Source organism: Macaca nemestrina, chromosome 9, assembly GCF_043159975.1.
Source record: "Macaca nemestrina isolate mMacNem1 chromosome 9, mMacNem.hap1, whole genome shotgun sequence".
NCBI classification, from domain to species: Eukaryota; Metazoa; Chordata; class Mammalia; order Primates; family Cercopithecidae; genus Macaca; species Macaca nemestrina.
The window spans coordinates 95,220,149-95,325,220 of NC_092133.1; the positions used below are offsets into that span (position 1 = coordinate 95,220,149).

The 105,072-nt window shown below is 41.8% G+C and overlaps 1 protein-coding gene, 1 long non-coding RNA gene and 1 other non-coding gene across 3 annotated transcripts; 2 read left to right on the forward strand and 1 right to left on the reverse strand.

The window, feature by feature from the left end:
* The first annotated feature begins 3,800 nt into the window (after positions 1-3,800).
* LOC105463232 (uncharacterized) lies at positions 3,801-21,243 on the forward strand. The gene is made up of 4 exons (XR_976211.2): positions 3,801-3,892; positions 7,029-7,158; positions 12,275-12,322; positions 21,188-21,243. It is a non-coding gene; the product is annotated as an uncharacterized lncRNA (long non-coding RNA).
* A 12,836-nt stretch (positions 21,244-34,079) lies between these two features.
* Positions 34,080-87,045, forward strand: LOC105463226 (zinc finger protein 33A). Its single transcript, XM_011710209.3, is given in 7 exon segments — positions 34,080-34,252; positions 35,737-35,789; positions 39,936-40,080; positions 40,356-40,451; positions 62,318-62,398; positions 81,361-83,423; positions 83,425-87,045. Coding segments are annotated over 6 exon segments (2,508 nt in total). The 5' UTR covers positions 34,080-34,252; positions 35,737-35,780; the 3' UTR covers positions 83,539-87,045.
* Positions 71,005-71,110, reverse strand: LOC112423400 (U6 spliceosomal RNA). Its single transcript, XR_003013875.2, has one exon. It is a non-coding gene; the product is annotated as a U6 spliceosomal RNA (small nuclear RNA).
* Positions 87,046-105,072: the final 18,027 nt, after the last annotated feature.

Here is a 105,072-nt window from a genome sequence, read left to right on the forward strand (position 1 = left end):
TTGGCGCCACCCCTTCTCTCCACTCCTTCTGTGTCCCCACCAAACCTGACAGACCCTGTCTCTCCTACCTCCTCCTCCTCCTCACCTGTCTCAGCCCATACCTGGTCCAGGACCGACCTCCTGTGCCCCTTGTGGGAAGTGGCAGGTGCCGAAGGAGTGGTCTGGGTCCATGTGCCACTTTCGCTGGCAGACCTGTCTAAGATTGAAGAGCATGTAGGCTTTTTCTCGGCCAACCCCACTCTGTATATCAAAGAGTTCAGATACCTATGCCAGGCATATGACCTCACCTGGCATGATCTCTATGTTGTTATGACCTCAACCCTGTCCTCTGAGGAATGGGAACGTATCCTAGTGGCAGCCAGGCAGCATGCTGACCAGGTTCATTTAACTGACCCCATCATGCCAGTCAGCACCTGTTGGGGTCCGCGTGTTTCCTAAACAAAGGAATGAACACACAAGACAACACAGGACAAGACATACATGGCGGCTGCGCCAAATGGCACACACTGCTTTATTTTATCCAGCCGTTTGTGGAATGTTGCCAAGTCACGGGACATGTGTTGCTTCTCTGACCTTTCCTTGACTCGCAAGATCAGTAAAACATTGACCAGTTCCCAGAGCCCGCTGCTTACAGCTGGCTCCTTTATCCTTCTTGTTTGCAGAGAAGGAATGTCCTGCTTTGTTTGCAAGAGCAGGGCTTATCGGGAACTTCTCATTTGCGAGCACACAGTCCTCTACAGGCACCGAGGCAGTGCCCTCGGCCGAGCCCGACTGGGACTACCAGGTTGGGCAGGCAGGCTGCCACCGCCAAGACGTGATGGTCCAGTGCCTTCTTGCCGGGATGCAGGCAGCCTCCAATAAGTCAGTCAACTTTGATAAATTAAAGGAGGTAGTCCAAGGCTCAGATGAGAATTTCAGCCATTTTTTTTAACCGACTGATTGAGGCACTCATTCAGTACACCTGCCTTGACCCTGCCTTCCCCGCAGGAGGAACCATCTTGGCTACGTACTTTATTTCTCAGTCGGCTCCTGATATCCGGAAAAAGTTAAAAAAGGTGGAGGATGGCCCTCAAACTCCCATCCAGGATTTAGTCAAACTGGCCTTCAATGTCTACAACTCCAGGGAGGAAGCAGCTGAGGCCCAGCAACAGGCCAGGCTAAAAGAGAAAGTACAACTCCAAACCCAGGCCTTGGTAGCCACCCTGAGGCCGGCTGGCTCCAGGAGCTCTCAGAGAGGAGGTACTCCCAGAGCGCCACCTGGTGCCTGCTTCAAGTGCAGCAATGAAGGCCACTGGGCCAAGCAGTGCCCTAACCCTAAGGAGCCAACTCGCCCCTGTCCGAGCTGTCGCCAGATGGGCCATTGGAAGTCAGACTGCCCCAACCTGTCTCTCCTACCTCCTGAGGACGGTCGCTACACCTCCACGTGACGACCCTCCTCCAGGTACTAGAGGCGGTTTCCAGCTCCTCGACACCGACGAAAATTGAAGAGGCCCAGACTTGGGAACCCTTCTTACCCTCGCAGAGCCCAGGGTTATGCTCCAGGTAGCAGGTGTAGGCGGCAACCATTCTCCTAGAAGCTCCACATTCCCCACTATCCACAGTCATCTGCAAAAGGAGGACCATACACTGTAATCCCCGCCACCCCCACCACTGCCAAGCTCCTTGGTCTTCCCTCCTGGTACCACCTGTCCCAGCTGAAAAAGGTGTCCACCCAACATGATTCCAATTGGACCACTCAGGTTGTTACCCCTACCAAGTTACAACTCACGTGTGCAGGTAACGACCCTCTGCCTGACCTTCCTTGGCCACCTAGTCCCCCCAAGTCTAGGTAAGTCTCCTGTCCAAGCTTCTCCCACTAACCCATTCCAGTGGAGGTTCTACCTTTCCGAGACCTGGACCCAAGGAAATCTCATGAGCTCCCTCACCATAGCCACAGTAGATTGCCAACCCCAGGGTGCCAAAGTCAAGTAACCTTTAATTTCTCCTCCAACAGTGTGTCCCGTGAGTGGAGGCACCCGTATATCTGTTTCACATATGATCAGACATATGATGCTAGTCGATCTACTTGGGTTGAAACCAATGGGGGCTGCCCTTATAACTACTGCAACATGCACAAGGCCATACAGGACACCAAAGAAACCCTCTGGCAGCAGCCCACTTCCTCCGTGTGGCTGACTATGAACCTTAAGTCTACCTTTTTCCTCACCATCCCTGACCCTTGGGACTCAAGGTGGGCAGCAGGGGTGGAGGCCCGCCTCTACCGAGCAGGGTATGGCTCCTATCCCATGGCCTGACTCAGGATCTTTAGGGCCTACATCAGGGTCGTAAGCAGCCTTGTCAGCCTGGCCTCTGACATCACACAACAGGAAAAAGCCATCTCAGCTATAGTCGACCCAGGCAGCAAGCCCCAGGACAGCAGCAACCCTTTTTCCTGGCTAACCTTAGTCAGAGAAGGGGCTCAAGTAGTACACGTGGCTGGGGTACACAACATCTCTCACTGTTTCCTGTGTGCAGTCTTAGGTAAACTCCCACTGGTTGCGGTACCCTTACCCAGCCCTTTTAACTCCTCTAGCCTAACCCTATCCTTTCCCCTTCCCGGCCGAACCCTGGGGGAAGTCCCCTTGTTCCAAGACCTGCTTAGAGAACAACTCCCCTTTTGCTATGCCACCCCCAATGCTTCCTGGTGCAACAGGACAGGATCTGCACCTCCAAATCTAACCGCCCCCCAGGTGGGTATTTTTGGTGCAATTCCACCCTGTCAAAGACTCTCAAGGCTTCCAACACTACCCTATGCGTTCCCATCTCCCTAGTCCCCAGCCTCACCCTGTACAGTGAGGCCAAGCGATCCTCCCTTCTGCCAGGCAAGGGCAGTATTCCTTCCATTGATGATCGGGGTCTCTTTAGCCTCATCCCTCATAGCCTCCAGCCTAGGAACCGGAGCCCTAACTCATTCTGTCCAGACCTCTCAAGACTTTTCAGCCCGATTAGAGGTAGCAATCAAAGCATCTGCGGAGTCCTTGACCTCCCTCCAATGACAGATCACCTTGGTTGCCCAGGTGGCAGCCCAAAACCATCGGGCACTCGACCTCCTTATGGCCAATAAGGGCAGCACCTGCATGTTCCTCAATGAAGAATGTCACTACTACATCAATGAGTCAGGACTAGTAGAAACTAATCTTCTCACTCTAGAGATGATTCGGGAAGGGCTCCACCAGAAAAACCTCGGACCAGGGCCCTCACTTGGGTGGTGGCAGTCGTCTATAGGCGGTTGGGTCCTACCCTTTCTAAGCCCCTTACTAATCATTGGCTTCTTGCTACTCATAGCTCCCTGCCTCATCCGCTTCGTCTGGGACCGCATAAAGGAAGTCTCCTGGGTCACTGTCAATCAGATGCTACTCCACCCTTATACCCAAGTTCCGACCTCCGAAGAACCCCACAATGACCTATACCAGCAGGAAGCAGCCAGATGAACACATTGCCCCTTTTTCTTATTAGAAAGAGGTCGGAATGTTAGGCAGGAACCTAGACCCAACATGGCGGTATCACCCGATATGGCAGGTCCTTTGTTAGGACTTCCCACCCTTCACTTCCTGCTAAGACTTTCAGCGCGTGAAAAAAGCCGGCACCTACCAAAAACCCCCCGCTCTGCGAGCAAACTCCTGGACACATCATTCCTCAGAAACCGAAACCTAACTCAGGAAACTGAAACCTACAGACTCCACCTACCTCGCCCTAAAAAAGGCCCCTGATACCTGCCCTGCATGTGACTTCCTCGGCCCTCCTCCTAGAGGACTGGTGAACCTCGCTTGAGAGCCCAATAAAGGCTACCTCTGTTCTCATCTGCCTCCTGTCTTCTTGCTCGGCTCCCCATTACATTACACTGGGATCACAGGTATGAGCCACTGCACCTGGCCGACTTTAATATTTTTAAATATATTGTAGAATGTATTAGAATTCTTAGAATCTATTTGACACCCACCTTTTCTTCAGGGATGGAATTTTTAAGATTTGGACTCAATTTTCATTCAAATAGATAGAACCAGCTTGCTAGAATCAGTCCATGAAGGAGACAGAGCCAGTGGTTAGGGCCTTGAGCAACAATTGCCCTTCCCCATTTCCTCTCTCCTTCTGTTCATGCCCCACCCCACATTGTCTTCTGAAGAGGGCTCTCTGGGCCATGGTCGTGAGTGCCATCTTTCCCTGACTGGGTCTCCTTCCTCCTCCTTATCAAGTTGCTGTCTTTTTTTTTTTTGAGACAAGTGTCTTGCTCTGTCACTCAGGCAGGAGTGCAGTGGCATAATCTTGGCTCACTGCAGCCTTTGCCTCTGGGCCTCAAGCGATCCACCCACCTCAGCCTCCTGAGTAGCAGGGACTTCAGGCATGCCCCATCATGCCTAATATTTTTTTTTCTTTTGAGACAGGGTCTCTCTCTGTCAGCCAGACGGGAGTACAGTGGCGTGATTTCATTTCACTGCAAGCTCCCCCTCCCAGGTTCAAGTGATTCTCCCAGCTCAGCCTCTTGAGTAGCTACAGGTATGTGCCATTATGCCTGGCTAATTTTCATATCATTTGGTAGAGACTGGGTTTTACCATGTTGGCCAGGCTGGTCTTTAACTCCTGTCCTCAAGTGATCCTCCTGCCTTAGCCTCCCAAAGTGCTGGGATTACAGGTGTGAGCCACCGTGCCTGGCCAATTTTTTTTTTTTTTTAATATTTAGTGGAGACTGAGTCTCACTATGTTGCCCAGGCTGGTCTTGAAGTCCTGAGCTCAAGTGATCCTCCTTCCTCAGCCTCCCAAAGCGCTGGGATTACAGGCACGAGCCACTGTACCTAGCCAAGTCTCTGTCTTTCATTCAGCAAACGGAAGTCTCATTTGGACTCTCAGGAGGAGTCAGACTTTCTGTCTACTCTCCGAAATTTGTCCAACCTACCCTATTTGTTGTTGTTGTCCTGTTTTGTTTTGTTTTTTTTTTCAGGATTTTAGCAGCCTGAAGCCAGGTTTTTAGTTTCTGTATCTAGTGATAAGTGGAAAAGAGGGATGAGGAATGCGCTTTGCTGGCCCAACCAGAAACAGAAACTAAGAACTCATGACTGTATTCTCTCCCTTGGACACCCATGCTAAAGCATCTTCAGCGTGCTGTGGCAGGGTGGCTGCAGCTGCCATAACAAAGCACTGCAGCCTGGGCAGCAAAGGCAGTGGAAATCTATGGTCTTACTGTGTGGAGGCTGGAAGGCCAAGATTAAGGAGCAGGTCGATTTCTCCTGAGGCCTCTCCTTGGTTTGTAGATAGCCATCTTTTCCCCATGTCTGTCTCATGGTCATCCCAGTGTATGTGTCTGTGTTCTAATCTCTTCTTTTTATAAAGACACCATTCATATTGGATTATGATTCTCTTTTAACTTAATTACATTTTCCAAGGTCTTGTCTTGAAATGTGAGATTCTGAGGTACTGGGTGTTAGGACTTCAACATGGGAATTTTGAAGGGGATGCAGTTCAGCCCATCACAGAGGGAGGGGATCTGTGCACAGAGGTTATCACACTGCTGCGTGTGGGAAACTTTGGCTTGATGAGTTGATCCTTGCCAAACCCCTCTTGCTTGCCTGGCTCTGACCAACAAAGCCTTAAAATCTAGACCACGTACAGACTTCACCGAGCACCTGCATAACTAAGTGGCTAAATGACCACCATCGACCCTTTCTCTGGCCTTAGGATCAGTATGGCCGGCAGGGGGCCATATACACCTAACCCAGATGGAAGGGAATGGCCCGGGGTGACCAGCTGGCTCTCTTTATCAGGCTCAGGCTCCTCAAGTCCCCGCTTGGAAGAACAGTCACAGATTCCATATGCAGATAAGCAGGAAACTGACATCTTTGTCTCCGGCAGTTGTTGAGCTGGTGCCTGCTAAGGAGATGCAGGAAATTAATGAACTTTACTGAATGAGCAAAATGGTGTCACTGTTTGAGTAAGTTCATGTTTCTAAAGAAACAGCTCATAGCACACATCAGATTCTTAACCTGTGCCCCCTTTCCCCAAATGAGTCACTTTCCAAAGGAGATTCAAATTCTGACCTATCCACAAACCTCACTTCCATGATTTTGAAAGTAAGAGGGTAGATTTGCTCTCAGAGCTCCATCTGGAGTCCTGTGCTCTACGCACCCTTGGGTGTCATCAGGGCTATGACTGTGTGGTGGCTTCCAGAGAGAAGTCCAAGGGAATCTGTCTGCTTGCCTGGGGACTTCCTTGTCACAGAGTAACGGACCCTTCTCTCCCAGCACAGAGGAACACTGGACTAAGGTGTAAGTCCCAGGGTTCTGAAGGAGCAAATCACAGAAAGATAACTTGTATTTGGCAAGTTCCAATGCCACACTCACTCCAGAACTTCCCTGGGAACTTGGAAGTGCTAAGTGAGCCCAGCTGGAAAGGACAGAATGATGGGGGTAGTATATTTAAAAAGCTAGAGTTTAAAGCTTGACACTGTTCCCTTAAGTTCTTCTGGTTGGTTTTTTGCTCTGATTATCATCTCTGGAGCTTCCTCTTGGTGCAGCTCCCTCCCCTGCAGACTCAGTCCTGCAAATGCCAGCTCCATTTCCTTTATTTTTATTTTATATTTTGAGATGGAGTCTTGCTCTGTCACCCAGGTTGGAGTGCAGTGGTGCAATCTTGGCTCACTGCAACCTCTACCTCCCAGGCTCAAGTAATTCTCTTGCTCAGCCTCCCCAGTAGCTGGGATTACAGGCACACACCACTACCACCCAGCTAATTTTTGTATTTTCAGTAGAGATAGGGTTTCATCATGTTGGCCAGGCTGGTCTTGAATGCCTGACCTCAAGCAATCCACCCCCCTCGGCATCCCAAAATGTTGGGATTACAGGCGTGAGCCATCGCACCTGGCTCCAACTTCATTTCCTTCAACCAGGGAGAGTGCTGGACTCTGTCTGGGGCTCCCCTCCCCATGCCACTGCCTAGAATGTCTCAGGCTGCAAGCTAGGGCAATCAGGGGCTCACCTCACTTGATCCCTGTCCCTCAGGAATGCTGTCCTTCAACTGCCTGATGTCCATGGTCTGGTGCGCCGCCATTTCCTATATTTTGTCTGCTGTTCAAGTTCTTTCAGAAGGGAGGATAAATTTGGTTCCTGTTACTGCATCTTGGCTAAAAGCGTAAGTCCCATAGCCATTTATATATTCCAGAAAAAAGAGAAGCAAAGGCATGATCATTGTATGTTACTGTATTGTACCACTGTCCACACTGAACCTGTTGCTCCCACCACCGACATGTTCAGGAGTTAGTGTTTGTGGCTGTTCTGAGGCTGCCATAGTCCCCTAGTCTTTCCAGTCCCTCTTCTGAGGCTGCAAGTCCTCTGGGGCTCTACCAATGTGTTTGTGGGAGCAAGGCAGATTGCAGCAGCCAGCAAGCCCTTTTTCTCAGGGGGAATAGGTATGAAGGAGATCCTGGTAAGAGGGGTTGCTTCTCCTGGGACTAAAGGGCCTCTCCAGGGATGAGGCCTGCAGTTCTTTTATTTGAGGGAGTTGGGAGGCAATTTTTGCTACCCACCTTTCAGACTCTGGACCTGTCATTAACAACTTTGTTCTTAGCATCCCACCTTTCAAAGTCATCCCACAGCTGGATGAGGGGTTATAACCTCAAGCATATTCTAAGAATTTTATCACCAAGTCATCCCTTTTTCCTCCTATAAGGCACTCAAGATCTCCAAGCAGCAGGGAGGGGGCTCAGGATACATATTCAGGTTGTTCCAGCTCAAAACACTGATGTAGACATGGCTGGCACCAACATGGCTCTAGGACATACTCCAGGTGACAGAAAAGATGGTCAATGAATTAAGGATCCCAAATGGAGTCACAGATGGGAGTGGGGCCAGGGTTTGTAGGAATTGGATTCCAGGTCTCTGCATGGCTACTTGGATTAGCCTTCACATCTTGGGAGGTTGTCCCTGTGGAGTAATGAATGAGGCCTCATTAGGGAACTGGGGTACTATTTCCAGTTTGTCAATGAGTGCTCTGTGATCTCACTTTGCTTTTCTGGGCTCAGATTCCTCCTATGTACAACAATGAGGGTTAATATTTGTGATGATTAATTTTATGTGTTAACTTGGTCACAGTGTGCCCAGATATTCTAGATGTGTCTGTAAGGGAGTTTCTGAATGAGATTAACATTTAAACCAGTAGACTGGCAGAATGGCTATTATTAAAAAGTCATGACTGGTCTGAAGGTACTGAGTTATCTCAATTGATTGTTCCCAGTCAGTTATAGACTGAATTCCCTGTTCTATTTTTTCTCTCCTTCTCACTACTGCACTTGACTAGTGTTAAAAAAAAAAAAAAAAAAAGTTAAAAACAACGGATGTTGGCATGGTTGCACAGAAAAGGGAACACTTATATACTGTTGGTGGGAGTATAAACCTCTACAGAACACAGTGTGGAGGTTTCTCGAAGAACTAAAAATAGAACCAGCAATCCCAGTACTGGGTATCTACCTAAAGGAAAAGAAGACATTACATAAAAAAGATGGCTAGGCATGGTGGCTCATGCCTGTAATCCCAGCACTTTGGGAGGCCAAGGTGGGTGAATCACAAAGTCAGGAGTTTGAGACTAGCCTGGCCAACATAGTGAAACCCTGTCTCTACCAAAAAGAAATACAAAAATTAGGCTGGGTGCTGTCTCTCATGCCTGTAATCCCAGCACTTTGGGAGGCCGAGGCAGATGGAGGACGAGGTCAGAAGATTGAGACCATCTTGACTAACATGGTGAAAACCCGTCTCCACTGAAAAACAAAAACAAAAACAAAAGCAAAAGCCAGGTGTGGTAGCGGGCTCCTGTAGTCCCAGCTACTCGGGAGGCTGAGGCAGGAGGAGTGCTTGAACCTGGGAGGCAGAGGTTGCAGTGAGTTGAGATCGAGCCATTGCACTCCAGCCTGGGTGACAGAGCAAGACCCCGTCTCAAAAAAAAAAAAAAAAAAAAAAAAAAAGTGTAGCTCATGCCTATTATTCCAGCACTTTGGGAGGCCGAAGCAGGCAGATCCCTTGAGCCCAGCCGTTCAGCAGTTCACAACCAGCGTGGGTAACATGGAAAACCCTATCTGTACAAAAAATACAAAAATTAGCCATGTGTGATGGCATGTGCCTGTAGTCCCAGCTACTTGATAGACTGAGGCAGAAGGATCCCTTGAACCCAGGAGTTTGAGGCTGCAGTGAGCCAGGAATGCACCACTGCACTCCAGCCAGGGTGACAGAGTGAGACCCTGTCTCAAAAAAACAAAACAAAACAAAACAAAACAAAAAACCCAATGAAAAAGCAAACAAACAAACAAAGCCCAGCATTTATATATTCCTAGCAGCACTATTCACGGTATCAAAATCATGGAACCAAGCTAAGCGTCCATCAACAGTTGACTGGATAAATAAAATATGGTACATATACACCATGGAATACTACCCAGCCTTTAAGAAGAATTAAATCATGTCCTTTGCATCAATATGGATGGAGCTGGAGGCCATTATTATAAGCAGAGTAACTCAGAAACAGAAAACCAAATTTTGCATGTTCACACTTATAAGTGGGAGCTAAACAATAGGTACATATGGATACAAAGATGGAAATACTAGACAACTGTGGACTCCAAAAGCAGGGAGGGTGGAAAGGGGGTGAGGGCTCACTATTTGGATAATGTTCACTATTTAGGTAATGGATACACTAAAAGTCCAATCCCCACTAGTTCACAATATGCCCATGTAGCAAACACGCACATGTACCCCTGAATCTAAAATCAAACAAGGTTAAAAACATAGAAAGTTTAATTATGCTAAAAATAACCCCCTCCCTCAAAGAAAAACAGCAAAAATCCCCACTAAAACAAGAGAAAACAAAATTGGTAGGCTGAGTAGACTGTCTTACTGATGTGAGTGGGCCTCATGTGGTCAGTTGAAGGATTGAATAAAACAAGCCTTCTTACTGACACATTAGCTTTTTCCTGCCTTTGGACTTGAACTGAAACATCTGCTCTTCCTGGGTCTCACGCCTGCAGACCTTCAGCCTGGAACTACACAATTGGCTCTCTTGGGTCCCCAAACATGGACTCATCATCCTTCAGATCTTGAGAGTTGTCAACCTCCATAATTGCATGATTGCATAAGCCAATTCCTTATGTTAAATCTCTCTCATATATATATACATACATAAATATATACACACGTATATATGCAAGTGTACACACACACACACACACACACACAGTTTCTCTGGAGAACCCTGATATAGTACTTAAAGCATGTTTAATGAGGAATTACAATATTCCAGGTAGGCCTTGGGCTAGGAGCTCCTACATTTTATTTTCAGAACCCTGGGTGGTAGAGTAGATTGACCCAGTTTGAAGATGGCAAGAGTGAAAACCAGAGAGGGGAAGTTCCCATGCCATAGAGAAAGAGCCGTGTTAGGTTGTCCCCTCTCCTTCTGTCCCAGATGTGAGTGTATGTATCAGGTTTGTGTTGTCTATTCTTTAAAATTATTAATTTATACCATCACAAGTAATAGTAAAATGTATTGCTTTTTCATGTAAGTATAAAAGCTCTGTTGACCAGCGTCCCCAGTGTAGCCTCTTCCAGAAAGATAATGACTGCTATCAGTTTCATGAGGCTCTTTTCAACCTTTCCCTTGTATTTTATCCATTATACATGAGCCTATAGAAAACATATATTCTCTCATATTTTATAAGAATTTAAATTGTCATACTTTAAGGGAATTCTAAATTATGTTTATAAATAAAGTCTCATATTATGCTCAAAAGTTGAAATAGTTCAATTCCCTCAAAATTTTTGAAAGTCATAGGAATTACAGAATTTCAGTGTCAGCAGTGCCTTGTGACCCATGTTTATGTGAAAGCTATGTGGTGGTGCCCTTAACTTCGTTTATGTCAATCAAGGGCCTACAAATAAAGCATAGGCTTGTCTTATGTGCTTTGGAATCTTTTTTGGGTGAGCTAATGAAGCATTGTGTTTTTAACATTTAATACCATTCTAATTTTTTTTTTGAGATGGAGTTTTGCTCTTGTTGCCTAGGCTGGAGTACAATGGTGCGATCTCGGCTCATCACAACCTCTGTCTCCCAGGTTCAAGTGACTCTCCTACCTCAGCCTCCCAAGTAACTATTAGCCACACCTGGCTAGTTTTGTATTTTTAGTAGGGATGGGGTTGCTCCATGTTGTTCAGGCTGGTCTCGAACTCCTGACCTCAGGTGATCCACCCGCCTCGGCCTCCCAAAGTGCTGGGATTACAGGTGTGAGTCACCATGCCCAGCCTAATTTTTATTTTTTTGAAGCAGAGTTTCGCTGTGTTGCTCAGGTTAGAGTGCAGTGGTGCGATTTCTGCTCACTGCACCCTCTGCCTCCCAGGTTCAAGCAATTCTCCCACCTCAGCTCCCTGAGTAGCTGGGATTAGAGGCACCTGCCACCATGCCTGGTTAATTTTTGTATTTTTAGTAGAGATGGGGTTTCACCATGTTGGCCAGGCTTGTCTTGAACACCTGACCCCAAGTGATCTTCCCACCTTGACCTCCCACGGTGTTGAGATTACAGGTGTGAGCCACCACACCTGGCCTAATTTTTTAATTTTATAATGATAACTGTAGGAAAGATAACAGATTAAGGACTTTCCTCCTTGCTGTTCGCAGTATGCTCTTGTTAATCTCATCCCAGGAACAGCTCTTTACTTTATCCATTATTTCTAGTCCCTAGCTTCTTCTTTTAATAAAGTATTTGGGCCGGGTGCAGGGGCTCATGCCTGTAATCCTAGCACTTTGGGAGGCCAAGGTGGGCGGATCATAAGGTCAGGAGATTGAGGCCATCCTGGCCAACATGGTGAAACCCTTTCTCTACTAAAAATACAAAAATTAGCTGGGTGTGGCAGTGCGTGTCTGTAATCCCTGCTACTTGGGAGGCTGAGGCAGGAGAATCACTTGAACCTGGGAGGTGGTGGTGTGGGACAATCAGAGATAGCAGAGACTGAAAAAATTCAGGAAAGCCTTTATTAAGGTGATCACCTGGCTCAGTAGGACTACTGTTAAGGAAAGTCTGAGCCCCAGACAAAGAAAGCAGCCACCTTTTAAGCTATCAGTGGCCGGGAGCTACGTGATGTGGGAGGTGTACTTACAGAAGTGAGAACAAAGGCAGTTGATCAGTCTTTTACATTTGTCTATACTACATGTTCCACATCCTTGGGAAACTATGTTTCTGTAACATGTGCTTATCAACTTTGTAACTTTGCAGCTGCACTAGGGAGGTGAAGCAGGAACTCACAGGAGGAATGTGAAACTGGTGAGTACAGATAAGGCTTGCCTAGCACAGAAGGAAAAACAGGTATTAGTATTCTTCTCTAACTTAGACTACGGTGGTGTGGGGGCTACACTACACTTACCCTTTGAAGTAAAAAGTAAAAATTTCTTGGTGGTCTTTGATTATACTTGCAAAATTCATGAATTCCTTCTTCATACCCCACCTTTGGTGCTCACCATAAATATAGATTAATAAAGAGCACCACAATCGTTTATCTCTTCCTGTGTAGGCTCATATTCTTCCAGGGGGACTGGTTGGTATTTTTGTAATGCCATTATTTTGGTGGTAGTTGTTTGGTCCACTATTGCTTCAATAGTAGACTGGATGCTTCTGATAAGGAGAGGTAAAAGACAAGGTGGTATTAGACATCCTCCTACTATAGCTTTAAAACTAATTATCAAGGTTTTAAAGCTTCCAAACCATGAGAACCATCTTCTAAAAAGTGAGTTTGAGCTCTACCCGGACCACGTCTGGACTGGGACATGGGCTAACTATCACATTCTAGCAGTAATTTCCATACAGCTCTTCCATTATCATCGATTTGTAAGCAACAGTTGGTCAAATTAAGCTTACCACAAACTCTTCCTTCTGAGGCTAGGAGGTAGTCTAATGCTAGCCTATTTTAGCATATAGCAGTCATTTGAGGGGCCTGTATGGCTAACAGATCCAAGGCTCAGGCTGTTTCATTGACTATGATTTCTAGTACTGCTTGCAATCTTATAAATCTGTTTAACATGTAAATAGGGGTGTGGTAGCCCCATGATCCATCTTGGGCCCATGTAGCTGGCCCACAGTATTTGATAATTCTTTCAGGAGGCCATTCTTTATCTTTCCAGCTACCTATCTCAATGTACTTCTTTATGTTGTGTTTATCTTTTCTACATTACTTATCTGAGTAAAGACATTTCTTCTGGTCTTTTTTCTTTCTTCATTATAGACAGGGTAACTAAAATCTTCCCCTTGTTTCAGTGGGAGCAAGAAGAAGGATGGCCTTATTGTCGCTAAAACAGGCTCCGGTACACTTCTTGGGCAATAGTTAATAGGCTTTTGTCCCGCAGATCCGATATAGTCCTGCTGCTGCTTTCCAAACATTTGGAGCATCTAGTTGATACCATGACTGATTTAACACTGAAAACTGAGAGAGAGGGTTAAAATATGATACAGAGGAATTGCCTATAAAGCTTCTCCACTGTGTCTTGTTCTTAAGACTCTTCAAAATATTGCTGACCTAAACAAGTCATATCTCCTACTTGAGTTTGAAAGTCTTTTCCCCACTGTGCTATGTAGTATCTTCCAATGATAGGGGTTTTTAATAGCCAGACACCTGGCTTGAATTGAACCTTGTAACAAATTCCGGTATGGTAAAGTCATCTTTGCTTCTTGGCTGGTTAGCAGAGGTACTCTCCCTGCATAAAGGCATTGGCTGAACTCATGTGTGGTCCATTGAATGTTACACTCAGGACATTCTTCTTCTGGTTTTCCTGTAATGATCTTAGCAGCCTTGGTGCTGACTCTTTCTTGTCCTAGTTTTTGCAAACTACACCTAGATTTTTTAGGTTGCTGAGGTGTGCAGCCTGACAGGCATCAAAATATATAGAAACAGATCATTTATGTGAATAAGGGAATACCTGTGTTTTGCTTATGAGTTTCCCAGTTCTAACATCTTTAGGATTGGCATATGATGGTCATAAAGGTTTCCCTATTTGAATTTCAAACTAGAAGTCATAGGGTAGGAGACCTGAGTGATAACATACTTGAGGTTGCCTATTTCCTGGGTTACAGACGAAGTAACTGTTTTGATTATAAACACATGTCCCCAGGGGAGTTCCTGTACACTTATAAGAAGTTTGATATAACAGGGTTTTAGTTATACCTTTACCAGACCAACTTTCTATCATACAATGATGACAATTATTTTGGTTTCCTCCCGTGCCTATTAACATTATTGTCATTAGTGCAATTAAGTTTATACTACGCATGGGCATCCTCCTGGGCAAAAAGTTTGATAGCAATTGCAAAGATACTATGACAACAAGACAATCAGTATAAGCAATGGTATAACTACACTTGCAAATTCAGTCTACATTTACTTATCTAGTGCTGGCTTCCTCAGGCATTGGCCATGCATAGACTAGTCAGCTTCCGGTTGTATGACTAGAGCAGGGCTTGACTTTTCCTTAAGCTTCAGCCATGTGTAGACTAGTCACCTTCCAGTTGTGTGACTAGAGCAGGGCTTGACATTTCCTTAAGCTTCAGCCATGCATTGACAGACCAGCCTCTGGTGTGGTCGGAACAGGGTGGTCATCTTTTCCTGCTGTGCCTTGGTTTCTCTGCAAGATCAGTTGAGTTGGACGATCTGGATCTTGCTGACTTGTCCACTGGTCTTGAACTAAGGCTGCAGGTTTCAGTCGGCTGTGATGGCTCAAAGGTGTAATACCTGCAACTTTAACAGCAGTAGGGGTAGACATGGTCACAATATGGGGGCCATCCCATAAGTGCCCGAGGGTGGTAGGATTCCAGCATTTAACCCATTCAGAGTCCCCAGGTTGAAAGGGATGTATTGCATCTGTAAGGCTAACAGGGTATTCTTTCTCTTACCCACCCTTGTACTTCTTGCATTCACCTAATGCCTGCATTTGTCTTCTTAGGGTTAGTTCTCCAATTTCCCTTAAATCTCCTTTTACTTGAGATGTAAGTGGGGGTGGTGGACCATACACTATCTCATAGGGTGAATACTCAGTTAATTTAGTAGGGGCACACCTGACTCAGAGAAGGACCACGATCAATACCTGGTCCCTGCTTAAATGAATCTCTTGGCTAAACTTCTTCAACGGTTGTTTCAGTTTCTGGTTCATCCTTTCAAACTTTGCAGAGCTTTGTAGGTGATAGGCTGTATGCAGTTTCCATTTAATTTTTAACATCTGAGTTAGTTGCCGTACTACTTCTGCCACAAAAGCTGGTCCATTGTCCCAGACTAAGGTTAGAGGAAGTCCAAATCTAGGAATAATGTCTTTTAATAATATCCTGGTTACTTCTCATTCCTTTTCTGCCCTGGTGGGGAATGCCTCGACCCACCCTGAAAAGGTGCAGACAAATACTAACATGTACCGATAACCTCCAGCCTGAGGCAGTTCAGTAAAGTCTACAAGTAGGTTTTCACATGGCACTGCTCCTGTTTCCTGAATTCCTGGAAGCCAAATAGGTCCTTGCCATGGGTTATTCTGGGTGCAAGTAACACGCTGCTCGCAGACAGCTCGAGTGATGGCAGTTAAGCGTGGCACATAGAAATACTACCCTATGAGAATCTCTAAAGCTGTCTTCCCCATGTGTGTTCCTTGGTGAAACTGCTTTATAAATCGGGGGGCAATGGTTTCTGGAATGGCAAGCCTCCCATCTGAAAACTTCCACCAGACTCCTTTCTGATAACTCCCATTTTCCTGTGCAAACCGCACCTTCTTGTTGGACGAGTAGTTAGGAGTGTCTGCAAGGGAAGGCTCTAATAAGAGCATGGCATAATTCTCTTCTTTCTTTGTGTTTTCTGTCATTGTAGCCTTTTTTGCTTCCTTTTCTGCTTTTGTGTTTCCTGTAGCCTTATCACTTCCTCCTGTTTGATGTCCTTTACAGTGGATGACTACTACTTCCGTTGGAGCCCACAAAGCCTCTAGGAGCTGCTCTATTTCCTTTGTGTTCTTTATTTCTTTTCCTTCAGCAGTTAACAGTCCTCTTTCATTGTAAATGGCTCCATGAGCATGCAAGGTGGCAAAAGCATATCTTGAGTCAGTATAGATAGTCACTGACTTTCCCTTCGCTAGAAATAGTGCTCTGGTGAGAGCTATTAGTTCTGCCTTCTGCGCTGAGGATCTACCAGTAGGGGGTGGGCTTCGGCCACTGAGCTTAATGTGATGACAGCATATACGGCCTTTCTGATACCCTCAGATATGAAGCTGCTTCCATCAGTAAAATAGTCAACATCTGGGTTTTTTAAGGGTTGATCCTTTAAGTCTTTCCGGCTTGAAAAAACTTCATCCACTGTTTCTACGCAGCAGTGGTACCCTGGGGCACATAACAGGGTCTTTCTATGTTCTGCACATTCTATTGGTAACAGTGTGGCCAGATTTAGGGTATTCACAGGCTCTAAGGTGATGTATGGATTCTCACATGGGAGTCCTTGGTATCTTAGCATGCTAGGGTTAGAAAGTCAACGAAGTCCTCTCTGTTCCATCAAGGTGACAACTGTGTGGGGCACCCAAATTATCAGCTTCTGCCCAAATGTGAGCTTGTTAGCATCTTTGGCTAACAAGGCAGTGGCAGCCAGCACCTTGAAACAGGGTGACCATCCCATAGCCACCAAGTCTAGTTGCTTGGACAAATATGCTACAGGCTGCTACTACAGCCCTAGCATTGGCACTTAGACTCCTGTAGCCATTCCTTTTCTTTCCCTTTTCTTTCATGAACATACAGGTAAAAGGGCTTTGTCATGTCTGGCAGTCCTAGTGCTGGGGCCTGGATTAAAGCTTTCTTGATTTCCTTGAAAGCCATGTCCTGTTCTTTTCCCCAAAGGTGGGGCTCCTTTTCCCCTCCATTGGTTGCCTCATATAAAGGCTTTGCTAGGAGCGAGTAGTCAGGAATCCATATGTGGCAAAAACCAGCTGCCCCTAGGAATTCCTGCACTTGCTGCCTTGTGTCTGGCCAAGGAATGCTACAGACAGTCTCTTTTCACTCCTGCCCAACCTCACGCTGCCCTTGGGAGACGTAAAAGCCAGGATACCGAACTCCTTGGCCACAGATCTGTGCCTTTTCTTTAGACACTTTATAGCCAGCTTCCCACAGCACTCGAAGGAGACTCTCTGTTTCTTGGATATATTCTTTTCTTGTGAGTGTGGCTAACAGTAGATCATCTATATATTGCAGTAAGACACAGAGGTCGGTTGGTGGTGTGAAAGCCTGTAAGTCTGAGGCTAGTGCTTCTCCAAAGATGGTTAGGGAGTTTTTAAATCCTTGGGGAAGTCTAGTCCAGGTATACTGAGATGGGCCCTACTCAAAGGCAAAAATATCTCGACTGACAGGGGTTAATCAGATGCAGAAGAATGCATCTTTGATGTCCAAGCATATGAACCAAGCAGCAATAGCAGGTATTTGTCCAAGCATAGTGTGTGAGTTAGGCACAATAGCATGCAGTGTAGCAGCTACCTTGTTGACTGCCCTTAAATGTTGTACAGGCCGGTAGTCACTGGAAGGTTTTAACACCGGCAATAGGGGAATATTCCGTGAGAAGACACATCTCTCTATTATTCCAAACTCAAGGATCCATTTTAAGTGTTTTGCAATCCCTTGGTTAGCCTCTATGAGAATGACATACTGATGGATCAACACTGGGTAGGTTCCTTGCAATAGCTCTACTATGACAGGTGCTTTATTTACTGCTAACCCTGGGGAATTGTGCTCCGTCCAGACTCCTGGTAACTTAAGGAGTAAGTCTGTGAACAGTTTTTCTTTCTCAGTTGTGCTGTACTCCTTTCCACACTCCTGGCAACTACTTTCATAAAGTCTTCACTCCTCTGCCTTGGGTACTGCAAGAGTTAGTATCATAGCCTTCTTTTGCCCTAGACTGAAGGTCATATCTCCACTCAGTGTGAAGGAAATTTGAGTCTGCAGCTTCTGCAACAAGTCTCTCCCCAACAAGGGCACTGGGCGGTTTGGCAAGTATAAGAACTTGTGTTGGACTTCTCGGTTTCCAATCATACATCTCTTTTATTTGAAAAGGGGTTCTTTTTTTTTTCTGTGATACCTGTGGCCCTGATAATATTAGCATAGAGTTTTGATAACAGCCCAATTGTTTGAGTTACAACCGAGTGTTCAGCACCTGTGTCTACCATAAAGTCTATTTTTCGGCCCCCTACTACCATTGAGACTGTGGACTCCTCAGGGCCTAATGAGATGAAGCCCGGCCTGTCTCAGTCTTCAAGGTGGTCACTGACTCCTTCCAGCCCAATTAGATCCACATCAGATCCTACTATGCCTTGCTTAGTAGTGGAAGGAGGCCTTGTTCAGCCATTCCGTCCCTGGTTGTTGCCTTTATCCTTTCTTTCTCTGGACATTCATCTTTCCAATGCCCTCTTTGCTTGCATCTCACACACTGATTTTTCTGTAGTCTAGACCAACCTTCCTGACCTGTCGTGGTCTCCTGACTTGGCCTAGCTTGTCCTTTACTGTGACTGCATCCATGACCACGTCCACATCCTCTTGCAAATCCAGCCTCTCTTTCAACCAGGGCTGCGGCCAAGAACTCTGTCTTTTCCTTCACTCTACACTTGGCCTCCCACTTTGCTTCTTCATCTCGATTTACAAACACTTTGGTTGCCACTTGAATAAGCTGGGAAATGTTCATACCTTCAAATCCCTCCGGCTTCTGCAACTTTCACTTAATGTCATTTTGTGCCTGACTCACGAATGCCAAATTAACCATGCACTGATTCCGTGCCACTTCTGGGTCAAAAGGTGTGTAGAGTCGGTAAGCCTCACAAGTTTCTCATAGAACTCACTGGGGCTTTCATCTGGTTTCTGATGGACTTCTGAAACATTTCCAATGTTTGTTTCCTTTTTCCCTTCAGCCTTTATTCCTTGTATCAGAGCCTCTTGGTATCTCAGCAAGTTCAGAAGCCCTTGGGCCTGATTTGGGTCCCAGCCTGGATCAGTTTCTATTGGCAAAGTCTGCTGAGCATACTGTCTGACATCTCTTGTGCCTACTGGAGCATTGCTTTCTAGCCACTGATGAGCCGCTTGTATTACTCCGTGGCGTTCTTCTGTATTGAACAGTGACAGAAGGAGCTGCTTGCAGTCAGCCCAGGTTGGGTTGTGAGTTAAGAAGATGGACTGCATCAGGTCGATAAGAGCCCGGGGTTTTTCCGTATAGGAGGGAGTATGCTGTTTCCAGTTGAAAATGTCTGTAGTAGAGAAGAGCTGATAAACATAAAGCTGTTCTCCTCCTTGAACCTCATTTCGTGCATCTAAATAGATCTGTACCCTAGTTTCTCTGAGGGGTATCTGCATGGCTCAGGCGTGTCCTGACTGGAGATGGCCAACCTCATCCTGGAGTTCCTCCTTTGATTTATCAGGCAGTGGCCCTGGCTCTTCCCTACATGGTGAAATTTGGGGGGTACTATCCTCTGAGTCTGACCCTCCAGAGGCAGCTGCTGTAGTGACTTCCTGCCTAAGCTTTGCCAGAAGCTGGTACATTGGAACATAAGGGGGTGGATTCTCTAGCTCTTCTGGCAGGGCCTGTAGGTTTTTCCTGTTTTCCTTGCTGCTTTTTCTCCTGGGCCTACATTTTGTGGTCTTTTCTGTGCTTCGTTGTTTGTACAAGCCACTAGAGTCTTAAAATAATTTTCAAAACAGGTCTGTAGCCATTTTGGATGGGTTTGGATCACATTCAGCTAGGAGTCTATGTATGGGAACTGATCAGGGTGCCCAGACTGTTCTCCGACCCCAGTAACCACCCAAGACACTTGGCCAATTATTTTCCTATCTGTGGTTCCCTCGGGTGGCACCCTACATTAAAGGAGAGGCAGTCAATTTCACAAAGGGTTCTTAGACTTTGCAGTGTTAACTTCATTCCATAATCACCATCAAAGCCTTTCTTAAAATTCTTCAACATACATTCTAATGGAGTTGGCTTCAAGACTTTTCCTCCTATTTCCTCCCTCATGGCACACTTTCACTCTCACTTTCGCGCTCAGATTAACCAGACGGGGTCCTATTACGGGAGGTTTGGATGCTGCTTGATCAGGTCACAGCCAACTACTGCTGTGAAGCTAGGAAGTGAATCTTGTAGGTTTTATGCAGTGACCTAGGTCTGGCTTGTCCCACACTCACCTTGGAGGGCACAGTCTGCACTAAGAGATCTGCACCTCCCTACTTCACTCCCTGTGTTGGCCTCTCCTGAGACCGTCTCTTTCGCACACTTTTACACACCTCCCCTGCCCCAGGACTCCTCATCAGATGAAATGAGCCTCTTTTGTGTCCTGGGTAAGCCTAGTTAGGCTTCCACATTCACACACATGCACACACCACTCCTACCCCAAGACTCCTCATCAGATGAAAATAGCCTTTCTCATGTCCCAGGTAGGTTCACACACACCCACGCACTCCCAGTTTCTGTCTGCAGATCCAGTGAACTACTTTCACTTGTTAGTGGGGACACAAGGTTCATCCAAATTGGCAGGCCACTCCTGCCCCACCAGCCACTCTGGGTTGGATAAGTAGACGTGATCAAGCTCCCCTTCCATCCTTATGGGATGGGCTTTTCCAGGGCCCAACCTTACTGCGGTTCAGCAGTCTGCCTGCACGCTGCTCCTGTGACTGTCCTGCAACTCCTGAGTTGGTTCCGTTTGCGCTGTCAGGGGAAGCTCCAATGCATGGGAGAGCCGTTCTCCTTCTGGGCTAAGTCTTACCTAGTGGCACCAAGGGTCCCAAATCTCCTGTGTCCTGTGTCTCTAGCCCACAGGCAAAGGAGACAGAAACCTGCCATCTCCAATCCCAGAGAGGCGCCCAGATATGTTATGGGACAATCAGAGATGGGAGAGACCGAATAGAATTCAGGAAAGCCTTTATTAAGGTGATCACCTGGCTCAGTAGGACTGGCGTCCAGGAAAGTCTGAGCCCAGACAAAGAATGCAGCCACCTTTTAAGCAGTCAGTGGCTGGGAGCTATGTGATGTGGGAAGTATACTTACAGAAGTGAGAACAAAGGCAGTTGACCAGTCTTTTACATTTATCTATACTACATTTTCCACATCCTTGGGAAACTATGTTTCTGTAACATGTGCTTATCAACCTTGTAACTTTGCAGCTGCGCTAGGGAGGTGACGCAGGAACTCGCTGAGCCTCAAGGAATGTGAAACTGGTAAGTACAGATAAGGTGTGCTGAGCACAGAAGGAAAAACAGGCAGTTAGTACTCTTCTCTAACTTAGACTACGGGGGTGGGTGCTACACTACACTTAACTTTTGAAGGAAAAAGTAAAAATTTCTTGGTGGTCTTTGATTATACTTGTAAAATTCATGAATTCCTTCTTCAGTGGAGGTTGGAGGGAGTGAAGATCATGCCACTGTGCTTCAGCCTAGTGACAGAGTTAGACTCCGTCTCAGAAAAAAAGTATTTGTAAAATTGGGATAAAATTTACATACAAAATTTACTCTCTTAAAAGTGTGTAATTCAATAATAATTATAGTCACAAAGTTGCACAACCATCACCACTATCTAATTCCAGAACATTTTGATCACCCTCCAGCTTCTTTTAGCTCTCCCAGAACTCTCCACATTGATCCCACCCTGGCTACCAGCACCAGCTGGACAGTAAGGACTCTCAGAGGTGAACACAATGTGCCTCAATATGCCTTTCTAAAAGTCGAGATAGGAACTGGACAGCACCCTTCTGAAGGTCTGAATTCCAGTTCTGCAAAGCTCTTCTCTGAATACGTGAGGTACCAGTGTGATCCTGGCACTGCCCCTGCCTCCACTGTCTGTCTAATTCTAGCTCTCTGGGACCACTCTGGTGAGTTTCTGGGTTCTGAGGACCTTAATCTTTTCCATTATTTCCCAGCCCCAGACAGGTAGCTGCTACCCGATGTTGTCATCCTGTGTTAGCTCAGTGTTCATTTTTACCATTAAAACAACTGCTTTAAATAATCTTCATCAAATTCTCTCAGTTGTAATACTTGAGTGATCTCTCTTTTACCATTTGAATCCTGATTGATGTAAACATACTTGCACATATATCAACAATAATTTATTTTATTATTATAAAATCATATAAGTGGAATTACAATATTATAAGTCCTTTAAAGTTTAATTAAAATGAGGTTCTTGCCAAGAACATACATTGTGTAAAAGGCCCCCTGTTCAATAAATTGTGCTGGGAAAACTGGATATCCATTTGCAGAAAAACAAAACTTGATCCCTACCTGTCACCATATATAAAAATCAACTCAAAATGTATTAAAGACTTGAACATAAGACCAAAACTGTAAACATACTGGAAGAAAACCTAAAGAAAACTCTTCAGGGCATTGGTCTAGGCAAAAATTTTGTGACTAAGACTTAAAAAGCACAGACAGGGGCTGGGCGCGGTGGCTCATGCCTGTAATCCCAGCACTTTGGGAGGCCAAGACGGGTGGATCACGAGGTCAAGAGATCAAGACTATCCTGGCTAACATGGTGAAACCCTGTCTCTACTAAAAATACAAAAAAATTAGCCAGGCGTAGTGGCGAGCACCTGTAGTCCCAGCTACTCAGGAGGGTGATGCAGGAGAATGGAGTGAACCCAGGAGGCGGAGCTTGCAGTGAACCAAGATTGAGCCTCTGCACTCCAGCCTGGGCAACTGAGCTAGGCTCCATCCTGACCCCACCCCCCAAAAAAAGCACAGACAGGGCCAGGCGTGGTGACTCACTCCCAGCCCTTTGGGAGGCTGAGGTGGGCGGATCACGAGGTCAGGAGATTGAGGCCAACATGGTGAAACCCTATCTCTACTAAAAATACACACACACACACACACACACACACACACACACACACAAATTAGCTGGGTATGGTGGTGCACACCTGTAATCCCAGCTACTAGGGAGGCTGAGGCAGGAGAATTGATTGAACCTCGGAGGTGGAGATTGCACTGAGCTGAGTTTGTGCCGATCCACTCCAACCTGGCAACAGAGCAAAATTCCATCTAAAAAAAAAAAAAAAAAAAAAAAAAAAAGCACAGACAGGCCAGGCACAGTGGCATACACTTGTAATCTGAGCACTTTGGGAGGGTGAGGTGGGCAGATTCTTGAGTATAGCAGTTCAAGACAAGCCTGGGCAACATGGTGAAACCCCATCACTACTAAAGATATAAAATTTAGCCAGGCATGGTGGTGGGCGTCTGTAATCCCAGCTGCTCGGGAGGCTGAGGCAGAAGGATCACTTGAGCCCAGGAGGTAGAGGTTGCAGTGAGCTATAATCACACCACTGCACTCCAGCCTGTGCAGCAGGGTGAGACCCTATCTCAAAATAAATAAACAAATAAATAAATAAATAAAAGCACAGACAACAACAACAAAAAGAAATGGGACTGTATTAAACTAAAAAGCTGCACAGCAAAGGAAACAATTATGAGAGTGAAGAGACAACCTGTAGAACGGTAGAGAATACTTGCAAACTATTTATCCAAAAGGGACTAATATCCAGAATATACAAATAACTCAAACAACCTCAACAGCAAAAACAAAAACGAAAACAAGTAATTTGATTAAAATATGGGCAAAGGATCTGAATAGATATTTCTTAGAAGAATACATACAAATGGCTAACAAATGTATGAACAATGTCCAGCATCACTAATCATTAGGGAAACGCCAATCAAAATCACAATGAGGCATCAGCTTACCCTAGTTAGAAGGTCTATTATAAAAAATACAGAAAATCAGTGCTGGTAAGGATGCATAGAAAAGAGAATTCTTAGACATTGTTGGTGGGAATGAAAATTAGTACAACCATTATAGAAAACAATGTGGAGGTTTCTCAAAAAATAAAATAGAACTGCCATACAATCCAGCAATCACACTGCTGAGTACATATCTAAAGGAAGGGAAATCCATATTTCAAACGGATATCTGCACTCCTGCGTTTATAGCAGCACTATTCGCTATAGCCAAGATATAATATCAACCTAAACGTCTACCAACAGATGAACGGAAAAAGAAAATCTGGTATATAAACACAGTGGAATATTATTCTGCTATAAAGATGAAATCCTGTCATTTGCAACAACATGGATGCGCCTGGATGTCATTAAGTGAAAGAAGTCAGACACAGAAAGATAATTACTGCACATTTTCACTTATATTTTGGAGCTAAAAAAATTGGGGCTCACAGAAGTAGTGAGTAGAATTATGGGCATTACAGGGTAAGGGGGTAGTGAGGAGGGGAGGATAGGGAAAAAGGTACAAAAACAGAAGAAGAAAGGAGAGGCAAAAAATCAGAGTTAATCAAATTCACAATAAAAATGAATAGCTGTGGCCGGGTGTGGTGACTCATGTTTGTAATCCCAGCACTTTGGCAGGCTGAGGCTGGTGGGTCACCTGAGGTGGGGAGTTCAAGACCAGCCTGAACAACATGGATAAACCCCATCTCTAGTAAAAATACAAAAAATTAGCCAGGCATGGTGGTGCATGCCTGTAATCCCAGCTACTCAGGAGGTGGAGGCAGGAGACTCACTTGAACCTGGGAGGCAGAGGTTGCAGTGAGCCAAGATCATGATACTGCACTCCAGCCTGGGCAACAAGAGTGAAACTCTGTCTCAAAAAAAAAAAAAAAAAAAAAAAGAAGAAAAGAAAAGAAAAAAAAAAAAAAAAAAGAATAGTTGTGATGGTAAATTTGACTTGGTCACAGGGTGTCCAGATCAAACATTCCTTATGGGTGCATCTATGAGGGTGTTTACAGATTAGATTAGCATTTGAATCAGTGGACTCAGTAAAGCAGATTGCTGTCCTCATGTGTATGGACATCATTCAGTCCACTGAGGGCCCGGATAGAACACAAGGCAGAGGAAGGAGGAATTAACCCGTATTTTCTGCCTCATTATTGAGTTGAGACATTTCATTTCATCCTCTCCTGTCCTTGGACTGGAATTTACACCATTGGCTTCCCTGGTTCTCAGGCCTTTGGACTCATACCAGAATTACACCACCAGCATTCCTGGACGTCCAGCTTGCAAATGACAGGTTGTGAGACTTCTTAGCCTCCATAATCATGTTAACCAATTTCTCATCATCAATGTGTCTTTCTCCCTTACTCTCTCCTACTGGTTCTGTTTCTCTGGAGAATCCTAATACACTGGGAATAAACATTTCCCCAAGCCCATGCCATAGATGTATATTAGTGTTTTTTTTCAATCTTTTCAAATCTTAAACTTAAAAATATTTTATTTATTTACGATTTTCCCCAATTGGAAACAACTTGCATATCCCTGGGCTGGGGAATGGATAAGGAAACTGGTAAATCCATACCAAGAAATAGCAGTCAGCAATGTTAGAGATGATAAATTCCTCTTCAAAAAGTTTTAGTTCCCTGTTCTTTGTTGCTTAAGACCAACTTCCTTGTACTTCCTTGTCTCCTAGCTACCTGTTCTGTAAGCAACCTTCCTGCCTTTGCCTTGCCCAGACAAGTCCAGATATGCCTTCCTGCCTAGTAATGGACAGTCCTCCTTCCTTCCTGCCTAATAGACCCTATTCAATTTTAAACCTTAGCCAATCGAGTTAGCTTAGATTGTGAGGTCCAACCCCAGCCAATGGAGAAGGGACACAGAAATGCTAGGAACTGTATCAGGGATAACATCGCCTGCCCTAGCCCTCTTGGTGTACTCTTGTGATCGTGACTGGCGCAAGCTGCACCATTCTGCAGAAGTAAATTTGCCTTGCTGAGGAATTTTCTGCCTATGCACTAGCTTTCTCTGTGGTACCGGGCACTTGTTTCTAACAGCAGAAAAAACAAACAGAGGTATTGGCACACAAAACAACACAGAAGGATCTCAATTGCATTGTGTTAAGAGATACCAGATTCGGGGGCAGAGCAAGATGGCCGAATAGGAACAGCTCCAGTCTCCAACTCCCAGCGCCAGCGACACAGAAGACTGGTGATTTCTGCACTTTCAACTGAGGTACTGGGTTCATCTCACTAGGGAGTGCCGGACAATTAGTGCTGGTCAGCTGCTGCAGCCCGACCAGTGAAAGCTGAAGCAGGGCGAGGCATCGCCTCACTTGGGAAGCTCAAGGGGGAAGGGAATCCCTTTTCCTAGCCAGGGGAACTGAGACACACAACACCTGGAAAATCAGGTAACTCCCATCCCAATACTGCGCTTTAAGGAAACGGGCACACCAGGAGATTATATCCCACACCTGGCCGGGAGGGTCCCACGCCCACGGAGCCTCCCTCATTGCTAGCACAGCAGTCTGTGATCTACCAGCAAGGCAGCAGCCAGGCTGGGGGAGGGGCGCCCGCCATTGCTGAGGCTTAAGTAGGTAAACAAAGCCCTGGGAAGCTCGAACTGGGTGGAGCTCACAGCAGCTCGAGGAAACTTGCCTGTCTCTGTAGACTCCACCTCTGGGGACAGGGCACAGTAAACAATAACAAACGCAGCAGAAACCTCTGCAGATGCAAACGACTCTGTCTGACAGCTTTGAAGAGAGCAGTGGATCTCCCAACACGGAGGTTGAGATCTGAGAAGGGACAGACTGCCTGCTCAAGTGGGTCCCTGACCCCTGAGTAGCCTAACTGGGAGACATCTCCCACTAGGGGCAGTCTGACACCCCACACCTCACAGGGTGGAGTACCCCCCTGAGAGGAAGCTTCCAAAGCAAGAATCAGACAGGTACACTCGCTGTTCAGCAATATTCTATCTTCTGCAGCCTCTGCTGCTGACACCCAGGCAAACAGGGTCTGGAGTGGACCTCGAGCAATCTCCAACAGACCTACAGCTGAGGGTCCTGACTGTTAGAATGAAAACTATCAAACAGGAAGGACACCTACACCAAAACCCCATCAGTACGTCACCATCATCAAAGACCAGAGGCAGATAAAACCACAAAGATGGGGAAAAAGCAGGGCAGAAAAGCTGGAAATTCAAAAAATAAGAGCACATCTCCCCTGGCAAAGGAGTGCAGCTCATCACCAGCAACGGATCAAAGCTGGACAGAGAATGACTTTGACAAGATGAGAGAAGAAGGTTTCAGTCCATCAAACTTCTCAGAGCTAAAGGAGGAATTACATACCCAGCGCAAAGAAACTAAAAATCTTGAAAAAAAAGTGGAAGAATTGATGGCTAGAATAATTAATGCAGAGAAGGTCATAAACGAAATGAAAGGGATGAAAACCATGACACGAGAAATACGTGACAAATGCACAAGCTTCAGTAACCGACTCGATCACCTGGAAGAAAGAGTATCAGTGATTGGGGATCAAATGAATGAAATGAAGCGAGAAGAGAAACCAAAAGAACAAAGAAGAAAAAGAAATGAACAAAGCCTGCAAGAAGTATGGGATTATGTAAAAAGACCAAATCTATGTCGGATTGGGGTGCCTGAAAGTGAGGGGGAAAATGGAACCAAGTTGGAAAACACTCTGCAGGATATCATCCATGAGAACTTCCCCAACCTAGTAGGGCAGGCCAACATTCAAATCCAGGAAATACAGAGAACGCCACAAAGATACTCCTCGAGAAGAGCAACTCCAAGACACATAATTGCCAGATTCACCAAAGTTGAAATGAAGGAAAAAATGTTAAGGGCAGCCAGAGAGAAAGGTCGGGTTACCCACAAAGGGAAGCCCATCAGACTAACAGCAGATCTCTCGGCAGAAACTCTCCAAGCCAGAAGAGAGTGGGGGCCAATATTCAACATTCTTAAAGAAAAGAATTTTAAACCCAGAATTTCATATCCAGCCAAACTAAGTTTCATAAGTGAAGGAGAAATAAAATCCTTTACAGATAAGCAAATGCTTAGAGCTTTTGTCACCACTAGGCCTGCCTTACAAGAGACCCTGAAGGAAGCACTAAACATGGAAAGGAACAACCGGTACCAGCCATTGCAAAAATATGCCAAAATGTAAAGACCATCAAGGCTAGGAAGAAACTGCATCAACTAACGAGCAAAATAACCAGTTAATATCATAATGGCAGGATCAAGTTCACACATAACAATCTTAACCTTAAATGTAAATGGACTAAATGCTCCAATTGAAAGACACAGACTGGCAAACTGGATAAAGAGTCAAGACCCATCAGTCTGCTGTATTCAGGAGACCCATCTCACATGCAGAGACATACATAGGCTCAAGATAAAGGGATGGAGGAAGATTTACCAAGCAAATGGAGAACAAAACAAAGCAGGGGTTGCAATACTAGTCTCTGATAAAACAGACTTTAAACCATCAAAGATCAAAAGAGACAAAGAAGGCCATTACATAATGGTAAAGGGATCAATTCAACAGGAAGAGCTAACTATCCTAAATACATATGCACCCAATACAGGAGCATCCAGATTCATAAAGCAAGTCCTTAGAGACTTACAAAGAGACTTAGACTCCCATACAATAATAATGGGAGACTTCAACACTCCACTGTCAACATTAGACAGATCAACGAGACAGAAAGTTAACAAGGATATCCAGGAATTGAACTCATCTCTGCAGCAAGCAGACCTAATAGACATCTATAGAACTCTCCACCCCAAATCAACAGAATATACATTCTTCTCAGCACCACATCGCACTTACTCCAAAATTGACCACGTAATTGGAAGTAAAGCACTCCTCAGCAAATGTACAAGAACAGAAATTATAACAAACTGTCTCTTAGACCACAGTGCAATCAAACTAGAACTCAGGACTAAGAAACTCACTCAAAACCACCCAACTACATGGAAACTGAACAACCTGCTCCTGAATGAATACTGGGTACATAAAGAAATGAAGGCAGAAATAAAGATGTTCTTTGAAACCAATGAGAACAAAGATACAACATACCAGAATCTCTGGGACACATTTAAAGCAGTGTGTAGAGGGAAATTTATAGCACTAAATGCCCACAAGAGAAAGCAGGAAAGATCTAAAATTGACACTCTAACATCGCAATTAAAAGAACTAGAGAAGCAAGAGCAAACACATTCGAAAGCTAGCAGAAGGCAAGAAATAACTAAGATCAGAGCAGAACTGAAGGAGATAGAAACACAAAAAACCCTCCAAAAAATCAATGAATCCAGGAGTTGGTTTTTAGAAAAGATCAACAAAATTGACAGACCGCTAGCAAGACTAATAAAGAAGAAAAGAGAGAAGAATCAAATTGACGCAATAAAAAATGATAAAGGGGATATCACCACTGACCCCACAGAAATACAAACTACCATCAGAAAATACTATAAACACCTCTATGCAAATAAACTGGAAAATCTAGAAGAAATGGATAATTTCCTGGACACTTACACTCTTCCAAGACTAAACCAGGAAGAAGTTGAATCCCTGAACAGACCAATAGCAGGCTCTGAAATTGAGGCAATAATTAATAGCCTACCAACCAAAAAAAGTCCAGGACCAGATGGATTCACGGCCAAATTCTACCAGAGGTACAAGGAGGAGCTAGTACCATTCCTTCTGAAACTATTCCAATCAATAGAAAAAGAGGGAATCCTCCCTAACTCATTTTATGAGGCCAACATCATCCTGATACCAAAGCCTGGCAGAGACACAACAAAAAAAGAGAATTTTAGACCAATATCCCTGATGAACATCGATGCAAAAATCCTCAATAAAATACTGGCAAACCGGATTCAGTAATACATCAAAAAGCTTATCCACCATGATCAAGTGGGCTTCATCCCTGGGATGCAAGGCTGGTTCAACATTCTGAAATCAATAAACATAATCCAGCATATAAACAGAACGAAAGACAAGAACCACATGATTATCTCAATAGACGCAGAAAAGGCTTTTGACAAAATTCAACAGCCCTTCATGCTAAAAACGCTCAATAAATTCGGAATTGACGGAACGTACCTCAAAATAATAAGAGCTATTTATGACAAACCCGCAGCCAATATCATATTGAATGGGCAAAAACTGGAAAAATTCCCTTTGAAAACTGGCACAAGACAGGGATGCCCTCTCTCACCACTCGTATTCAACATAGTGTTGGAAGTTCTGGCTAGGGCAATCAGGCAAGAGAAAGAAATCAAGGGTATTCAGTTAGGAAAAGAAGAAATCAAATTGTCCCTGTTTGCAGATGACATGATTGTATATTTAGAAAATCCCATTGTCTCAGCCCAAAATCTCCTTAAGCTGATAAGCAACTTCAGCAAAGTCTCAGGATACAAAATTAATGTGCAAAAATCACAAGCATTCGTATACACCAGTAACAGACACACAGAGAGCCAAATCATGAATGAACTTCCATTCACAATTGCTTCAAAGAGAATAGAATACCTAGGAATCCAACTTACAAGGGATGTAAAGGACCTCTTCAAGGAAAACTACAAACCACTGCTCAATGAAATATAAGAGGACACAAACAAATGGAAGAACATACCATGCTCATGGATAGGAAGAATCAATATTGTGAAAATGGTCATACTGCCCAAGGTTATTTATAGATTCAATGCCATCCCCATCAAGCTACCAATGAGTTTCTTCACAGAATTGGAAAAAACTGCTTTAAAGTTCATACAGAACCAAAAAAGAGCCCGCATCTCCAAGACAATCCTAAGTCAAAAGAACAAAGCTGGAGGCATCACGCTACCTGACTTCAAACTAGACTACAAGGCTACAGTAACCAAAACAGCATGGTACTGGTACCAAAACAGAGATATAGACCAATGGAACAGAACAGAGTCCTCAGAAATAATACCACACATCTACAGCCATCTGATCTTTGACAAACCTGAGAGAAACAAGAAATGGGGAAAGGATTCCCTATTTAATAAATGGTGCTGGGAAAATTGGCTAGCCATAAGTAGAAAGCTGAAACTGGATCCTTTCCTTACTCCTTATACGAAAATTAATTCAAGATGGATTAGAGACTTAAATGTTAGACCTAATACCGTAAAAACCCTAGAGGAAAACCTAGGTAGTACTATTCAGGACATAGGCATGGGCAAAGACTTCATGTCTAAAACACCAAAAGCAACGGCAGCAAAAGCCAAAATTGACAAATGGGATCTCGTTAAACTAAAGAGCTTCTGCACAGCAAAAGAAACTACCATCAGAGTGAACAGGCAACCTACAGAATGGGAGAAAATTTTTGCAATCTACTCTTCTGATAAAGGGCTAATATCCAGAACCTACAAAGAACTCAAACAAATTTACAAGAAAAAAACAAACAGCCCCATCAAAAAGTGGGCAAAGGATATGAACAGACATTTCTCAAAAGAAGACATTCATACAGCCAACAGACACATGAAAAAATGCTCATCACCACTGGCCATCAGAGACAGGCAAATCAAAACCACAATGAGATATCATCTCACACCAGTTAGAATGGCGATCATTAAAAAGTCAGGAAACAACAGGTGCTGGAGAGGATGTGGAGAAATAGGAACACTTTTACACTGTTGGTGGGATTGTAAACTAGTTCAACCATTATGGAAAACAATATGGCGATTCCTCAAGGATCTAGAACTAGATGTACCATATGACCCAGCCATCCCATTACTGGGTATATACCCAAAGGATTCTAAATCATGCTGCTATAAAGACACATGCACACGTATGTTTATTGCGGCACTATTCACAATAGCAAAGACTTGGAATCAACCCAAATGTCCATCAGTGACAGACTGGATTAAGAAAATGTGGCACATATACACCATGGAATACTATGCAGCCATCAAAAAGGATGAGTTTGTGTCCTTTGTAGGGACATGGATGCAGCTGGAAACCATCATTCTTAGCAAACGATCACAAGAACAGAAAACCAAACACCGCATGTTCTCACTTATAGGTGGGAACTGAACAATGAGATCACTTGGACTCGGGAAGGGGAACATCACACACTGGGGCCTATCATGGGGGGGGGGGGATTGCATTGGGAGTTATACCTGATGTAAATGACGAGTTGATGGGTGCTGACGAGTTGATGGGTGCAGCACAGCAACATGGCACAAGTATACATATGTAACAAACCTGCATATTATGCACATGTACCCTAGAACTTAAAGTATAATAAGAATAATAATAAAAGAGATACCAGATTCAAAGACTACATACTGTATGATTCCATTTATATAATATTCTAAAAAAGGCAAACATATAGGCCCAAAGAATAGATAGTGGTTGCAAGAGGCTAAGAGTGGTGAGGGAATATGACTTCAAAAAGGTAGTATGGAGGAATTTTATTGACAGAGATGAAACAATTTTGTATCTTGTTTGTGGTGGTGGTTACACAAATCTATGCATTTTCAAAACTCATAAAATTATGCACCAAATAAAGAACTTTTCAGTATATAAAGCATAAATTTAAAAATGTAAATTTCAATAAATGTTTCACATATTTTCACTCAAATATTTGCACTTTTTTTTTTTTGAGATGCAGTCTCACTCTGTCACCATGCTGGAGTGCAGTGGTGCGATTTTGGCTCACTGCAACCTCCACCTCCCAGGTTCAAGCAATTCTCCTGCCTCAGCCTCCCGAGTAGCTGGGACTACAGGTGCACACCACCACGCCCCACCTAATTTTTGTATTTTTAGTACAGAAGGGGTTTCACCATGTTGTGCAGGATAGTCTGGATCTCTTGACCTCATGATCTGCCCGCCTCAGCCTCCCAAAGTGCTGAGATTACAGGTGTGAGCCACCATGTCTGGCCATATTTGCATTTCTTTCAATTCTCGTAATAGACTAAAAAAGTTTTGCTGGAATGGAGTTGCTTATTTTTCTGTATTATAAAATGTAACTGATATTAAATTTATAGTTTCTATCTTTGGCATCACATCCCTTTTTGTTTTTTTTTGGGACAAGGTCTCACTTTGACACCCAGGCTGTAGCACAGTGGTGCCATGATGGCTTACTGCAGCCCGGGGCTCAAGTGATCATCCAACCTCAGCCTCTTGAGTAGCTGGGATCACAGGCACCTGCCTACATGCCCAGCTAACCGTTATTTTTAATTTTTTGTAGAGATAGGGGTCCCACTATAGTGCCCAGGCTGGTCTTGAACTCCAAGGATCAAGTGGTCCTCTTGCCTCTGCCTCCCAAATTGCTGGGATTACAGGTGTGGGCCACTGTGCCTGGCCCCCTTGTCAATTTTCAAAACTTTATACTCGTTTAGTGGTTTTAATGTTTAAGTATTGTATACATGTGAGAGTTTATCATGTGTGATCTATGTATACCTCTATATTCCAAATTGCTCGGAATGACATGCTCTTTGGAATACTCCATTCTTTCCCTCACTGTTTTGAGATGCTGTATTTACTACACATTAAAGAATACTCTTAATCATGGTGTCTTATTTCCACGGAGCAGGTGCCAAACTACTTTGAATAGAGCAATATTATATAGACAGATAGATATAGATATTTCTTATGCATTTTTTCCTGCTTTTTAAAACGTATACTGGGTGTTATTTAGGTTTTTACTTATTCCAGATAAAGTTGAGAATGCTTTTGTAAAGTACACAATACACTAAAGATCAAAGAGAAAAAATACACTCAAAAATTTGTTGATCTTCTTTTAGGGATTTTGTCTTCCTAAGAAAGGTACAGATGAACTAAATGTATTTCCATTTAGTCAAGCAATTTTAATGTCACAGAGGAAATAATATGTGACATTTATTTTCTTCTTTCGGATTATTGTAGCTCAGTCAGAAAATCGTTATTGCTTTAACGATTTTGATGAAGTAGCTTTCCTGTGGCACCTCCCCTTTTTCCCGCTCCCAAAGAATCGCAGATAGTGTCAAAGTCTTTTTGTATGGATGAGATCTACTTCCTAACATTTAAAGTGCAACTGACACGCAGCTGAACTCTTCTTGACGCGTCTGTGTCTAAACTGCACACACGCTGCACACAGACCTCCCCTGCAGTGCATCCCTTTGGGGCGCCCTGGGAGAGCCAGGGCTGCAGGAAGCTCCCGCACCAACTCCAACGGCATTTGCCCACTGCCTAGCGGGGCGCCTCTCAGCCAATCCCGAAGGGTTGCTCGCGGGGCCTCACGGGAAAGGTAGTTTTCAGGTTGGGCGCCAACACCGTCAGGCTTTGCGCGCTAGCTGCGCGCATGCCTTGTCCACCTTCTACCTGTGCGTTTCCGCATTTCCTTTTGTTTTTCTCAGGTTTTGCGTGGGAGGCGGTCGCGCGATTTCAAGGGTCTACCAGCTCTTCTACGGCGAATGCAACCAGATGAGAGAGTGAGGTAAGCCTGGGTGGGTTGGGCAGGGAGGGCGAGGGGGCCCCGCGCGACTCCGGGGGCGGGCGGCAGGGGGCCGGTGCCAGGTGGCGGGGAGGAGCCTCGGGGACCTCACAGGGGAAGCCGGGGACGGCAGGGCTGCAGCATGTCTGCCAGGACGCTAGGCCTGTTCCTTAAAGGCGCAGTCTCTGTCCAGAGCGGGCCACACCGCGTGTGTCGCCCCGGTTGTAGGGGCCGCAGAGGAGGGCATGTGCGCTTACGTGATCCGTGCGCTGAGCTTTGCGGGAGGGGCAGTGCTTTGGTCAAGCGGGAGCCGGTGTGCTAGGGCGCGACCGTACCTGAGCGGGGAAGGGCGAGTGCAGTGGCCTGCCCCACCGACCGACTCCGTTCCACGTTCTGCATTCGTCCTCTTTAGGTTCCGAACTACCCTCGAGTCAGGTCTATCACTGCATCTTGGTATTTGCTGTTCCTCTGTCCTGACTTCATCTTGCACTCAGGAAAGATCTTCAAGAATTACCTAATTTTGGCTGGGCGCGGTGGCTCTTAGCACCTGTAATCCCAGCACTTCGGGAGGCCGAGGCGGGTGGATCACCTGAGGTCAGAAATTCGAGACCAGCCTGACCAACATGGTGAAAGCCCGTCTCTACGAAAAATACGAAAAGTAGTTGTGCGTGGTAGCGCATACCCGTAATCCCAGCTAGTGAGGCGGAGAATTGCTTGAACCCGGGAGGCGGAGGTTGCAGGTAGCCGAGATCGCACCATTGCACTCCAGACTGGGCACCAAGAGCGAAATGCCGTCTCGGGGGAAAAAAAAAAAAACAAAACTAATTTTGCCTCATTTGTTAGAAGAAAATTTTTTTTTTTTGTTTGTTTGTCAAGGTTATTGACTTGTTCAGGATCACAGTTTGTTAGTAGGGAAGACTAAGTCACATCTGACCCCTAAGCCAGTACTGTCTACTTTTCCATACACGTCAAAGCAAGTTTAAAATATCCCTTTGAGAAATAGCAACAAAGTTAGGCGAAAAAATTAAAATAGATTTTTTCTTTGAAGCACTGCTGCTTATGGCTTTCTGTGGAGTCACTCACCAGAGGTTAACATTACTGGGAAAATCAATAGCTTAGTCCTATTTTTTTACAAAGGTTTTAGTGTTAATGTTCCTTCATTAAATATATTGTTAACTTGTTTAGCCAATATTATCATTATACATTTTTTGTGAACACCGAGGGAGATTGAAATCCTTAGGAAGCAAATATTTACTTTCACCTGGTGAAAAATCTTGTGCCCAAGAGCTGCATAATTATGTTGGAGTTATATTAGGGTGGTCTTTCACCATTTCTACCTCCTATTCCGGAGTGTCAGAGGACATTGATATTCTCCCAGAGGGAGCATTTTACCTAGTGGGTGTGTATGGCTTCTTAGGGCAGAAGAATCAGGGAGTTGCCAGGCGGGCCAAATCTTTCATGATCCCATTTCTCTTTTTCTAACTTAGCTGTATCTTCAGAGTTGTCTCCGTCTTTCCAAGAACAGAACAAAATGAACAAGGTAAGTTGTTTATTTAATTCCCTACTTTATTTTGCAGTGGACTTTGTGAAATTTGTAAGAGTCAATATGGTGATGTTTTTGTTTTTTTGTTTTTGTGTGAGATGGAGTCTCGCTCTGTCACCCAGGGTGGAGTACAGTGTCTCCATCTTGATTCACTGCAACTTCTGCCTCCCGGGTTCAAGCAATTCTTCTGTGTCAGCCTCCCGAGTAGTTGGAGCTGCCGGCTCACGCTGCCACGCCTGCCTAATTTTTTGCACTTTAATAGAGACGGGGTTTCACCATGTTGCCCAGGCTGGTCGCGAACTCCTGAGCTCAGTCTGCCTGCCTTGGCCTCCCAAAGTGCTGGGTTTACAAGCATGAGCCACTGTGCCTGGCCAAGAGTCAATATGTTAAGATGAGAAATTAGTAATAGATAAACTTCCCAGAAAATATAAAGTAACAGATCAATAGCAGGGCCAAGTTAGAGTCAATAAGTTGAGCTTCATATGTTTCTTATGTTTTCAACAACCACGGCAGAAAGGAAGACACTGGATACAGACAGACTCCTCTGAAGACACAAAGACTTCCTGGCAGATACCTTTTTTGGTCATAACATAGGGACCTATAGTGAATAACCTTCCAGTGATAACCCTGAAATGAGTGCAGCCTATTGACTCAAACTGCTTTCTTAATTTTTATTTTACACAGGTTTCAATTTTCTTTTGGATGTAGTTCAGTTTTTTTTGATCAATAAATTAAAATGTATTTTAATTTTAATTAATTATTTTTTTTTTTTTTTTTTTGAGACGGAGTCTCGCTCTATTACCAGGCTGGAGTACAGTGGTGCAATCTTGACTCACTGGAACTTCTGCTTCCAGATTCAAGCAATTCTCTTGCCTCAGCTTCCCGAGTAGCTGGGATTACAGGCACGCGCCACCATCCCCAGCTAATTTTTGTATTTTTAGTAGAGACGGGGTTTCACCATGTTGGCCAGGCTGGTCTCAGTCTGCTGACCTCGTGATCCACCCGCCTTGGCCTCCCAAAGTGCTAGGATTACGTATTTTAATTTTTAATGAATCTTATTTCTACATGTGTAGCAGATAGACAGAAAACCCCTTAAAGTTTAAATATAGAACTTAATAAATTATTACAAATCCATGGTGCAAATAATGAATACATAGGTCAAAACAAACATTGCCAGCACTCCTGAAGCTGCCGTCTTGTCCCCCTCACAATCCCGACACCTCCCTGCTCATTCACTCATTTCCATTTAATCTGTGGCTTCAGTGGCAGAGTTGAGTAGTTGTGACAGGAACCTTTTAGCCTGCAAAGCCCCAAATTTAATGATGTCTGTTTTTTTTTTTTTTTTTTTGGAGAGAGTCTCACTCTGTCACCCAGGCTAGAGTGCAGTGGTGCGATCTTGGCTCGCTGTAGCCTCTGCCTTTAGGGCCCAAGGGATTCTCCTGGCTAAGTCTCCCAAGTAGCTGAAATTACAGGCACGTGCCATCACACCTGGCTAATTTTGTATGTTAGTAGAGACGGGGTTTCACTTGGCCAGGCTGGTCTTGAACTCCTGTCCTCGTGATCTACCTGCCTTGGCCTCCCAAAGTGCTGAGATTACAGGTGTGAGCCATGGTGACTGGCCAAATATTTAATGTCTGAGTTTTTACAGAAGAAGTTTACCAATCCCTAGATTAGTTTATTAAGTTTATTGTTGGTGTTGTGTACTATTTCAGACGACTTTTCCTGCTTTGAGGTCATGAAGATAATCTGTTATCTTTTCAAATATTTATTGTTTTGGCATTCACATTTACGTCTCTTTCATTGGAATGAGTGTCTACTTTTGTATGAGATAGATGTCAGATTCCTTTTTTCGTACGGTTAATGTAGAATTATTTTTGAAAACACCATCCTTTCCCCACTGTTTTACATTGTGATATTTGTCATCAATTGTGTGTTCATATATGTCTGTGTGTTTTTTGGACTATGTTCTGTTGGTTGGTTGTGCCAGTACCACACTTGGTGAAATATCTTAGCGTCTACTAGTGGGTTTAACACATTTTTTTCTTCAGCAATATCCTGGCTCTTCCTAGTTCCTTGCATTTCCATACAAATGTTGTTGGTATTCATAAAATAACTTGCTGAGACTTTCTTTGGGGTTGAATTGAACCTATATATAAATTTGGGAAGAATTACTTACCTTTTTTTTTGAGATAGTGTTGCCCAGGCTGGAGTGCAGTGGTGCGATCTCAGCTCACTGCGACCTCCACCTCCCGGGTTCAAGTGATTCTCCTGCCTTAGCCTCCCGAGGAACTGGGATTACAGGCACCCACCACCATGGCTGGCTAATGTTTTTGTATATTTAGTAGCGACGGAGTTTCACCATGTTGGCCAGGCTGGTCTTGAACTCCTGACCTCAAGTGAGCCGCCTGCCTTGACGTACTAGAATTACAGATGCGAGCCACCGTGCCTGGCCTCCAGTTCCATTCTTGATTATTTTCCTTCCTCAGTTTTCTGACAACTGTCTGATTTTCTCTTGATGTCTTTGAACACCACTATATTATAAATGTCTCTGTAGTCCTTGTTTCATTCTTGATTTTCATATTATGCTTCATTTTTTTTTTTTTTTTGAGTTGGAGTTTTGCTTTTGTTACCCAGGCTGGAGTGCAATGGCGCTGACCTTGGCTCACTGCAACATCTGCCTCCCAGGTTAAAGGGTTTCTCCTGTCTCAGCCTCCTAAGTAGCTGGGATTACAGGTGCCGGCCACCACACCTGGCTAATGTTTTGTATTTTTAGTAGAGATGGGGTTTCACCATTTTGGTCAGGCTGGTCTCTAACTCCTGACCTCAGGTGATCCACCTGCCTCAGCCTCCCAAAGTGTGGAGATTATAGGCGTGAGCCACCGCACTAAGCCTATGCTTCAAAGTTAATATATTTAGGACATTTCTTGCTAGAATACTGTGTCCAACCTATTTTGCCCTAACTTTTCCTGGTTTACGTGGTGGCCCTAGTATCTGGGCAGCTGTTCATGGGGATAGGCAGAGGAAACATTTTTTTTCTTAATGAATTGGTGACCACATTTTGTTGCTCTGTCTCCTATTATCTGTGCCCTATTTGCATCCTGGTTTCTTCTACAGTAGTTTATGTAAATGTTGTTTTGTCCCTTGCTGTTCTCAATAGAATTGGTTCTGTAAACAAAACCTGATCACGTAATTTCAGTATATGCTCACGTCTCATCTTTGGCTCTCCCTTTTTCACAGCAGTGATCCCTAAAAGATGCGCCCTAGAGGATATCCAGAACAATCCTATTGGATGTCTTCTCCTATGTACTCCACAGATGTTTCAAGTATAATACTTCCAAAATCTTTCCATTTTCTCTACATCCTTATTATTATCTCTGAATTAAAGGATTAGAACCCAGAATATGTATTGTGATGAAGAAAATGTCAGGCTTTTCTCTACATTTTTAAATCCAAATGAGAATTAAATTGGAATTCCTAATAAATGTACTGACAATTTATTTCTGTGATTTGTAAATATAAATCTGTAGTTCTCAGTAATATTCTTGAAAATGGTAAATGATCAAATACTCTGGAGACCATTGGTCTAAAATTACTCTATAACCCATATCCTTGACTTTTTTTCTCAAGATAGCACCAGGCCATCTCCTGTGCTGTCTGTCTTTTTGTTGATGTCTGCATTGTGTTGGAGGCCCTCACCTATGCTTGTATCATGGCCCCATGCTTATGAAGAACGTAACAGAGTGTTCTTCATAATTTAACCAACAGCTGTACTTCCTCAGTTAAGCTCAAAACAGAGCTAACTTTGCTCCTAATATTAGTCTATTGTGTTTGTACTTTCACCTTAGTACTTGTAACATGTTACCACATATATTTTCTTATCACTCTGTATGTTCTTTGATCACAGGAAGATTTTTATTAATCTTAGTATTTCCAGCAGTGATGATAGTTCCAGGTACATTGTAGGAACTTCATGATTTCTTTTGCATGAATTAATATCTTAATGCATTAATGGCAGAATATTTCTGTTATGATTTCTTTTTTTCCCTAAAAGTACAAAGCAAAACAAATATTCTATGAATAATAATCGTGGTAAGGATTAGCCCATACTTCTTTTTTCATGCCACCTAATTCTGAACATTTCAGGTAGAACAGAAGTTCCAGGGGTCAATATCATTTAAAGATGTGACTGTGGGCTTCACCCAGGAGGAGTGGCAGCACCTGGACCCTAGTCAGAGGGCTCTGTATAGAGATGTGATGCTGGAGAACTACAGCAACCTTGTCTCAGTGGGTAAGGTCTGTTCACTGTGTCATTCTAAATAGCATTTGTTTATTCTTTTGATTATGAAGCATATGGGCAGTCTGTATAGTTTAATGATATTTAAGGTTAGGCTGCAGGAGTCAGTGTTGATTGATCACCTTTGAGCACCAGAAGATACTTGTGTTCACTTCTCCAGTGAAAATGTTCCACTGGCAACTTGAAGCAGCCCCAGAAGCTTCTTCCTGCTTCAAAGGCCTGAAGTCTAGACTGCTTGGTCCAAATCCTAAATTATTTCCTGTTAACAGGGTATTGTGTTCACAAACCAGAGGTGATCTCCAGGCTGGAACAAGGAGAAGAGCCATGGAGACTGGAGGAAGAATTCCCAAGCCAGAGCTTTCCAGGTGAGTTAATATGTACTGCACAGATTCACATCAGGGGATTTGTTTTTTCCAAGTAGTTTCCAATTCAGGGATTGGCAACTTTGGGACATTTTTCAAGAACATCTCCATAGGGGTCCTAACCTGTGGAAGTGATGGAGAATACTGATACCTAAATCAAACCTCCAGACACTACTCACAAAATTCCTCCTTTTTGAATCATTTTTTTGAATGTTTGCTATTCTTACACCTGTCAATAGTTGAGTCTTTGCCCACCTCAACTTTACTTTGTTTCGTATCTTTTCTTGGTTATCATTTTTCTTAAAGCACTTTCAGTGTCCTACCTTACCTCCATTGTTTGTGTTTATTCTGTTGTCAGAATTTTTTATACACTCATTTTTAAACTCAGCAAATAATTTTTGAGTACTTGCTGTGTGCTGAGAATATAATGATGAAAAACATTAGGCCGGGCGTGGTAGTTCACACCTGTAATCCCAGTGCAGGTCAAGGCAGGCAGATCACTTGAGGTCAGGAGTTTGAGAACAGCCTGGCGAACATGGAGAAACCCCGTCTCTACTAAAAATACACAATTAGCTGGACGTGGTGGCAGGTGCCTGTAATCCCAGCTACTTGGGAGGCTGAGGCAGGAGAATCACTTGAACCTGGGAGGCAGAGGTTGCAGTGAGCTGAGATTGCGCCACTGCACTCCAGCCTGGGAGACAGAGCGAGACTGTCTCTCAAAAACAAGTACATTAAAAAAAAAAAAAAAATTATGTCTCTAAGTATATTATGTATACTTATATGTATATGTATATTAAATGTTCTGTGGTTTTGAAGACACTGATAGAAATTAAAGGAAATTAGATTGGCTGAATGTGGTACTTTAAGGAACAGTCAGGGGAAGCCTTAATGAGGTCAACATTAGAGCAGAAACTTGAATGAAATGACTGTGGGAGCCATGAGGATTCTGCCCCTTTTCAGCAGGGGTAGTTGCAGCTTCTAGCCTTGGACAGGAATGTGCTTGGTGGTTTTCAGGAATAACCAAAAAGTCACAGTGGCTGAAGGGAGGGGTTGATTGAAGGCAGCTGGAGTCCAAAGGTGAGCCTATCATAAGCCTTACTCAGTTAATTTTACTTTTAATTTAGTGGTGGATTTTCAGCAGATGAGCAACATCTGATTTATATTTCTATAAGATCTTTCTCACCTCCTTAGAGGAAATATTGGGCATGGCACAACGCATAGAGAGCGCATTAAAGGCCTGTGGTAATTTTTCTTAAGAATGATTGTGGTAGCTTGGACAAAGCCGGAAGGCAGGAGGGAATGGGAAGAGGTTTGATTCTCAGTATTTGGAAAGTGGGGCAATAACAAAAGAACTAACATTTGTAACATCAGAAGGAAGGGAAAGAGGTGTTTAAAGTATTTGAAGAAGTAATGGCTGGACCTTCTCAAATTTAGCAAAAGATATAAAACTACACATCCCGAGTCTGAAGTAACATCAAATAAGTTAAGTCCATGGCAAACTCACACTGTAATTAAATTTTTGAAAACTAAAGAAAAAATTTTCAAAGTAGCCAGAGAGAAACAGCACATTCTCTACAGGGAATGACGGTGGGTTTCTCTTCTGAAACTATGGTGGCTGGAAGGAAGTAGTATATTTTCTCAAGTACTGACAGGAAAGCACTATCAAATAAAAAATCTGTGTCTTTTGAAACTATATTCATGAATAAAGGGGAACTAAAGGCATCATTAGACAGCGAAGCTAAGAGAAAATGTTGCTAGCAAACCTACCTTTAAAAATTGACTAGCAGTTCTCTAAATAGAACGGAACTAACACAAGAAGGCTTGGAATGCAGGAAAGAAAGAAGATTGGAGGTTGGCAAAAATGGGGATAAATATATTTTTCTCATGAGTTTCTAGAATCATTTTTGATGGTTGCAGCAAAATGCTCTGTATGTAGGGGAAACACTTAAGACAATTATATTTTAAAAGTGGGGAGGGTAAAGGGGCCTAAGTAGAATGAAACTTGGTACATTTCACTTGAAGTGGTAAAATGCCTGATAGAGTGTGATAAGTTACATATGTACATTTTTATACCTAGAACAACTACTGAGAAAACTATAAAATGTGGTACACTTAGAAATACTGTAAATAAACAAACATGGAATCTAAAGGAATATTTAGGTAACTAATAGGAAAATAAGGAAAAAGGAACAGATGAATGGAAAACAGAAAACAAAACAAATAGCAGCCTAGCAGAGCAATATTTACCTTAAATGTAAATAATCAGAGTACACTAATTAAAATATAAATTGGCAGAGTGGAAAAAACGTAAAACATGATTCTAAAATTTTTAATTTTTGTGAGTACATAGTAGATGTATATATTTTTGGGGTACAGGAGCTGTTTTGATACAGGCACTCAATGTCTGGTAATCACATTAGGGTAAATTGGGTGTCTATTCCCACGAGTATTTATCTTCTGTGTTATAAACAATCCAGTTATACTCTTTTAGTCATTTTAAAATGTACAATTAAATTTGACTATAGTCACCCTGTTGCGCTAGCAAATATTAGATCTTATTCATTCTTTCTAACTTTTTTTGTACCCTTTAACCATCCTCACCTTACCCCCACCCCACCCCACTACCTTTCCCAGCCTCTGGTAACCATCCTTTTACTTTCTACCTCACCTCCACGAGTTCAGTTGTGTTAATTTTTAGCTTTCACAAATAAATGAGGACATGCAAAATTTACATTCTGTGCCTCCATTTCCATCTACTTTGTTGCATATGACAGGATCTCTCATTCTTTTTTATGGCTGAATGGTACTCCATTGTGTATATGTACCACATTTTCTTTATCTGTTTATCTGTGAATGGACACTTAGCTGTTGTGGACACTTAGCAGATCTTAGTTGTTGTGAACAGTGCTGCAGTAAACATGGGAGCAGAGATATCTCATTGATGTACTGGTTTCTTTTCTTTTGGGTATATACCTAGGAGTGGGATTGCTGGATCATATGATAGCTCTATTTTTAGTTTTTTCAGGAACTTCCAAACTGTTCTGTTTCAGCCATATGAAGTGAAAACCACTCCGTAAGTGCTCACGTGACTCTTCCTGTGAAACTGCTTCTTTTGTGTAGATAGTTGTCAATTTTAGTCTTCCTGCAAGGGAGTGGGTATGATAGGTGGCGTTCTCTATTCCACCATCTTGTTCCACCCATCCTAAAAATGTTTCTTAGGAAACTCATAACATAGTGAACAACATAGGTTGATAAAGTATATAAAAAGATAAACTGTACAAACATTAATCAAAACAAAGAGTGACACTGTTAATATCAAATACAGTAGACTCCAGAACAAAGAAAATTATTAGACAGAAAGAACATTATGTAATGATAAAAGGATCAATCCAACAAAAATGCAACGATCCTAAATGTGTCTCTAGCAAACCTCAAAGTACACAAAACAAAACTGAGCTGAAAAGAGGAAAGCACATTTTAAATTGTAGTTGGAAAATTCATCACTCTTAGCAATTGGTAGAATTACTAGCCATGATTACTGGCAGATATAGAAGAACAGGACAGCAACATCAGCCAACAGGACTGAAGCAACATTGTAGAATAGTGCTCAACAAGGCCGGGTGCGGTGGCCCACACTTGTAATCCCAGCACTTTGGGAAGCCGAGGTGGGTGGATTGCTTGAAGTCAGGAGTTCAAGAATAGTCTGGATAACATGGTGAAACCTTGTCTCTACTAAAAATACAAAAATTAGCCAGGCATAGTGGTGCATGCCTGTAGTCCCAGCTACTTAGGAAGCCAAGGCAGGAGAATTGCTTGAACCGGGAGGCGAAGGTTGCAGTGAGCCACGATTGTGTTACAAAGCTTAGGTTACAGAATGAGAATCTGTCTCAAAAAAAAAAAAAAAAAAAAAGAATAGTGCCCAACGACAGCAAAATACAATTTTTTTCTCAAGTGTCCATGGAATATTCAGAAAGATAGACCATATCCTGGGCCATAGATAAGCCTTGGCAGATTTAAAAGAATTGAAATCATTCTGAGTATGTATGTTTTCTGGCCATAATGAAACCAAACTACAAATCAGTAATAGAATGACAATAGGAAAATATTTAATCATTTAGAAATTAAGCATCAGAGTTTAAATAAAGTCTGGAGTGAAGAAGAGGCCTCAAATTCAATAGTAGAAGCGCATAGACTTAATGAAAATGAGACCATACCATATCAATATTTGTGGGAGGTAGCTAAAGCAGTGCTGGTAGAGAAATGTATAGCACTAAATGCTAACATTAAAGAGGATAATAGGTCGCAAACCCATAATTGACTTTCTACATTAAAAAACTAGCAAAGAGCAAAATAAAACCTCTGTTAAGTAGAAGGAAGAAAATAATACTGGAAGCAGAAATCAGTAAAATTGAAAATACAAAAAAGTAGAGAAAACTAATGAAGCGTAGGGTTTTTTTGGAAAAAATCAATAAAATTGATAAACGTCTGGCAATATTGATTAAAAATATAAAATGAGATGACAAATCATCAATATCTGGAATGAAACAGGGAATATCAATCCGCTATCCATTTAACAGTATAATAAGGGAATCTTGTCAACAACTTTATGCTCATAAATATGACAACATAGGCCAGGTGTGGTGGCTCATGCCTGTTATCTCAGCACTTGGGGAGGCCAAGGCGGGTGGATCACCTGAGGTCGAGAGTTCGTGACCACCCTGGCCAACGTGGTGAAACTCTGTCTCTACTAAATATACAAAAATTAGCCTGGTGTGGTGGTGCATGCCTGTAGTCCCAGCTACTCAGGAGGCTGAGGTAGGAGAATGGCTTGAACCCAGGGAGTGGGCGGTTGCGGTGAGCTGAGATTGTGCCATTGCACTCTAGCCTGGGCAGCAGAGCAAAACGCTGCCCCCACGCCCCCCCAGAAAAATGACAACATAGAAGAAATGTAGCAGTTCTTCAGAAACTACAAACTGTTACAACTCAATCAGGGTGATACAAATAATATGAATGACCCATAGGTTTTCATAAAAGTTGACATAATTTGAATCAAAGAATTTAAATTTTAAATAAAAACCTCCAAAAAACCAATTTCCGAGTACAAGAGAGTTGTAGTCCTCACTAGAGAATTCTACCTAACATTTACACAAGAATTAATGGTGATTTTATATAATGTCCTCAGAAAATGGAAGCAGAAATATTTATTTATTTACTTACTTATTGAGATGGAGTCTTGCTCAGTCACCCAGGCTGGAGTACAGTGGTATAATCTCGGCTCACTGCAACCTCTGTCTCCCAAGTTCAAGTGATTCTCCTGCCTTAGCCTCCTGAGTAGCTGGGACTACAGGCGCATGCCACCATGCTCGGCTAATTTTTGTATTTTTACTAGAGACGGGGTTTCACCATATTGGCCAGGCTCAAACTCCTGACCTCGTGATCCACCCACCTCGGCCTCCCAAAGTGCTAGGATTACAGGTGTGAGCCACCGCGCCCAGCCAAGAGGGAACACTTCTTAACGCATTTAAAAAATTATTTTGATGCCAAAACCATACAGACAGTACAAAAATTATAAAACTACAGACCTATGCATCCCATAAATTTTGTAGCAAAAATCTTTAACAAAATACTAGCAAATAGAAAAGAGTCATGTAAAAAGTATACACCATAACCAAGTGGGATTTACTTGAGTTATGCAAGCAAGGCTGGTTTAACATTCAGAAATCAATCAGTGTGATTAACCCACCATAGGCTAAAGAAGAAAAATTACGTACCATCAGTTAATATAGAGAAAGCGTTTGACAAAATGCAATATCCATCCATGATAAAAACTCTCCATACTAGACATTGAGAGGATCTTCCTCAATTTGATAAATGAACATGCACAAAATATCTATAGCAAATATATTTGCTGGTAAGATGAATGCTTTCCCTGTAAAACTGGGAACGAGGCAAGGATGTTTGCTCTTGCCACTCTTACTGATTATAGTACTGTAACTTTTATCAAGCACAATGAAGCAAGAAAATGAAATAGAAGTCATACACATAGAGAAGAAATAAAACTGTTTATATTTACATATGACATGATTATATATGTAGAATATTACAAGGAATCTTAGAAAATAAAAACCTCAGGCCAGGCACAGTGGCTCATGCCAGTAATCCCAGCACTTTGGGAGGCCGAGGTGGGTGGATCATCTGAGGTCAGGAGTTGAAGAGCAGCCTGACCAATATGAAGAAACCTTGTCTCTTAAAAATACAAAATTAGCTGGGTGTGGTGGTGCATGCCTGTAATCCCAGCTACTCGAGAGGCAGGAGAATCGCTTGAACCTGGGAGGCGGAGGTTGCGGTGAGCCGAGATCATGCCATTGCACGCCAGCCTGGGCAACAGGAGCAAAACTCTGTCTCAAAAACAACAACAACAACAAATGAACAACAACAACAACAACAACAAATGAAAACCTCCCAGAATGAATGAATGATTTCCAAAAAGTTTCAGGGTCCAAGATGAACACATACAATCAGTTTCTCTCCACTAACAATGAACATATGGAAATCTAAATTAAAAACATAATACCACTTATTCCATAGGAAATTAAATACTTTGGTATAAATTAAACAAAATGTGTATAGGACTTTTGTGCCGAAAATTACAAAATGCTGATGAAAGAAATAAAGAAATGGAGACACATGGTCTCTTGATAGATTGGAAAACTCAACTTAGTAAGTATGCCATTTCTTTCCAAATTGATCTGTAGGTTTAATGGCATTCCTGTCAAGAGTCCAGTAAGGTTTTTCTCAGCTTTAAATAAACTTATTCCAAAATTTTTATAAACAGTCAGAGTCATAAACAGTTGAAACAATTTTGAGAAAATTTTTCTCAAAAGTTTTGAGAAAAAGAATAGTAGGAGTTACTGTATCCAGTGTTAAGGCTTATTACAGTAGTCTCCCCTTTTCTGTGGTTTTGCTTTCTGCAGTTTCAGTTACCTGAGGCCAACTGTGGTTCAAAAATATTAAATAGGAAACTTCAGAAATAAATAATTCCTAAGTTTAAATTGCACACTGCTGTGAGTAGCATGATGAAATTTTGCACTGTCCTGTCCCAGGACATGAGTCAACCCTGTGTCCAGCATACTCAGGCTGTATATGCTACCCATGAGTTAATTACTTAGTAACTGTCTTGATTATTTACTGTCATGATATGTGTTCAGGTAACCCTTATTTTACTTAATAATGGCCCTAAAGAGCAAGAGTAGTGATGCTAGCATATTGTTACAACTTTTGTCTTTTATGATGATGTTAATTTCTCCCTGTCCCTAATTTATAAATTAAACTTTATCATAGGTTTGTATATTTAGGAAAAAAACCATAGTATTTATAGGGCTCAATACTATCTGAAGTTTCAGGCTTCCACTGGGTGTCTTGGAATGTATCCCCCTTGGATAAGGAGTGACTACTGTATGCATGTATTAATAGCTATAATAATTAAGAGGACAGGATGTTGGTAGAATATACACATTAGTAGAACATAAACATAGAAAAATGGAAAAGAATAGAAAACCTCAATATTGATTATGCTGTTATAGACTACATGTTCACATCTCCCCAAAATTCATATGTTGGAGCCCTCACCCCCAGTGTGGTGGTATTTGGAGATATGGAGCCCTTGGGAGGTAATTAGGGTTACAGTAGGTCATGAGGGTGGGGCCCTCAAGATGAAGTTAGTGCCTTATAGGAAGAGTAAGTGAGCTTGCTCGCTCTCCATGTGCATAGAGGAAAGGCGATGTGAACATACTGTGGCTGTCTGTAAGCTGGGAAGAGGCCCTCACCAGGCCCTGGCCATACTGGCATCCTGATCTCAGACTTCCAGCATTTGGAACCATGAGGAAATAAACTTCTGTTGTTTAAGCCACACAGTCTGTGGTATTTTGTTATGGCAGCTGAAGCTAAGACATTTACAAACTGTTGACAAAAATGCAAAAGAAATTCAGTCAGGTATTCAGCAAATGATGCTGGAGCATTTTAACAATATCTTGTTTTGTGTCTGGCAAAATATATGTAACATGAAATTTTCCATTTTAACAGGTTTTAAGTGGCATTGCACTCACAATGTTGTATAGCCATTACCACAATTTCTAAAACATTTTCATTATTTCAAACAGAAACTCTATTGCCATTAAGCAGTAACTACTCATTCCCCCCTCCCACCAGCCTATGGTAACCTCTTATCTAGTTTGTTTCTGTGAGTTTTGACTCTTGTGAATATTTCATGTCAGTAGTGTGACAACATTTGGCCTTTCATGTCTGCCTTATTTCACTTAGCATGATGCTTTCAGCTTTCATCTGTATTGTCTGTATTGTAACAAGTATCAAGACTTTCTTTTCTGGCTGTTTAATCCATTCATCTGTTGATGTACAGTTGGGTCGTATGTATACCTCTTGGCTGTTGTGAATAATGCTTCCGTGAACACTGGCATATCATTATCTGCTCAAGTTCCTGTTTTCATTTCTTTTGGATATAAACCTAGGAGTAGAATTGTTTTATCAAAGTGTATTTCTTTTAGCATTTTGGGGTACCACTGAATTATTTTTAATATGTGTGTGTATATAGATAGATAGATAGATATTTGTTTTTGAGACAGAGTCTCACCCTGTCGCCCAGGCTGGAGTGCAGTGGCACGATCTTGGCTCACCACAACCTCCGCCTCCTGGGTTCAAGTGATTCTCCTGCTTCAGCTTCCCGAGTAGCTGGGACTACAGGCTTATGCCGCCATGTCCGGCTAATTTTTGTGGTTTTAGTAGAGGTGGGGTTTCACCATGTTGGCCAGGCTTGTCTTGAACACCTGACCTCTGGTGATCCACCCGCCTTGACCTCCCAAAGTACTGGGATTACAGGCGTGAACCACTGCACCCGGCCTTACTTACTTTTTCTTTTGTTGCTCATGCATTTTATGTCATAGGTGAGAATCCATCAACAGAACCAAAGTTTTCCTTTAAACATTTTATTGTTTTAGCTCTTATATTCAGTTCATTTTTGTATATAGTCGAAGTAGGGATCTAATTTTATTTTCTAAGTTTATTTTCATGTGGAAATCCAGTTGACCCAGCATCATTTTTTGGTCATTTGTCATCATTCCAAGCAGAAACTCTATCGCCATTAAGCGTAACTACTCATTCCCTCTTCCCACCATCTTTGGCAACCTGTAATCTGTTTTGTCTCTGTGAGTATGACTGTTGTGAATATTTCATGTCGGTAGTGTGACAATATTTGGCCTGCATCAACTGAAAGAAAAGGCTTTTCTTTCTCCCAGTGAATAGAATTGACACCCTTGTCAAAAATCAGTTGGCTGCAGGTAGTGTATTTTTGGGCTCTCACTTGTATTCCGTTTGTCTGTATGTCTATACCTATGCCATGACCACATTGTTTGGATTACTGTAGCTTTCTAATAAGTTGTGAAATTGGACATTTTGAGTCCTCTGACATTGTTCTTGTTTTTAAAAATCGTTTTGGCTATTCAGGGCCCTTGTAATTCCATGTGACTTTAAGGATCAGCTGTTTATTTTGGTAAAAATGCTGATGGAATTTTGATAGGGATTGTGTTAAATCTGTAGATCATTTTGAGTGGTATTGTCCTTTTAACAATACTACATCTCTCAAACTATGACCATGACATACTGTTTCCTTTATTTACGCCCTTTTTAATATTTTTCATCAGTATTTTGTAGTTTTCAGTGTACAAGTCTTGTACCTTCTTGGTTAACTTTGTTTCTAAATAGTATTTTATTTTTTTAGATGGTGCTATAGATAGAATTGTTTTCTTAATTTTCTTTTCAAATTGTTCTTTTCATGTGTGTAGCAACACAACTGATTTTTGTGTGTTGATGTATCCTGCAACTTTGCAGAATTCATTCGTTAGCTGTAGTGTCTTTCTTGTAGATTATAATCTATCTTTAGGATAATGTCACCTGTGAGTAGACATAGTTTTACATCTTCCTTTGCAGTGGATGCCTTTCTTTTTCTTGCTTGGCTGGAACTTCTACTGCAGTGTTAAATAGCACTGGCAAAAGTGGGTATTTTTGTCTTCTTCCTGATGTTAAGAGGAAAGCTTTCTTTCATCAGTGAATATGATATAAAGCTGTGAATTTTCCATAAATGCCCTTTACCATGTTGAAGAAGTTCTATTCTGTTTTGTGTTTTCTGAATGTATTTATCCTGAAAGGGGGTTGGATTTTGTCATCTGCCTTTCCTGCATCAACTGAGATAATCATGTCCTTTTTTAACTTATTTTATTAATGAAGTGTATTACATTGATTTTCCTTCCTTCCTTCCTTCCTTCCTTCCTTCCTTCCTTCCTTCCTTCCTTCCTTCCTTCCTTCCTTCCTTCCCTTTCTTTTCTTTCTTTTCTTTCTTTTCTTTCTTTTCTTTCTTTTCTTTCTTTTCTTTCTTCTTTTCTTTCTTTTTTTTTTTCATTGATTTTCTTATGTTGAACCACACAAGCATTTCCAGGATAAGTCCCCTTTGGTCACTTGGTCATGGTATATAGTCCTCTTAATATACCATTAAATATATTTTACTGGTGTGTGTGTGTGTAGCTTTGTATCTGTATTCATACGCATCATTCATTCATTCATTTATTCATTTGCATTTTTATTTTTATTTTTTTTAAGAGACAGAGCCTCACTCTTGCCTGGGCTATAGTACAGTGGCACAAGTATTGCTCACTGCAGCCTTAAACTCCCAGGCTCAAGTGATCCTCCCCATTCAGCCTCCTGAGGGTACTACAGCTGTATACCACCATGCCCACTATGCCCAGCCTTTTTTTTTTTTTTTTTGTGGAAACAGGATCTTACTATGTTGCTCATGCTGGTCTTGGACTCCTGGCATCAAGTGATCCACCTTGGCCTCCCAAACCTCTGGGATTACAGGTACTATCCACCATGCCCAGCCTCAGTCTAAAACTATTAACTGTAGGAACTGTCAGTTTCTCCCTTGCATTCTGTCAGTGTTTGCTTTAAATGTTTCAGAATGCTGCTTGGTACATATATAGTTATAATTTTTATAGCTTATTGATGGAACGACCGTTTATTCATATATAGTATCCTTCTTTATCTCTTGTAACAGCTTATATCTTAATCTATTTTGGGTGAAATTAGTATAGCCACTCCAGTTCTCTTTTGGTGGCTGTTTTCATGGAATATTTTTTGTCAGCCTTTCAGTTTTAATTTATTTGTGTCTTTGGATCTAAAGTCAGTTTGTTTTGGACAGTGTGTAGTTAGATCATGTTTTTAAAAAATCTATTCTGAAGCTGGGTGGTTCACACCTGTAATCCCAGCACTTTGGGAGGATCTCTTGAGCCCAGGAGTTGGGGACCAGCCTGGTCTACAAAGTGAGACTCCATTTCTACAAAAAAAATAAAAATAAAAATAGTTGGGTGTGGTGGTATGTGCTTGTGGTTCCAGCTACTTGGGAGGCTGAGGCAGGAGGATCCCTTGAGCCCAGGAGGTCAAGGCGGCAGTGAGTCATGTTTGTGCCACTGCACTCCAGCCTAGGTGACAGAGCAAGACCCTGTCTAAAATAAATAAATAAATAAATAAATAAATAAATAAATAAATAAAATAAAATCCATCCTGCCAGCCTCTGCCTTCTGATTGATGAGTTCAATCAATTATCAATTAAAGTAATCACCGACAAGGAAGCACTTCTGCCATACTGCATTTTGTTTTCTGTATGTTGTATACCTTCTTTGGTCCCATATTCCCTTTATTACTGTCTTCTTTGTTTTTTGTTGATTTTTTTTTTTTTTTTTTCCCGAGACGGAAGTCTTGCTCTGTTGCCCAGGCCGGAGTGCAGTGGCACGATCTTGGCTCACTGCAAGCTCCTCCTGGGTTCAAGTGATTCTCATGCCTCAGCCTCCCAAGTAGCTGGGACTACAGGTACGTGCCACCATACCCAGCTAACTTTTGTGTCTTTAGTAGAGATGGAGTTTTGCCATGTTGGCCAGGCTGGTCTTGAACTGCTGGCCTCAAGTGATCCACCCGTCTCGGCCTCCCAAAGTACTGGGATTACAGGCCTGAGCCCACTGTGCCCGGCCTGATTTTTATAGTGAATCATTTTTATTCACTTCTCATTTCCTTCTGTGTATATTTTTTAGATATTGTCTTGGCAGTTAACCATGGGGATTACTTTCACATTCTAAATTAATGGCAAACTAGTTTAAATTGATTCCTTCCTAACTTCAATATCTTATGAAAACTTTGCTTCTACCTAGCACGTTACTCATCCCCTTTATGTTGTTGTCACAGGTTACGTCTTTATACATTGTATGCTCATAACGTAAATTTATATTTAGTTCTTATCCATTTATCTTTTAAGTCCCACATGAAGTAAAAAAATGGAGTTACAAAGCAAACATACAATGACCCTGGCTTTTATATTTGTCTATATAGTTAACCTTATTGGAAATCTTTATTTTTTCCTCCAGATTTGAGTCTAGTTTCTTTTCATTTCATCTTGAGAGACACCCTTCAGTGCTTCCTGTATAGCAAGCCTAGTAGTAACAAACTCAGCATTTGTTTTTCTGAGATTGTCTTCATTTCTCTTTCATTTTGAAGGACCGTTTTACCAGCTAGATAATTCTCAGATGATAGTTTTTTCTTTCAGGAATTTATATGTGTCATCCATATGTCTTCAGGCCTTCAATTGATTTCTAAGGAGATATCAGCTCCTAATATTAATGAGGATCTCTTGTAACGTAAAAATGCCACAAAACTTTCCCACCATTTGAAGTTGCCTTTTTCCTGATTTAGCATTTACTTGGTTACTGTAAACCTTTCATTGTTTTCCAGAGTTCAACAAGGTTGATTTTTATAGTTCTTGTTTTTTGGTGTTTCTGTGGGGAGACATTTTGGAGCTGTATACGCCACCATTTGGTTATGTCACTCAACACTGTTAACTGAATGGACCTGTTGTCCATTCAAGAATGACAGCAAAATGAGATATGCAAAGAAACAGGAACAATGTGACCCATGCACAGGACTAACAACAGGCAACACAGTAATATGGTTTCCATTTAAGTTGGCAGAAAACGGGTTATCTGGTGCAGATCAGTGTATGTTGTGTAATTTGAGGAATAGCCAGTAAAATAATGAAAAATGAACAAAACCTTGGGAAATGGATATCACTAGTTGCACCAGCATATACAAATGGGAGTATCAATATGAGAGAACAGAAAGGGAAAGAAAAATTTTTTGAGGAATTCACAGAAACACCCACAATTTGTTGAAGAACACTAATATATTCATCCAAGAAGCTCAACAAACTCATAGGAGGATAAATGCAAAGAGATTTATACCCAGATATGTCATAATGAAAGATGCTTTTATCATGCTCTTGTTTAACCTGCCTTATAAAAGTGACAATACAAGTGCTGGTGAGGATTTAGAGGAACTGAATTGTTCATACATTTTTGATGGCATGTGAAATGCTACAGTCGTTCTAGAAAATAGTTTGTCAGTTCGATTTAAAACTAAAAACAGCATACATCTGTGGGGGCGTGCCCAAGGTGGCCAAATAGGAACAGCTCCAGCCTCTAGCTCCCAGCGTGAGCGACACAGAAGATGGGCGATTTCTGCATTTTCAACTGAGGTACTGGGTTCATCTCACTGGGGCGTGTTGGACTGTTGGCGCTGGTCCGCGGGTGCATCCCGACCAGTGAGAGCTGAAGCAGGGCGAGGCATCGCCTCACCTAGAAGCGCAAGGGGGAAGCAAATTCCTTTTCCTAGCTAAAGGAAATTGAAGCACACAACACCTGGAAAATCGGGTAACTCCCACCCTAATACTGCGCTTTACCAAGGGTCTTAGCAAACGACACACCAGGAGATTATATCCCACACCTGGCCCAGAGGGTCCCACGCCCACCGAGCCTTCCTCATTGCTAGCACAGCAGTCTGAGATCTAACTGCAAGGTGGCAGCGAGGCTGGGGGAGGGGCACCCCCCATTGCTGAGGCTTAAAGTAGGTAAGCAAAACCGCTGGGAAGGTCGAATTGGGCGGAGCTCGCCACAACTCAAGGAGGCCGGCCTGCCTCTGCAGACTCCTCCTCTGGGGACAGGGCATAGCTAAACAAAAAGCAGCAGAAACCCCGGCAGAGGTAAATGTCCCTGTCTGATAGCTTTGAAGAGAGCAGTGGATCTCCCAGCATGGAGTTTGAGATCTGAGAATGGACAGACTGCCTGCTCAAGTGGGTCCCTGACCCCTGAGTAGCGTAACTGGGAGACATCCCCCACTAGGTGCAGACCGACATCTCACACCTCACATGGCAGGGTACACCCCTGTGATGAAGCTTCCAGAGCGAGAATCAGACAGCAGCACTTGCTGTTCAGCAATATTCTATCTTCTGCAGCCTCTGCTGCTGATACCCAGGCAAACAGGGTCTGAAGTGGACCTCAGGCAAGCTCCAACAGACCTGCAGCTGAGGGTCCTTACTGTTAGAAGGAAAACTAACAAACAGAAAGGACACCGACACCAAAACCCCATCAGTACATCACCATCATCAAAGACCAAAGCAGATAAATCCACAAAGATGGGGAAAGAGTAGTGCAGAAAAGCTGGAAATCCAAAAACTCAGAGCGCATCTCCCCACCAAAGGAACGCAGCTCATCGCCAGCAACGGAACAAAGCTGGCCAGAGAATGACTTTGACAAGTTGAGAGAAGAAGGCTTCAGTCTATCACACTTCTCAGAGATAAAGGAGGAACTACGTAACCAGCGCAAAGAAACTAAAAATCTTGAAAAAAGAATGGATGAATGGATAACTAGAATAATCAATGCAGAGAAGACCTTGAAAGAACTGACAGAGATGAAAACCATAACACGAGAACTACGTGACAAATGCACAAGTTTCAGTAACCGACTCGATCAACTGGAAGGAGGAGTATCAACGATTGAAGATCAAATGAATGAAATGAAGTGAGAAGAGAAGTGTAGAGAAAAAAGAGTAAAAAGAAATGAACAAAGCCTCCAAGAAGTACGGGATTATGTGAAAAGGCCAAATCTGCGTCTGATTGGTGTGCCTGAAAGTGAGGGGGAAAATGGAACCAAGTTGGAAAACACTCTGCAGGATATCATCCAGGAGAACGTCCCCAACCTAGTAAGGCAGGCCAACATTCAAATTCAGGAAATACAGAGAACGCCACAAAGATACTCCTCGAGAAGAGCAACTCCAAGACACATAATTGTCAGATTCACCAAAGTTGAAATGAAGGAAAAAATGTTAAGGGCAGCCAGAGAGAAAGGTTGGGTTACCAACAAAGGGAAGCCCATCAGACTAACAGCAGATCTCTCGTCAGAAATTCTACAAGCCAGAAGAGAGTGGGGGCCAATATTCAACATTCTTAAAGAAAAGAAATTTAAATCCAGAATTTCATATCCAGCCAAACTAAGTTTCATAAGTGAAGGAGAAATAAAATCCTTTACAGAGAAGCAAATGCTGATTTTGTCACCACCAGGCCTGCCCTACAAGAGATCCTGAAGGAAGCACTAAACATGGAAAGGAACAGCTGGTACCAGCCATTGCAAAAACATTTCAAAATGTAAAGTCCATCTATTCTAGGAAGAAACTGCATCAACTAGCGAGCAAAATAACCAACTAATATGATAATGACAGGATCAAGTTCACACATAACAATATTAACCTTAAATGTAAATGAACCAAATGGTCCAATTAAAAGACACAGACTGGGAAACTGGATCAAGAGTCAAGACCCATCAGTTTGCTGTATTCGGGAGACCCATCTCACATGCAGAGACACACATAGGCTCAAAATAAAGGGATGGAGGAAGATCCACCAAGCAAATGGGAAACAAAAAAAAGCAGGAGTTGCAATCCTAGTCTCTGATAAAACAGACTTTAAACCATCAAAGATCAAAAGAGACAAAGAAGGCCATTACATAATGGTAAAGGGATCAATTCATCAGGAAGAGCTAACTATCCTAAATATACATGCACCCAGTAGAGGAGCACCCAGATTCATAAAGCAAGTCCTTAGAGACTTACAGAGAGACTTAGACTCCCATACAATAATAATGGGAGACTTCAACATCCCCCTGTCAACATTAGGCAGATCGATGAGACAGAAAGTCAACAAGGATATCCAGGAATTGAACTCAACTCTGCACCAAGCAGACCTAATAGACACCTACATAACTCTCCACCCCAAATCAACAGAATATACATTCTTCTCAGCACCACATCGCACTTATTCCCAAATTGACCACATAGTTGGAAGTAAAGCACTCCTCAGCAAATGTACAAGAAGAGAAATTATAACAAACTGTCTCTCAGACCACAGTGCAATCAAAGTAGAACTCAGGACTAAGAAAATCAATCAAAACTGCTCAACTACATGGAAACTGAACAACCTGCTCCTGAATGACTACTGGGTACATAACGAAATGAAGGCAGAAATAAAGATGTTCTTTGAAACCAATGAGAACAAAGATACAACATACCAGAATCTTTGGGACACATTTAAAGCAGTGTGTAGAGGGAAATTTATAGCACTAAATGCCCACAAGAGAAAGCAGGAAAGATCTAAAATTGACACCCTAATATCACAATTAAAAAGGATATGAACAGACACTTCTCAAAAGAAGACATTCATCCAGCCAACAGACATATGAAAGAATGCTCATCATCACTGGCCATCAGAGAAATGCAAATCAAAACCACAATGAGATACCATCTCACACCAGTTAGAATGGCAATCATTAAAAAATCAGGAAACAACAGGTGCTGGAGAGGATGTGGAGAAATAGGAACACTTTTACACTGTTGGTGGGATTGTAAAGTAGTTCAACCATTGTGGAAAACAGTATGGCAATTCCTCAAGGATCTAGAACTAGAAATACCATTTGACCCATCCGTCCCATTACTGGGGATATACCAAAAGGATTATAAGTCATGCTGCTATAAAGACACATGCACACGTATGTTTATTGCAGCACTATTCACAATAGCAAAGACTTGTAATCAACCCCAATTTCCATCAGTGACAGACTGGATTAAGAAAATGTGGCACATACACACCATGGAATACTATACAGCCATAAGAAAGGATGAGTTTGTGTCCTTTGTAGGGACATGGATGCTGCTGGAAACCATCTTTCTCAGCAAACTATCGCAAGAACAGAAAACCAGATGCCGCATGTTCTCACTCATAGGTGGGAATTGAACAATCAGATCACTTGGACACAGGAAGGGGAACATCACACACCGGGTCCTATTGTGGGGAGGGGGTAGATGGGAGGGATAGCATTAGGAGATATACCTAATGTAAATGACGAGTTAATGGGTGCTGCTCACCAACATGGTACATGTATACATGAGTGACAAACCTGCATGTTGTGTACATGTACCTTGGAACTTAAAGTATCATTAAAGAAAAAAAAGCTAGAAACAAACTTAGCATGTGAACCACTAGTTGCACTGTTAGACATTTATCCTTGATAAATAAAAACTTATGTTCCATCAAAAAAATTTCATAGCAGTTTTATGGGTAATAGCCAAAACCTGAATAATCCACATGTTGTTGAATGGATAAATAATGTGTGATGTGTCCATATAATGAAGTGTTACCCAATATTAAAAGGGAATGAATGAGCGATACATGCAACATTTTGGATGAATCTCAAGAGATTAAGCTGAGTTTTAAAAAACCCAAACTCAGAAATTTACATATTTGTTCTGGTCCACCCCATAGGATTGTGATGAACCCTCCTATCCCCAAAGTTTGGTCCAGATACCAAAACTAGTAATGGTATCAAGAGTGTAATAAAGAGTTTATTACTTATAGAGACAGGTTTCTAGGGATACCAGAGAAGGCTCCTAAGCAGGTCTAAATGTGGATTGAGAAAGGAGAAGAATGGCTGCTTGTCATTAGGAATTTGGGGTGGGGTGAGCGCACGCAAAAAGGATGGAGTTTATTTGGTTTGAGTTCCCTACTGGCGTTGACGGAGGGACCACCTAAGCTTTATTATTGGCTTGCCCAAATGTAGGGTAAGAGGGGGGATGGGTGGGATTTGAAATCTGTTATCAGCCAGTTATCACAAATGCAATTAAGCTCTTTGTCATAATACCTCATGATTTTATTTGTGTAACAGTCTTGAAATGACAACATAGAGATGGAGAAGAGATTCGTGGTTGCCAGTGTTAGGAAGGCAGAGAGAGTAGGAGATGACTGTAGTTACCATGTGTGGGATCCTTGTGATGGGACTGTTCTGTATCACCAATGTTGTGATTTTCCCAAAAATCTATACATGTGGCAAAATTTATAGAACTAAATGTAGACAAATAATGCATGTGAAACTTGTGAAATCTGAATAAGGTTGATTGAATGAATCAATGTCAGTTCTTGGCTGATATTGAGCTATAGTTCTGCAAATTGTTACCATGGAGAAAACTGGGTGAGGGGTATACAGAATCTTCTCATTATTTCTCCCAGCTGTATGCCAATTTAGGAATTGTCTCCAGGCTGGGTACGGTGGCACATGCCTGTAATCTCAGCACTTTGGGAGGCCAAGGTGGGTGGATCACTTGAACTCAGGAGTTTGAGACCAACCTGGGCAACATGGTGAAACTCCATCTCTACAAAAAATAAAGACATTAGCCAGGTGTAGTGGTGCATGCCTGCTGTCCCAGCTACTTGGGAGGCTGAGGTGGGAGGAACGCTTGAGTCCAGGAGGTCAAGGCTGCAGTAAGCGGTGATGTACCATTTCACTCCAGCCTGGGTGACAGAGTGAGACCTTGCCCCCCACCAAAAAAGAAAAAGAATTGTCTCCAAATAAAAAGTTTTGTAAATTGCCTACCAATTATAAATAATTCTGCTTCTTAACCTTTAATAAAGGTAATAGGCCGAGTGCAGTGGCTCATGCCTGTAATCCCAGCACTTTGGGAGGCTGAGGCGGGCAGATCACGAGGTCAGGAGATGGAGACCATCCTGGCCAACATGGTGAAACCCTGTCTTTACTAAAATACAAAAAATTAGCCAGGTGTGATGGTGTGCATCTATAGTCCCAGCTACTCGGGAGGCTGAGGCAGGAGAATTGCTTGAACCCAGGAGGCGGAGGTTGCACCGAGCCAAGATGGTGCCACTGCACTCCAGCCTGGCAACAGAGCAAGATTCCATCTCAAAAAATAAAATAAAGTAAAGGTAATGGACAAAATCATGTTGTACACTATTTGTTGAAAAATCACAGCCCACTTTCTGTATAAGAGATGCTGGATCTCTTTTATTGCCAGTTTTACTGAATCTCATAAAGGATCTACTGTCCATTACACAGACAATAAAAAATAATGAAACATGAAGGTTGGGAAGTCAAATTGTCATTTTGTGTGCAGACGATTTGATATCTGTACAAGCAGAAGTAAATGTTACACAGAAGTGATTTAAATTAAAACAGTTTAGTGAGGTGGTTGACTATAAGAACAGTGCGTACTATCAGTTGTGTGTTATTTATACACCAGGAAACAAGTATATAAGAAACAATTTTCATGAGAATTATATAATTCACATACTGTACTCTTCACCAAATTTTACGTGTATAAATCAATCATTGTTAGTGTATTTGCAGGATTGTGCAACCTTCCAGACAATTTTTTTTACTTTTTTTTGAGGTTGAGTCTCGCTCTTTCACCCAGGCTGGAGTGCAGTGGTGTGGTCTTGGCTCACTGCAACTACTGCCTCCCGGGCTCAAGCTAAGTCTCCTGCCTCAGCCTCCTGAGTAGCTGGGATTACAGGTGCATGCCACCACACCCGGCTGTTTTTATATTTTCACCATGTTGGCCAGGCTGGCCTCACATTCCTACCTCAGGTTATCCAGGCACCTCAGCCTCCCAAAGTGCTGAGATTACAGGCGTGAGCCACCACACCCGGCCGACAGTTGTTTTTTTGAGACAGAATCTTACTCTTTCGCTCAGGCTGGAGTGCAGTGGCGCGATCTTGACTCGTTGCAACTTCCACCTCCTGTGTTCAAGCGATTCTCCTGCCTCAGCCTCCCGAGTAGCTGGGACTGCAGGTGTGTACCACTATGTCCAGCTAATTTTTTGTGTTTTTAGTAGAGAAGGGGTTTCACCTTGTTGGCCAGGCTGGTCTGGAGCTCTTGACCTCAAGTGATCTGCCTACATAGGCCTCCCAAAGTGCTGGTATTATAGGCATGAGGCACCGCGCCCAGCTGACAGTGTTTCTTAGAACATTGTCATCGTCCCTGAAACAAAGCCAATATCCGTTAGCAATTACTTTCTCTTTCCCCTTTCCTGTAGCCCTTGGTAACCAAAATTGAATATTCTGTGTGGATTTGCCTAATCTGGATGTTTCATAAAAATGGAACTGTCTGTGACCTTTTCTGCCTGGCTCCTTTCTCTTAGCATAACATGTTCAAGGTTCATTTATCAATATTTCACTTGTTTTTTATGGCCATATAACATGGTGTATAGATATACTACATTTTATGTATCCATTTGTCAGTGGATGGACATTTGGTTTTAGTTCTACTTCTTGACTATTATGAATAATTCTGCTGTAAGTGTTCATGTATACGTTTTCACATGGACATGTATTTTCAGTCATTTCAGATATATACCTGGAAGTAGAATGCTGGTTATGTGGTGTCTCTGTGTTCAACTTTCTTGGGAACTGCCTGATTGTTTCTCATAGCAGCCACAGTACTTTACAATCCTGCCAGCAATGCATGAATTTTCCAGTTTCTCCAGTTTGCCAACACTTTTTAATAGTATTATTATTATTTATTATACTAATCCAGTAGTTGTGAAGAGGTATCTCATTGTGGTTTTTTGCATTTCCCAATGGCTAATGATGTTGAACATCTTTTTGTTTTTCTTTTTGAGATGAAGTCTTGCTCTGTCACCCGGGCTGGAGTGCAGTAGCGCGATCTCAGCTCACTGCACCCTCTGCCTCATGGGTTCAAGCAGTTCTCTGCCTCAGCCTCCTGAGTACCTGGGATTACAGGTGCCCACCACCACGTCCAGCTAATTTTTGTATTTTTGGTAGAGACGGGGTTTCACCATCTTGGCCAGGCTGGACTTGAACTCCGGACCTCACGATCCACCCGCCTCGGCCTCCCGAAATGCTGGAAGTAGAGGCCTGAGCCACTGCTCACAGCCTGATGTTGAACATCTTTTTATGCACTCGTTGGCTATTTACGTATCTCCTTTGTCGATTTCAAGCATTCACTTTATTTCATGACTTATAGAAAAATTGGGGAGATAGTAGAATTACCCAGTTCCTGCTGTTGTTGACATATTAAGATGGTACATTTGCAACAGCTGTTGAACTAACATTGGTACATGATTATTGACTAAAGTCCGTATTTTTATTTAGGATCTGCTGATTTTTACCTAATGTCCTTCTTTGTTCCAGGATCCCTTCCAGGGCACCACATTTCATTTAGTTGTCATGTCTCTTTAGACTCCTCTTGGCTATGGTGGTTCCCAGACTTTCCTTGTTTTGGATGACCTTGACAGTTTAGAGGAGTCCTGGTGAGGTATATATAAATCTCGTTTATTGGAATGTGTCTGATGTTTTTCTCAAGATAAGACTGGGATTATAGGTTTTGGGGAAAAGGGCCACAGTGGTAAAGTACCTTTTTTGTCACATTATATCAAGCATGCATACTGTCACCATGTTTTACGACTTTTGATGTTGGCCTTAAATGTCTTGGCAAACATAATGAGTTTGTCCACTATAAAGTTACATCTTTTTCCTATTTTTCATATTGTACACATTGGAACAATGTTACTCTGCACAACTCACGTGTCAGAAGTGAAGATTTATGAATTTTATTGCTGTTGTTTTTTAGAGCACTTTCTTTCTGTCACTACAAGATGGTCCAGTCTCATCTTGTGTATTTCCTTTCTGAAATCAGCCATCATTTCTTCAGGTAATCCTGGTTCTTTTTATTTGAGAATGATATTAGAAACCAAGATAGGGGCTAAGGGTGTGCTTGCAGCAGTAGGGTGTGGCCATCTCAGCTGACAGAACAGGGAAATATACATGTGTATAAACCATGTAATATACTTGTAAATAGTTCTACATGTAACCGTCTGTATCTCTCTTAAGCTAAACATGTGTTTATACTTATACCTTCAACTCTTCATTACCATATGGATCATTCTAACTTTCTTCTGTTGCTTCCCTGTAAATTACCATATCCAACAGTAAGAAATCTGGCTCTAACCATCCATCATCCATTTACTTTCTTTTTTTTTTTTTCTGAGATGGAGTCTTGCTCTGTCACCCAGGTTGCAGTGCAGTGGCATGATCTCAGCTCACGGCAACCTCCACCTCCTGGGTTCAAGTATTTCTCCTGCTTCTGCTTCCCCCGTAGCTGGGGCTACAGGTGCGTACAATAACGCTCAGCCAATTTTTGTGTTTTTAGAAGAGGTGGAGTTTTGCCATGTTGGACAGGCTGGTCTTGAACTCCTGATCTTAGGTGATCCACCTTCCTCGGCCTCCCAAAGTGCTAGGATTAAAGGTGTGAGCCACTGCGCCTGGCCTTCCATTTACTTTCATTATTCTTTTCCTGTATACATGCATGGCACTGTCAGAATTATTAATCATGCCTATGTGGAAAATAGTTTTATAATGTTATCAACTAAAATACAGTACTTATGTGCAGATTTTCCTTTAATCTCACAGACTTCTGTCTCTTTCCAAAGTAATTAAGGTTAGGATTTCCTCCTGCATTGAAGGGGGTCCTTCATTGATACTATTTTTTGCATTTGTAATGCAGCTAGATGGTTTTGGTACAGCATGGCGTTATTACTGGCTCCTGCTGAACCCGTGACTTCAGTGAAATGGGTAATTCCTTGAAATTCGGAGATTACCAAGAGTTACACAGAAGAAATAAGCCATTCAAACAGATCAATATCAGTTAAAGAAATAGAATCCATAAAGCTTTCCTAAAAGAAAAGAAAAAGAAAGAAAGAAAGAAAATAAATTATCAGACTTTTTTGGTTTCATTGGTGATTTCTGTGCAACATTTAAGGAAGAAATATACCAGTTCTCTACAGTGTCTTTCAGAAAAGAGATGCAAAGGGAACCTTCCTAACACTTTTTTAAAAGGCTGTTTTTTCTCTAATCCTAAAAGCATATGAAGACCTTGCAAAGAAGAAAAACCACACACTAATATTCCTCATGAATATAGATGCAAAAATCTAAATAGAATCCAACATTGCATGAAAATAATTAGATGCCATGACCACTCAAGGCTGGTCAGAGTTTGAAAAGCAATTAATGTGGCCGGGTGTGTGCGTTGGCTTATGCCTGTAATCCCAGCACTTTGGGATGCTGATGCAGATGGATCACCTGAGGTCAGGAGTTCGAGACTAGCCTGGCCAATGTGGTAAAACCCTGTCTCTACTAAAAATACTAAAAGCTAGTGTGGTGGAGCGTGCCTGTAATCCCAGCTCCTCTGAAGGCTGAGGCAGGAGAATCGCTTAGAACTTGGAACGCGGAGGTTGCAGTGAGCTGAGATTGTGCCATTGCACTTCAGCCTGGGTGACAGAGCAAGACTCTGTCTCAGAAAGAAAAAAAAAATCAATTTCTGTAACCTGCCACATCAACAGGCTACAGAAGAAAACTATATCATGTCAATTGATGGACAAGAAGCATTTGATAAAATCCAATACCCATTCATGATAAAACTGAGCAAACTAGGAATAGAGAGAAACTTCCTCAACTTGATTACAAAAATCTACAAGAACCCTACTGCTAAGATCATACTGAGTGGTGAGACACTGGATACTTTCTCCCTCAGATAAGGAAACAAGATGTCCTGTCTCTTCACTCTTACTCTGCATCTCATTGGAAATTGTGGGTAATGCCATAAGACAACAAAATAAGAGGCATACAGATGGGAAAGGAAGAAATAAAACTTTATTTGTTCATACAGGCATGATTGCCTAAGGAGAAAATTCTAAAGAACTCCCAAAACTATTAAGTATTTGTAGCAAAGTTGGAGGATAGAAGCTTAAATAGAATGAATTCGTTTTTTCATTATGTAGTTGTGTTATTTGTCCTTTTATTGTTGAGTTGTAAAGAGTTTTTTACATATTCTGTGTAGCAGTCCCTAATTACGTGCATTGTTAGCCAATATTTTTCTCCCATTTGTGGGTTGTCATTTTATTGTCTTTGTACTTGGTAGCAAAAGAGTTTTTCATTCTATGAAGTCTAATTTGTTTTTTCTTTTGTTGCTGGTATTTTTGGTACTTTATCTAAAAGGGCTTTGTCTATCCCCAGGGCATGAAGATCCACTCTTGTATTTTCTTTAAGTAATGGCTTTTAAATGTAGACCTGTGATCCATTTTCAATTAGTTTTTGTATATGGTGTGAGGAAAGGAATAGTTTTGATTGCTTTGCATACAGATATTCAGTTGTCTCAGCATCATTTCTTGAAAAGGTGATTTTTCTTTTTTCTTTTCTTTTTTTTTTGAGAGGGAGTCTCACTCTGTCACCCAGGCTAGAGGGCAGTAGTGCGATCTTGGCTCACTGCAACCTCTGCCCCCTGGGTTCAAGCTAGTCTCCTGCCTAAGCCTCCCAAGTAGCTGGGATTACAGGCATGCACCACTACACTCAGCTAACTTTTTTGTATTTTTAATAGAGACCAGGTTTCACCATATTGGCCAGGCTGGTCTCGAACTCCTGACCTTGTGATCTGCCTGCCTCAACCTCCCAAAGTGCTAGGATTACAGGCGTGAGCTACTGTGCCCAGCTGAAAAGGTGATTTTTCAACATTAAATTGTCTTGGCATTATTGTTGAAAATTAACTGAATATATAGTAGTGTTTATTTATGAACTCTCAATTTTATTTCATATGTTTACCTCTATGCCAATATCATACCATCTTGATTATTACAATTTTGTAGCAAATTTTCAAATTGAGACATGTGTGTCTTCTAACTTTCTACTTCTTTTTTAAGATTGTTTTGATTATATTTAGTTCCCTAAATTTCCACATGAAATTTTAGACCAGCTTGTTAATTTCTTCAAAAAGGCAAATGGGATTTTGGTAGGGATTGTGTTGAATTTAGACATTAATTTGGCAGTTATTGCCATCTTAACCGTATGAATGCTGTTCAGTGCCTTTCCATTTATTTAGGCTGTCTTTAATTTCTTCCATCATTGTTTTGTGGTTTTCAGACTATAAGCTCTGTAGTTCCTGAAAGTTATAAGTATTTTATTCTTTTTGATGCTATTGTAAATGGAATTTATTTATTTATTTGAGACAGAGTTTTGCTCTTAACTGCCCAGGGTGGAGTGCGATGGTGCGATCTTGGCTCACTGCAACCTCTTCTTCTGGGATTCAAGTGATACTGCTGTCTCAGCCTCTCAAGTAGCTGGGACTATAGGCACATGCCACCACGACTGGCTAACTTTTTTGTATTTTTAGTAGACACTGGGTTTCACCATGTTGGCCGGGCTGGTCTCAACCTCCTGACATCAGGTGATCCACCCACCTCGGCATCCCAAAGTGCTGGGATTACAGGCTTGAGCCATTATGCCTGGTTGGAATTCTTTTTAAATTTTCATTTATGATTGTTTGTTGTTAGTGAACTTGCACCCTGCAACATTGTTGAACTCTTTTATTAGTTTTAATAGTGTTTTAGCAGATTCTTTAAGATTTTCTATATGCACCAGCAGTCAACTGCAAATATAGTTTCACTTTTTTTTTTTAAATGTGAATTCCCCTTCCCCTTGCTTTTCTTGACTAGAATCTCCTGTATGATGTGTAACCAGCAAGAGGACATTCTTGTCTTCTTTTTGTTCTTAGAGTAAAATCATTGTACCTTTCTTTATTTAGTGTGATGTTAGTGGTGGACTTTTTGTAGATGCCTTTAATCAGGCTGAGGAAGTTTAACTCTTTTCCTGGTTTGCTGATTGTTTTTATAGAGACGATGGGCATTGGATTGTGTTAAATACTTTTTCTCTATATACTGAGATGATCACGTGGTTATTTCTTTTCTACTTAACGTGGTGTATTGATTGATTTTCAAATGATAAACTTTCATTACTAGGATAAATCCCACTTCATCATTGTATGTAATCCTTTTTATATACTACTGGATGAAATTTGCTAGTATTTTGTTGAGGATTTGTAGGTCATGACACATGGATCTGTAGTTTTTTTCATGTCTGATTTTGGTACCAGGGTAGTATTGGGATCATAGAATGAACTGGCAAGTGTTTCTTATTCTTTTGGAGTTTTTGAGTCATTGATAATTCTTTTTAAATGTTTGATAAAATTCTCCAGTGAACACATACGGACCTGGGTTTTGTTTTTGTTTCCGTAATGGTAAGTTTTCTTGTCTGTGTTTTGTCTTTTTTGAGACAGGGCTTCACTGTATGCCCAGACTGGAGTGCAGTGGTGCAGTCATGGCTCACTGCAGCCTAACTTCCCAGGCTCAGGCAATTTTCCCACCTCAGCCTCCCAAGTAGCTGGAATACAGGCATATGCCACCACACCCAGCTAATTTTTTGTATTTTTTTTTTTTGTAGAGATGGGGTTTCACCATGTTGTCTGGGCTGGTCTCAAACTCCTGAGTTGAAGTGATCTGCCTGCCTTGGCCTCCCAAAGTGGTAGGATTACAGGCATGAGCCACTGCATCCCACCTGTAATGGGGAGTTTTAAATTTACAACTTCAATCTTTTTACTTGTATAGGTCTTTTCAGATTTTTCTTTTTCTTGTTGAGTTGGTTTTAGTTGTTTTTGTTTTATGGATTTTTCCATTTTGTTGAAGTTAAATAATTTGTTGGCATACATTGTTCATGATATTCTTTGTAATTATTTTTATTTCTGTAAGAGTAGTAGTAATACATCTTTAATCCCTACATTTGGTAATTTGAATATTCTCTCTTTTTTTTTCAACGTCAGTCTAGTTAGAGGTTTGTATATTTTGTTGATCTTTTCCAGGAATCAGCTATTGTTTTTCTGTTCTCTAATTCATTAATTTTTACTCTATAATCTTTCTGCTTTCCTGCCTTCTGCTTGCTTTGGGTTTGTATTGCTGCTCCTGTCCAAGTGTTTTAAGGTGGAAAATTAGTTTATTGATTTGAGATCTTTTTTAATATGGTTATTACAACTACAGATCTCTCTCTAAGAATTGCTTTATCTGTGTTCCATAAGTTTGAGTATGTCTTCATTTTTATCTCAAAGCATTTTTTCTGATTTCCCTTCTTTTTCTTCTTTGACTCTTTTTTTTTTTTTTTAAACTTTGGAATGTGTTATATAATTTGTGCCTTCTCAAAATTCCTTTGTCTTACTGATTTGTAATTTCCACTGTGGTCAGAGAATCGTTTTAAATTTATTCTGGGGAATGTTTCATGTGTACTTTTGAAGAATACCTATTCCACTGTTTTCGAGTGGAATGTTCTGTCTATATCTCTTAGATCTGGTTGCTTTAGAATGTCATCTGTATCTTCTGTTTCCATGTTTACATTGTGCCCAGTTGTCCTAACCATTATTGAAAATGGGATATTACAGTTTGCAGTAAGTATTGTAGACTTGTATATTTTTTATTTTAATTCTGTCAGTTTTTGCTAGACATACTTTGAGGCTCTGTTAGTAGTACATATGCTTAGAATTGTTATGTCTTCTTTATTGATTGACCCTTTTATTGTTATATTAATAAAATTCCCCTCTTTATCCTTAGGAAAATTTTTGTATTAAAGTGTATTTTGTGTGATATTAGTATAGCTACTCCAGCCTAAAGGTGTCATGTGCCAGATCTGTCTTTTTCTGTTTTCAAATTTTCAACCTGTTTGTATCTATCTCTTATAGACAACAGATGTTTGGATTTTCACACTTTCAACAACCTGAGAATTGTTGCTTTTTGATTGGATTTTCAAATCATTCCCTTTTTCCTGTTATTATTGTTATACAGATGGTTGCTGACTTACAGTGGTTTGACTTATGATTTTTTTAACGTTTCAAGTTGAAAAATTTAACTTTTTTTATTGGGTTTATTGGGTTGAAACCCCTTTGTATGTTCAGGATTTATAAAGGTTCAACTTAACTATTTTTTCTGACTTTACTGGAATGTATTCCGATTTTAAGTGGAAAAACAGTATTTTCAACTAATTTGACTATTATCAGGATGTAACTTGATCGTAAGTCAAGGAGCATCTGTAGTTGGATTTACCTCTGCCATTTTTGTTTGCCATTTCGGTCTCCTGCTTTTTTGGTGCTCTATTCCTTTTACTTCTGCTTTCTTTTACATGACATGAATGTATTTTATTTTATTATTTTTATAGGTTTTGAGGGTACAAGTGCAGTTTTGTTACCCAGACATGTCACATAGAGGTGAAGTCTGGGCTTTTAGTGTGGCCATCAGCAGAATAGTATACATTGCAGCCATCAAGTAATTTCTTACCCTTCACCCTCCTCCCCACCCCTCCAAGTCTCCAGTGTCTCTCATTCTACTCTCTATGTTATGTGTACACAACATGAAATGAATATGTTTTAGTATAACATTTTTTTAAAATTACTATGTCCCTTTGAAAATTTATTTACCTAGTGGTTGCTCTAGAACTTACCTAATAAGTCTTACCTTATCAAAATCTACTTCAGATTTGTACTCCTTAACTCTAGTAAAATACAGAAACATTACTTGTATATAGCTGTACTTCGTCTTCTCCATTTGTTATTTTTATATGTATTACATATATATTTAAAACCCAACAATACATTGTTATACAGGCTGAGCATCCCAAATCCGAAAATCTCAAATGCTCCAAAATCTGAAACTGAGTGCCAACATGCTCAAAATGCTCAAAGAAAATGCTTGTTGGAGTAATTCAGATTTTAGATTTCTGGATTTGGGAAGCTCAACCAGTAAGTATAATGTAAACTTTCCAAAATTTAGAAAAAATCTAAAGTCAGAAACACTTTTGATGACAAGCATTTCAGATAAGGGATACTCAATCTGTAATTGTTACTATGTCATTTGATGTCTTTTTTTTTTTTTTTTTTTTTTAAAGTTCTGTGATATATGTGCAGAACGTGGAGATTTGTTATATAGGTATATGTGTGCCATGGTGGTTGACCCATCCTAAGTTTCCTCCCCTCGCCCCCAACCCCTCAACAGGCCCTAGTTGTGTGTTGTTCTCTTCCCTGTGTTCATGTGTTGATGCCTTTTAAAGAAGCTGAAAGATAGGAAGTATCTATTCATAGAGTTTGTTATACTAACCTTCTTATTCATCATTTCTGCTTCAATTTATTTGTTCGTGTGGATTCAGAGTTACCATCTAGTGTAATTTCCTTACTCCAGCACAGATTTGTTCCTCAGTCTTTTTTTTGCCCCCTGAGATGGAGTCTCACTTTGTTGTCCAGGCTGGAGTGCAGTGGCACTATCTGGGCTCAGTGTAACCTCCAGCCTCCTAGGTTCAAGCAATTCTCCTGTCTCAGTCTCCTGAGTAGCTGGGATTCCAGGCATGCACCACCACACCCAGATAATTTTTGTGTTTTTAGTAGAGACAGGGTTTTGCTGTGTTAGCCAGGCTGTCTCAAACTGCTGACCACAGGTGATCTGCCTGCCTTGGCCTCCCAAAGTGCTGGGATTACAGGCATGAGCCACCACACCCAGCCACTCTATTTTTTTGCTTTATTCTTTTTTTTGTTTGTTTTATTATTTGTTTACTTGTTTATCAGTGTATTTGTGTTTTTGAAACAGGGTCTCTCTGAGTCATTGAGGCTGGAGTGCAGTGGTAGGATTGCAGCTCATTGCAGCCTCAACCTCCTGGACTCAAACAATACTCCCAACTCAGCCTCCTGAGTAGCTGAGACTATAGGTGTGCACCACTATGCCCAGCTGCTTAAACAAATTTTTTTTTAGCGATGGGGTCTCAGTATGTTGCCTAAGCTGATCTTGAACTCCTAGGCTTAAGTGATTCTCCTGCTTCAGCCTCCCAAAGTGTTGGTATTACTGCGTGAGCCACCGTGCCTGGCCTGCCTTATTTGTTAAATATATGGCGTTTCTATATGTTATAGGTTCAACAGTACAGTTATAAACATTGACTTATACATATTTGCATATTAAATTCGGTAGGAAAAGAAAGGAGAGAAAATGTGCCTTTTTTACTCTCTCGTATCACTGCCTTTTCCCACAATAATTGTGGATTTGAACTAGTGTTTGGAATCTCTTGTTTTCACCCTAAAGAACTTCTTTTCTTTCTTTTATGGTTAGTCTACTGGCAATGGATTCTCAAGTTTTTTTGGTTTCTATTTGTTTTTTAATTTGAGGATTTTTAATTTTCACCCTCTGTTTTGCAAATAGTTCTGCTATTTTAGGTGACAGGTGATTAAAAAAAATTTTTTTTTCAGTACACTGAATATGTCACCCTGCCTCCTCCTCGCCTCTACTGTCTCTGATGAGAAGCCATATGTTAATCTTAGGACATTCCCTTGCATGTGAGGAATTGTATTTCTCTTGATGCTTTCAAGATTTTCTCTTCATCAACAAATTTGCATGATTTTGGCCTTTTTTTTTTTTTTAAATGGAACGCTTCACGAACTTGCGTGTCATTCTTGTGTAGCTACTGTGCTAATCTTATTGGTATTGTCCCAGTTTTAGTATATGTGTTGCAAAGTGAGCATAGCCATTCATTTGTTTGAATATTTTTTCTGCTGCTTGATATTTCTCCACTTGTTCTGGTACTTCTGTTATGAATATATTGGTGTAGTTAGTGGTGTTCCTCATTTTTTTGAGGGTTTCTTCATTTTTCATCACTCTTATTTCTCGCTGTTCTTTAGATTACTTAATCTCTATTGATCCATCTTCAGGTCTACTCATTATTTTGCCAGCTACAACCTTTCTTTTCTTTCTTTCTTTCTTTTTTTTTTTTTTTTGAGATGGAGTTTCTCTCTTTTTGCCCAGGCTGGAGTGCAGTGGCACTATCTCGGCTCACTGCAACCTCTGCCTCCTGGGTTCAAGTGATTCTCTTGCCTCAGCCTCCAGAGTAGCTGGGATTACAGACGCATGCACTACCACGCTCAGCTAATTTTTTTGTATTTTTAGTAGAGACGGGGTTTCACCATGTTGGTCATGCTGGTCTTGAACTCCTAACCTTAGGTGATTCGCCTCCCTCGACCTCCCAAAGTGCTGGGATTTTGGGCATGAGCCACCCTGCCCAGCCCAATCTTTTGTTGAGTCATTCAAGTGAGTTTTCCATTGCAGTTATAATTTTTGAATCCAGAATTTTCATTGTATTCTTTTCTGTCTTCCTAGTGATATTTTTCTGTTTGATGAGGTGTCATCATACCTCCCTTTTCTAAGTAGTGTTTCCTTATGAACATATTTATTTTTATTTTTTATTTTGATACGGTCTCGCTCTGTCACCCAGGCTGGAGTTCAGAGGCATGATCTCAGTTCACTGCAACCTCCGCCTCCCAAGTTCAAGACATTCTCTTGCCTCAACCTCCAGAGTAGCTGGGATTACAAGTGCCTGCCACCATGCTCAGCTAATTTTTGTGTTTTTAGTAGAGATGGGGCTTCACCATGCTGGCCAGGTTGGTCTTGAACTCCTGACCTCAGGTGATCCATCTGCCTTGACCTCCCAAAGTACTGGGATTATGGGTGTGAGCCACCGTGCCCGGTCTGAACATATTTATAATACCTGCTTTGAGGTCAGCTAAGTCTGATATCTGGATCTTTCCAAGGGCAGTTGCTGTAGCCTGCCATTTTTCCTGTATATAGGTGACAGTTTCCTGTTTCTTTGTATGTCTTGTAATTTTTTAATTGAAGAGTAGACATTTTAGAGAATACTTTGTGCTTTCTGTAGATACTGGTTCCTCTGTTCTCTCTAGACTTGTTGTTTCTTATTTAGGTGACTTGACTGTACTATTTGAGAGAAGCTTTTTCACTCCCATTGGATTCTCACTGATGTTGCTTGTCAGAGGGCTCCGCCTTGGAAATGCACACTGCCTTTAGGATGGCAGTGGTGTTAACAGTGCTGTCTTTGAATGTCTCTTTCTGTGATTGCTGTGTTAGCCTGTCTGCGTCTATTGGTGTTACACTTGGCTGATAGCCACTACTGATTGTTGACGTGTTGCTCTATTTGTTTTCAACACTGTCCTGGACCATATGTTGCTCTTAGATTGCTCTTGTTAAATTTGGGTTCCTTCTAGAGGGTTGCCTTTGAGGCTTTGAGTTTGCTTTTTATGTTGCTATTCTGAAAGTCAACTCCTAGAAAATATAAATTTAAAAATCATTACTGTAGAAAATCTGTGTATGTATTTGTATGAGCGTTTCTGGTAGATAAGAACACATCTAATTGCCCTGGATGTCTCTTCTTAGCCATCTCTTTTCCTTGCTCTCTCCAGTAAACTTTCATTTGGTCTGTGGTTTAGCTTGTTGCTGTCGTAGAACTGCCACCCTCTTCTTAATTGGTTATCATTGAATTTCCATTCTTTTTGAGGGTGGCCTCAGGCTTGCACTCACCCACACTCTGTTCTGAACAAAGTGAGTTTTCTGGAGGAGAATTTTGGAACTCTCTGTCCTTACAGGTGGCCCTAGGTCAGAGTCCTGCTCCATTATTCTGAATCTGGAGGCTACAGCAGTGTTTTGCTTTTCTTTGGGTGGGTGATACTGTGCTTTATGATCAAAGATCTGGGTTGGGGCAGTAGTCTCTGGTCTTCTTGGTTTATTTTGGAATCTGTTCTCAATGAGCTAGGTGGGCATTGTACTCCACTATTCTCAGACTGCCATGACTGGGCTGGATATTTTCATTGGGGTGGTAGAGGAAGCTGGCTTAAGGCCTTTTGGCAATTCTTTCCTAGAACTTGAAGTTGTGGGGGTTGAGGAGTGCTGGTGGCTTGCAGAAGATAGATGCACACACAGAGAGGTCTGGAGATCTGCAAAGGGGCCTCCATGAATGTTCAGCAAAGTGTTAATCAGCTCATGTATATGAGGAAATGAGTGAAATGAGTTTTGAAAAGAAGCAGAGGAAACAGTACACAGTACTCGCATAGGGCCTGGAAAAGGACTGATCCTGCCAGCCAGAGTGGAAAAATTCATAATTCAGAGTACTGGGTAGAGTATTTAGAAAGGTCTTTTCTCGGTGGTGAGGAGTAATGTTCCCCAAACTGAGCATTCCTCCAGATTTGCCTAACAAATAATAAAAGCAAGACCTGAAAGTATCACATTGTTTCCAGATGACTTAGTGTATCCTAGAACAAAGCACAAAAATACTTACAGGAAGTCAAAAGTACCCAGCATCCAACCAAGTAAAACTCTCAGTCTCCCATCCATTGAAATATTACCAGACTTACAGACATATGGGAAAACATGAGCTTTCTCAAAGAGACTAACCAGGAAATTGAAATGGACTCAGAATTGCCATAGATAGTAGAATTAACTGACAAGTTCTTTGAAAAGAGTATTAAAACTGGGTTCTATATGTTCTAAAACTTAAGTAGAGACACGAAAGATTAAAAAAAAAAAAAACGCCACACCAAAATTCAGTATAATAGAAAAGATAGAAATCAGATTTCTAGAAATGAAAACTGTAATGCTTGAGATGAAAAATACATGGCCAGCCATTGGTGTCTCACATCTGTAATCCCTGCACTTTGGGAGGCCAAGGCAGGTGGATCTCCTGAGCTCAGGAGTTTGAGACCAGTCTGGGCAACATGGTGAAACCTCATCTGTAGCAAAAATGCAACAACAAAAAAATTAGCTGGGTGTTTTGGTGCATGCCTTTGGTCCTAGCTACTTGGGAGGCTGAGGTGGGAGGATCACTTGAGCCTGGGAGGTGGATGTTTTAATGAGCCGAGATTGCGCCTCTGCACTGCCCCTGGGTGACGGAGTGAGACCCTGTCTCCTCTCCTGCCCCGAAAAAAGAACACATAGGACAAGAACTGATGGCAGTTTAAACATTGCAGAAGAAAAAGATGAGTGAACTTAAACACACAGTAATAGAAGCCATCCAAATAAAACAGAGAAAAAGCATATTTGAAAAATAAGCAAGACCTTGGGCCAGGTGCGGAGACTCATGTCTGTAATCCCAGCACTTTGGGAGGCCAAGGCAGGTGGATCACGAGGTCAAGAGATCGAGATTATCTTGGCCAACATGGTGAAACCCTGTCTCTACTAAAAATAACAAAATTAGCCGGGCATGGTGGCAGGCGCCTGTAGTCCCAGCTACTCGGGAGGCTGAGGCGGGAGAATCACTTGAACATGGGAGGCAGAGGTTACAGTGAGCCGAGATGGCACCACTGCCCTCCAGCCTGGGGACAGAGTGAGACTGTGTCTCAAAAAAAGAAAAAAAAAAAACAAGCCCCTGTGAGCTTTAGGGGAACTTCAAGTAGTCTCTAACACACATGGAATTGGAGTCTGTAAAAGGAAAGTGGGAAAAGAACAGAAAACATTATTTTGAGAATGATGAAAAAATTTCCAAATGTGATGGGAACCTACTGATCATCAAACCCTGAGCACAAGAGGCATGAAGAAAACTACACCAAGCCTCATGAATCATAACCAGAATGCTCTAAATCAGTGTTAAAATGAAATCCTCAAAGCAGCCAGAGATAAAGGACATGTTTTATGGAGGAACAAAGGTAATGATGATAGCAGATTTCTCCTTAAATGAGGCAACAGAGAAAATAGTAGAACATTATTTTTAGTTTTAAAAGCAAAAAAATTCAATGTAGAGTTGTATACTCCGTAAAAATAGCTATAAGAAACAGTGAAGAAATAAGGACGTTCCAGATAAACAAAGCTGAAAGATTTCCTCTCCAGCAGACCTGCACCACAAGAGGTGTTCTGATGTCTGATGGAAATCTGGATCTACCTAGGGGGCTGAAGGACAGGAAATGTTGACTACTTGGATATATAGACAAGATATTTTTCTTTATGTAAATCTGTAGAAAGGATACTCACTTTTTACAAAACATCAAATGTATTGTGGGGTTTATAACATATGTTTAAAATATATGACAATCATAGCCTAAAAAGGCTATGAAAAAGAAGTAAAGTATATACTATTGGAAGACCCATGTATGTACTATTACTGAAAAGTACACTGATTAAAGCTTTTATAAACATTGATGATCACAGAAAATATAAATGGTCTAAGACACCCCATTTAAAGGCAGATATTTCTGGATAAGATGAATAAAAATAAGATCCAATCATGCTGCCTATGAAGGAAACATGTTAGATTCAAAGACAAATAGATAAAAAGAATGGGAAAATCTGACAGCCCGATGAAGTAGCTTTCAGAACCAGGAATACTAGTGATGAAGATTTTTTTTCATATTGATAGAGATCAGTTCATCGAGAGGATTTAACAATCCTCAACTTTAGGTTAGTAACAGATTTACAAAATATTTGAGGCAAAATCTGATAGACCTGGAAGGATAAATAGATCCACAGTTACAATCAGAGGTTTTAGCATCCTTTTAATAATTGATAAAACAGGAAATGGAAAAGGAGCAAAGGTATAATAGACTTAACCCTAAATAACTTAATTGACATTTATAAAATATTCTTCTGCACCCTCCTCCCCAAATAAAACAGTGGAATATACATTCTTTTCAAGGACAGATGAATGAATATATCAACAAAGGTAAATCACATTCTTGATTATAAAGCAAATCTTAATAAATGTAAAAGGATTGAAGTCATATATTTTCTCCCACGATAAGGGGTTTAAGTTTAGTTAAATTAAAAATCAATGACAGAAGTATCTATAAAATCCCTAATAGTTGGAAACTGAATATGCTTCTACATAATGGATGCTTCAAAGAAGAGTTTGAAGGGGGAATTAGGAAGTATTTTGAACTTTGGGTTATAACAGAATTTATGGGAAATTTACATATAGGAAATTTATAGGAAATATAAAATACATATAATACTCATTGATTTCATTGTTTTCCATTTTGATCCTTACTCCTTTTTTCTACTTGCTTTTGCTTTTTTCTAGCTTTTTAAGGTGGAAGCACCTGAAGTCATTGATTTGAGATCTTTCTTATGCAACACAAATAAGCATTGTGTTTGTATTATGTACGTATATATCTACCATATGTAAATGCATATAAAGTTTCTCATATATGGGATATAATGTATTATGTGTAATATATATTAATGTGTAAATTTCACATATAGGGAATTTCATATGTGCATGTATTTATGCATATATATATATATATCTGCTATACACATGTATGAAGTTTAACTTGGATAATAAGAAAGGTCTAAATCAGGGGTCTTAGCTATTTCCACTTGGAGAATGTAGAAGACAAATCCGTATAATAGTAGAAGAAAGGAAATAACAAAAAGCAAAACGGAGAACAATATAATCTGTAAAAACAGAAAAACAGTTGAGAAAATCAGTGAAACCAAAAGCTGTTTCATTGAGAAGATCGATAAAATGGATAAACTTCTAGGTGGAACAGATTATCAGTATCAAAAATAAGAATGATGAATCACTGAAGATTCTATAGATACTATGAAGGAAGTGAGGAAATACTATACCTGTAAGTTATCAATTTGACGATTTTGATGAAGTTTCTTTCGGATAAACAGCTACTACCACTTACTCCAAAACAAATAGATAACCTTTCCACAAAGAAAAACCCAGGTCCCTAGATGCTTTAGTAGTGAATTCCAGCAAACGATTAATAGCACCACTTCTACACAAACTTTTCCAGAAAATTCAGGAAGAGGGAGTACTTCCTAAATCATTCTTTGAGTCCAGCATTGCCCTAATAATAAAACCACACAAAGACATGCAAGGAAAGAAAGCTATAGACCAGTGTCCTTCATGAACGTAAATTTGAAAACTCTAGGGATTGGAAACCAGTGGTGTGTAACAAGGTTATTAATACCTCATGACCAAGTGTGGTTAATCCCTGGCAGGCTTTTTCAACATTTGGAAAGCAGTCAGTATAATTCCCTGTGTCTAAGCCAACTTCATGGCTAGGTGACCTGTGCAGTCACATGTTGCTGCACTCTTGTAAGAAGGGATCCTATACTTGGCTTAATGCCCTGTTGTTGCCATCTTTAAGTTCTTCACAGTTTGATCTTTGAACTTGTGATTTGTGTTTGAAGTCTGATGGACACTGGACTATGTGTGCAAGTAGACAGGATACTTGAGAGGCAGTGCCCTACTAAGCTGTTGGTCACTCCCAGTATGACTTGGGAGTGTCCTGGAATTGTGTGTGGGTGGCCAAGGCTATGATCTTTGTCTGCATTGGTTGCAGCAGCAGTAAACTCACGAACAGTTGCACCCTGGAGAGGACTCACAGTGTGAGACTAGCTTGCTGTGTCTTCCCTAAGCCTGTCCGTCTGACATTCTTAGGAAATACTAATTTTCTGGGCTGAATACTGGGACAGCAACCTCCAACTTTCAGGCAGTCATCATTGTCAGTAAAGTATTGGAATATAAAAGCATACTTGTGCACATTGTGTTAAGGCACACTAGGCAGTTACTAGAATTCTTTGGAGTGTAGATTCTTTGGTCTCAAGAACTGCTGCAACATTGCAAAGCAAATATCCACAGGCTTAGAAACAGGAATTTCATTTGATGGGAGAGAACATGATTTTCATATAAAATATTGGATGAATCAAGTATTAACAAAGAAGTGAATTTTAAAAATATTTTTTTTTTGCATTTGAAAATATAGCAATAAACTGCATAAACAGCTGTTTCCAATTATATGCAAATCATGAAGCCATTTTGGTTTCTTGTAAAAGATGTAGGAAATGTCAGAGGAAACATTAAAATGCCATTGTATAAATTTACATGTAAAATAGAATTCAGCTTTGTACAACACTAATAGTGATGAAGAATTAATTTCAGAGAACTGCTACTCCAGTCTTTGTCTACATATACCAAAACTTGTATTTTTTTAATTTTTATTTTGCAATAATGTATCAGAAATCAGAAATTTAGCCCATATTGTCACAACGTATAAAGAACCAACAGGTTCCTAATGATTGCATCAGCTGAAAAATCAACCTTCTCAAAATTAAAAACTAGCAAAAATTACTTATCTTGCATTTGCCATGAATTTCAATTATATATTGAAAATGAAGTTGCTGAAAATATAAATTTTGATGACTTAATAAATGAATTTGCCAAGAGTGCCAGAAAATCTTACCATCAAGATATCATAGTAAAAAACTATTAGTAATTATTGTATCATTTAAAGTTATTATAACAAAACTTTTTTGTTATTTGCAAATTTATGTTATATATATTACTATTATACCTATTACATTTTACAAGTAATAAAATATATTAAAAGAAAAACATAATTTACCTTTTACTATACTTCTTTTTATACATTTTTAGTAACTGACCTCACATTTTTATTTTGCACTGTCCCCATCAATTATGTAGTCATCTCTGCCCTGTATTAAAAAGAAAAAAAAATAGAAAAAAGTCAAACCCATATGACCATTTCAGTATATGCAGAGAAAGCATTTGACAAAATGTATTATCTATTTCTGATTAAAACTCTCAAATGAAGAATAGAAGATAACTTTCTTTAATCTGATAAAAGTCATCTATAGACAGTGTACAATTGACATTGTATATAATTGTGAAAAATGGAATGATTTCTTTCCAATATCAGGAACATGACAAGGATGTCCATTCATACTTGATAGTATAATACATACTACCTAGTATAACCAGGGAAGAAAAAAAAAGGAGACTAGAGTGGAAGAGAAGTAGAAATGCCTTTATTCACAAAAGATACGGTTATCTATGTAGGAAATCTAATGGAGTCTCCCAAGATATGGGAAAAAGAATGACTAGAATTATTAAGTATAGCTAGGTGGCAGGAGAAAAATATGTAAAAATGAATTTTACTTCTATATATTAACAATGATCAATTGGAAATTGAAATTTTTGAAAGTTCTCTTTGCAATAGTATCAAAAATATATTTTTTTTATAGTTATGTCTGGCAAAAGATGTGAAAGGCCACACTGGAAACAATCCGCTGCAGAGAGAAATTGAAGACCTAAACAAATGGAACTCCCTGCTTATGTCAGAAAGCTCAATATTGCTGACATGTTTTGTTGTTTACATGACTTACAGATTTAAAATAATATAATTCCATGTAGTAATTAGCAGGATTTCTTGTAGTAATTGAGTATGTAATTCTAAACTTTATGTGGAAATACACAGGAACTAGAATAACAAACTTTCAAAAATAAAAGCTGAGTTGTATGGATAAGATTACCTGATTTCAAGACTCAAAGTAAAAGTTTGCAGACTTTGTCTTTTTGTCCAGACTACATTTTCTTCAATTTTAACATCTAGTAGTTTTATTAAGATATGTTTTGGAGAAAACTGTTGCTGAACAGTTTTCCCAGGTTCGTGATGGTTCCTTTGCATATGTGGGTCAGGTCTTTCATTTTTGGACAGTTTTCTTAGATTATACTTTTTAATATTGGATTTATTCTGTTGTTTTCTTTTTTCTTCTTTAAAGACTGCAATAACATATATACTATATTATAATTTTATTTATTTATTTAATTGTAGACCATCTTTATCCAGAACTTTCTTTCTGATCCTATTTTCTTTTTTCTTACTCTTTTAAAATTATTGCTGCTTCTTTTTTTTCTTGTTTCATTCTCCTTTACAGTGCTGTTCATTCAAGTTTCAGTCAAGTGTAGTTTCCCCTTTGGCTCTGTATTAGTTTGCTCAGGCTGCTGTAACAAAATGCAACAGACTGGGTAGCTTAAATAAATTTTCTCACAATTGTGGAGGCTGGAGGTCTGAAGTCAAGGTGCCAGCAGGGTTGGTTTCTGGTGAGGTCTCACTCCTTGGCTAGATGGCATTTTCTTCTGGTGCCCTCACACAGCCTTTTCTCTGTGCATATGACCAGTGGTTGGGGGTGGTGGGTGGAGGGAGAAAGAGAGCTCATGCATGTGCTTTCCAGTCTCCTCCTACTCTTATAAGGACACCAATGCCATTGTATTAGTTTCTTACCCTTATGCCCTCATTTAACCTTAGTTAATCTCCTTAAAGTCCCCATCTTCAAATACAGTCACACTAGAGGTTGAGGTTTTAACATACACATTTTGGGGGGGCACAGTTTAGTCCATAACAGATTCCTTAATAAAGAATGTCTTTAATAAGACTTGAATTACAGTCTTATTTTCTGTGATTACTGTGTCCTCTTTACAACTTCATTCCTGAGTTTGATTAGCCTTTGCCTCTTTAGTTTTCATACAATCCAAGTCTCTTCTCTTGGATTTCCCAGTAGCCTGAGCTTTAATCTGCGTGAACTCAGATATCTTCTGAGTATTTTCCCACTCATAGTGAAACTTTCCCTTTCTGGGAGTAGTTTTGTGTTTCATCCTCTCTGGGCTGTCTGTCTCCTCTATTCCATGTGATCACCACAGTCTCTGGCTGACTCTCTTTGTAGGCATGGACTGTCACTTTTTACTGTATTTGAATATCTATTGCTTAGTAGTACTTGAAATTAGTAACATTTTCCATCTCCTAGTTATGCTAAAGTCACGGAATGTTATAGATAATATTATTTGCTCCACTTATGCTGACTTTTATAATTCTTGGGGGGATGCACAGGGAAATGCAGATGTAAGCAGTTGCTATTATTCTTTTTACATTAGAAACCAAATGTGTGCATTCAAATAGTTAAATTCCTCTCTGTTTTGTCACTAGCCTAGGCCTTTTGTTCTGGGTTTTGTTTTTGTTTTTTCACCCCAAACCCATGAAATACAAAAAATATGCACTTGCAATTATGTTCATCTTTGGAAATTGGCCAAAAAACCAGAGTTAGCTACAACATGGGGCATTTGTATAGAGATTTCATTCCCTGAGAAATGTTTTAGAATTTATATAAGATTAATTTTGCTTGTTTCTAGAAGTCTGGACAGCTGATCACCTGAAAGAGAGGAGCCAAGAAAACCAATCTAAACATTTGTGGGAAGTTGTATTCATCAATAATGAAATGCTGACTAAGGAACAAGGTGATGTAATAGGAATACCATTTAACATGGACGTAAGCTCTTTTCCTTCCAGAAAAATGTTCTGTCAGTATGACTCATGTGAAATGAGTTTCAACACTGTTTCACAATTGGTTATCAGTAAGATGAACTCTTTAGGAGAAAAGTCTGATGAATTTAATGCCTGTGGGAAATTGTTACTCAATATTAAGCATGGTGAAACTCATACTCAAGAGAAAAATGAAGTTTTAAAAGATAGGAACACTCTGAGTCGTCATGAGGATGCTTTGCAGCATGAGAAGATTCAAACTTTAGAGCACAATTTTGAATACAGTATATGTCAGGAAACCCTCCTTGAAAAGGCAGTATTTAATACACAGAAGAGAGAGAATGCAGAAGAGAATAACTGTGAATATAATGAATTTGGGAGAACTTTCTCTGATAGTTCATCCCTCTTGTTCCATCAGATACCTTCGTCAAAGGACAATCACTATGAATTTAGTGATTGTGAGAGGTTCTTATGTGTTAAGTCCACCCTTTCTAAACATCACGGGGTACCTATGGAACACAATGAAAGTGGGAATAATTTCAGGAGGAAATTGTGTCGGTCACAGCTTCAGAAAGGTGATAAAGGAGAGAAACACATTGAATGTAATGAATGTGGGAAAGTTTTCTGGGAGAAGTCACATCTCACTCGACATCAGAGGGTGCACACAGGAGAGAAACCCTTTCAATGTAATGAATGTGGAAAAGCTTTCTGGGATAAGTCAAACCTAACTAAACATCAGAGATCACACACAGGGGAGAAACCTTTTGAATGCAATGAATGTGGGAAAGCCTTTAGCCATAAGTCAGCTCTCACATTACACCAGAGAACACATACAGGGGAGAAACCCTATCAGTGTAATGCATGTGGGAAAACTTTTTGCCAGAAATCTGACCTCACTAAACATCAGAGAACACACACAGGGCTGAAACCCTATGAATGTTATAAATGTGGAAAATTCTTCCGTGTGACTTCGCACCTTAAAGTACACCAGAGAACTCACACAGGTGAGAAACCTTTTGAATGTCTTGAGTGTGGGAAATCCTTTTGTGAAAAGTCAAATCTTACACAGCATCAGAGAACTCACATAGGAGATAAATCTTACGAATGTAATGCATGTGGGAAAACTTTCTACCACAAGTCATTACTCACCAGGCATCAGATAGTTCATACAGGGTGGAAACCTTATGAATGTTATGAATGTGGGAAAACCTTCTGCTTGAAGTCAGACCTAACAGTACATCAGAGAACGCACACAGGTGAGAAACCCTTTGCATGTCCTGAATGTGGGAAATTCTTTAGCCATAAGTCAACCCTCTCTCAACATTATAGAACACACACAGGGGAGAAACCCTATGAATGTCATGAATGTGGAAAAATATTTTACAATAAGTCATACCTAACTAAACATAATAGAACACATACAGGGGAGAAACCCTATGAATGTAATGAATGTGGAAAAACCTTCTACCAGAAGTCACAACTCACTCAGCATCAGATAATTCACATAGGGGAGAAACCCTATAAATGTAATGAGTGTGGAAAAGCTTTTTGCCATAAGTCAGCTCTAATTGTACATCAGAGAACCCATACACAAGAAAAGCCCTATAAATGTAACGAATGTGGCAAATCTTTCTGTGTGAAGTCAGGACTTACTTTTCATGAGAGAAAGCACACAGGGGAGAAACCCTATGAATGCAGTGAATGTGGGAAATCCTTCAGTCACAAATCATCACTCACAGTACATCACAGGGCTCACACAGGAGAGAAATCTTGTCAATGTAATGAATGTGGAAAAATCTTTTACCGTAAATCAGAACTTGCTAAACATCAGAGATCACATACAGGGGAAAAGCCCTATGAATGTAACACATGCAGGAAGACTTTCTCTCAAAAGTCAAATCTCATTGTACATCAGAGAAGACACATAGGAGAAAAACCTTATGAATGAAATGGATATTGGAAATTTCCAGCCACAAATCAGCCTCCATAATGCCTCAGATGATTCACACTGTGGAGAAAGCCCTGCTGATATCCTGAATGTTCAGTAACTATCCACAAACTCACCTTATGTTACTCCAAAGTAACAGTAGGGGATAAACCCATAGACTACAACAATTATAGGACAGCTTTTGTTAGGAAGTGATATTCTATTTAATATCAGATGGTGAATACGGGCATAAAACCTTACAGATTTTTTTGAATTTATAAAAGTTTTTGGCAAAAATACAAATAAGATTATGTTAGAATTTACACTGAGGAGAAAATTGTCAATTTAAGAAATTTAAAGTGAAAATTTTGCATAGAAATAAAATATGACAAGTTCTGTTTTGAGTTTGATACAATAATAGTTTTTAGGGTACCTAACAATAATTTATAGATAGATGTATATTGTGGAATATAAAGCTTTAAGAACTTAAAAAAAAAGTAATAATTAAAATAACCTCACAAGAAGTTGTAATGAGTACAGAGAATTCCCATGTACACTTCACCAAGCTTCCTCTAAGGATAATATATAATTATAATATATGGTCAAGTCCAAGAAATCGATGTTACCTTGCTAGTAGATACAGACTTACTCACATTTTACTATGGTTTGCGTGCACTGTGTGTGTGTGTTTATATCAAACTTTTACCACCTTTACATTTGAGTAACCATCAGCACAATTAGTTTACAGAACTGAAAAGGAATCTGAGATCTGTATAGTATCAGGATTACAAAGGAATCAGGATTTAGCCTCAAGTAGTTCCCTTGTATTAATAATCACACCCTTTCTGCAACCCTACCCCTGGCATCCACTTGATTATGAAGCTTTTTATAAAGCATCGATAAATTGATTAATATCAATTTATTAATGGGCAATTAATGGGCAATAGCATTAAGCACATCTGCGAGTTATCCCTGAAGTTCATAGGACTTACAAATGTATAAGTGGTATGTGATATAAATCGTGTGTTTTATATGCATAATGGAATTTAATGTAATTGTGAATAGGAAGTAGGTATCCTAGTTTAGTAGTGGTTATATCATCAGGCCCATCCCAGATGTTTGTCATGTCCTGAAACAATTTAAAAGGAGACCCACAGAGCTAATGTTTATCCATTTAAAAGGAAAAATCAAAATAACAACTTATCTAAAAAAAAAAATCTATCCTGTGCATGTGAAGATCTAGGCCTGCCTCCATGTTACTCCCTTTCTCTTCGTACCAGTGACCCATCCCATGCCATGAAGTGCCTAGGGTGCATATATGAACACTCCAGCCTTCAACGTAAGTGATACTCCAAATTTTCTTTAAGCAGCTGCTCTCCAAGACAGGGACCTGGAAAGAGGCCCACACATATAGCCCAGTTGCTGCCCAGGGCGGTTGAACTGTCATTTCAAGGCTCATTATACCCAGACAGGGATCTGAACCTTCAGAGACTTTTGCGAATATGAAGAGGAGGGTTGAGGCTGGAGCACAGCCAGAATCAAGCTGGCATGGGGCTGTTATTGACAGTGTGAAGATTGTACATTATATTACATTATCAGATCATACAAATAATCTAAGATTATACAGTCTGATGATCCTAGATTACACAAGTAATCTAAGCTTCCACTTTAGGAAACTAGCAAAAGAAGAGCAAATTAAATCCAAAGTAACCTGGAAAAAAATAAAAGTAAAAATCATAGAAATTGAAAAGAGAAAATCAATAAAACCCAAAGCTGGTTCTTTGAAAAGGTCAGTAAAATTGATAAACGTCTAGCTAGCTTAAGAAAAAACAGAAGACAAATATTGCTAGTACCAAAAATGAAAGAGGCCAAGCTATCACAGCTGATCCTATGGTCACCAAAAGGATTAGAAAGAAATATGGACAACTCTGTCCATAAATTTGATAACTTAGCTAAAATGGACCAATTCCTTGCAAGATGCATTCTTTCAAAGCTCACACAAGGGTAGACCTCAGTAGGCATACATATCTATTAAATAAATCAAAGCAGTAATTAACCTTTCAAGGCCGGGTGCGGTGGCTCATGCCTGTAATCCAGCACTTTGGGAGGCTGAGGCAGGCGGATCACGAGGTCAGGAGTTCGAGACCAGCCTGGTCAACATGGTGAAACCCCGTCTCTACTAAAAGGACGAAAAATTAGCCGGGCGTGGTGGCACGCGTATGTAGTCCAAGCTACTCAGGAGACTGAGGCAGAAGAATCACTTGAACCCAGGAGGTGGAGGTTGCAGTGAGCCAAGATTGTGCTACTGTACTCCAGCCTGGGTGACAGAGTGAGACTCCATCTCAAAAAATAATAAAACCTTCCAAAACAAAGTGCCGGGACCAAATGGGTTCACGAATGTGCATTTTTTGAGATACTTAAGGTAGAAATGGTATCAAGTCTCTACCGTGTCTTTCAGAAAATAAAAGTAGAGATAACACTCCCAACTTATTTTGTGAGGCCAGTATTACCCTAATACCACAACCAGGCAAAGATATTACAAGAAAGGAAAACTACAGATCAGTATTTCCAGTGAACACAGATACAGAAATCCTTAAAATGTTAGCAAATCAGGAATGCAAGACTTGTTCAACATTTGATATTCAGTGTAATCCATTGCATGCATTAGCAGCTCAAAGATGAAATATGATCATATCAGTAGATGCAGAAAAAGCATTTGACAAAATCCAATATCCATTCGTGGTAAAACCTCAACACAGAAGGAATACAGGAGAACTTACTCAAGTTGATAAAGAACTGCTGCAAAAAACCCTACAGGTAACATCATCCTTGAGGTTTCCAACTAGATGCTTTCCTACTAACATCAGGAACATGGCAAGGAACACTACTTTTCAGCATTGTACTGGAAGTGCTATCTAATGCAGTGATAAAAAAATAAAATAAAATAAAATGCACATAGATTTGGAAGGATGAAATACAACTGTCTTTGTTCACAAGTAACATGATTGTCTTTGTAGAGAATTCTAAATAAACAACAAAATTCCTGCTGACATTAATAAGTAATTATAGCGGGGTTGCTGGATATAGTCCTCAGGTAGATGATAAGGAATTAGACATCAAGTCACTAAAAGACCTGGAGGAACCCTAAATGCTTATTAAGTGAAAACCAATCTGTAAAGGCTTTCTATTTTTTTATTGCAATTATATGATATTCTGGGAGAGGCAAAACTATTGAGCCAGTGAAAGGACCAGTGGTTGCTGAGAGTTGAGGGGAAGGGAGGGATGGCAGGTAGAGAGGTGATTTTTAGGGCAGTGAAAGTATTCTCTAGGGTAATGTAATTTGTCGAAACGCAGAGAATGGAAAACAGTGAATGGAAAATGCAGAGTAAACCCTAATGTCAACTCTGGACTTCAGTTAATAATAATATATCACTATTGGCTCATTAATTGTAACAAATGAACCATAATGATGCGAGATGTTAATAATTGGGGAGCCTGTGGAGGATGGGAGGGGTGAAGGGTTATATGAGAATTCGCTGTACTTTTTCCTCAATTTTTCTGTAACCCTAAAGCTACTCTAAAAAATGAAGTGTATTAAGTAAATAAATAATTAAATAACCAACCCCGAGGAACATCTTGTTTCTGTACTTGTTAGTCGTATGTTTCTGACTGAACCTGTAAATCACCATTAGTGAACATCTGAATTGCTTTTATAAGTCCTTAATATATTTTAAATTATGGTAATGGTGACCTGAAATTAAGGACTAGTATTCTTGGTTCTCTTGATATCTGAAGCCAAAAGGGCCTCAGATGACCTAACCTCGTTTCCATCACCACTGTGCTTCCACAGGTGAAGTAACTTAGCAGACAGTCCTCCTTGTCAGGAGGGCCAGGCACAGTTCCTGCTTATTCCTAAGTAGTAAGATTTTCTTCCTTGCCAGCTCTTGGAATTATTCACCAAACTCCTCACATCCTCCCACAGCAAACAGTGGTCACTGTACGCTCTGGATAATACAGCTGCTCACCACAACCCCTCCTTTTCCACTCTGCTCCCAAGTAGAACCCTGTGTGGCTCTGTCCGGCATGTGGTGTCCTTCTCACCTTTCTGAGAGTTGGTGTGACTGACAAACTGACTTAGATCTTATCTGTCCAGTGTCAGGTGTTCAGTATTCAACCTTTCTATAGCATCAGGGTAGGGGTCCCTCCTTCACCATCAGGGTGAAAAGGAAGCAGTTACAACCATTAGCATAAACAGGATGGCCCATCCAAAGCCAGGGTCATCTAGTCCAATTTTAACTGCTGTTGGCTAACTGATAGTTTCCATATTATGGCAAAGGCTTCTTTGACAGAACCACTAGTTGCTGGCAGGTTTGCACTTGGCCTGTGCTGTAATGCACTTTTCTTGGGGGAGGTGAGTGTCGCATCTCTTCCCATCCTAATATACTCTGTGTGCAGGACAGCAGTGCTCGCCCATTGGCTATATGCCTGCATGACTTGACTTGGGCTGAGCCTGTTTGACAGGTGGTCTCTGAGGCTCCCACCTGTAAAGGTATTGACCACACAGCACACGAACTGATCAGCACTTTAGTGCCACTTTCCAAAGATCTGGCTGGAGCTCTCTGATTATCATCACTGGCTGCATGGAGCATCCCTACAGACTGTCGTTTGTTATTGAACACCCCTGGGTTGTGCATGCAGATGGCCTATTGTGAGGTTTGTGGAAAGGCAGGAGACAACTGAGGGAGGTGAGTGTGGCAATCTAGTTGCCTAACGAGGCATTCAGGAAGGGTAGTACCTGCACCCCTCTCCTGTGCTGCTCCTTCACTTGCTGCTCCTTCACTTCACACATGCTTTCCTGACCCCTAAGAGTGTCAAGATGCACATGCATGGTGGCCCATGGTCCGGGTGCTGATGAGAAGAGAAAAAGGTACCAGTTCTCCCCAGATTACCAGAGGAAGTAACTCTCCTGCTCTCCCAATGCAAAACCCCTCTCCAGTGTGCCTGAGCATGGCCTGGCATTGCTGCTTGCCAACATGCCACAGGGTGAACCTTGCAATCATGGGGACTGATGGCCTGCACCTGGGCCACAGACTACATGGCTTTACCTTGAGCATAGGGAGAGTGACTGTGACATCCACTGTGCTTTGAGAGTCTGTGTCCGCTCCAAAAGTAATGTTGAGCCGGGTTCAGTGGCTCAACAAATCCCAGCACTTTGGGAGACCGAGCACAAATCCCAGCATTTTGGGAGGCTGGGGCGGGAGTATCACTTGAGGTCAGGATTTCAAGACCAGCCTGGCCAACATGGTGAAACCCCGTCTCTACTAAAAATACAGAAATTAGCTGGGCATGGTGGGCACCTGTAATTCCAGCTAGTTGGGAGGCTGAGGCAGGAGAATCGCTTGAATCGGGGAAGTGGAGGTTGCAGCGAGCCGAGTTGTCGCCACTGCACTTCAGCTTAGGCAAGAGAGCAAGACTCTGTCTCAAAACAAAAAACAAGTCATGTTGAAACTGAATCCAGTGCAACACTTGCAAAAGTTTGGCCTTTGGGAGGTGGTAAGGTCATGAGAGCTCCACCTCATAAATGATTGGTGATCTTAGGAGCCATCGGGAGAGAACAGACTAGGCCCCTTTTTGCCCCTATCCTTTCTGACATGTGAGGGCCCAGTGTCACTCCCCTCAAGAGGAAACAGCAAGGAAGGGCTGCCTTGGAAGCTGAGACTTGGCCCTCACTGGATACTCACCTTTCTGGCGCTTTCATCTTGGACTTCCCTGCCTCCAGAGTTGTGAGAGGTAAATATCTATTGTTTATAAATGACCTAGTCTCAGGTGGTTTGTTATAGTAGCACAAATGGATGAAGACAAAATGTCTCTTGGAAATTTGGCATTTGGCCATGCTAGAGTCTCATCTCTGCACATGAGGAATATGTTGGGACACTATTGAAAAAAATCAAACTCAACACCTAACGGCATGATCCCAATGTTGCCTACGACATTTGTCAGATTATTTTCAGGGGAAACTGTGAGACTATTGTGAGTGCGTGTGTATGGACATGCAGCCTATGTGTATGTGAGGTGAGGTTGGGAGAGAGATTTATAATACCTCAGTTAATAGAATCAATCTGAAGGATCGCTTGAGCCCAGGAGTTGAAGGCTGCAGTGAGCTATGGTGGTGCCACTGCACTCCAGCCTGGGTGACAGAGTGAGACTCCGTCTCTTTAGAAAACAAAAGGCCTTCTGCGATGGCTCGCCTGTAATCCCAGCACTCTGGGAGACCGAGGCGGGCGGATCATGAGGTCAAGAGATCAAGATCATCCTGGCTAACTGGTAAAACCTCGTCTCTACTAAAAATACAGAAAGCTGGGCGTGGTGGCAGGCGCCTTTAGGCCCAGCTACTCAGGAGACTGAGGCAGGAGAATGGCGTGAACCTGGGAGGCGGAGCTTGCAGTGAGCTGAGATCGCGCCACTGCACTCCAGCCTGGACAACAGAGCGAGACTCCGTCTCAAAAATAAAAACAAAAATAAAATCTGAGGAAAAGTATACTGTACCAATCATCTGAAAGTAAACAGTGAGTTTGGAATGTGCGCACCCTAAAAAAACCCTAAAGTAAAGTGCATCTATGTCTGTGTGTAGTAATAACAGACTAGCATTTTTGCAGATTCGAGCTATGAACTAGAGCAAGGCATCCTGACTCTGGTCCCACAGATTCACATGGAAAGGAGACAGCACAAATGAATGAAGGAACTGTGGGAAAGACAGGCATCTTGATAAATCATATTTCCTTTTTAAGGATATTTTAAAGGCACCAGTGGAAGCAGACATAGCTTGGTAATCCATGGTGTATTCTCGGAATGTACCACTTGAATGGAAGAGAGGAGACACAAAGACAACCAAGAGGCTTAAACTTGACAAAAATTTATTTATAACAAAAAGGGCAGCTTTGTGCATAGAGGTACATGCAAATATATACAAAATGCTAATGGTGTCAGAAGATGAACATCTTGCTTTGTTCAGTGATTTCATGGAGTTGCTGTTTTGCATTTCTTTGTCATGTTCTCTGTCTACATGTTTAAAGGGAGGATTACATGTGAACACTATTCAGTATTATGCATCTAAGCTTGTGTTACCAATCATTGGTAGATAAATAGTGAGAGAACTTCTAGTTCCCATCTCCTCCAGTAAGAGCTAAGATGCAAACCCTCTGTGATGAACTCACATCAAGACGAAATATAGCACCCCCGTTTTCTCTGCATCAGCCTGCCTTCAGGCTCGCCCTGTGAACTCACCAAAGGGAGTGAAGTGTGGATGTGTCTCTTTTACCTGTTTTCACTTTGGTTCATTTCTAGTTTGTGCATTGTCCAGACTGCCCAGGATGTGACGATCGCAGGGAGGAGGTCGTGTTTGTCATAAAAACTCTTTGGCTCCTTAGGATTCAGCAAAGGTATCCACTGCCTGGTGTCTGTGGTGCCTGCAGGACAGTGTGGAGCTTAGAAACAATCACGTAGGCCATGAAGGGAGGCCAGAGACTTAAGCAGTGTCCACAAGGCAGAGAGAAGATGCTCCTTTTGGGTTTCCAAGTGGTCAGTTTCCTCTTGCATTAGTGTTGTTCCAGGACATGGTGTGTCCCCTTGTTTATCCTCCTGTGGGTCACGCTACTTCATCCTGGGGAGGAACCGGATGGGGTGGTGAGAAGAACGCCTTCTCCCTCCTATAATACCCGAAGCCCTAGTGAGCTCTGCAGGGCATCGAGCAGAACCTGAAACTTCCTGGCAGCGGGCCGTGGAGGGTTCTCCTGTCCTAATCCTAACTGGTGATGCTGATTTCTGAAACTCTGAGGTTGTCAGGAGTTCATCTAAAAGGCATGAGTTGAGGCAGGGTACAGTGGCTCATACCTGTACTCCCAGCACTTTGGGAGGCCAAGGTGGGTGGATCACCTGAGGTCAGGAGTTCGAGACCAGCCTGGCCAATATGGTAAAACCCTGTCTCTACTAAAAATACAAAATTTAGCAAGGCATGGTGGCGGGCGCCTATAATCCCAGCTACTCAGGAAGCTGAGGCAGGAGAATCTCTTGAACCTGGGAGGCAGAGGTTACAGTGAGCCGAGATCACACCATTGCACTCCCGTCTGGGTGACAAGAGCGAAACTGTGTCTCAAAGTGGTCCCTTGCTCGGCTGTGTCCTAGGCTGCTGCACGTGTGTCCATGTAAGCATGTTGTGGAGCAGCTCCCTGTTTCCAGGTCGCGATTTGATCACCATGTCTTGGGGCTGCTCACGCCACCATTGCCTAAGGTGGGCTCTGTCTTGCCAACCTTGTTGCGATCCTTGCTCAGGATGACCAGATGGAGGCTGAGTAGCATCCTTGAAGGGCAGAACTCCCAGGCTAGTGCTGTCACTGTCCTTGTCATTCTGGCAATTTCCTTGGTACACATGCCAGAAAAGATACTAAGTGGGTGAGATCACCCCTCTAAGAGTTGGTCCTGTTGACACATGGGTCCTGAGAGGAGAGATCTCCTGGCACAACCCAGGTGGACTGGGGCAGCATGACCCTTGGTGCCTGGCTCACACAGCCTCCACAGACCTGCTTAGTGGAGGAAGGGCTGGTACAGATAACCAACAGCCGCTGGGGGAGTTGGAGGGAGGCTTGTGTGCCAAGCTGCTTGGGCAATGCATGGGTTGCTGTGATGCAGCTAAGCAGTAGGGCGAGATCTGTGACTGGGGCTGCCAGGGAATTCATGGGGCTGCCTCTGCTCTGGCCTTGGGGCCGAGCTCTTTGGTTCTGAGCCCACATAGAAGAGAAAGGGAAACAAAGATGTCAGAAGACGTAAGAGGTTCCAGCTTCATTCCCTTGTCTGTGAGGCAGAAGTGGCATCTGTTGGGCTTTATCTCGGTGATTCTGTCTGTACATAACATTTAGTCTGCAAAATGTGGACGAGTTAGGGGAATTATTGCCCTGGCCCATGAATGGATCCCACATTGATTTGCTAGAATGGCAGAATTTTCTCACAAAAGAGAGGACCCTAGATGATTAGATTATCACACCTGGGGGTTAGTGGAGGGGCAAGGTCTACACTGGTGTCTAGTGCCTAGAAGCCTGGGTTGGAGATAAAGGTCACAACACATAAGAAAGACATAAGACAAACATGACTTAAGACAAATAAGACACATAAGACAGTACCCTCATAACAAAGAACTCTCAACTTCTTTCAAGATACCAGCTCCCATTTCTCTAGTACCATCCCAGCGGGCAATACCACTTCCAAAATTATGGGACAAATTGTGCACCACAGACAGAAAACTAACCTAGATTCTGGATTCTGGAATGCCTGTTTGTTTTGCCAACTCTTCCTTGATGGCAGTTCCAGGGAATTGGTTCCTCTGAAAAACTTGAAGGAGGACACCTGTCTGTGGTTTCGTGATGGCGTGGCTTTTGTCTCCCTCCTTTGGTTAACCATTCTGTAGGAAAATAAGAAGAAAAGAGGGCTTTCAGGCCATCTTCACATCAACCCTAAGACAGACATTTTCAAATATTGTTCTCACCACCCTTAGTCCCTCCTAGGCCCCTGAGGTGCTCATTCACTGATCCTGGCCCTTGGATTAAACCCCTGCAGTGCTGGAAGAAGAGGACTCTGCACTGCCTGCCACACCAGGACTGGAAGATCCATGACCTTCCCTTTTTCCTAACTAGCTTCCCACGAGATGGGGATGGTGGCCACTTCTCCAACACTAGCGTGCTGTGGAAGACACATCAGCATTCTCTGCAACAAATTTGGAAACAGCCTAGAGAAATGTTTCTACTTCAAAGAGTTGCACTGAGGAAGTGCACTGGCACTGCTGGGGACTCACCTGGGGCCCAGGGCTGAGGCTTCTCGTGTCCTTGGAGCTGCTGTCCCCCTGAGGAGCATCCACACTGCAGCCAGCTCAGCCTCAGATGTCTTCTCTGGTTTTGAAACCAAATCTAAGTGGGAAAAGAAGATTCAAGTTTTATCCGATTTATTCTACATAATTTTAAGTATCTATTTAAGCTCAATACCAAGAATCACTTCCTTCTCTGTCCCATCTGTGGTCTCCAAAGGAAAGGTCCCTGGGTTAGGAGACATTGGCTGGCATCCTAAAGCCAGAGCTGGCCGACGGGTGTGTGTCCACTCTTCCTTCACCTCTTCCCCACCCCACACTTGTTTTTGTCTCACGCCCACTTGCTCTCGCTGCCTCCCTCTCAGCTTTAGGTCTCACAAAGGCTTTGGTTAAGGACTGACTGACTTTCCTTGGCTCTCTGTCATCTCCCCAGAGTCAAAGGCATTTCATAACACACAATCTATGTGAAGGGACCTCTGATGACAGTTCATTTAAAGAGGAGCTCACTAATTACCAGTACTTACTGCTGAGCCTGGAATCATTCGTATATACATCGGAGTTCATTCATTCCAGATGCAATACTAGATAAGGAGACTCCTATGAATCAAATAGCTGACTCTGAATAGATTGTGACTGCCATAATCAAACCCTGTGGCTGCCTTCTCCTTACTGGAGGGCTTAGAGGAATGCAGTTTTTTGTTTGTTTGTTTTGAGACACAGTCTCACTGCAATGCCCAGGCTGGAGTACAATGGTGTGATCTCAGCTCACTGCAACCTCCGCCTCCCGGGTTCAAGCAATTCTCCTGCCTTAGCCTCCTGAGTAGCTGGGATTACAGGCATGCACCATCATGCCCCGGCTAATTTTTGTATTTTGTGTAGAGATGGAGTTTCACCATGTTGGCCAAGCTGGCCTTGAACAAGGTCAGGAGACCTTGGGTGATCCACTCGCTTCGGCCTCCCAAAGTGCTGAGATTACAAGCGTGAGCCACCGTGCTCGGCCAGGAATGTGCTTTTAATCATTCCTTAGTGTTTCATGTGGGGACTTGATAACTCACGATAAGGATTCTATTGTAAAAGACAAGCAATACCTGTTGACCTGCTCTTATGTCCAGGCAGTTTGTAAAACTGTTATATCTGTTCTCTCAATATGTCACTTCAAACACCATCAGGAAAGAAATCTTAAACACAGCTGGAAATGTGGAGGAAACAAATATATTAGTGAGCACCCTGGCAGATCCAGCCTCATTCTACATGGTTTCTTATGCTTTCCTTCCGCACCATCAACTCCAGTGTGCCGGTTGCCAATGCACCAGACAATTTCCATGTCTTCCCATTGGACACATTTTTTTTTTTTTTTTTTTTTTTGAGATGGATTTCGCTCTTATTTCCCAGGATGGAGTGCAATGGCGCCATCTGGGCTCACTGCAACCTCCGCCTCCCAGGTTCAAGTGACTCTTCTGTCTCAGCCTTTGCATAGTTGGGATTACAGGCGCATGCCACCACACCTGGCTAATTTTTGTATTTTTAGTAAAGACGAGGTTTCATCATGTTGGCCAGGCTGATCTTGAACTCCTGCCTCCAAAAGTGCTGGGATTACTGACGTGACCTACTGCCCCCAGCCTGGGACACACTTTCATTCTGCGATTTTATATAGCACTCTGACAGCTGGACTGAGCGCACAAAGAGAAGGAAATACGTCTTCACCTGGCCTGCCTGAAACTCAGATCCCTGTATCCCAGGGCTTACTCAGGATTACAGCATTTGATATAAAACCCTGTCTGGATACACTTCTGGTGTGACCGTGATCTTTCCAGCCCTTCCTTCCTTCCTTCCTTCCTTCCTTCCTTCCTTCCTTCCTTCCCTCCCTCCCTCCCTCCCTCCCTCCCTCCCTCCCTCCCTCCCTTCCTTCCTTCCTTCCTTCCTTCCTTCCTTCCTTCCTTCCTTCCTTCCCTCCCTCCCTCCTTCCTTCTTTCCTTCCTTATCCTTTATGTTCTAGGGTACATGTGCACAACATGCAGGTTTGTTACATATGTATACAGGTGCCATGTTGGTGTGCTGCACCCATTAACTTGTCATTTATATTAGGTATATCTCCTAATGCTATCCCTCCCCCTTCCCCGAACCCCACAACAGGCCCCAGTGTGTGATGTTTCCCTTACTGTGTCAAAGTGTTCTCATTGTTCAATTCTCACCTATGTGTGACAACATGTGGTGTTTGGTTTTCTGTTCTTGTGATAATTTGCTCAGAATGATGGTTTCCAGCTGCATCCATGTCCCTACAAAGGACACAAACTCATCCTTTTTTATGGCTGCATAGTATTCCATGGTGTATATGTGCCACATTTTCTTAATCCAGTCTGTCATTGATGGACATTTGGGTTGGTTCCAAGTCTTTGCTGTTGTGAATAGTGCCGCAATAAACATATGTGTACATGTGTCTTTATACCAGTAATGAAACTGCTGGGTCAAATGGTATTTCTAGTTCTAGATCCTTGAGGAATTGCCACACTGTCTTCCACAATGGTTGAACTAGTTTACAGTCCCACCAACAGTGTAAAAGCATTCCTATTTCTCCACATCGTCTCCAGCACCTGTTGTTTCCTGACTTTTTAATGATTGCCATTCTAACTGGTGTGAGATGATATCTTCATTTGCATTTCTCTGATGGCCAGTGATGATGAGCATTTTTTCATGTGTCTGTTGGCTGCATAATGTCTTCTTTTGAGAAGTATCTGTTCATGTCGTTTGCCCACTTTTTGATGGGATTTTTTTGTTTTTTTCTTGTAAATTTGTTTGAGTTATTTGTAGGTTCTGGATATTAGCTCTTTTTCAGATGAGTAGACTGCAAAAATTTTCTCCCATTCTGTAGGTTGCCTGTTCACTCTGATGGTAGTTTCTTTTGCTGTGCAGAAGCTCTTTAGTTTAATTAGATCCCATTTGTCAATTTTGGCATTTGTTGCCATTGCATTGGTGTTTTAGACATGAAGTCCTTGCCCATGCCTATGTCCTGAATGGTAATACCTAGGTTTTCTTCAGGGATTTTATGGTTTTAGGTCTAACATTTAAGTCTCTAATCCATCTTGAATTAATTTTTGTGTAGGGAGTAAGGAAAGGATCCAGTTTCAGCTTTCTACTTATGGCTAGTCAGTTTTCCCAGCACCATTTATTAAATAGGGAATCCTTTCCCCATTTCTTGTTTTTGTCAGGTTTGTCAAAGCTCAGATGGTTGTAGATGTGTGGTATTCTTTCTGAGGGCTCTGTTCTGTTCCATTGGTCTATATCTCTGTTTTGGTACCACTACCATGCTGTTTTGGTTACTGTAGCCTTGTAGTATAGTTTGAAATCAGGTAGCGTGATGCCTCCAGCTTTGTTCTTTTGGCTTAGAATTGTCTTGGCAATGTGGGTTCTTTTTTGCTTTTTTGGTTCCATATGAACTTTAAAGTAGATTTTTCCAATTCTGTGAAGAAACTCATTGGTAGCTTAATGGGGATGGCGTTGATGATATTGATTTTCATGATATTGATTCTTCCTATCCATGAGCATGGTATGTTCTTCCATTTGTTGGTGTCCTCTTTTATTTCATTGATCTGTGGTTTGTAGTCCTTGAAGAGGTCCTTCACATCTCTTGTAAGTTGGATTGCTACGTATTTTCTTCCCTTTGAAGCAGTTGTGAATGGGAGTTCGTTCATGATTTGGCTCTCTGTTTTTCTGTTACTGGTGTACAAGAATGCTTGTGAGTTTTGCACATTGACTTTTTGTATCCTGAGACTTTGCTGAAGTTTTTTATCAGCTTAAGGAGATTTTGGGCTGAGATGATGGGGTTTTCTAAATAGACAGTCATGTCATCTGCAAACAGAGGGAATTTGACTTCTTCTTTTCCTAATTGAATACCCTTTATATCTTTTTCTTGCCTGATTGCCCTAGCCAGAACTTCCAACACTATGTTGAATAGGGGTGGTGAGAGAGGGCATCCCTGTCTTGTGCCAGTTTTCAAAGGGAATGCTTCCAGTTTTTGCCCATTCAGTATGATATTGGCTGTGGGTTTGTCATAAATAGCTCTTATTATTTTGAGATATGTTCCATCAATACCGAATTTATTGAGAGTTTTTAGCATGAAAGGCTGTTGAATTTTGTCAAAGGCCTTTTCTGAATCTATGGAGATAATCATGTGGTTTTTGTCTTTGGTTCTTTTTATGCTGGGTTAAGTTTATTGATTTGCATATGTTGAACCAGACTTGCATCTCAGGGATGAAGCCCACTTGATCATGGTGAATAAGCTTTCTGATGTGCTGCTGGATTCAGTTTGCCAGTATTTTACTGAGGATTTTTGCATCGATGTTCATCAAGGATATTGGTCTAAAATTCTCTTTTTTTGTTGTGTCTCTGCCAGGCTTTGGTATCACGATAATGTTGGCCTCATAAAATGAGTTAGGGAGGATTCCCTCTTTTTCTATTTATTGGAATAGTTTCAGAAGGAATGGTACCAGCTCCTCCTTGTACTTCTGGTAAAATTTGGCTGTGAATCCATCTGGTCCTTTTTTTTGGTTGGTAGGCTATTATTGCCTTAATTTCAGAGCTTGTTATTGATCTATTCAGGGATTCAACTTCCTGGTTTAGTCTTGGGAGAGTGTATGTGTCTAGGAATTTATCCATTTCTTCTAGGTTTTCTAGTTCATTTGCATATTGGTGTTTATAGTGTTCTCTGATGGTAGTTTGTATTTCTGTGGGGTCGGTGGCGATATCCCCTTTATCATTTCTTATTGCGTCTATTTGATTCTTCTCTCTTTTCTTCTTTGTTAGTCTTGCTAGCAGTCTATCCATTTTGTTGATCTTTTCAAAACACCAGCTCCTGGATTCATTGATTTTTTTGAAGGGATTTTTGTGTCTCTATCTCCTTCAGTTCTGCTCTGATCTTAGTTATTTCTTGCCTTCTGCTAGCTTTTGAATGTGTTTACTCTTGCTTCTCTAGTTCGTTTAATTGTGATGTTAGAATGTAAATTTTAGATCTTTCCTGCTTTCTCTTGTGGGCATTTAGTGCTATAAATTTCCCTCTACACACTGCTTTAAATGTGTCCCAGAGATTCTGGTATGTTGTATCTTTGTTCTCATTGGTTTCAACGAACATCTTTATTTTTGCCTTCATTTTGTTATGTACCCAGTAGTCATTCAGGAGCAGGTTGTTCAGTTTCCTTGTAGTTGAGCGATTTTGAGTGAGTTTCTTAGTCCTGAGTTCTAGTTTGATTGCACTGTGGTCTGAGAGACAGTTTATTATAATTTCTGTTCTTTTACATTTGCTGAGGAGTGCTTTACTTCCAACTATGTGGTCAATTTTGGAATAAGTGTGATGTGGTGCTGAGAAGAATGTATATTCTGTTGATTTGGGGTGGAGAGTTCTGTAGATGTCTATTAGGTCCCCTTGGTGCAGAACTGAGTTGAATTCCTGGATATCCTTGTTAACTTTCTGTCTCCTTGATCTGTCTAATGTTGACAGTGGGGTGTTGAAGTCTCCCATTATTATTGTATGGGAGTCTAAGTCTCTTTGTAAGTCTCTAAGGACTTGCTTTATGAATCTGGGTGCTCCTGTATTGGGTGCATATATATTTAGGATAGTTATATATATGAATTGTTGAATTGATTCCTTTACCATTATGTAATGGCCTTCTTTGTCTCTTTTGATCTTTGTTCGTTTAACGTCTGTTTTACTGGAGACTGGGATTGCAACTCCGCCTTTTTTTGTTTTCCATTTGCTTGGTATATTTTCCTCCATCCCTTTATTTTTAGCCTATATGTGTCTCTGCACGTGAGATGGGTCTCCTGAATACAACAAACTGATGGGTCTTGACTCTTTATCCAGTTTGCCAGTCTGTGTCTTTTAATTGGAGCATTTAGCCCATTTACATGTAAGGTTAATATTGTTATGTGTGAACTTGCTCCTGTCATTATGATGTTAGCTGGTTACTTTGCTTGTTAGTTGATGAAGTTTCTTCCTAGCATCGATGGTCTTTACATTTTGGCATGTTTTTGCAGTGGCTGGTACCGGTTGTTCCTTTCCATGTTTAGTGCTTCCTTCAGGATCTCTTGTAGGGCAAGCCTGGCGGTGACAGAATCTCTAAGCATTTGCTTGTCTGTAAAGGATTTTATTTCTCCTTCTCTTATGAAACTTAGTTTGGCTGGATATGAAATTCTGGGTTGAAAATTCTTTTCTTTAAGAGTGTTGCATATTGGCCCCCACTCCTTTCTTGCTTGTAGAGTTTCTGCTGAGAGATCCGCTATTAGTCTGATGGGCTTCCCTTTGTGTGTAACCCGACCTTTCTCTCTGGCTGCCCTTAACATTTTTTCCTTCATTTCAACTTTGGTGAATCTGACAATTATGTGTCTTGGAGTTTCTCTTCTCGAGGAGTATCTTTGTGGCGTTTCTGTATTTCCTGAATTTGAATCTTGGCTTTGCTTGGTTGGGGACGTTCTCCTGGATAATATTCTGCAGAGTGTTTTCCAACTTGGTTTGAGTCTCCCCATCACTTTCAGGTACACCATTCAGACGCAGATTTGGTCTTTTCACATAGTCCCGTATTTCTTGGAGGCTTTGTTCATTTCTTTTTACTCTTTTTTCTCTAAGCTTCTTGCTTCATTTCATTCATTTTATCTTCAGTCACTGATATCCCTTCTTCCAGTTGATCGAGTTGGTTACTGAAGCTTGTGGATTTGTCACACATTTTTTGTGTCATGGTTTTCAGTGCTATCATTTCATTTAAGGACTTCTCTACTTTGGTTTTTCTAGTTAGCCATTCGTCAAAACTTTTTTCAATGTTTTTAGCTTCTTTGCGATGGGTTTGTACTTCCTCCTTTAGCTCGGAGAAGTTTGAACGTCTGAAGAATTCTTCTCTCAACTCATCAAAGTCATTCTCCATCCAGCTTTGTTCTGTTGCTGGTGAGGAGCTGCATTCCTTTTGAGGGAGAGAGGTGCTCTGATTTTTAGAATTTCCAGCTTTTCTGCACTGCTTTTTCCCCATGTTTGTGGTTTTATCTACCTTTGGTCTTTGATGATGGTGACGTACAAATGGAGTTTTGGTGTGGGTGTCCTTTTTGTTTGTTAGTTTTCCTTCTAGCAGGACTCTCAGCTTCAAGTCTGTTGGAGTTTGCTGGAGGTCCACTCCAGACCCTCTTTGCCTGGGTATCAGCAGCGGAGGCTGTCAAAAAGTGAATATTGCTGAACAGCAAATGTTGCTGCCTGATTGTTCCTCTGGTAGCTTCGTCTTAGAGGGATACCTGACCGTGTGAGATGTGAGATGTCAATCCGCCCCTAGTGGGGGCTGTCTCCCAGTTAGGCTACTCAGGAGTCAGGGACCCACTTGAACAGGCAGTCTGTCCGTTCTCAGGTCTCAAATTCCATGCTAGGAGAACCACTACTCTCTTCAAAGGTGTCAGACAGGGACATTTACATCTGCAGAAGTTTCTGCTGCCTTTTGTTTGGCTATGCCCTGTCCCCAGGGGTGGAGTGTACAGAGGCAGTCAGGCCTCCTTGAGCTGCAGTGGGCTCCACCCAGTTTGAGCTTTGTTTACCTACTCAAGCCTCAGCAATGGTGGGCACCCCCTCCCAGCCTTGCTGCTGCCTTGCAATTAGATCTCAGACTGCTCTGCTGGCAATGAGGGAGGCTCTGTGGGCATGGGACCCTCTGAGCCAGGTGTGATATAATCTCCTTCTGGGCCGTTTGCTAAGTCCCTTGGTAAAGCACAGTATTAAGGTGAGAGTGACCCGATTTTCCAGGTTTTGTGTGTCACGGTTTCCCTTGGCTAGGAAAGGGAATTCCCTTCCCTCTTGCAATTTCCGTGTAAGGCGATGCCTCACCCTGCTTCATCTCTCACTTGGTGGGCCTCACCCACTGTCCTGCACCCACTGTCCTACAAGCCCCAGTGAGATGAATCTGATACCTCAGTTGGAAATGCAGAAATCACCTGTCTTCTGTGTCACTCATGCTGGGAGCTGCTGGCTATAGCTCTTCCTATTTGGCCATCTTGGAACTGCCCCCCAGCTATTTCTTTCTTAACTGGAGAAACAGAATGGTTTTATTTTATTGTTTATTTATTTATTTATGGAGACAGGGTCTCGCTCTGTCACCCAGGCTGGGGTGCACTGGTACAGTCTTGGCTCACTGAAATCTCTATCTCCTGGGTTCAAGCAATTCTCTGTCACAGGTGCCCGCTACGATACCTGGCTAATTTTTGTATTTTTAGTAGAGACGTGGTCTCACCATCTTGGCCAAGCTGGTCTTGAACTCCTGACCTTGTGATCATCCCAAAGTGCTGGGATTACAGGCATGAGCCACCACACCCAGCTGATTTTATTTTTATATCCATTATTCCACTCAAAATATTCCAAAATGAGATCAGACATTAAACTCTACATGTAGTGTGTAAAGCCCACTTAGTAGAGGCCAGGCACAGTGGATCACTCCTGTAACCCCAGCACTTTGGGAGGCCATGGTGGGTGGATCAGTTGAGGCCAGGAATTCGAGACCAGCCTGGCCAACAGGGCAAAACCCCATCACTACTAAAAATACAAAAATTAGCCAGGTGTGGCACACACCTGTAATCCCAGCTACTTGGGAGCGTAAGGGATGAGAATGGCTTGAACCCGGAAGGTGGAGGTTTTAGTAAGCTGAGATTGCATCACTGCACTCCAGCCTGGGTAACAGAGTAAGACTCTGTCTCAAAACAAAACAGTAGAAAAGAAACAAAAACCACAGGATGAGAAACTGGACTTTATGGCAGCCCTGACCTCACTGTCCTCAATATGACCTATTAAAAAACAAACATTCTGAGCGTTCTGTAATACTGGTTCCAGGTATCAATGACAACCTATCATGATCATGATGATCCTATTACCTATATAGGAGGCCAGGATCAGTGTCTGTTTCCCCATTTCCCCAGCTGAGAGCCCTACAGGTTCCCTCAGGGCAGGCCCACAGGCTATCCTTTCTGTAACTAGAGGAGGGGTGGTTTTCACAGAGGCTCCTGCTTCTACCTAGGCCAGGACTCCTACCCACTCCCTGCCCAATGACAGAGCGACATTCTTTCTCAGGGGAGCTCCTGATATCTCAGTCTTTCGTTTTCTATGTAGGCCTCCTCAGTGGGAACAGGGTGCACAATTCTCACTTTATAAAGAGTTCTTAAGGGAAGGGTTATATCATATACAAATCGCACCTGAAATAAGCATACATTATCTACAAGCAGGGGCGATTCAGCCCTGAATCCACTTCCCAGGGTACTCATGAAGCCAGGTTTCTCTCTCCCCACTTGATTGCTCGAGAGATCAGCACATAGCGAGCAGTCTGGTGAGTGCTGGGGAGGACACATTCACCGGATTGATAGATCCACTGAATTCTCTGTCAAGTGAGGAGAACCCCGGGAGTGGAAGGAGAAAGTACTGGAGAATCAGAAGCCTTGGGGCTTTTTCTGAAGTGAGAGGTTAGAGAGATTCACTAAAGTAAGGGGATGCAAGTGACAACTTCCAAGATCTGAAAAACTTCCCGTGGCTTTTTGGACATAGAGAACTTGCTGACTTAGTGAGGAGGTCACAGGGGAGAAGGAGATGGTAGGAAAGAAAGAGAGACTGGAGAATCAAGACAGGAAATTGTGAATCAGAGATGAGGAATGGGAGAGGGCAAGGATGTTCCACACTTTATCAAAGACTGGAGGAGGCGCCAGTGGGGAGATTGAACAGGAGTCAAAGGGGAGGTCAAGGTTTGGGGTGTGTTTACTTTCATTTCTGGTTTGTTTCTTAAAGTGACACCTCTGTCAGCATCTCAACTGTCCTCTCTAGCCATCTTCCTGCCTGGACTGGCAATGTTTTTATTTTATTTATTTATTTAGAGATGGAGTCTTGCTCTGTCTCCCAGGCTAGAGTGCAATGGCATGATCTCAGCTCACTGCAATCTCCGCCTCCCGGGTTCAAGCAATTCTCCTGTCTCAGCCTCCTGAGTAGCTGGGACTACAGGTGCCTACCACCACAGGTGGCTAATTTTTGTATTTTTGGTGGAGACGGGGTTTCACCTTGTTTGTCAGGTTGGTCTCAAACTCCTAACCTCAGGTTATCCAGCCACCTCGGCCTCCCAGAGTACTGGTATTATAGGCGTGAGCCACGGTTCCTGGCCTTGGACCAGGAAATGTTTAAGTCAAAAGTCTTTAGTTCTCTCTGCAAGAGATTACTCTTTGGTTTCTGTCTGCTTATGGCTTTCCTTCTTGTTTTCCACTATTCTTATGAATTTGAGGATATTAAAATATGTATGGGAAAGTTTGGGGGAAAGGACCCTTTAGAAATGCAAAGCCAGGTCCTATTCCAGACCCACGGAATCAGAATTCACACTTTACACGATCTCAGATGACATGCACACAGTAACATCTGAAAAGCTCTGGTCTGACTCAGGCGTGAAAGCACTGGTGGGTGTTGGTGACAGACTGTTTCTCATGCCTCAGTCTAGTCTCCTTCCTGCAAACATGCCCAGCAAGCTCCCTGCCTGCGCTCTTATCTTGAGCAGGAGATGCCAGGCATGCTGCACCTGAGGCTTCCCACTGCACACGGAGGCGTCTCCCCTGAGCTCACAGATCCATAGAGCTTCAATAACAAGATGATCTGCACATTTTTATTGATATTAATAAGCAATTAGAATTAGCTAAAACTCAATATGTATTAGTACCTATGATAAAAATAATATTGTGGCTGGGCGCAGTGGCTCACACCTGTAATCCCAGCACTTTGGGAGGCCGAGGCCAGCAGATCGCCTGAGCGCAGAAGTTCGAGACCACCCTGGGAAACATGGTGAAACCTAGTATCTACTAAAATACAAAAAATTATTGGGAGGCTGAGGCGGGCGGATCACCTGAGTTCAGGAGTTCAAGACCAGCCTGGCCAACATGGTGAAACCCTGTCTCTACTAAAAATATAGAAATTAGCTGGGCATGGTGGCAGGTGCCTGTAATCCCAGCTACTCAGAAGGCTGAGGCAGGAGAATCGCTTGAACCCGGAGGCAGAGGTTGCTTGAGCTGAGAATATGCCATTGCACTCCAGCCTGGGGGACAAGAGTGAGACTTCGTCTCAAAAAAAAAAAAAAAAAATTAGCCAGGTGTGGTGGTGTGTGCCTGTAGTCCCAGCTACTGGGGAGGCTGAGGCACAAGAATCACTTGAGCCCTGGAGGCAGCTGTTGCAGTGAGCCGAGATTGTGCTACTGCACACCAGGTTGGGCTACATAGTGAGACTCCATCTAAAAAAAAAAAATCTATATATATATTATTATGAAGTCATTATATACTTACATTGTCTTCACAACCAGAGAAAATATTTAAATTAACCTAAAATGACACTAGTGGTATATAAAATACAGAACGATAAACAGAAAAATAGTAATTGTGGAAATATTAGGGGTATACATGAAACAAATGCATGCAAATTCAAAATATGGGTTTATTGATTTGTCTTGGTGTATCAGCTTCCTAGGCCTGAAATCACATGGACCACAAACTGGGTGGGTTAAAACAACAGAAATGTCTTAGTTCTCAGAGCTAGTAGCGCAAAATCCATAGGCAGGGCCAGGTTTCCTCTGATGCTTCTAGGGGAAAACTGTCCTCCTTCCTGGCTCCTGGTAGTTTCTCGTTTCTTTCCTGCTCCTCCTATTTCCCATCCTTCCTCCACCCAGCAGGATGGCCCTACATCAACTCAGTCCATGCATGTGAACCCACCACCTCCATGCACCATATTAAGCACAGTTCCGTGAGTGATCCATAATCACCAACCTCCAGGGCACCGACAGT